Below are 136,334 nucleotides of genomic sequence, written 5' to 3'. Positions count from 1 at the left end.
CGTTTTGTCAGCAACAAGAGCCACATGAATTGACGGTGGAGCATCAATTCCACATAAAGTTTATTGCTTCTTCATATTGTTGAAAATTCACAAGTTTGACAAATATTAACATTAGCACAAAATGTCAATATCCATTAACTTCAAGTACTATACCCAAAAAGATCATAAATAATGTGAAACTTTTAAGGACTTGAAGGAAATTGGAAACAATGATTATAAAGCGACTAAAATACTCAAAATACGTCGCTAAATTATATTGTAAAATAACATAAAAAAAAGAGAGGTTTCGGTCTCGGAATAATTATGAATAGAATATTTAGCAATGTATTTTTAGTATTTTAGTCGCTTGATAATCATAGTTCACTGTGGGCTAGAATTGAATCAAGACAAAAGTAAGCGCCGAGCCCTGGGACCCATGTATGGTGAAAATAGACATAAAACCATGATTATTCCAGGTAAAACCAAAATATTTCAGCGGGGGCTTTTTGAGAAAATTAGATTTGAAAATTTCAAGTTCAATTTTCACCCCCTAGGAGTTGCCGCATAATCATGACAAGAAAAGCAAATATTATTTATTTTAAATTTTGAACAACTTTGCTTTCATAAAGTTCTTCATAAAACCACTCCTGAAGGGAGTTAATTAATGGCCATTTTTATCAATTGCTTTGCAAAGGTCACGGAAATTCAGCCTAAAATAAATCATATATAGAGAGGTTTTATGAAAGACTTCATTTTAGCAAAGTTGTTCAAAATTAAAAATAAATAATGATTATACGGCAATTCCTAGAGGGTGAAAATTGAACTTGAAATTTTCAAATCTAATTTTCTCAAAAAGCCCCCGCTGAAATATTTTGGTTTTACCTGGAATCATCATGGTTTTATTTCAATTTTCACCACACATAGGTCCCTGGGCTCGGCACTTACTTTTGTCTTGATTCAATTCTAGCCCACAGTGAGTTTCTTTTTCCTACGAGTGCATAAAAGTTTCACTTTATTTATAATCATTTTGGCATTTCCTTTTCAATCTTTATCACATTCGGTTTCTTGGTTCATAGAATTTTTTTTTGAAGTTTTTGCTCTTTTGTGGTTGATATTACACCTGAATTAATCTAAGGAATTACTAATAACTTAAATTCCCTAGTTTCTATGCTTTGATTGGGTACTGCACTTAAAATTTTATTTTACATTAATAAAATTCTGTATTTTTGTGCAGATATATGTTTGTCTTAAAATGTGAAAATTAAACTTATAAGAAATGGAAGCTTTTTTCATAATACTTTCAAATCTTAGTATGAACTTATAGAAAAAACTTTAGATCCATGTTTTACAATGAATGATACTTTTCTATAGAAAAGGTCCCCATTAAAAAAGAGGATTTAAGAATATCAAAATGAGTTTTTTAACAACATAACATATTAATAATACCTACTATCTATAATACTAATCCTATCCTATTATATAAAGTAGAAACCTTTTTTTTGTCTGTAGCGAAGGATCTCGCTAACCGCTGAACCGATATGATTCTACTTTACAGTGAAGCTTTTTATAGGTCTAGGGAAGGTTTTAAACTATTTTGGGGGAGGGTGGAGATCCCTCCCAATAAAATAATCCCCCCCCCCCAAAAAAAAAAATGTTTTTACCTTTTTCTTTTTAAAACTCAAATTTTCCCTAAAGGTTTTGAGGGGCGTAGCCGCTAGTACTTAAAAAAGTACGTTAAAAATTAAAGTTTATTTAGACTCTCTGAAAAATTAAAGATATGAATATTTAAAAGTAGAATTAACTGATTTCTAAATGAATTCATGCGAAAAAGTAATATTTCACCTCGCTATATATAGTTATAATTACATCTAGATTAGTATCACATTCTTAAAGCATGAAACTAGAATTTTTTTGGGAAAGGTAGTTTTTCTTTTTAAAATACTAGTGGCTGCACACCAGGCCTCTGAGGCAATCAATTATTTGTATATAAATAAATGTGAAAAACTGTGTGAGACCTATATGAATCATCATTGTAAAGGAAACCGTTCTCGGTTTCAAGATTATAAGAGAATAGAAAAACCTTAATACCCTATTATAGTTTCCAAAGCTTAGCTAGAAATTCTCGTCCCTATTTCATACAATAACGCATATGCCCCTATAGGCCACTAGGGGTACTTGAGGTGGGGGGGAGCTTCCAATTTTCCATTTTATTCATAAAAACAAACTGTAAATTTTTATGGTGGGGGGGGGGGTGAGGGGAGGGCATATCGAGAACCATATCCTTTGGTACACACAGACAGGTAGATGGGAGATGAAGCTATTTCACGCAATATACTTTAACGTCGTGAATTACATACAAAATTTCCTAGCTATAGAGTAGTTGAGTTACATAACATTCTCAAAATTTATATTTATAAATATTTCAAGTGGGGGATATAATAAATATTGGTGGGATAGAAAGAATAATGGCACTGAAGTGATACCAACTTTTATATATTAAAGACTACAAAAGACTGACATAAAAACAACAAATTGTATACAACATCAAGCTCTGAATATATTATAAAACAAACGTCCCAAATCTGTTGCTGGAATAAAAGAATAAATGGAGTTTTACAATTTTTGTTTGGAGTGCAAACATTCTAATATCATCTTGTTCTGCCGTCTGTCCGATACATTTGAAATGTTTTGGGAACAGTAATAATAGAAACGTCTTGATTACAGTAAAGTTATTTATATGAATATACAATTTGATTGATTTTGTTTGAATACAGGGCGTCAAAAAAATCATCGGCTGTGGATTGTTCTAAAATAAGGTTCATGGCTGCAGTTGCGGCTAATAATTGGAGCAATTAGTTCTGTCCTAACTTGTACATCATATATATATTACATAGACTATGATATCCTTTGATTTAAATTCTTTTGTCTGGTGTAGAAAATGGATGAAAAATGAAGAGTTGTGTGTTTTTGTACGAGAACAACCAACAATAAAGAAAAAAAGAGAAAAAATAGATTATTTGGAATAAGAAAATTAAGCTGAGAACTTCAAAATCAAAAGATGTTTTATTGTTGATGAAAATTTAGTATCGATAATACAAAGTAGAATGCTGTCTGTCTTTTTGTCTGTCTGAAGTTTGAGATCTCGGTAACTGCTGAACCGATTTGGTTCTACTCTTCAGGGATATAACTTCTGGTCATGTGGTGGTTTTAAACTATTTTCTTGTTGGGGCGGGAGAATCTCATTGTAGTAATGTAAAAATATTGAAATAAAAATCATTCTGTTATCTTTCAAATTAACAAAATTATTAGGTTTAGATGTTTGTCGTTATAAAAAAAAGCACGAATTGCTTCGCTATAAAAATCATAAAAGTGTATTTATAAGTCTATATAAGCAACAATATTACACCTAACTTTTTCATATTTGTAAATTAAGAATCTTATATAACAATCACAGGCATATATTAATTGGAATAATTTCAGAAAGGAAGTTAGGGGATGGCTGTTTTTGACTTTGGGTACTTGAACCTATGCAGCAACTTTTCTTAAATTGTCTAATTTTAAAGACTTTGGGAACCAGTGCAAAGAATGTCGTTAAAACAATTATTTCCAAAGCAGACGATTATTAATGAACTACACAATAAGCTATAAAAATTGGAAAGAATTTTCATGAATATGATTTGAAATCTGCATAAAATTTTAAGGAATTTTTATAAAATTCGTTTTTTGTTTAATTCTTTATCTATAAGCGCAAATACAAATTAAGTTAAATAATTTTGACATCTGTGATTGGTGGATTGAAAACTATCTGCGCCCTGATTGGAGAAGCTTAAGTGACGTACATCATTCAACCAATTAGAGCGCAGGTAGTTTCCAATCCACCTATCCTATTGGTCTAAATTTATTAACTTAAATTGGATTTGCGCTTTTAAATAATGAATTATATAAAAACGAATTTTATAAAAAATCCTTAAAATTTTAGGCAGATTTCAAATCTATTATATTCATTAAAATTCTTTCCAATTTTTATAGCTTACTACACAATACAAATACTAGCAGGCTATATTATCATAAATCTGGTTTTAAAGATATTGAGTTAGAACTCTAAAATTGAATTAAATGCCTATTACCACATCCCTATATCTAAACTTAAGGCCTCTTTTATAAGGACTACTAACTAGAAGCTTAAACAATTAATATAAACTTTTGGTGTTTTGTCTATCTTCATCACTATTAAACAAGAATTCTATTTTGATTTCCTAATTTTCCAGGATTATTACAAAACTAACTAAACATAACTTTTTACACATCCAATGCTGTTAAAATTATAAATGTGCCTCTCCTTGAAAATATATTTTTCTTTGTAAAATGAGAGTTTGCTCTTAATAATTACCCATTAGAAGATGTAGTACATTAATTTTCAAATTAACTAGACTTTAGATTCTGATATTTCTCTTTAGTTGATAATGTTATAGAGTTTTTATGAACGAGGTTCCATCCTAAATATATTTAAGTAATAATTACATAGTGTAAGAAATAAAGAAAGGTGTAATCAGAAATATTTTCACGAAAATTTTGATAGTGCCTTAGTTTATATTAAGTTTGATATAGAATAGTTATTAATCGCATCGTATTATAGACAGCTTTCCATTTCAAAAATAGTACAATGAAAAAGGGCCTGGGCCAACAATGCTGCAATTAATCTTTCATATTTATGTATTAATCATGGAAAATTGTCTATAATACGATACAATAAATGTTTATTTCAGTATGTTACTTAGAACCTATTACTTGGAATATGAAACGGTTTCAAAGCCATACTGAAAAATATGTATGGTAATGAAATGGGAATATTCACATAAAATTTTCCAAGAGATAGAAAAAGCGTCTCAATAATTTGATTACTTACATAATTTTTTAGAAAATATAAAAATGTATTTTTACCCAAAAGCCTTGAACAAGAATACCTAACCTTACTAATTTAATGGCTATTTAGCAAAAGGTACAATATCTTGTTGGAAGATTATTCTGTTCCCTCATATTATACATTGGTGGAACAACACAATCGGAAATGTTTTGTAGTAGATTCACGTTGCCGCAAAATGTTAGAACATTTCCGCTCACACAAAAATGATAAAATCTTAATCAAAATATATAGTTCCTTACCAGGCATGCAGGGATAATATAACGAAAGATAATCTAATCAAAGACGACAAAATAAGAGGCGGGATGAGTGATTTGAGAGTAAAAGGAGCCATTCTAACCATTTTTAGGAACATAAAACTGTTAAATTTCTGAGATGATATTAATTTAAATTTTATACCCATATCTCCCTTTTGCCTTGATAGTCTGACACTTAGGAACTGTTTACCTCTCTAGAAAATATAATAAGGAACAAATTCTCTATTAATTAAACAATTAAAGGAGAAATATTTATATTTACTTAAAAGTTTTTAGCTAACAAAACAAGTATGAGAATTGGTTATAAATAGTGAAGCTTTATCTTACATAGAAGATGAAAATTATTTTTCTTCCTATCATGACAATTCTGATATGATAGGAAAGCGAAATTCGGACTTAAATTTTTTATGAATATCCACTATGTGTGTTTTCATTAAACGGTCCTGAATGACATATTATTCTCCTTCGATTTTTAAGTGATCATTTAGAGAATCCAGAGCATCATCCGCATGTAATGGGATGCGATACTCTAACATCCAAGGATATTTGGTAAAGTAACATTCACCAGTCAACCAACCCTTTGATTGCAGGACCTTTGTCTGAGAAGTCCAAACAGTGCATGGTAATGAGTTACGCTTGTTTATTGGCCAAGGGATTCCCCCTACTCTTACTATTTATATCGCGCAACTGACATAGCAGCAGTAGGATCCATTTTCACTGCCTCCCCGGCGACAAACCATGTAGGCAATTTATCCATTGATTAAAGGGGGTGTTGAATCGTCCATTAATTCCACCTCCCGCATGCCATCTATATTATATCTCGATTCTAATTATAACATAAGCTATCATAAGCTATAAGCTATAAAGTTGACCACAACCAATGAAATTACATTAAAATCGCCTCAACAATTTTAACATGGTGAAAATGGAAAAAACGTAATTTACTGAATCTTCTTAAATACTTAGTGAATTACATATAATGAAAGACCTCTACTCTAGAGACGAAGCCATTAGTATTCAAAATATTAAATGAATGTCTGTCTGAGTGCTAAAATGGGGTTAAAACTTTTATTCTCGCAAACTTGATTCAACTTTAAAGGGAGAAATGAAAGGAGTAGACATAGAGGTACAGTTTACAATTCTCACTTTGTTTTACATGGATGAATAAGTTGAGGAGAGGGGGGGGGGCGGGGTACAATGATAATAAACCCTTGTTCAAGGTTGACGAATAAGAGAGAGAGAGGGGGGGATGGGTTGATATTGTCCCACCAAATCAAGTACTTGAATAATCATCTGACAGATATTTGTAAAGAATTGATTTGCTCATATGATTTTATTACTTTCCTATTTAAATAGAAAAAGAAGACCAGCGACAAAAATATTTTTTGCTTAAAACAGACAAAGGACATTTTAAAGAATTAGTAAAGTGAAAATATAAAAGATTTACAGACCAAACATTGGAATATGTAAGAATGTTTTTTTTCTTTTAGACATGGGCAGGATTTCTGCTATTTTAATGTTATTTTCCTTCCTAATACCCACCTTCCTTTGGTGTACAGAAAAGCCAAATTTACCCCCAATTTTATCCCAAAAAAATATTTTTTTTTTTACAATTCTAAATATGATTAATTAGCTAGAACCCAGTCCTGCCAAATCCGAAATTTCTCAAGAAGCCTAGGCGTACAACAACTATTCTCCACTTTACTTCAAATTGAATTGGCCCTTTTAGCATAAAAGCCAAGCATCCATCCCTACCACTACACACAATACCATCAGACTAGAAAATAATCAATATTCATTTTATTAGAAGCGCATCTCACCTATCCTACTAAATGTCCGCCTGTCTGAAAGCCACGTAATTATATTGCCTGATATTAAGACATAAAATTGCACAGAAAACGCAGGCTTGATTTAAGTTGACCAAATTATGGCAATCCCTCTTTTTAAAAGCATCGAAACGGGTTTAAATTTTATGTTAGGTTAAGTAAATGTTAATTATTGACCCGCAGGGTTAGAGCCACCCAAAAGGGGCTAGAATTCGGAGAAAAGCTACTCTAAAATACGAAAAAACCCACTACTTCGTTTTCCTAGTTATTTAATAACATTCATATAAATTTTCTTTACAGTTATTTTTTTTGTGAGCAATAGTGATAAAGAAGAATGATTATGACCTAAAGATGTAGAATTAAATAAGGTTGATAAAATTAAAGCTTAAGCGGTCAACAAACAATGAAGTTAAAGTCATTTTATGTAAATTGCTACCACTTACGTTGTAACGGTCAGACGTAAAAACACATCTTTTACAAGGAGTAAAATAAAATGCCCCTTTAAGATTTTAAAAAATAATTATTTTTTATATATGTTTTTTTCTTCATTAGAAAGTTAAACCGTGGAGCATAGAATGTGTGTGTTGGGGTATAAATTGTAAGTTATGTTGTGTATTGATGAATAATGGCTTTCATATGCCCCCGGGTATTATATGTACCAAACTACATTACAATTTCTCATTTTACATTCACAACAACAACTATAGATATATAAAAATCCTATTACAGAAACTGCGTAGGGTGGTATGGAAGATGATTGGTAAGTGAGAGTTATTAACCTAACTTCGGTAGTTACAGTGATTTTTATATGTATTAAATTAGTACAAAAAGAATAAGGTGAAAATTAGTTAAGTAAACTCTAAGACGATTTTAAATAGATTATTTTATTTGCCATAGGGCAGATTTAAATTTGTTTTGACATAAATTCAACTCCGTCAATGGAGTATTGAGTGCCAGAGAAATTATTTAGGTGACGGAGGTGCTTCTGAAGGGGAAAGAGGAGGGGGGGGGGGTTCAAGGGGACCCCTCCGTCAGCTTTGGAAATAAATATAATTGTGCAGAAAAAAGGGAAGGTTTCTAAGTAATGGTTTCTAATGGTAAAACATGAAAAGGGGGAAAGGGGTATATTTGCAAACGCATGTACTTTGTGATGGAGCCCCTTTATGTTAAATCCTTCTCTCTCCAACTTTGGTTTTAACCTCTTTTCTTCCGTCAACATACGCACGAGATGCTTAGGGAAGGTAGGAAATTACAGGGGGATGCATCAATAAATATATTTATATACATTGTATATACCTATCAAATACAAATATTTTCAACTACAATAAAAGGGAGATGAGAAGGGGGGGGGGATAAAGTTAGTAGTAAGATGTGCACCAATATTTATACACCATTTTAGATCCATAGGGGGGTTTGGTCATCGAATCTCCTTACTACTCCCCATGATATTTTTAACTTATGAAATTTTTGAAGGGTAGGGTTTATTATTTCTAAAGAAATTTGAGTAGAATTTGGGGGGGGGGGAGGATAATCAAAATGGCATCAATGCATCCCAATAATTAAAGGAAAATATTTAAAAGTGGAAGGCAAGGATTTATTTTGTAATAAAGGGAGAATGGAAGTGGTGTAGTGGATATGGGGGTAGGGGTGGATGTAGGTAATAAAATGATAAAGGGGAAAGTGATTTCTCTCGTTGCATTTCTACACATTGGAAAACTTTGTAAGCTGCGCGATACTACAATCCTCAACATGGAGATATTTAATAGAAAATTATAACATATTTTAAAATTTAGATTGTAGAGATCATTTAAGTTTTATGTCCAAAAAAATTAAGCATTTTTTAATTATCTTTTATCTCTTTGGATTGCTACACATGATAATTCGACATTAATCAAATAATTATCAAATCATTTTCTTAAATCTTGATTTTCATAACACAAGAAATGCTTGGTATTAGATATTTACAGCTCATAAAACATGATAAATTGAGAACTGTATATCTTAAGCTTTTACATTTAAAATATAGTACAATAGAAGTATTTTAAACAGTTTAAATCTCTATAAGATTTTTATAAATATTCTAAAAATCTTGTTATGCTAAAATCTTTGATTGGTTACAATGATATTTCTGAAAGGAAATTGGGGCACATTATTTTAAATTTGGCCATCTCATAAAAATGAGGGATTATCCATCTCTTTTTTGAGGGGTTTTCTTTCCCGCTTCTCCTTTCATCTCCCTCATTTTTATGACGTCACATGCTGTTTTTTGAGCGACTTTCTTCACGTACGGACGGTCTTTGGGGATATGCAGGTTTTCTCTTTAATGAGTTATGCCTTCCCTACACCTGCAAACTAATTTTATGGATTAAACTATTAAAAGATGTAAATTAACCTTAAAAGAAATCATTATGGATGAAATCATGAATTTTTCGCCAATTTTTGTTATTGAAGTATTCATCCTTATTTTGAATATCCGTGTTCTCTACATATATGCACCACCACTGTACTTTCCTCTCCCTTACATAAATGCATAGATAGATATATTCCTATATATTTGGAGATACACACAAAATTGCAAGATTTTGGGGAAGACAAGGGCCAATTGTTACAAAAGGGAAAAGCAAACATTACATTCTTTAAAGGGAAGGAGATGAACGCAAAAAGCAAAATTTATTTTCATAGGAACCTTAAGGAAGAATAATATCTTGTTGGAAATGCAAAAACAATTATCTAAAAAATAGAATATTTAAAAAATTGCAGTATTTTGGAAAGAAAAAATATTTTATATCCTGAGTTGATGACGTTAAGTAAATTCAATTTATGACAGTTTGACTTTAGAAAAGTGTTTGATAGCACATTATTTTAAAACTAATTTTATAAATTATTGTTTTGCAAGAAGAGATTTAAAAAAAAAATTATATTTTGTTACTAGCGACTACGCCCGAGCATCTAGGTTGTGAGGGTTAGTTAGGTTAGCAAATAGTCCAAAACTATCCCAAAATGTTTTAAAGCTTCACTGAAAAGTACATCGAATTCGAAACATTATCTTCCGAGATCTTGAACTTAAGACAAAAAAAACTTACTAATTCATATTTTACTTGTTCGTTTGCCCCTAGCCTCAAGTGGAGAGTGGGGAAGGTCTCTGAAAAGTACTGTCAATTCATGTGACTTTTTTTTCGAGATTTTTAGCTTCAGGCCAAAAGATCCGTAACATTGTTTATTAGCGGATAATTGAAAAAAAAAATTATGAAAGGTTTCCTAAAAACCAGAATTAGAGCAACATAAGCAGAACTAGGATTTTTAACTTTGGTAGATGTATAAGCATCCAATTATTTTGTATTATAGATGTTAAACTTGGAACGGAGTTGTATTCTATTCTTAAAAATCATGTTAAAAGCATGAACTACCGATAAATATAAATTTAAGGTAAGCTGTGCTTATAAAAAAATCTTTCTTTTAACATTTCAATTCAGTGTTCTTTTTTTTCGCAAAATGATATAACTAAATAATTTCTATATTTTATTTTACAAGAGTAATTTAGAATGGGATAATCACCTTAACTCATTTATATTTCCCTCCATAAAAACTTTTCTTGTCCTAAATCTACAAAGTAGAAGAAACATGTTAAATTTTAAAACAGTTTCACTTTTTTCCCCTTATAGGAATTTGTAGTAGCTCCACACTTTCCTAAAAAAAAGTTAGGACTTCCAGTCAAGGGTTGGATGCCAATTAGTCAGGACATACTAACACTTTTTAAGACCTAGTTAATGATTTAATTTCTTTTTGTCTAACTTGTTTCAGGATCATCATTAAAAATCAAGATGATATAAAAATAATAAAAGTGAAAACAATTAAACAAGGATGACAACATCCATAAGTAGCGAAGCAGAAAAAATATGTATAAGAATTTAAAGATTAGTTGTCAAAAGCATGTATATTAGGGAAAAAATCACGAAACCTTTTTAACATTTGTTTTTAATTTCTTGATATTTATATTTCAGTACTATGACTAACAGACTGTCAGTCAAAGTAAATGGATGCTCAATACAACGGGAAATTTAATTTTGATATTTTTAACTACAAAAATTCTAAAAATCGGACCATAAACACCAAAGATGTGAGGAAAAATGTGAAAAATATGAAAATAGCCAAAAACCTGCAAAAAGGCAGTCTGACCGTCATGATTGTTTTATTGAAAAGACAGGAAACTTAATTTTGATACTATAACTGAAAAAAAAATTTGGAAATCGGACCATAAACACCAAAGATATGGACAAAATTGTGAAAAATACAAAAATAGCCTAAAACCTGCTAAAAAGCATGAAACGACAGGAAATTAAATTTTGATATCTATAACTGAAAAACTTTGGAAATCGGACAATAGACACCAAAGGTATGGAGAAAAATGTGAAAAATACAAAAATAGCCTAAAACCTGCTTAAAGGCAGTCTGACCGTCATAATTGTTTTATTGAAGAGACAGGAAACTTAATTTTGATACTATAACTGAAAAAAATTTTGGAAATCGGACCATAAACACCAAAGATATGGACAAAATTGTGAAAAATACAAAAATAGCCTAAAACCTGCTAAAAAGCGGTCCAACCGCCATTGATGTTTTATAGTTAATTGTGCTCCTTAAGAATGGGAATGTTGTCAAAAAATTTCAGCCTTTTATCTTTTATAGGAGCCGAGAAAATCACGTTTCCCCCAAACTGAGACATACGGACATACAGACAGACGGACATTGCAAGTTATAGAGTAGCTTCGCTACTAAAAAATAACAGGCTTGAAATGGACTAAAGGACGTCTGGGTAAAGATTAGAGAGTTGCTACCCTTCTTGAATAATACTCAAAAGTTACAAAAATGATCATGCAAAGGATGAACAAGATAAGACGATTCTAATATATCCCAATTAAAGATCATAGCCATTCGAAATGAACGATAGAACATACGGATCTTAATTATTTTATAAATGCTTTGCCCACAAAATTTATTTATCTTTAGAACATAACATGAAACCCAAAGAAACATTCTGACTCGCAAGACCCACATAATCATACATGTGACAAAACCTAGTACGCCTCCAATTCATACACACTTAAATAGGATTGAGTATGGTTAATTTGCAATATATATTCCAAGCTTCAAATGCGGGTACCAATTCATTTTATCCCCCCCCCCCCCACCCCACCCTCCTCCTCCTTTCTCTTTATACTTACACACAACTTATTTCTCTTTAATAAATGAAAAGTGTTAATTTAACAACAAAAAATAAAACATTTACAAATGATGATTTCATATTTCATGTGTGATCTTTAGCTAATTAAACAGGAAACAAGGACAATTTTAACATTAATTAGAAGCTTCCAATATATATTTTATCGTTTCTTTAAACTTGTTCAATTTATCGACATTGTAAAAGATTACAAAATACAAGGAAATTAGCCAGTTGCGTTAGTATAAATCAGTAACGGATACAGGTACGGGCGAACTTCTATAATAGAGTAGATGCAATAAAATAATCATCTACTTTTAATCTACAAAAGATATTTATATAGTTTAACAATAAGAGAAAGAAGACAAAACTGGGAATACTATAATTAGATTTAATTAAGGAAATTTTCTTTCTCATGTATAAAGGAATATATTTTTAAGTGAAATTTTTATACAGTTAGAGTAGATCCGTCCGTTACGAATGTATTAACTCATATCGTGTTAGAATTGTCCTATCGATTTAATCAAACTTGGCGGATGATTCTTGAATCAGTACTACTATTTATAAAGCTTGGCAACTCTATAATTATTAACAAAAAAAAACATTTGTCCAATGTAAATTGTATATATTTATATGCTAAATGTGTATGAAATTTTCGATCAGACTTTAGAATAATGTGGAATATTAAATGTGTTTTTACTTTACAATTCCTAATATTCATTTGCCTGGCCGTCTAATTTATTGAACGTCGGTTTTATTGATATTTTCATCCTTGTTTATTTACATCTTTTGGCATAATCGAAAATATAATGACAAAAAGTAGTTTAATAGTACACAATAAAAAGTAAAAAAAAACATATTTATGTTTTTATTCTTTTTTATCACTGAGAACCTTTGAATACCTGTCTATCTGACTGTCTGGAAAATAAAACTTATAATACCAGGCCTGATATTGTTTTGGCATTTATAGTTAACCATAACCGTAAAATTAGGAATTGAGTCAAGAGAAGGTTTGGCCAATATATATTTGTAGTACAGGATTCAAAGAATTAGCCATGTTGGAGTACAAATACCTGATCACATAACAAGGCCTATACTACAAAATAATAATAAATATAAGATAAAAAATGTTTTTAAGGGGAAAATATGGTTAAAAAGAGCAGCTTTAAAGGCTTTTGGGAATACATTCGTATTTGAGTTAAAACAAAATGTTTTAAACCAGAGGGTAACCACTTCAGAACACATAATTTCAGGTTCTTGAGGATACAGTATCTTTAAAATTGTATGGCAAAACTAGTGGATCTATGTATGTGTAGTGTATAAAATTTATTGAGGTTCTCTTTACACGAAAATAGGTAAATAAATTTATCTATTTTGACCTTTTAATACACATTTATTTTATATTTTTTTATATAAGTATTGATAACCGTATCCTTGTATAAAAATAACAGATTCTTGTCTGTCTTTCTGTAACAATTGATCTCGCTAACCGCTTGACCGATATGGTTCTCCTTTACAATGTAATGTCTCATAGGTCCTGGGAAGGTTTATAACTATTTGAGGGGAGGGAACCACCACCCTCCTAAAAGATATCGCCAGTAAATAAAAATAACCTCACCAGAAAAATTTCTTTTTACTTATTTTTTTTAAAACTAAAAAAGTTTAAGTGCCCCTAGAGACCTCTGGGGGTAAAGCCGCTAAGAAGTGATATATCAATAATGTAAAAAAAATTATGAAATTTAATGATTTTCTGTGTCACTAAAAATTTAAACAACTTTTAGTTCAATATAATTAGGATGCTAACATACATCCATAAACGTTCAAATAAGGTCAATAAACAAGACATACATTGGGACATATCTACAATTGAAGACTTTATTAAAGAGATGCATACTTCTTTGCATTTGAAACATTGAACCTGATTGTCCTTATAATCCGTATTCAAAAATGAGGGATTAGGATAATTATATAAAACCATGTATTTAAAAAATCCTACAATAGCAACATGTTAAAAATAGATTTACGGACTCTCTGATAAGAATGAAAGAGTTGCTAAACTTTCAAATTTTTTCCAGTAATCATTATGCGAGGTTGAAATCAATAAGAGCTATCCGTTACGGAAATACCGACCCTAAATGTAGAAAAGCTTCGCTTTTAAAAAGAATATAGCATCTGCATCATAAATGGAATGGGAACTTTAGAAAAGTTAAGCTACCAAGAAAAATAAAATTAGAAATGAGAAAATATGATATTGGTACAATTTTCTATTTTGTCTATTATTAGGGAAACATTTGCTATAATAAAGTTTTAGTAACAAAGTTGATGGAAAAGGGAGCAGGATAGAAAGAGAGAGAGAACTGGAGAGAAAGATATAGAGAGTGGAAGGAGTGGGAGAGAGAGAGAGAGAGAGAGAGAGAGAGAGAACTGGAGAGAAAGATATAGAGAGTGGAAGGAGTGGGAGAGAGAGGAATGAAAGTTGATAGGATTTATCCGATACAAGAAGAAAGAAGCAAAAATCCAATTTTCCCGGCGGGATATCCAACAAAGTTCCCGTAAACTTTACAAATTTTACATAAATCTGATGGACTAGTATAGTAACAAATTTAAACAGCAGGGAGGGGAAGGAGAATAGGCAGAGGGGAGAGAGCGGGTGGTTAATGAATATATCGAAAGGTAAAACTTACTGGGTAAAACAAGATATATTCTAACCTTATAATAGTATTTTTAAAAGCGAAGCTGTTCTATAATTAGGGTCGGTCCGTCCGTCCGTCCGAGATAGTTAGCTTTTATTCGTTAATTTAGGCATGTTAAAATTGTCCTATCGATTTAAAACTTTGTATGGTGATTCCTTTAGTAGTTAGGTACGATTTAGAAAGCGCAGCAACTCTATAATCGTTAACAGAATGTCCGTACGTCCATTTTAAACATGTTGATTTTTTACTTTTTTAATAATAATTTTTTATGTGTTAAAATTATCCGATTGATCTTATTTTTTGATTACTGATTCCTATTACAATAAGGTTCAATATTATGAGCGAAGCATCTCTTTAATCAAGTATTAAAAATGTCAGTATGTCCTTAAACAGAATTTTGTATTTAAGAAGTTTTGCAACAAATTTGGGTATAATTTTGTCAAACCTTATATTTTCATGTTTTGTATATTCAGTTCTGACACTTAACAAAAGTTAATGTTCGTCTGTCATATCGTTTCAGAGCTTCGCTTTTATGGATGTTGTCATCCTTGTTTTTAAATACAAGGACAGTTATGCACAATGCACATAAATAAAAGAAGAACTGAAAATATTTAAAAATTAACAATAAGGAAAGGCAAAGGCGGAATTGTGTAATTTTGCAACAAATTTATGTACAGTTTTGTTTAGATTTACAAATTAATGATCTGCTTATTAAGTTTTGACACTCTACAAGAATTATTTTTTTTTATATTATCAGAGATTATATTAGTTATCATTATCCTTCTTAATATATAAGTTTTTTTGTCTAAATCTAAAGCTCTCTGAAATTTTTGGTTCGGATTGGTTTTACCTGGAAGTCTTATATCCTGACCTCCAACGCGCTCTCTAAAGGCTTGTGGCGCAGTCACTAGTATTGATATTTCTCAATATTATCCGTATATAAAAGTTACAAGATGTTCAATGTCGTGTGTTTGGAAGGATTTCACTAACCGCTTACCTTTACAATGAATCATTTTATAGGTCCAGGGAAGGTTTAATACAATTTTAGAGGATGGTAGCTACAACCTCCCTGGAGAAATCGCCCCTGGAAAAAAAAATTACCCCCCCCCCCACCCAAAAAAAGATAAGATTGTTTTACTTTTACTTTCTAAGCTATCTAAAGTGTAGGGTCCGTCCCCCCCCCCCTTCTTTCTCAGTGTCTAGGTGCCTCGAGGAGTGTAGCCACTAGTTAAACATAAATACTTTTAGTTTACGACTTTTTTCAGGTTTGTTACTTTAGCTTTTTTAAAAAGACAACAATAAGATCAAGTTGGAGGAAGTGAAAGATAGGATTAACCAGAATCTTAAAATAAAAGAAAGGAAAGTTTAAATTATTTACACAAAAAGTTTTGTTTACCCGGTTTCCCAAGCTAAAGAAATATATTTTTAGAAGCCGCGACACTTTTTAGTAGCGAAGCTTCTCATTAACTCACTTTGTCTGTTCATTACCTGCAACACTATGGAGAAAACTGGTTTTACTTTGTTGCTAAAAGAGGTAGATGCTTAATATTACTAAAAATTTCCTTTGTCAATGATATTCAAGAATACATTTCAATCGGTCTGTCAGTTCTTAGGTGGTGCATATTGGTGACATTAAATTAGTACCAAAAAATGGTGTTAACTCAGCTGCAATCAGAGATAGAAATCAGATTTTTTTTCAAATGATTATCCTGACAATATATTATTTCTGTGAATAATGTATAGTCTATTGAGTTGTTATAATACTTTTCTAGATATTTCAACAGTTTAAGTTTTCATTCATGACCTTTGCAACTCATTGTTGTTGTCATCCCTGCTTTACTTTTGTTTTCATCGAAGAAACATTTAACTTTTTTTCTAGAATTCTACTCTGAAAAAATATATAAAATATAAAGATATAAGGACGGAAAAGGATAAAAAGGATATTATAAATACAAAGATCTACAAGCAGTATTACCTTAAAATAATTACCTTATCTTCCAAGACATCTCCATTTAAACATAAATTTATTTTGACAATTGCATTACGTAAAAATGAATGCCCTAATATCTAAAGCAAATAGGCGGCCGGACTTTCTGATAATTGTTAAAGAGTTTCTAAAATGGACCTAACTGTTTTAGAAATCATAGTGTAAAGTTTTAATCCATAAGACAATCAGAGCTATCCGTGAACGTACCAATTAGTTTCAGAAAATCAAGCCACTATTTTTATCCACAGTCCGATTAGACGAGAATCTGTTTGCATTTATTAATTTCAGCGTGGATTAAATATAAAACGAATTTAAAAAAGATTTTATGGTATTTTTTAATCTTCGCTCCAGTTTCACATAGTTGATGCAAAAACATATTCTGTACTTTTTATTTCAAATACGTAGCTGCTCAAAAATTTACCTTTTTGCTGTAAAAAATGTAGTGGTTTGATTGATTGGGCAAAAATCCTCTGAAAATAAAAGAAAGATATAATTTTTAGGATAAATTTGTTTCCAAAATGTCTTCGAAACGGAATTATATCCGCTGAATTAGAGCCGTTTCTGAACCATACTGAAAAATCATGTAATGTATCATATAATAGAACTTTCTTTTTAGATAAATGATAAGATATCAATCAGAAATAATATTGTTACTGATTTTGTTGGCCTGGGACTTTAACCTCTCAGGGCTAACAAAACTAAAATTAATCTTTTTATTTTACTATTTACGGAATACTGTTTATAAAACGAAACGATACATAACATATTAACATTTAAATCACATATTTATCATTATTAAATTTTGAATAAATTTTATTGAAACTTATGTACTAAAGAGTGTAAGCGATCTTGTTCAAATATTTATCTAATCACGAAATATTGAAATTTTTTTTCTGTATCTAATATCTAAAAATGAAACATTGCAATTAAAAACAAGAATAATTGATGCCCAATAAAAGCAAATCTGTTTGAAATTATAGATAAAAAGAAAATGGTGAGATAAAAAAAAAGATAGAAAAGAGAAAAATAAATTTTGTATAGCGTTCTTAGTTTTACTATCTTGCTGAAACGATATGGTTTTCCTTTACAATGTAGTTTCTCTTAGGTCCTAGGAAGATTTATAACTATTATGGTGTTGGGCACTACCATTTGCATTGGTCCTGCAATAAAAAAATGAGACATCTCCCTAAAATTAAAAAAAAAAAGTTTCAACAATTTAAAAAAAAAACATTAGAGGATTTTTCACGACATAATTTAGATTAAAATATTTTTTAATTTTAACATTTTTTTTTATATATTTTAAATTATGTATAATTTAAAAGGAAGGAAAGCAAAATCAAAGGGAGAGGGGAGAGGGAATGGAAGAGGATTTTCTGAACTTCTGTATTACAAACAGACAGAAGGACAGGTAGACAGACACAAAAACTTACAGAGTAGCTTTGCTAATACTAAGAAAAAAATAAAACATTACTTTCGTGACATCATTAATTTGGGATTGTTTTAAAATTGCTTAGTAATAGAAAAAACCGGGTCAAACTGTTGACTGTTGCGACTGACAGACAGTCAAAGTCAAGTTAAAGAATTCCCCTGCTTTCTAATGGAGCGCAAGGTCCCGCCCCATCCTAAAGTAGCCACCCGCACAAGTGTATACAAACCACAGACGCAGCAAAACTATATTCCTTCCTAAAATGATAGCTTTTGTCATTAAGGCGTGATTTATATTCTCATTTCTAAAAATTACTATGCTATACTCTCACGATTAAAAATTTTGTTGTGTTTGATTTGTGAAGGGTTCCATTAGTATTGTGTAAAGAGTATAAATAGAAATTGGGAATCTATGGTCAGAAAAAATTATAATTCTGATCACACTCACCTGTCACAAACTTTTTAGACTAGAAATTCTTGTTCAAATTATAGAATAACTTTAATCTGTAGCTAGTGGATTTTATTAAAACAGTAAAATGAGAAAAACTATCTATAAAAGTTATTTAGCATAAGCATAAGGTAGCTCCGCATGATTAATTTCCCTAGTGGTAAGGATCCCCTGCTAAAATACAGTGTGTTTTTTTTATGAGAACTTTTTTGAAAGCAATTTTACTCCACTTATAGTTATCAGAATTTAATGATTAATGGCTTATTTTCTTCGTTTTTTATACCCATTTGTATAACATCAAAAAAATATTTCAGTTTTCATTAAAAAAAGTACAGTAAAATCAAAAATTCAAAACCTAGGTGTCAACATCTAAAAATGGTTTTAGCGCATTTTTCTCATGCTTAAATCTTCTACCCTTTGCAAGAATGGCTGCAAAACGCTTCAAAGTAGAGATACAGAGTTAAAAATTGATACAGTTACTTTTGGGGAAATGTACTAGAACATATCAAAGTTTGAAGTCCATATCTCAACCCGGGAGGGAGTACTGGCCCCCCAAAAGTCGACTACTGAAAATCCAATTTTTTCTTGAAAAGGGTAAAAGATTTGAGCTTAAGAAAAATGCGCTAAAACCATTTTGAGATGTTGACACCTAAGTTTTGAATTTTTGATTTTGCTGCACTTTTTAAATAAAATCTTAAATATTTTTTTAATGTTCCATAAATGGTTATAAAAAACGAAGAAAATAAGCTGTTAATCATTAAATTCTGATAACTATAAGTGGGGTAAAATTGCTTTCAAAAAATTTCTCATAAAAAAAACACACTGTATATAATGCTGGATTAATTGGAAAACACTTCCATTATATATAGACCACCTTATTTTTAATTTTCTTTGAAATTAGGTTTATGAGGGGAAGGAACAGAAAGGGGATGGCAAAGCACATAAATTAGAAAACAATCTAATTTTAAAAATCAAAAGTTTTTAACATTTGGTGGAATGTTTTATGGGAATCAGATGAAATGTTTTGTGGTATTCTCTCTTTATGGAACAATTTTATATAAAAATTAAAAAGTTTGTAAAAATGAGACAACATTAAAGTTTTTTTCAATGAATACCTAATTATTCAAAGTTTTTAAAAATTAATTCCTTTTAGTTGCCTTCTTTCTTTTTTTGGCCATTTATTTGAATTTGAATACTGGCGAAGCTTCTCTTCTGCGATCATACTTTTGAGCCAGCATTGACAAAATTACTATAATAGGATGCTGTGAGTATTGGTGCAAAAAATATGACATAACAAAAAAAATTAGCCAATGAGAGGCCGTTATTGACCAATGGTAAAATCTATAGTGGCCTCTCATTGGCTAATTTTTTTTATTACGTCATATTTTTTGCACCAATTCTCACAGCATCCTATAATAGTCAATATATATATATCATATCCTTATACTAAAGTAACAGGATGTTTGTTTGTCTGTGTGTCTGTACCGAAGGATCTCGCTAACCGCTGAACCGATCGGGTTCTCCTTAACAGGGTAGAATCTCATGGGTCCCGGGAAGGTTTATAACTATAATGGGGGAGGGTACCACCACACTCCCAAGAGAAATGACGAAAAAAATGAAAAATTTTTAATATCTGGGAGACTTCAACGTAACATAAAGAGGTATCCGTAGCATAAAGAATTATCGTAGAGACTTTAACAAACAAAAACATTTAAAGTGCCACTAGCCGCTAGTTTTATATAAAAAACCATGATAACTGTAGGTCTGTGTGGTTTTCTGTCTGTCTGTCCTTATGTATATATATATGTTCGTCTGTATGTTTGTCTGCATTTTTGTCTCCCTATCAGTATGTCGAGTGAGATCTTATAAACTGCTGAACAATAATTTACAGTACTGGTACATTGAACGTTATAGAGGGATAACTAACCCCTCCAATTTAATATGAGATTAGACCCGAGAAAAATTCCCGCCCCCCCATAAATAATAAAAAAAATTAATCAAGAATCACCCTCCCTTTTTTAGCTAAGCCACTTGAAAAAAAGTCTTATCATTCTTTATTCTTGAAGCTTTTCTTATATAAGAATTAAAAGAAATAAATTAAAGTGTATTCTGATATAAAAAGTAAAAAGAAGGAAAATGTGAGTGAGAAAGAATAAAAAGGGTTTTACTACAGGCTTCATACAGGTATAGGTACTGGGTAGGTAGAAGAGAGGGAATTCTGAAAATGGAATGGAGAAAGAATTTTTGAATCAAATATCAGAGACATTCATGAACATTTATTCCACTGGAGAGTGTGTGATGAGAATTATAAATATTCATACAAAATATTGTGCAATGTACGTGTATTGTGTATAGTATACCAGTACTCTATTTATAAAAACTCTCAGCAGTCACTGAGATTACTATGCTTCGCCGCACGTAAACAAAAAAGTACACTAAAAGTCGTTGGTTGCAGATTTAAAAAACATCTGTCTTTGGCTGCGGTTTGCTTGCTGAATAGAGATAATCTAGAGACATACTCTCTAAATCAGCCAATAGGATAACACTTACATGGCAAAATATTTTCATTTCGATCACATGAGTCAGCTATATATATTCCAATTTCTTAAAATAAAGCTTTTCTTGTGTTAATTATACCATTAAAAAATTATTTCCTAGTATAGTGTGAAGAACATATAATTATAATATATATTATAATAAGTTGGCTATGAATAGTTGAATTCCTTAGGATAAAGTTATAGAAATTATATCTTCGAAAAATTTCATAACTTGCATGAGTTGAATGCAAAAAAATCAACAAGGGTGTATTTCTACCAAGAAATCATTTTTTAAGTTTAACTTATTTTAGGGTCAGATGGACCATCTGGATATACTATGTATATTGCTTGCAAAAAGAAAGTTATTGCTGCCGTAGAGCTTTGCTCTAAAATTCAAGTTCATGATGGCTATTTCATGTGTATAACTAACCCAGCATAATATGTTTTGAATAACCCATAAAGAGTGTACCTACTCTTATTTTGGAATATCTTCGACATTAAAAAAATGAGTATATCATCTTTTAATGTAAGGAAACTAAAATTTTGTACATCTATGCAACCTTGTGTGGGCTAGAACAAAATTTCTGTCCCTGCTTCCATAATTGTAACTGTATATTGCCACAGTTGTAAACATATAGAATTATGTTAGACCCTTTATTAAAACGCATCAATTTTCACTTATAAGTACAAGATTTTATCTTTATCATGGGGCACAAAATAGATTTCAAGTTGTTAGACCAGTATTGTAGTACAACTTTGACCCGATAATCTCACAATCAATTGGATTAATTGTTTGAAATCTAATGGTTTAGCCTGAACGTTCTTCAACATATACTAGGCTAGGAAAATTAATCACGTTCCAAATTAGTTATAACAATTATTATTAAGATTTTATTTACCATCCTGTTCCACCATTACTACTGGTATGTAATATACTATTGTGTGTTTAAGTTTCTATCTCAGATTAACATTGGTCCATTAACATTTTATTTCCCCTCCTGCCACCCGGGTACCCATCTTCTGATCAACTTAATTGCCAATATCAAATTAGTTCTCTTTCTATCAGCCAACTTTTGCTACAGTTGGATTTTACATTTTAGTAGCAATGCTTCTCAATAAATTTTAACTCTGTATATGTTAGTCAGTCGGTAAAAGCTTATGGCTAATTATTACTTTTTTGGTAGAAATAATAATCTAAAAGTTGTATTAATGGTTTGTTTGTTTGTTTTTGTTTATGCGGCATTTTTTGGGAGGGGTAATTCGTAATCTCCCTGAAGTAGCTTTAAACCACTAACCACTACAGAAATAGTATGTACATATATTCTTTGAAAAAAAACATCGTTGGTTCAGCGGTTCCAGGACGTCCAAGCTTTTTTTTTTTTTTGGGGGGGGGGGGAGGGAATTAAAAATGCCTACGGCACCCTCAATTTCCCCCCTTGACGGTCCTGCATCGGTTACCGAGTTTTTAAGCTTCATGCATACAGGAATCCAACTATTTTGTATTTTAAACTAGCGGATGCGTCCCTAGAGATCTTTTTGTTTACACGTTTGAAGTGGAGTTATCTTTTTTTAGATTTTGGCATCTTTAAAAAATGTTGGTGGGAGGGGAGGGGTAATTTCACTTAGGGAGGGGAAAGTTTAAGCCTTCCCTGGGCCTATGAGAAGCTGTACTATAAAGAGAACCTTATGGTCGAGCGGTTAGCGAGATATCAAGCTACAGACAGATTGATTTATAAATTGTTATTTAATTCATATTCTTATTTTCTCCAAATCTTATAAGGAAAACCTTTTTTGGTTTGGCGAGAAATCAGCTGTTTTCGGACAAATCTAGTTAGTTAGGATTTTATAGTTACGAAGTGAGCATATCTATAGATATAACAAATCTGAATTAACTTTTAATAATTTAAGCCAAAGAATGCTTTTTTTTAGTTAAACAGTTTCGTCGAATTAATAAAATAATAATATTATTAGTGAACCTATTTCATATTAAATATTTTTTAATTTGGTTTTACTTTTATAAGCTTTAAATTCAAATTTTTGGATATTAAGAGGAAATTCCATGAACTAGTTATGAAAAATTGGCGTTCTCCTCTTAAATTTGTATCAATTTTGAAAATTTTTATCTCCTCCCCCCTCACCCAACAGAACAACTATTTTAGGTTCGGTTAGGTTTTAGGCTAGGGAGCCGAGCGCTGCGACTAAGCAGGCAAGGGGGCCGAGTATAAAATTTTCAAAATTGAAAAAAAATATTTCTAGAGGATCATTTAAGTTCTAAATTATCAAATGATAAAGATTATTAACGTTGACCTCTTAGATTTGAGAAACTGAGAAATATATGTATTTCTTTTTCATTAAAACTTGGAGATATAATGTTTAAAATAAGTAAATTGCATATCGAATATTTCGGATTTAATTTAGTTTTATAATGTGAAAAATTATATAGTTATTATTCTTTAAAATATTGGTATTTTTCTGCTTTTTTTTTTTTTAAAAAAGCTGCCTTAGATTTTTTAAAGCAAGCTTATCATATTATTATGATCGGCAGGTCCGTCCGAATGCCTATTACAGTAAGAAGTGATTAGAAAGCGTAGCAAACTTGTTAAAATTGTTACCAAAAAGTCCTTTTCATAAAAAGAAAAGCATCTCTTAATCCTTAATCTAATCCTAAAAATGTAAGTATGTCCATAAACATTATCCTGCATTTACGCAATTTTGCAACAAACTTATACTCTTTGTTTAAACTTTAAATTAATATTCTTCTTATTTTGTATTCGTTTGTCCCACCGTATGATTTTATAGTATTGCTTTAACTGATGTTGCTTTCCTTGTTTCTTAATAAAAATATGCATTTCAGAGATAGTATGCGCCTTGGTGTACGCCCGTGATTTATTTACCTACAAACAAAATGTTCAAGTATATCAACAACCAACTCTATGGAAAGCACAATCATAAAAACACAAGTGTATCGCTCGGAGGCTTTGGGCGAGAAGAATCATCAGTAGAAGTGACAGATGACTGTCTTGCTATCAATACTGATGACATTGCTGCTCATGTTGATAAGCATGATGAAGGAAATGCTAGACGCAGCTACAAGCATTGCTCCAATGGAATGTTGTTGTTCTTCATAATCAATCTTCTTCCAACTGTTGCTGCTTCAGGTGGGTACCAACTACAGTGGCGTGGTATGGTCATTTATCAGGGTTACAAGGATGGGACAACGGACAGTCAATTTAATTTTATAGTTCTAACTCAATATCTTCAAAACCAGTTTTATCTAAAAAAAATTGCATCTATTTAGCTAAATCAATCCTTATTAGATTTAGATAATCAGAAATATATAAACGTTAAAAGAAAAATACTTAACTTTCGTCTGCTTTTTAAAAGCGAAGCTTTTCTATAATTAGGGTCGGTCCGTCCGTCCGTACGTCCGTCCGTACGTCCGTCCGAGATAGTTAGCTTTTATTCGTTGATTTAGGCATGTTAGAATTGTCCTATCGATTTCAAACTTTGCATGGTGATTCCTGTAGTAGTTGGGTTCAATTTAGAAAGCGTAGCAACTCTATAATCTTTACCAGAATGTCCGTACGTCCATTTTAAACATGTTAATTTTTTACTTTTTTAATATCAATTTTTTATGTGATAAAAACATCCGATTGATCTGATTTTTTGATTACTGATTCCTATTACAATAAGGTACAATATTATGCGCGAAGCATCTCTATAATCAAGTATTCAAAATGTCAGTATGTCCTTAAACAGAATTGTGTATTTAAGAAGTTTTGCAACAAATTTACGTATAATTTTGTCAAACCTTATATTTTCATATTTTGTATATTCAGTTCTGACACTCAACAAAAGTTAATGTTCGTCTGTCATATCGTTTCAGTGCTTCGCTTTTATGGATGTTGTCATCCTTGTTGGTTAATGTTTTAGCAGCATTTTATTTTAACGTCTTTTAAATTAACCAAAAAAAGGATAGTTGCTTAGTCCAGGACAGTCAGAAATAAGAATTTTAGATCCATTGTCCCATCCCCCTATCCGTGTGATATACAAAATATTTGGTTAGAGAAGGGGGGAGGGGGGGGGGGAGTTCACTCCCTCTAAGTAATGTGACAGGAACTATCCAACACTCCTCTCACCCTCCACCAAAAAACTATTTTTTTTTTTGTAAAATTACAGCGAAAAGAGCTAACCGTTACGTACTTTTGGACGTACCGACATTAATTGTAGAAAATGTTCGTTTTTAAAAATCCAATTATTCAAATCTATAGGTAACTTATCATTGATGTACACTATATTATAGAAAATGAGATAAAGCGTCGGTATGGAAGCTATGATCATTACTGCACGGAACAAGGGAAAAGAATTAAGATTGGTAAGTTTACATTTACAGGAATATTCCAAGTAGTAAGGTTTTTATTTATACAGTGAGATCTAGCTAAATTTTAAAATGATAAAGTTTTTCTATATTAGGGAATCTTCATATAGCTCTCAGGGTGGTTTTTAGCTATTTTATTTATGAATAAAATCTTGCTTACATCTCAAATAGGGAAAAAGTCAATCAATCCTGAAACTTAAATATCAATATTATAGACATTGTCAGATGTACAAAGCACGCTAAAGTTTCACTGAAAAAAGAATTAAACTTGTATTATAATTGTTTGGCCTAAAATATACATACCTGTAAAATATCTAGCTTGATATACGCATACATTTCTGCTCTACGTTGTACTTCAATACAATTAAGACATTTTCTTAAGTCACAACAATACTAATCCCTTTAAGTTATGCCTTTAGTTCTTTTTTAACATAAATGTACCTTTTCAAAGTTGGATGATTTTTCAGATTTTAAAATTATTTTTGCACACTAAGAGTTATTGAAGTATCTCTGAAATTTCACTAAAAAACCGAATGTTCTAAACTCTCTTAGCACAGAAAATAATTGAATTCGGCGGTGCGATTTATCATATGATTAGACAAATAATATGTATTTTTTATCATATCAATATATCTTGGCTAGACTTAAGGTAAAGGGTATCTTGCATATTGAATGAGGAAGAAGTGAAATTTGTAAGGGCTGAGCTGAGCTGAGCGGCCACATTCCACAATTCTTTTATTTCTTTTCATCTTCAGTTACCTAAAGTTTCTCTTTGGCGTGGAAACTATTCAACTTTTAGCTGATTTTTCCCTGATTTGTTCAAATATAATTAATCTTGATAATTACTGCAAAAAATATTAATTTTAGCTTGATTTTGGTTTATGAAATGTTAGTGTTTTCGTCTCTTTGTAAACTTACTTTGTTTCAAAATAAGAGGAACCAGAAAAACAGCATTTAGCACCTCAAGGCACTTAAACGCTTCTCTGTAAAGCATAACAATTTCAGAGATATTTATCTTCATACAAACCTGACCACCTTATCCTATTAATATTTTTCATTATTGATACGAAATGTATTAATTTTCTGATTGCCTGTCTACTTTGCTGTAATAAATATTAAAAAAATACTAAGGAAAATTTCGAGGATTAAATATCTCATACTAGGTAAAATATTAAACATTTTAAATGTTTTGAAATAAAGTTGTTGCCACACTCTATCCCAATGGGAAGAGTTTAAACCTTGGCAAAGAGTAAGAATAAAGCGCTTGGGGAATATTTTATAAAGAGGGTGAGACTAAGGGTTAAAAACACAGAGAAAATAATAAAAGAGGTGAATGTAATTGTATATTTAAGGGCATGCAAAGATCTTAGTGCTATCGCGTCAATAACTGGCTGTTTTATTCATATCGCAAATAGACTACAAACTTTAAAAAAAAAATATATTTCATGCTTGTTTTAGTTTAGGATAGGTTAAGTAAAGGTAAAGGCTAGTACGCCCTTTAAAAAAAAAATATATTTCATGCTTGTTTTAGTTTAGGATAGGTTAAGTAAAGGTAAAGGCTAGTACGCCCAAGGGTAAGGACCCCTCAGGTGGTAGTAATTTCATTTTCTTAAAGATAAGACATAAATGGTAGTTATGTTGTCTAAAATTCGCTCGTAAAATTTACCATGGAGATGAATCAGCCTTGCAATATTAAATGGAGGAGTGTTCAACCTCTAATACTTCTTCATTATGCTTATGCTGAGTTAGACTAGGCCCGGGCTGGATCATAGACCTCAGCCAATACATTCAACATTAATTATTCATACACATGGAATAATTTCACACTTTATTGCCCTTGCATTAATGCTCAACATTACGCATGTATGTGAATGTTGTTTACGGTCATTTTTGGTTTGCAGAAAATAAAGTGGAGGTTTGACGCAAACCTATATACGATTTCAAAATTAGCATTGTAAAACAAGCAAACTAATACTGCCCTTTAGTTTGCAAAATATACAACGTAACACAATGCCATCGAAGGTGATTTGACTTTTGTGTCAGAACCTGAATTGGGACATAGTGCATTTTATTACCCTAGGTTAGGTAACTTCATTTCACTTTTCAATAAAATCTAAAATGCAGCCGTTTTTGCAGGAGGTACCATTTTCTGTGAAAATTTTAGAGGAAAATTAAACAGTTTTTAGTTAATTTCTACTTCTATTTTCAACTGAAGAAAAAATCCTTTTGTGTATATACAGAATCATTGTTGTTACTTAATCTTATCAAAAAAAAAATTTAAAAACTAACCCAAAATAGCCGATTTTTCATTTTGTTCAATATGGGTAAAATAAAAATATTACCATCTCCAAAGGGTTAAAATAAAAATTTCAAAGCTCTAAAATGTTGTTCATCAAAAATAAATAGCAGTTTATAAGGACTTTTTGCATCCATCTTCTCATTTAACAGGGAAAAAACTAAAAATAGAATCTGTTTTTTCAGTGTTGACATAAAAAAAGCATTTGATAAAAAACTATAAAAAAAAATATTTTTTAAAAGTGCTAAAAAGTAATACAGACTATTCAGTCTTTACCTCTGACATTAAAATAGATGTAAAAAAAGTCAATTTAGTATAGCAGCCAATTAAAATAAATTCTCATTAGAGCATTACTGATAAACCAAGGTCTTATTGGATAACATACTAAATGCTCCTTTAAAAATTTTTATTCTATGAGAAAATCATGTTTTCAAGCGGACATTTCAAATTAAAGAGTAGCTTCAAGTGACTAGCTGTTTCCAGAGTGAGAGATACCAATGTTTATTACACTAGTCCTTAAATTTTTACAATTATGTTTCTTATTCGTTGGTTTAACAACTTTGAGGACTTTTTTAATTGGTTAGTTTATTAAGTTGACTGTTCAAACATTTCAACCACTAATCTTAAGCTCCAAAGAAGGTAGTTTTGTGTTTCAATATTAGGGATGTACATCAATAAAAGTGCAACCAAGTTGGACCAGCGATTTCCGAGAATTTTAAATACAGGCAAAAAACCTTAGTACTGTACAGGGTGCGCCACATAAATCCGGACTTTTTCTTATTTAAAAAAAAATGAACATAAAATTGTCAATTTTGAAGATTTTATTGAATTTTAAAAACTGGTCACCATGTCCCTGTCGAAGCTGGCGAAGTTCTCCTTCATAGTGGCAATGAGGGAGGTCTTTGTGGTATGGGCGCGTCTATTGGTTCATGCTTTAATGGCGCTCCAGGCCCAAAAGTCAATTGAATGAAGATCGGGGCTGCTGGGAGGCCATATCTCCTTAGAGACGTGAGTAACTGCAGGATCCAAATTCACCCATCTTTCAAGCTACCCTTCGACACGGCGGCTCTCATTTGGGCCACAATTAAGCTAGAACAACGTTCAATACCTTTTTGGAAATGGCATGAAGATTAAGCTAGGGTTATCATCGCAACACATAGTCTAAAATGAGTTTTATAGTTACAAGTGGGCCCATGTAGTCGAGAACCGAGAAATTTTCACGAATTTTCACAATTTTTGACGTTTTTGACATCTCAAAATCTGCCATGTTTCACTTTGATGGAGTACTATGGCCAAGCCATTTCAGATAGAGAGCTCTAGTCTTTTCTAGTGTCTTACTTATGTATCTAACAGTATCCCCAGCAAGTTGCTTAAATTACCTCACCTACAGATGGGCTGAGGTCACATTTAGTGGGCCCTATTCAAGAATCCAGGGTAAACTATCAGCGCGTTTCGATTCTGCCATGTTGAACATAAGCGCTGCCAGCTCGGAGAACACGTCCTTCATCGTCTAAAAATTTTTATGGGCAAAAAGGTAATTACCCAAGCTTTTAATAGTGTGGTCAAACGTCATGATTGGTCAAGTAGTTTTGGTGCTATGGCCGTTTGAAAAAAGTCCGGATTTATGTGGCGCACCCTGTATGTATTTTAGAATGACAAGATTGAATGTTTAATGTCTATTTTATAGGTAAAATTATCTTTCTAACTCACGCTCTCTTATGCTCCCTCTCTCTCTATCTCTCTCAATCAATCTCCCTCTCTCTCTTTGTTTCTCTGTCTCTTTCTCTCTCTATTCAAGGGTGATGCAGGAAATGCAGTTCTTCATAAAATGTTGTTTCATGGGGTTGTATACATCCCCTTCTGCACGCTTATGATCCAAAATATTGCAGACTATATTGTAAAATACCCTTTTTCCAAAATGATCATGTTTATGGGTTGCACTTGTTTTTAAGAGAAGGCATTTCCCCTACTTTTACTATAAATACCGCTCATCTGACACAGCAGCAGTAGGTCTTTATTTTGTCTTTAGTTATGAAATTTGTTTAGGCTAAGATTCGTACCTTTCTCTACCATGTGCAGATTTGCTGAATGCTATAGAAATATTACTATTACTTGGATGTTGCACCAGATTTTCGTGTACTCTAATAAAGTAATTCTCACAGCCAGCTAAAGTTACAATACCCCAATCCACCCCCTGGATGAACAAACTATAATAAACGAGGTACATATTAGCTAGCTAAATTGGCGACAAATTTTCCCTTGTTAATATACACATGCATTCTATATACATTGCTAAAGTAAACCAGTTTTAAAAAATATAAAAAAGATAAACGGACATTGGAATTATAGAGTAGCTTCGCTACTAATAATGGATATATTATTATTTGGATTTTCATGTTCTCAAATAAGGCTAAATTAACATTTCCCCCTCTACCACATTTATATCCTCCCTTCTTTCTGGATGAACAAACTGACCAATACATGGGTTTCATGTTAGCAAGCTTAATTGACGACAATTTCCCCCTGTCATTATATCCATGTATATTCTACATCCATTATTAAAATTGTGACTATTTCTAAATTATGTTTATTTGGGATTAAGTCGGACAGAAAAACATTGTTTTTAATCATATTATGTAAAACTAGGGGATGCGCCACTAGCACCTAGAAGCTTTTAATTCAAAGGGATGGGGAAATTCCTAAAATCATTCCGGGACCAGGTAAAAGCAGTTAGTGAAAGGTTAGTAGAATAAAACCTTCCATCACATTTTCTACCGAATCCAACTTTTGAATAACATAGTTTAAATTAAGCAACACTTTTCAAGTTCGAGAGTTATTTATGAAAAAATCTACATTTCTAATTATATACTGCCATGCTAGTCATATATATGTCAAGATAAAATTCAAAAACTTTTTGATTCTTTATTTTAATTCTTTAAAGATTAAATAGATTCTACTTTTTAAAAGCTACTCTATAATTTGAAATGTCCATTTGAAAACATGATTTTCTTAAAGAATACATTTTTTATAGAATCTTTTTACAAAGGAGCATTTAGTATGTTATCTAAGTCCTTGGTTTATCAGTAATGCTTTGGTGAAAATTTTGTAAACAAATTATCATAATTGTCTGCTAGAATAAATAGATTTTTTTTACATCTAATTAAATGTCAGAGGTAAAGTTGAATAGTCTGTATTACTTTTTAGCACTTCTTTAAAAAATTATTATTTATATTTTTAATCAAATGCTATTTTTATGTCAACACTGAAAAAACAGATTCTATTTTTGGGTTTTTTTCCTGTTAAATGAGAAGATGGATGCAAAAAGTCCTTATAAACTGCTATTTATTTTCGATGAACAACATTTTAGAGCTTTGAAATTTTTATTTTAACCCTTTGGAAGTGGTAATATTTTTATTTTTCCCATATTGAACAAAATGAAAAATCGGCTTTTATGGGTTAGTTTTTAATTTTTTTTTTTGATAAGATTAAGTAACAACAATGATTCTGTATATACACAAAAGGATTTTTTCTTCAGTTGAAAATAGAAGTAGAAATTAACTAAAAACTGTTTAATTTTCCTCTAAAATTTTCACAGAAAATGGTACCTCCTGCAAAAACGGCTGCATTTTAGATTTTATTGAAAAGTGAAATGAAGTTACCTAACCTAGGGTAATAAAATGCACTATGTCCCAATTCAGGTTCTGACACAAAAGTCAAATCACCTTCGATGGCATTGTGGTAAATGAATTGTTAAAGGGTGTGCAAAAAAAATGTCCGCATTTTTTTTGCACACCCTTTATGTTGGATATTATTTTTCTGGTTTCAACCCTTCTTGTCAGTTGGTTTCAACCCTTCTTGTCGTCAAGACGTCATTAATAAGCTCCTGCTTTCAAAGTGTGAGATAGAGTTTGACCGCCAGAAAACCTGTTGTGACCAGCGTGAGTTGAGTGTTTCAACAAACCAACAATATCATCAAGTTTTCTAGATAAGTTTTTTTTTTATTATTATAATATATTAAACTATCTAGTTACCCTTTATATTCATTTTTAGCATTTGTCCTTGTCTCTTTTTTCAATAAGTCATGGCACAGAACACCTTTGCTGAAATTGTTAATAATGGAACATTTAGGCCTAGGGCTAATTCAAAAAGGATTAGAGAGGGAAGTGATAGTGATTTTCAACCTCCTAGTGACATTGTTGAGAGGGCTATGATAAATTGGCAAAACGTCACGTCTACCATGGAAAGTTTAGAAAAAAAAGCAGATAATATGGGGTCTGACCAAGAAACAGCTAAAAGTTTAGTCAGCAAACTGTCGCCTATTTTGAATGATACAGCAGAACTGCTTATGCTTCTAGCCAGAAAGGTTGGGGGGCTAGAAAAAGCAGCTGACTCTACTAAGGCAACCTTGACCAAAAACGTAGTATGTGGGAATTTAGTAAACTCTGTTGAAACTTCGGTTGCCTATAAAAAGTGCTGTGAAGACTTAAAGGCAACAGCCACTCAATGTAAGATTATTGATTTGGACTTTGGGGCAAGCCTAAAAGAGCACGGGGAAATAGTTAAAAAGGCTAAGGAATCTTTGGAAGAAATTGCTGAATTGAAAGATATCATCGCTAGAGCACAGATCATACCACTTGCTAAACAAACAACTTTGCGCAATGGTAAAAACACCATTCCGTTTATTATTAAGACTAAAAGTAAGGAAGATAGGGCAATGGTAGTTAAAGAAGTAAGCAAAAGTGGTCTAAAAACCCCTTTTCATTGGCCTAAATCAATTGTTGACGATATTACAAAAATACGTGTTCAACTATCTAACTTTAAGAATGAGAAAATTGACCTGACAGACAAACATATTCTTATTAGACCTAATACTGAAACTGGTAGATCTTTATTTATTTTCTATCGTGAAAAAGATTCTAATAAACCATGGATACATCTCCAAAATGTTAAAGTACCTGCAGATTCTAAACTTGTTTCACAATTTAAGCAACAGCCATGCTATTCTGAATACTTCAAGCTTTAAAAATACCGTTATTTCAATTGAATGTTTTTGTTTTTGCTATGGTTTGCATAGTTCTAGTTAGATTGAACAGAAGTTCTAATAAAATAAAGATTCCTGTTTTTCAAACAATTTATCCCCTCTTTTTCTCTACCCCACTACTAATTAATATGTATTCAAACCTCTACTTTGAAACATCTTCTAACAATTATACAAGGTTTAGTCTTATCTACAACAGATTAAATTCAGTTAATTTTTATTTAGTTACTTGCTCATCTTTTATTAAGATTTATAAATTTATGTTTAATGAATAGTTTAAGTTTCGTTGAAAAGATTTATATTCAAAATGTTAATTCAACACAAGATGTTTCTTTACTTAAGGATATTAATTTTAGTTCTCTTAATTGCAATTCAATCAACATAAGCACTTACAATGTAGGTAAAGCATCATTAAACAAGTTTAAACTTAAAATTAACGCAATGTTAAAAACTAAACCTGATATACTGTTCATTCAGGATATTAGATTAAATAATAAAGAAAGTATTTTTAGTAAAGAAGCACGTTTTAATATGGCTGGCAGTTATATATCTTATTGCAATAGTTCAAAGGCAGATAGGGGTGTAGCGATTTTAATCAAACAAACACTAAAATATGAAATAATTAAAAGCTTTTGTTCCACTGATGAAAATATTTTGATTCTAGATTTAAAAATTAATGAATGTAGAATTTCATTGATATCGTGCTATGGGCCAATTCAAAATAACAACAAAAATTTCTTTAAACAATTAAGGGAGAAAATAATGAGCATTGGAAATACATTTTACATAATTGCAGGGGATTTAAATGCAATACCTACAACTATACAACCAGAACAAGGTCTCGAACACTTAGACTTGATAAATACAAATTCATTACCAAATTTTGAACATTGTAAAGAACTTTCTTTGTGGATAGAAGAAAATTTTTGTGTGGACTTATTTAGATTGCTTCATCCGACTAAATTAGAATTTAGTTATGTTCCTTTTTCAAATACTAAAACAAACAGAAGTAGAATTGATCAGGTTCTTATTAGTCCACAGCTTTCAACAATTTTTAACTCATGCAAGTATGAGCCATTTAAAGCATCTATATTTGACCACAAGCAAGTTTTTTTCAACACATATCAAAATACTTCTAAACGTGAATGTACTATAAATTCTTCATTATTAGATATTGATGGTCTTACTGAGTGTGTCCGAATCGATGTTTACGAGCTGGTTCTACAACACTGTGATGTTCCTAACAAGCTACATCTACAAGACATCATTTCTCAGATAAGTTTAGCATTCAGATTAAAGAATGACCTAAGTTTGACAGAATTTAAAAATGATAGGCTAATATTGTTCTGGATTGAACAAAAAGATAAGGCTATTAATTATCTCTTTGATTTACTTCCTCCTTTAAATGACTTGTATGAAATGCCTTTAAATATTAGTCATGATGCTTTCCTTGAAGTTTTGTTAAATTGTGTTAAAAATTCTATAATAAGCTTTCAATCAAACTTTCTTAAGAGCAGTAGAAAAATACAAAAAGATTTGTCAAAGTCATTAAACGCATTGAAGTGTGGAAATGTCACAGATAAAAATGTACTTAATAAAATCATTGATATTGAAAACAGTCTGAGTAAAATGGAAGATGAAGAAAATTATCGTAGGTTAGAGACTTCTGGGTATTTCCACATTTTAAATGCAGAAAAGGCCTCAAAAACATTTAGTAGTTTGCTAAAAAATTCAAAAAAAGCTGACTCTATCTCACAAATTAAGAATGACTTAGGTGAATCTTTTACATGTGAGAATGAAAGGAATGAGTTTTTAACAAACCACTTTAAAAATAAATTTGGCACAGCCTTTATTTCCAATTCTTCTCTCTTTGATTTTTTGGGCAATAATGTAAATCACCCAAAAATATTAGAACATAAATTAAATAACACAGATAGAGAAAAATTAGAGGCAGACATTTCTATTAATGAATTAAAAGAGTCACTTTGTTCAGCTAATTTAAATTCTAGTGTAGGACCAGATGGTATTCCTTATAGAATGTTGGTTAAGTTTTGGGACATTTTAAGCTTACCTTTACTGAGAGGCTTTAAAGAAATGATTAATAAAAAACAGTTAAGAGGCATGCTAAGATGTGGCAAAATTAGACTTATAGCCAAAAAAAATTCTGACCTTTCAAAAATTAAATCTTGGAGAACAATTTTTTGTTTGTCTACTGTGTACAAAATTTTCTCTGGGGTTATTGACAATAGGTTAAAAAAAGTAATTGATAAAATAAATATCAGATCTCAAAAAGCCTATTCTTCTAAATACACTATTCAGGAAAATTTGATTCAAATTTATGAACTAATTTCTAAAACTTTAGCTTCCAACTCGTCTCTAGCAATTGCTTTAATTGACTTTCACTCAGCCTTTGACTGTATTGGACATGGATATTTAAGAGATGTATTGGAATTTATGAATTTTGGCCCAAATATGATAAATATGATTTTAACATGCATGAATGATAGATTTGCCCACATTCTGACCGATACTGGAATAACACCTAACTTTCCCATGAAAGTTGGTTATATGCAAGGTGATAGGCCAAGTCCTAACATTTTTAAAATTGCCCTAACCCCTTTATTACTTATTATATCAATTAACAATGAAATTGTAATACCAAGAGCTATACCTTTTAAATTGACAGACACAGATACACAGCCAGACCCTGAATCAGCATTTGCCGATGATTGTAATGTTGCATTTACTCCAACTGCCATTGCTTTACAAACTATTTTTCAAATTCTTACCTACTTTGCACAAGTTTCTAATTTAAGAACTAATGTAAACAAAACCAAAATTTGTATTATAGGAAGGAAGCCATCAAATGATTTTTTTCTGGAATTGGATTTAATTGGTATTGAATTGGTTGATGATTTTGATATTTTAGGTTTACATTTTGATTCAAAACTGTCTAATATGCAAAATAATTGGAACAAAATTGTCGCTAAAATGTCAAAAGTTAGAAATTTTTGGGCACTTTTCTACCTTACTACACCTGGAAAAATTGCAATTATAAAGGGATTCATGTTACCCTTACTGAATTATGTAGGGGCAGTTGTCTTTCCATCTGAAGATATAATTTTGCAAATTGAAAATCTCATTATTTCCTTCTTATGTCAAAGTAGACCAATTGCAAAATCTAAAATCTTTTCAAGTGTTGAAAATGGAGGTTTAGGAATACCAAAAGTAATAGATTTTTTACGCTCTTTAGATATTTTAATGTATAAAAAATCCTTATCTATAGTAGATACTTGGGCTTTAGAAATAAAAAATACTAGATGTCAAGCAAATGATCCATTTTATTTCAATGAAAAACTAGATAAGAATATTAATCCTATTTTATCTAGAATTATTGAATCATATATAATATTTTCAAATTCATTTTGGCTAAACCATGATAACATAAAAGATATGAGAATTTTTAAAAATAATTTCTTTTGTAATAGTGAAAAACAAATTGTAAGCAGGGCAATTTTTACAGAAACAACATGGGTACGCTATGAAAATGATATTAAGTCAATTTGTTTTGGAGACCTGTTAAATATTGATAATATATGTCTAGATTATAGAAACTTTAACATCAAATCAAAGGTCAACTTCAATTACATGGAATTTTTGAGACTTCGAGGTTTTGTTCAGCACAATATTGCTTTATATAGGTGTAAACTTTCAAAACCCCAAACTAAAATCAGTTCACTTTTTTTAAAGCCAAAAGTAAAGTCAAAACATTTTCGTTACTTCTTATCAAATGATGATCAGAGGATAGAAAAGTGTAAGTCTTACTTAAATAGGTATAACTGGGCAAAAATAAGAGAATTTGACATAGAGAGAGAGCGTAAATGGCAAAAAGTATGGACTTTTTCCTTCTTACCAATAAATATCCGAGAATTCGCATTTAGGTCCATAAACAATTATAACTATTTTAACGCTAATATCTCAAATTTTAGGCTAGAATCTCCAGAATGTACACTTTGTAAGCTGGACCGGAATCTACCCGCACCGAGAGAAACAACACAACACTTTTTTCTGGATTGTCCCGTCACCACAAACTTTACAACAAACTACTTCACAGAATTTCTACAGAATATGGAATTTAATTTCGACTCAAGCTGGCTGTTAGCAGGAGTCCCAAAAACGCTCACCAGTAATATTATTAATGTAGTTAATATTGAAATTACACTTGTGTTATTTTTTATCTTTCAGTCAAGACTGAAAAAAAAGCTTCCATTAAATTCAAATCTACTTGAATTTATTTCCTTTCAAAGAAAATTTTTGTTTAAAAACAAAAATTATAAATTAGGATATGAAAAATTAACAACATTTCAATTTGACCCGGGATAAATGTCATGTTTCGAGTATAGAAAGAAAACTACCTGCAAATGAGGGCATTTTTAAAAAGTGTTTGTTTATTTAAATTCGTATGTAATATATATATACTATACTCTACACTTACAACAAACACACCAAATCTTTAGACACACTTAAGTATTTCACCTCAACTTCATCTCACCTGTAAAATCTACAGGTGGGTATTGATAAATAAAGTGTAGTAAAAAAAAGAATGATCCCGAGGATAATTATTTCTTGTGATTCTTAACTTTAACCATATGAATTTAAGCCTGTTTTTCATATGGTGACGTTTAGACCTTCAAGAAAAATTACCTCATCCAATAGAGGGTCAGTATACAACCTTAACAATAATCTTGAGGTGGAGCTTTTGGTGATCTGCCCATTAAAGCATTCTGCAGTTTTCATTTAACAGGCCACACTTATTTATCCCTCCTTAACAATTTTAAGTTCAGCTGTGTATCCATTATACACATTTTTATATTAAGGATTAGTACCTATTGACCTAATATTTTTATCATGAATATTATATTTTACTTCTCGATGACTATTATTTTTCTTTCTGGAACTTACTGAAGTTTTATTTTTTTTTTGTATAAATTGGACATATTTTGAGAAGATATTATGTTGAATTAGTATTGACCTAATTTAAATGTACACTTTTTATGTTAAACGGCAAAATTTTCTTTCTTTGTATTGCTTACTTCTGCTTTACAATGAACTTACACTTTTTATAAGAGAATATCTTGGATTAGTCCTTATTTAATATTGTTATAATAACTCTTATAATTCATATGTTAACTTTTTATGTATATAGTTAAGACAAATAAAGAATCAAATAATAATTTTTCTGGAACATAGCCTTAAGTCACCCTAAAACGGAAGCTAAATTTGTTTTTTAAAAGGCTTAGTAAGCTAAGAATCTCAATTTAGCCGTTGAAACAACATTCAGATTATCAACGGAAAAATAACATAATGTTACATATAGAGCAAAATTATCAAAGTAGGAGTTTCCCCAAATAGAATATATGAATCCTAATATGTACCTCTGTACCACAAGTTGTTACAGAGATCTTTAGCTACACAAATAAAGGACATACTTTGCAGTTCTTTGATATATATATCCCATAGACCAGCCGTTATAAAGTCTTGTTGTTGTATAAACTCAAATAAACATTTTTAGGTTACAATGAGCAGAGCTGGGGACATCTTGTAACTCCAGGCTTTCCAACTTCTATCAGGTAATTAAAAATTTTTATTTTGTCTAAGCTATCCGAAATATCAAAGGGGAGGTAGGTTGTGCTAGAATTCCGTAAAGGTGTGAGTTTTAAGGCTTAAAAAAACAGTAGTAGAACGATAGTATTCACTATATAAGTGTATTTCTTATGAAAAGAACTATCGACAAAAATATTAGTGAACAATATTTAGTGAATATTATCGTTCTACTACTGTTTTTAAGCCTTAAAACTCACACCTTTACGGAATTTTAGCACAACCTACCACCTTCTTTATATTCAGAATTGCACTAATAGTATTAATATGTAGAATCATCTTTATGTATAAGTAACAGGGTGTCTATCTATGAGCTGCGAAGTGTCTCTCTAACCGCTGGACTGATTTTATTCTCCTTAACAGTGAAGCTTCTGAAAGGTTCAGGGAAAGTTTATAACTATTTTGTTGGGAGGGTCTCGAACTAAAAATGTCATTGTCTTATAATTGTTATTTAAAGTGGTAAATGTTCAAATTAAAACTTAAGTGCTTTGCTTATATGACGCAAAATGAGAAAGTCTATCTATACAGTATCTTGTAAACTTTGAGGCCTCTGTGTTTTGAAGTTTTTCTTCTTATCTGACTTTAAATCTTTTATTGGTTTGTTATTTTTACAAAATACTACAGGCCTATGAACTGTTCTTGGCTGCTGGATTATTCGAACTTCTCCAATGACCAACAGAAACAGATGATCCTATATGCTACTCAGGTTAAATTATAAATAAGGATTGCTATACCAATATGTAGCGAAGCAAAATGTCATAAATAATTTAGCCGTCTATTTTACATTACTTCAGAGCAAATACCTTTCTTATAAAAATGAGTTGTTCCTCAAAGCATTACAGACGGAGGGCAGACAAAAAAAGTCATAGGATGATTGCTAATTGTTTACAGGTGTCAGGATTATGCAAAAAAAACCTATCGCTTACCTATCTGAAATAGCAGCCGAGTAAATCATATTTCCCAATTGCAATTCTAATTATAGAGAATCTTAACCACTAGTAAAAAGGTTTATGTCCAATATAGGAGTATGTTTGCGGAGGGAACGACAAAGTACAAAAAGAACATAGTTTTGCAATCGCCGAAAACCGCCGTATCCCGCCGAAATTTTTTTTGCCTTTTCTCGGCGGTTTTCGCCGGTTGCGCCGCCGTTTCTTCAAAGTTCCATATTGTACCCCTATAAAGCAACTGCCATGCAAAATGTCAGACCTGTAACTCTTTTTTTAGTTGAGTTCCTTTGACTTTTAGTTTTGGTTTCAAAAAGTGTCACTATCGCCCCCCCCCCCCCCCCCCTATATTCATGTGGTGTAATTAAATTACTGATCATTTTGCATTTGTTTAAGAAGAGAAATTACCTGAAAAAAAAAAATTTGTTGAATTATTTGAAAAGTTTTGAGAAATGTGTCCAATTATTACAATTCCCACGAAAAACATAACTTTGTTTTTCAAGAAATTTAAATCAAAAATTTATTGCATTTTGTAGAAAGTATTTTTTTTATGTCAATGCTTCTCTAAAACTGGGATAGGTGAACGATAGTTTATCGCGTGCTTTTTAATCACTGATCATAGGCCAAATTCCACTGTCTATAACAATTATGGGGTAATGCAAAAGATATGCTTGCGGTTTTGTTTATTTCCCTGATAATTGAAAATATACTCCATAACTCATTTTTTAATTCGGATACTCTTAGTGAAGATATCCCTTTTTTTAAATTTTATAGTTTGCCACTTAGGAATGTTGGTGACATACGATCCTTGTTTTAGCATTTCATTCCAGCAAATTATTTTTTACAATTTGATAGTAAAAAATTGTCATATAGATAACAGTTTTTTAATCATTCGTTTTCTAAAGTTTCTTATAAAACAAGTAGAATTACACCCGTTGTACAAAATAGCCATTTTATATAGGTTAGGTTTAACGGTTAAGTTTAATAATGTATTTTTGGTAGGGTTAGTTTAGGTTAGTTTTACGCAGTAATTAGGTAAATACAATGTTTTGTAGTTTAGCCACCTAAAAGTACTAGGGGACTTGGGTGTAGTTAGTTGTTGCAACCGTCATTAACTAAGATAAAACCATAACAAGTCATTGTATCTAACACACTAAATACATTGTTGATTATGTATTGTGTTAAGAAGAAAAAAATATGGGTCAGTAACTTTTAACAAAAATTCGTTTTTTCCAAACTGTGTAACTTTAATAAATCTCCATAGTTTTGTTTTTGTTTAAAAAAAAAAGACCTAATTAAGTTAAATGGAATTGGTTTGATTTGCATGTAAAGTTGTTTGTGTAATATCTCATGATATTTTGTATAAAACTTGCTTCGTCCTGTCTGGCTTTTTCCTTTTAAAAAGTTTGTTGATCCATAGCAAAAAAATGGGCATATTTCAGCTAGTATTTTTCTATTTTGACTTTTGCTATGTACAATTGCTAACACTGTATAGCTGAATTGTTATAAATTTTGAAAATATTTTTAGCTGTATTGTTATCACACCTAGAAATACTAATTTAACTATTAATACCTATTTTTTACTACATTGTTTTAGACATAATCAAATATGAGATTTTGCTTAGATAATCACATACCCTGACGTAATTATTAACTTATAAGCAACCATAACTAGAAATAAATAATATTTAGCTGTGATGATGCCACACCGAGACACAAACTTCTTGAGTTGTTTCTGTCTGTCCAACATGAAATTTGAAAGCTTTAAGTAATTATAAAAGTCCCGTCTGGTTTGCTTTGAAATATTTATTTTTGTCAAAAATTACATTAAAATTTATATGAAACATTTTAATAAAATATCTCACTTTTGCCAAAAGATAAATATCTCCAAAACCCCAAACTATGTATTATTATTTTGAAAAATATAGTTTTATTCGTCCACTAATATCTATGAAATTTTTTAGAAAAGATTAAGTCAAAAGTTAGCTTGCTATAGCCTCACTGACCCCTTTCCTTTATATAAAAGTAACAGGATGCTCGTCTGTCTCCTTCACAGTAAATCTTTACATGGGTCTAGGGAAGTTTTGCAACTATTTTTTGGGAGGGCATCTTCATCCTCCTACGAGAAATCACTTTTGGAAAGTAACAGAATGTTTGTCTGTATTTTTTACAGTGATAATAATTTTTACATTTTCTTTTCAAACTAATATGTCAAGTAATTACAAATCACAATAGAAAGGCACAGTTTACACAAATATAAGATTTAATTACCAAAAAAAAAGAGACTTTTTGTGAGAAATAATTGATCTCCAATTTATCTCTCCCTTTATCCCTAGATTAACCCAGACATACAAGTATATTTGGATGCGTATACATACTATATGTAAATTATATATAAAAACATGGAAATTTGTATGTTGATATTATGAATGTAAGTATGGTGTATAAATGACCTTTAATTATGAGCTAAATGTATAATATATTCTGAAGTGATATGTGAGAATTATCTTAAATATACATAAATGAATGAAAAAAGTTCACTGTCTCTCTATGTTTGTCTATACTTGTCTTGTCTTGATCCAGGAATATGTCATTGGAATATAAGTCATTTTGCATAAATTTTATTTGTCAAGTTTAAAGGGCATTACGTGTTGCTTAGGTGCATCTGCAGATTTTAGAAAATAATATTTTGACTTCAATTTTTTTGCAAATGGAATTTGCTGAATCACATCAACTGTGATTTCAATTTTTTTTGCAGGTTTTGTGGAGAAAAAATTTGGAATGGTTATTTTTTGTTTACATTTATATAAAAAAAAATATCATTTGTTGTTTTTTATACATGAAAAAAGGATTTCCTTTAAAGATGAAAATAAATTTAATTTTAAAAATATCCATAATCAATTTTATTAAACTTTGCAATTATTATTAGAGAGGACAAAACTATTTTTTTCTCTTTCTATTTATAAGTAGCTAAGCTCAGAAATGTTTAAAAGAATTGAATATTGAACAAAAACTTTTGAGTTTTGTCTTTTTGTATGAGAAAAGTTTAGAATAATAGATATTCCCTTCTCTAGTTTCGATATACATATATTATTAAATGTATGGGATACAAGAACTGAAGAAAATTATTTAATGAATTATAAATTAAAATTCATCATCATATTAAGTATTTTCATGCTTTTGAGCCCATCTTTTTGAGTATGTCCATTTTTCAATTTTTAATACTTTGACAAAATGGAGCATACAAAAAAGTTGTTATCCTTTAATGTCTTTGATATCTATTGATGTTGTCATCCTTGTTATTTTCCTGAAGCTAAAATTGTCGTCTAAGAGAGTGTGTGTGATTGTGAGTGAGGGAGGTCTAAGCGGATTTTCCAAGAGTTTTCTTGAAACAATTTCTTATTTTCACAATCATTTCTACATTTTATTTAACATTAAACTGCAAAGTGCATATTTAAAATTTAGTTTTTTTTTTTATATCTAACTAGTGAAATTATCACTTGTAAAGTACAAAAATCATTTTAAAAATTGTTTTGCTAGAAATTCGACAATTTTTTGATTGAGGAATTATAAGAGCTATTAGAATTTTTTTTCCTTATTTTTTATTGAAAATCCTTGAAAAGATGATTAAAGCATCTTATACGGCATTAAAGAAAAGCTGTTAGTAGCTATAGGTTCCTGTGATAGTTAATATATTTTATTCTAGTAGCCAAGATACTCCACAAACAATCTGTTTCTTACTATTTCCATTAAAGCCTGACTGTCCTTGTCAAGGAATGAAAATTTGTGTTTCTTAATGGTTAACGAATTTAAATTCTTGATTAATTTTTTTTAATTAGTCAATTTTTTTCCAGCTTATGGATTGATTTATCTCAATTTTCTTAAATGTAATGCTTTTATTTCTAATATGCATGTAAGGAAACTTCATTAGCTTCAAATGAACATCACTCAAAAGTAAAATATAATACATATTGATGTTAAGAAAATCATAGGAAATATAGAAGAAGAAAAAAATGCGCGAAGTATGTTGAAGTATGTAAATGAGGTGAACATTCCAGGTTATTTAGAAGCTTGTTTCTGCCTTTTATTTCTTTTATATTTACACCAATTTACATTTTATCTTATGCCTATAAAATATTCTAGTATTAAAATTATAGAAAATTTGTAAAACAATATTACTTCAATTGTAGTTTTTATTATATTAACTGCTAAACATTCATAACTGTCGTACTATTGATTAGTGTTATTCATTAAAAGGGGGGAGGTGGATGTGCCACTGTTTGAAACCAAAAGTAAAACGTGCATGATCTCAGCCCATAAAAGAGTTCTGCGCAGCAATTGCTTTTGTAGTGAACAATATGAAACTGTGAAGAAACAGCGGCGGATCCGCCGCTCCCGCCGTTTCCCGCCGAATGTTTTTTGCATTTTTTCGCCAAATTAGACAGCTCTCAATCATCTGAGATAAACTTTTTTTTCATTAAAATTTCGCCTATATTTTCACTTGACACTTGTAAGATTTTGCACTTGCATTTTTTTTAACCCTTACAGATCGAGGGGGGGGGGGGGGCTCAAAGAGCCCCCCCCCCCTCTAGTTTTTTCAATCTCATTTTTTTTGTAGGTAAGATGGAGAGCTGTAACTTCATGACTTTTTAAGTTTAGTAATTATACGTCGGCAAGAGTTGATTTTATTAGGATATCTGGTCTGTGTCGGTCGTGGTGTCCGGTCAAAGTCGGTTGGGTAGCAAAAAAAATTAGAAAAAATTCTAAATAAATCTTAATTTCTACATTATGACTTTTGTGTATAAGGTAGAAACCTAATTTTTTTTTGGTGAATACTTAGATATCAATGACCATCTGAGAAAAGTGGTGTTATGACCGTTTGACCGCTTCCTGACCGACTTTATGACCGATTTTTGTACGGCTTTTACTACAGACATATATCATGAATATCGTGGCTTCTATTACAGCTAGAGACCTAAAATTTTTTTTGGTAAATCCTTGAGCAATAATAAACAGTTAAAAATATTTATTTGCGCCGCCAACCGCCGTTTTACCGCCGTAACCGCCGAAAATGGCGGTTTCCGTTATTTGCCGTTTTTCGGCGATGATCAGAAAAGTAATTTTTTGTTATGAAAAATAAAAGTTCGTCCTAAAATTTGGTCATCCTAGCTGCAAAATTGGCCGCTCTACAGCTGTTTTAAAATTTAGCGGCTGGCCGCTAAAAAGCGGCTAAGGAGCGGTCTAACTGCTATGACTAGAAAAAGTAATTTTCTCTAAAAATACACATGAACCACCAGAAAAAAATTTTACGTCTTTATCTGTACCAGGAGCCGAGATAGAGGGGGGGGGGGGGGCTCTCCCCCCCCCCCCCCCCCCGATCTATTAAGGTGGGAATTGGGGCCCGATCTGTAAGGGTTAATATTGACATATTTGATAGTGTCACGTGAAAATATAAGGGAAATTTTTATGAGAAAAAAGGTTTATATCAGATGATTGAGAATTGTCTAATTTGGCGAAAAAAGGCAAAAAAATTTGCGGGAAACGGCGGGAGCGGCGGTTCCGCCGCCGTTTCTTCACAGTTCCATATTGTTTTCCACAAAAGCAACTGCTGTGCCTAATTTTAGAGTTATAACTCTTGTATGGGCTGAGATCATGCACGTTTTACTTTTGGTTTCAAAAAGTGGCACATCTGCCTCCCCCCTTTGTAATTTGGAAAATGCTCCCATTGTTGCTTCCATGTTTTGTTTAGTTCTTCGCAAAACTTGGATATTAGTCGTAATAGTTGTTCTTGTTTTAGCTTTTTTATATTTATATTGTATAAGTGTTTCTATGTTATAGTGAGGTTAAAGCAAGCTGATAAAACTGTCAAAAGCAAAATACTTCTATTTTTCAAAGCAACTTTATAAATGTATATAAATATACAATATAACACACACACACAATGTAGTTGAAACCACCTTCTCTTTTTCTAGTAACAAATAATTCAACAGTTGTAATTTTACTTTTCGTTCCTTCTTACTCACGTTAAACCTTAAAAATAAAAGATAAAAATTAAAAGTCTCGAGATTCTATATACAGCATCTACTTAAGTTATAACTCAAAAGAATAAATAAGCAATAGAGGGGTGTGGGGGGGGGGCATAATAGCCAATTAACCTGTACTAAGCTTTCATAAATTATATTTTTAAATTATGAAAAAATCAGTTCCTTTTGATTTTCCCATTATTGGCTTTTTCACTTTTGTGTACGAGGAATATTGTATTCATCAAAAAATCTTTGGGGATGCTTTTAAGTATTAGGCTGCCACATTTACTTATGGCCCCTGAGAATTTAACTTTATCCTGTCCTCATGTAATAAGAATTGTTCAGAGGTCATTAATTTTGTCAAACTTTTACAAGAAAAATAATGTAATCATTTGGTTTATGATAACACATACATTTTTAAAGTTTGTTATCAGGAATGTAAGGATGAGCATTACAAGATAAATTAACCTTCCTCCCATTTTCATACATTATTCCTGTTCTTGTTATTTGTAAAAATCTTTGTTGGTTAGTCATTTAGGAGTAAGAACTAGTTATAATTTTTAGTTTGATTTGCTTGAAATGTCAGAAAGTTTTTAAATTTAAGTGTGTGTGATAGGGGGCTTGCTTTTTGCTCTTTAGAGTTAAGAAGGTTTAAGTCTACAATAGCAGAAAGATCATGATTTGAGTTTCCCCGACAACTTTCTATTCTGATAATTTCTGTTCAATTTGGATGATTAAGTAGAACATTAAGGTAAAGGTGATACAGAGTAAGCTCTGGTAGAGAATTTGAATCCAGTATTGTAGAAGTAGAGCTAATACCCAAAAACTTCCCCTTTCTTCCTATGGTTGTGATGTATTTCAAATATTACTAAGAATCCTTTTATTCTTATTTTAAACTTTTGCATAAAAGATAGTCAATCCAACTCCAAATGCATAACTTTATAATTAAAATCGAAATATTATTTTTTACTAGACCTTAACTAACTGGGTTTGTCTGTGAGTCTATTTATTGGTCATTTACAATTTATGGGTAGGATTTGTGCTGACTTGTCTTTTAGAACAATTATTTATTACCCTGTAAACAGTTGAAATAAAATTATATGATATATTTTACAGCACAAGGGGAATATGAACAGGTACAAAATGGCTGAGCAATGCTATTATTGAAAAAGTCATAACTTATGCTATGAGAAATAATAATTTAAAATATTATGGTTAAAGTTAATTTAAAAAAAAGTTTTCTTATGAATTAAATCCTATCATGTTCTACATAAACAAATGAAGTTTCACTACTCTAAGTACCTTAATTCATTACATGCACATCGTGGAACTATCCCTTAGAACACAAATCTTTTCTATTTTACATAACATTGGTAAAGTTGGCATGAAAAATGAAACAAGTTTTATTATTAATTCAATACAAAGATAGCAAAAACAGACAGAAATTGCTGATCTGTTGTCTGATCTTACAAATTTCATGCCCTGGTAAGTAAGTGTTTGTGCTTGGAACAGGGGTGTATTTGTTGTTGTACCAGGCTCTGCTTGTGTGTGTGTGTGTGTGTTTGTAGACCTGTATTAAATGCATGAATTTCAATATACGGGTAAAAGGCTAGGGTATGTTAAAGTTTCATTCTATCTCAAGAAATTCTAAGAAAAATTAAAATTGAAATTTTGCCAATAATTGTTATGTAAACTTTTTTATTTACAATAGTAGAAAAATCAAATACTTTTGCACTTAAAACTATTTATTTCCATTATTGGTAATAAACAGTTGTCTACGGACACGAAAATAAAAATAATAGCTTTTATATTGTTGAAACTGTCTTTTGTAAATTAGACCTAATTTTCCTCTGAGTTTCATTCCTGTTGTTAATTGTGAACCGTTCAAGCAAAATAAATTACAGTTTAATGTAAAATAATCCCACCATTCTCTATATTAACCTACATTGATACATCAAAGAATTTACTATTATTATGCCAAGAATAAGAGTTTTTATAGTGTTCTTGTAAAAGTGTGTCTACTTTTTATCTCAGTTTGGCCCGTGTGCTACGAGTATGTGTTTATGTTGAGTATGTGTTTGTGTGTGTTTTTAGTATGTGTTTGTGTGTATGTGTGTTGCATGTGTTGGTTGTGAATACCTGGAAAAAAATGCAAGGGCAGTTTGTACCAGCACGACCTCTCTTTTTCCTCAAACTGATGCCAGCCCCCAAGTTTTCCTTCCCCGTTGTAAAGGTCTGCAGGGCATCAAGTTGTGATATACTACTCAGCCAATCAAAACTTGGAAATAGAGAAACTTGAGCGGACGCTTCTAGAACTCAGGTTTTGTTACAAGACCAGCAGGCAGCTACTTTAATTATTTATCTCATCTTTTGTTTATCATGAAACTTTCCAAAATTTCCTTAGCATAGGTATTTTTTATGCAAGAATCTCCACAATAAATATATCACAAAATAAAGAAAGTTGACGCAATTATCAATTTTGTTAGGATTATTGTCTGTAATTCTTAGAATCTTTAGGCGATGCCCAAAGTTATGTAAAACAAAATTTATCTTACTTAGCTACTATAGAATAGCTCGTCTGTATCTCAAATTATCAAAATGAATAAATATTCTCTAAAGTCTTTGAAGAATTGATTAGAAACATTGGGATGAATGAGGTTATTAGTACTGAAGATTACAATTAATGTCTATCTGTCTATCCGTCCACCCGTCTGTAACGCTTTAAGAAGAATAATATCTTTTTTTTTATTGAAATTTCTTTACTGTTAATCACTGTTGCACAGTTTTTGGTTTTGTTTTTAAAAAGATAAAATGTTTTTTTGTTTGTTATTTCTGCACTTCTAATGGAAAATTTGTTGTATAAAGTTATATTAAAAGTTGGATAGGATAAACTTATTAAATGACGCCTTTATTTGTCCCTGGGAAAGATCTCAGACAGTTCAAGTGGATATATTATAAACTTGGACCAAACTATCTCCAATTCCGAATTTACAAACACTCCTTAATTCTTTATATTCTTAGGTTATGAACTATGAAGTTACTTAATGTACATAATAGTACTTTAATAGTTGCTTTACCCCAGTCGGATGTCGGGGGCCTGGTTTCCCTTCAAATATGATTTTAGTTTGGAAATATCAAAGTATTTTTAAAAAATTTACTTTGGAACTTTTTCAGAAGCTGAGGGATGTCCCCTCTCTTAAGTAAATAGCATACAACTATGACATGATTTATAGGTCATGATTCCCTAAAAAGCATTGCCTAATCAGTATGATAGTTAACTTTATATTAAACTTTACAGACAGGCAGACGGACAGTCATAGTTATACTTTGTATTTTGGGTAGGATAGAATAGAGTGTCTTAAATACCTAAAATTCATGTTTTGTTGTGAGTTAACTTTAAGTATTATAGGTTTACGTGCAGATGGAGTATATAACAATATCAAGTTGCCAAAACAGAGACTTCACTAACTGCTCAACCCCAAGATCTATCAACGAGTAAGTCATTTTTTCTCTCTTGAAAGTAGTTATTTCTTGTTAAGCGCGACAGATAAAAATGTATCTTTTGAAAGTTTTTACTATTTTTAGGCTATTTAATGTTATTGTTATTTTACTTTACATACATATCAAATTCTATCTATTTATTATTTTGAAACTAATACTAGAAATGTCGTATTTCTAAACTCTTGCATCAGGCAAAGACTTTTATATTTGTACACCTTGACCTTAATCTGCCGACAAAAATATTAATATTTTTTTTATATTATGTTTAAACGTGACACAACCATAGCGAGAATGTTTCTTTCTTATAAACTTTTTACATTAGTTGGAATATTTGTGATGGTCCGTATGTGAAGGTCACTCTCACACTTCCTGACTCTCCATATGCTCATCTGAGGTAATATTTTTGTTATTAAACGTTCTTTAGAGTAGCAGGGCATCTCTTAAATTAACCGTTAGCTACGCATTCCGCCTGTGACGATATTAGGCCTAGATTGATCTTATTGTAGCTTCACGGCTAATAAACATTTTCAAAACTTCCCATTATTATAGTCTATACGCCCGTAACGCTAATGCGGTAATTGGAATTGATAAAATCAAATGTTTGTCTTATGCGCTACTTATTGCAGAGCCATTCCTGTTTAAATTTTTTTAAAAATTATACATATGGTGCATTATTTGCCAAATGTACCACTTTTCTGCACTACCTCTCCGATTTTGTTAATACTCTATATTTTGGTCCGTTGGGTCATTCAAGGATGCTAGATGGCCAAAAAAAAGTTTCAGAGTCCCTGGATGTCTAGATATCTAGCTATCTATGAAGGTAGGTAACAAAATTGTAAAAAACACCCATTTTTTCACAATTTTAAAAATTATTTTTTTCATCAATCTTACATCCAATCTATACATTTTATACACCAAAATGATCGTTTATTCATGTAAAAAGCGCACATAATGCTATTTTGGCCAAAACTCTAATTTTACAGGGTGTCCAACAAAAAGTGTATTTTGGATATCTAGCGTAATACCCAAAATACCTGTCCGAAAAAAATCATTTTTTTTGGCTTAAATCCTGTGTTTTATCTGTGTGCATATGTGGTATATAACGGTTCGGACCACCCGGGACTATAAGGTTGTCAAATTTCACTTTGGGACACCCTGTAAATGTGATTTTTGCGTCTGTAGAGCTAAAACTTGGTCCAAATTGGCTATTTTTTTCAAATTACTCTAATATGTGTCTTAGTATGTTTGGCCATAGTGTTTTCTGACCAGATCAATAATTTCATATTTTTTGGACACCCTGTATTTTCAAAAAAAGAGAAAAAAAATTTTTGTTTTTTTTTTAATTTTTTTTCTATTTTTAAGTTACTTAAAACTGTCATATAGATACAGATTTTAACTAATAACAATAATATTTGCCTATTTTACATTTTTTTACACTTTTGGGACACCCTGTGCATGTTTTTGAAAAATGATGGTTTTTGCCCATTTTTGGGGGGAAGGAGTCGTTTTAGGGCCATAGACTATTTCTTCATTTTTGTAAAACTTTTCAAGACACATCATTTGTTATTTATGCAAAAACCGCAAAAACCGACCCGTTTTGCCGTTATTCACCGCCAAAGGCAGAATTTTTTACGTTTTTTGCCGTTCCCGAGGTTCTAATGGGCATTTGTGGTAAGAAGACGTTGATTTATCAAGATAACCGTGAAATACTTTTATTTAAGCATTTTAATTTACTAAATTTCATGTGAAGTAAATTTTTTTGTATATCCAACCGATTTTTGTCAAAAGGAATTTCAAATGCACATGATTTATGTTTCTTTTATCACTTATGTTATAGCAATTATTTATGTTATATTCACTTAATTTTCTTGTTTTAACAATTGAAATCCATCTTGACGAAAAACGGTTAGCTGCACAAAAAATTTTACTTAATATGAAATTTAGTAAATTAAATTACCTAAATAAAAGTATTTAAGAGGGATCTTGATAAATCAACGTTTTCTTACCACAAATGCCCATTACAACCTCCGGAATGGCAAAAACGTAAAAAATTTCGCATTTGGCGGTGAATAACGGCAAAACGGTTCGGTTTTTGCGGTTTTTGCATAAATAACAAATGATGTGTCTTGAAAAGTTCTACAAAAATGAAGAAATAGTCTATGGCCCTAAAACGACTCCTTCCCCCCAAAAATGGGCAAAAACCATCATTTTTCAAAAACATGCACAGGGTGTCCCAAAAGTGTAAAAAAATGTAAAATAGGCAAATATTATTGTTATTAGTCAAAATCTGTATCTATATGACAGTTTTAAATAACTTAAAAATAGAAAAAAAAATTTAAAAAAAACAAAAATTTTTTTTCTCTTTTTTTAAAAATACAGGGTGTCCAAAAAATATGAAATTATTGATCTGGTCAGAAAACACCATGGCCAAACATACTAAGACACATATTAGAGTAATTTGAAAAAAATAGCCAATTTGGACCAAGTTTTAGCTCTACAGACGCAAAAATCACATTTACAGGGTGTCCCAAAGTGAAATTTGACAACCTTATAGTCCCGGGTGGTCCGAACCGTTATATACCACATATGCACACAGATAACACACAGGATTTAAGCCAAAAAAAATGATTTTTTTCGGACAGGTATTTTGGGTATTACACTAGATATCCAAAATACACTTTTTGTTGGACACCCTGTAAAATTAGAGTTTTGGCCAAAATAGCATTATGTGCGCTTTTTACATGAATAAACGATCATTCTGGTGTATAAAATGTATAGATTGGATGTAAGATTGATGAAAAAATTAATTTTTAAAATTGTGAAAAAATGGGTGTTTTTTACATTTTTGTTACCTACCTTCATAGATAGCTAGATATCTAGACATCCAGGGACTCTGAAACTTTTTTTTGACCATCCAGCATCCTTGAATGACCCAACGGACCAAAATATAGAGTATTAACAAAATCGGAGAGGTAGTGCAGAAAAGTGGTACATTTGGCAAATAATGCACCATATACAACCTTCGAAGGGCAACACTTTTGTCTAAGAAACTTTAAACTGTAACTTCAGCTAAAATTCGGGGGAAGTTTGTACAGTTATAGGAAATGAAATTCAGTACCAAATTTTGCCCTGGCCGTTTGGGCTTGTTTTTATAGTTATCAACCTAATTCTTTTTGTAAGCGCTCCTTTATGATTGGATCTACCTGTAAAACTTTAAAAATTGAATTTTGGGACTTTCCCTTAAAGGGGCTAGTGGAGCAAAAGATCCCCTAACACTAAAATTTTAAGTTCTGAGCCTATTTTCAGAAATATTGTGACGATTTTTTTTAATGAAAACACTTTTTAACAAAACCGAACTAAGTAGCCAATACAAATTTTATTTTGGGACTTTCCTTCTAGGGGCTAGTGGAGCAAAAGGCCCCCCAAACACTAAAATTTTAAGTTCTGAGCCTATTTTCAGAGATATTGAGATGATTTTTTTTTATGAAAACTTTTTTCACAAAACCGAACTAAGTAGCCATTACAAATTTCATTTTGGGACTTTCCCTTAAAGGGGCTAGTGGAGCAAAAGACCCCCAAACACTAAAATTTTAAGTTCTGAGCCTATTTTCAGAGATATTGAGATGATTTTTTTTATGTAAACTTTTTTCACAAAACCGAACTAAGTAGCCATTACAAATTTCATTTTGGGACTTTCCCTTAAAGGGGCTAGTGGAGCAAAAGACCCCCAAACACTAAAATTTTAAATTCTGAGCCTATTTGCAGAGATATTGAGACGATTTTTTTTAATGAAAACACTTTTTGACAAAACCGAACTAAGTAGCCAATACAAATTTTATTTTGGGACTTTCCTTCTAGGGGCTAGTGGAGCAAAAGGCCCCCCAAACACTAAAATTTTAAGTTCTGAGCCTATTTTTAGAGATATTGAGATGATTTTTTAAAATGAAAATATTTTTAACAAAACCGAACTAAGTAGCCATTACAAATTTCATTTTGGGACTTTCCTTCTAGGGGCTAGTTGAGCAAAAGACCCCCCAAACACTAAAATTTTAAGTTCTGAGCCTATTTTTGAGATATGAGATGATTTTTTTAATGAAAACATTTTTAACAAAACCGAATTAAGGAACCATTACAGATTTCATTTTGGGACTTTCCTTCTAGGGACTAGTGGAGCAAAAGGCCCCCCAAACACTGAAATTTTAAGTTCTGAGCCTATTTTTTGAGATATTGAGACGATTTTTTTTAATAAAAATATTTTTAAAGAAATTAAACTAAGTAGCCATTACAAATTTCATTTTGGGACTTTCCTTCTAGGGACTAGTGGAGCAAAAGACCCCCAAACACTAAAATTTTAAGTTCTGAGCCTATTTTCAGAGATATTGAGATGATTTTTTAAAATGAAAATATTTTTAACAAAACCGAACTAAGTAGCCATTGCATATTTCATTTTGGGACTTTCCTTCTAGGGACTAGTGGAGCAAAAGACCCCCAAACACTAAAATTTTAAGTTCTGAGCTTATTTTTAAAGATATTATGGCTGATTTTTTTAATGAAATTTTTTTTCAAATAACTGAAATAAATAATCAGAAGATAAAATTTTAGTGTTTGGGGGTCTTTTGCTCCACTAGCCCCTGGAAGGAAAGTTCCAAAATGAAATTTGTATTGGCTACTTAGTTCGGTTAAAAATGTTTTCATTAAAAAAATCATCTCAATATCTCTGAAAGTAGGCTCAGAACTTAAAATTTTAGTGTTTTGGGGTCTTTTGCTCCACTATTCCCTAGAAGGAAAGTCCCAAAATGAAATTTGTAATAACTACTTAGTTCGGTTTTGTTAAAAATGCTTTTATTAAAAAAAATCGTCTCAATATCTCTAAAAATAGGCTCAGAACTTAAAATTTCAGTGTTTGGGGGGTCTTTTGCTCAACTAGCCCATAGAAGGAAAGTCCCAAAATGAAATTTGTAATGGCTACTTAGTTCGGTTTTGTTAAAAATGTTTTTATTAAAAAAATCGTCTCAATATCTCTGAAAGTAGGCTCAGAACTTACAATTTTAGTGTTTTGGGGTCTTTTGCTCCACTATTCCCTAGAAGGAAAGTCCCAAAATGAAATTTGTAAGGGCTACTTAGTTCGGTTTTGTTAAAAATGCTTTTAAAAAAAATCGTCTCAATATCTCTAAAAATAGGCTCAGAACTTAAAATTTTAGTGTTTGGGGGTCTTTTGCTCCACTAGTCCCTGGAAGGAAAGTCCCAAAATGAAATTTGTATTGGCTACTTAGTTCGATTTTGTGAAAAATGTTTTCATAAAAAAAATCATCTCAATATCTCTAAAAATAAGCTCAGAACTTAAAATTTTAGTGTTTGGGGGGCCTTTTGCTCCACTAGCCCCTAGAAGGAAAGTCCCAAAATAAAATTTGTATTGGCTACTTAGTTCGGTTTTGTTAAAAAGTGTTTTCATTAAAAAAATCGTCTCAATATCTCTGAAAATAGGCTCAGAACTTAAAATTTTAGTGTTTGGGGAGTCTTTTACTCCACTAGCCCCTTTAAGGGAAAGTCCCAAAATGAAATTTGTAATGGCTATTTAGTTTGGTTTTATGAAAAAAGTTTTCATAAAAAAAATCATCTCAATATTTCTGAAAATAGGCTCAGAACTTAAAATTTTAGTGTTTGGGGGTCTTTTGCTCCACTAGCCCCTTTAAGGGAAAGTCCCAAAATTCAATTTTTAAAGTTTTACAGGTAGATCCAATCATATAAGAGCGCTTACAAAAAGAATTAGGTTGATAACTATAAAAACAAGCCCAAACGGCCAGGGCAAAATTTGGTACTGAATTTCATTTCCTATAACTGTACAAACTTCCCCCCCCCTTATTAGAAGGCTGTGTTTATTTTTCTATAACTAAAAAAAATACCAAATCAAACCATTTTATTTTTCAATTTACAAGACTTGAAGTTGTAACTGAATGTAGTTGTAATTTCTTCTAAGCCAAGGCATTGCCTACACTGCTTTATCATCAATCGTGAACGTTACCTTTCACAGTAAAGCTAAAGGTTGAGGGACAAAGAGGACTATCCACGAACGAGAGCACGTGATTCTAAGTACCTTCCAGCATTGACCCTAAGTATTTTCTTTCAGAATATAATAGGTCACCAGTAATTATTGATATATTGAAGAAAAATTTCACAAAGAAATATATCTATCCTAAAAAAAATAAATCTTATAGGTAGCTACTTTTTATTTATAGATTTGTTCTTGTTTTGGTTTATGATTGTGGTTTCTTCTGCCACAAACTTTTCAAATTTCTGAGTTTACCTTCCTTTTTCCCCTTCGGTATTCCTTTTCTGGCTCTATTCTTTTCTGTTGATTACACCCCTTTTCTTTCCTCTTTATAAACTATCATCAGGGAGAAACACTTGATCTGAACAAATATTTTGGCTCAAAACAAGTAATTTAGAAATAGCGGGTTTTTTTTTCTAAAAAGATTAAACTTTATATTGTAAAAAATTAATAAAACATTTAGTTTCAATAATGATTGTGATTTCTGGAGGTATTTTTTTTCTCAAGTTGAAATATCCCTCCCTTATAGGTACTTGTGGTGCAACCGGAAATTTAAAAGAAGCAGAAAAGCATTCTATTTCATATTTTTAACTTGGGTAGTTTATTCACAAATAAAATTAAAAGGTTCAGACTTATAAAAGGGAAAGACAGACGTTTCACTTTTTAAATTCAGCGTCGCGTCGCTGCCGGAGAAAACTGCCATATTTTGTCTTATTAAGAAACGCCACTGCCTTGAGGATAAGATATTTTTTTGCTGGGTTCTTTTGGTTTGGCAGAAGTGACACTTCTGCTTTTCCCTTTCGATAAATATGTTAATGATTTGATCAAAATATTAATACGTGTTAGCCACTAAAGTAATATATGCGGAATATGGTGGTCTAAAATAACCCTCCCTATATAGGTATTTTAGTCATTGGGCAACTACAATTTGATTTCTTAGACACATTTTTAATGAGTAACTTGAAATAGATACGACAAATTGTTTCTTTACTCTATATTATCTCTCTGCAAGCTCTAGGTATGATAGTCGTCTAAGATATCTTTTTTATTTATTTACTTAATCTTTATATTTTTATGAATATTTGTTTTTATGTTGAGCAAAAGAAAGTCAGAATATTGGTTTAGTTTTTGCAAACTATTTTGCAACTTTTTATTCCTCAAAATGATGAAAAATTATGTTTTAATTTTTGCAAAAAATAACTTGATTTTACATTTAATGTCATTTTTCGTTAAATCTCAAAGAAACTTTTTATATCAGTTTTTTTTATAATACAAGAGCATTACTTAAAACAAAGGTCATGATTTTGAAATCACTGTCTTTGTAATTAATTCAATTAACATGCCAAAAAATGCTTTGCATTCTTTCTTTTATAAACTGATAGAAATTTGGTGAAAACAATCTGGATAGTTTTTCTATGTGATAAAACTAAATTTATCTTGCCTCTCAAGTTGTAAACTTGATGAACTTGATCTCAATTTGTTGGTTAATCACCCCTTTTCATCGAGACCTCCACTTCTCTTCTCTGCTTTGAAGTGTATCACGTCCCTCTCCGGGAGTCAAATAAATGGCTAAACTTGATTCAAGACAAATTGTTGACATAATTCAGAAATGACGCTACCACCAACACCACCCAACTCCTTTCTCTTCCCCCTTTCCTCGACAACATTTTCATTGATTTAGGAATTTTCTAAATTCTTAATATTGAAAAGACTGGCCTTTGTTCAAGAATTAACAAAATAAGTTTAGATTTCTCTTCTTACATAACCTTAAAGTGTATTTTAGAACATATAACCTATTATCAAATTTTAGCAAGGATGAAAACATCCCCAGTAGCAAATTTGATTTGACAAACAAAATATAGAATTAAAATATTGTAGGGTAATAGAAGTACACGATGTTTATGGAGTCAACATGACGTACGAAGTGGCCAACCTTCAGAATCGTACAAATTGGTTCAATTGTTCAGCTAAAAGATGCCACTATAATGGTCGCTGTATAGTTAAGGTAAGATGAGATGAATAGAAATTCCTGGTTAAAAGGTCAATAGAAACAGTCTGACCACATTATTGGTTAGAAAGGGAATGCATTTCAGTACATAAGCTTTATTTTTATTTTTATATAACATGTTAGCTACAATAGTTGAATTTATTATGATCAAGCTTTGCTTATAGGGAAATTATATTGTTTAAAGTTTGTTGCGCATTTTATGGAAATGAATCCTATTTGATTGAGTATAATTAATAAATCTATTATTAAATAGATACAGCTACACAAGATCATGATAATGATCCAAAATTTAAGGTTATTTTTTTTCTCATTTAGTTGCACAGTGAACATCCAAAATGATTGCGTATTAAGTTTTATAATATTCAAAAATAAACTTCAGGCAATAAACCGAAAACATTTTATTATGAGAAAACTGTAGACGCCTTAATTCACATAAAATGTGTTTATGCTAAAAAGAAAATGGTATTTATAGAAACTTTAAAACTATCCAAGTATATGCTATGTAAATATTTATGTCCTTTTGGTTCATTTTATAAGATGCATATTTAGATAAATCTAACTATTAAATCGCATAATATTGCAATAAAATATAATAGTTATGTATATATTTATTTACCACTTATATATTTGATAATACTATGTATGTATGAATGTTAGCAAACTGGGAGATTATATCTAATTTATTAGTTCTTTCTATAATACTTAAGTCACATTTATATGAGAGGAGTAAATATAAATTCTGTATAGCTTGTAACTTAAATATTGAATAAGGTTAGCTTTGTTTAACCAACAAATAAAAATCAAATATGGACGTAATGAAATTTTAAAAATGTCTTTATAGTATACTTACATGATTGGACGTGTCCTATACAAGAATCTTCATACAATGTTTTTACATACTTGAAAGATATCCGTTGCCTGGAATGAAAGGGGACTATGCACGAACGAGAGCAAGTGATTTTTATAATAATGAAGAAAGGAATAGTTCCACGAAGTGCATTTAAAGAGTTAAATTAATTACTGGATAGATATGATTTTATGTAAAAGAATTTTTACCTTTGACCAGACCGAACTTTTTTTATTTGACAATATCTAAAAAAGTTAAAGTGATTTGCCACATAAATTAAATGAGAATGGTCTATTTTTTTCCTAATATGTATACTCAAACCACCAGAATTAAAGAATGAATTGCCACATCATTCACAAGAGTTCCCCTTGAAGCAAGGTACTTAAAAACCTGTCCAATGAAGAACCAGACGTTATTTTTTATGTTTTTTAAGTAAGTAAACCAGACTGTTTTTTTAAATCTAAAGAAAACCTGTCACGTGAAGAACCGGACATTTTTTTTATGTTTTTTAAGTATCTTTAGAAAACTTGCCCCAAGGGGAACCCCTGTTTAATTTTTTTATAACTCTTGTGAATTGTGTGGCAATTCATTCTTTAATACTGGTGTTTTGGGTATACATATTAGGAAAAAATAGACCATTCTCATGTAATTTATGTGGCAAATCACTTTAACTTTTTTAGATATTATTAAATAAAAAAAAGTTAGGTCAGGTCAAAGTTAAAAATTCTTTTACATATAATCATATCTATCCAATGCCTAATATATTCTACTAAGACATATAAAAGTTCACTACTCCAAGTACCTTAACTCTTTAAATGCACTTCGTGTAACTATCCCTTTATGTTTACTTCCTTAAAAAAGGTAAATTCTATCAAATATTTTGTTGAGTTCAATGTATATTTAATTGGCAATGGTCAAATGCTAAAAAATTGAAAATACATTAATTATTTCTCATATATGCATGTTCAAAGATTGGTTCACAACATATATAAGAGGAGTAATCTCACGTGAATCATAAAATATCTAAAAGTCAAATTTCTGAGTAAAAGATTTACCACATATATCACAAAACATAAGTTTTTTGAATCAATTATTTCTCATAATATTTTTTCTTGATTGATGTTAAAATGTTTAGCCATTGTTTGAAATAAATGCAAAAAAATGTTTAGATTCACCAGAGGAAGGTGCTAAACATAACTTGCTCTTGTTCATGCATAGTCCCCAATAGAAAAGTTTCGCTTTTAAAACCTCAGGTATTGCTTGTATTTTGAAATTTGTTCCAACATAAAAAGTTTATTATAATTGTATACTATAATACTAGTGTGTGTGTGTGTGTGTTTGAGAGTATATAAAGTGTAACTAGTTAATGGTCCATAAGATAAGATATTGTACAGCTGTATAACTTACTAAATCATTGGATTTAATTCTGTTAAACTCTTGTGTTCATATTATATCAACATTATACAACGGTCGTCATTAATAGTAACCAGGGGATGCTATTCAGCCAAATAATTTCATTTGAAATTGCCGAAAATTATATATTTTGTTAGCGTAGAGTTGGCGTAAATCTTGTTTTTTGATGTAGCTGAAGGGAAGTGGATAAGAAGGGGGGGGGGGGGAGAGAAATAAGGGAAGATGGCTGTGGGGAAATTTTCATTTAGAATTGTTTGTCTGAGTCACATTCTCTAGTCCCTGATAGTAAAATACAGTAGAAGTAGTGCTTTGATCATAATTTATGGGCTTTTCCTGGTGCTTGCTTACATGTGAAGACCGGAGCACCGAAAACCCCCCCCCCCCCCGCTTAGTTTTGACAAAAATCAAAAATAAGGGGGGGGTAGTTTTTTAACCCCCCGCTTAGTTTTGACAAAAATAAAAAATAAGGGGGGGTTAGCAAGTACCTTCCTGGTGCTTGCTTACATGTGAAGACCGGAGCACCGAAAACCCCCCCCCCCGCTTAGTTTTGACAAAAATCAAAAATAAGGGGGGGGTAGTTTTTTAACCCCCCGCTTAGTTTTGACAAAAATCAAAAATAAGGGGGGGGTAGTTTTTAACCCCCCCCTTAATTTTGAAGAAAATCAAAAATAAGGGGGGGGTAGTTTTTTCACTGTACAACACGCCAGAAAGTTGAGTGAGGTAAATCAAGTAAATCCAGTATACCAGAGGGGAAACCTTATTACAGGGACATTCATGTTTTGGGGCATAATTTCCTTATTTATTGACTGATTTTAGTAATTGATGTATCCCTGAACAGAAAATGAAAATAAGGAGGAGGGGGGCCAGTAAAAGGTTTTAATTTTGCGCAAAATTTGCGTGTTGTACAGTGAAAAAACTACCCCCCCCTTATTTTTGATTTTCTTCAAAATTAAGGGGGGGGGGTTAAGTCTTTGCCTTGCTGAGCTTTTTTCCTCCTTGCCGTTTTCCAGACATTAAAAAACTACCCCCCCCTTATTTTTGATTTTTGTCAAAACTAAGCGGGGGGGGGGGGGGGGGGGGTTTTCGGTGCTCCAGTCTACTACATGTAAGCAAGTACCCTTTTCCTCAAAATAAAAAGAGGATTGGGTGGTATATCGTAATAGTGTTTTACCATAAATAAGGTTAGGTTATTTTGGGTAAGGGGACCGCAGGTGTAACCCCCCAAAGGTATTAATCATGAAAGAAAAAATAAATATAAAAATAAGTGGGGTCTGGAGTTTCTGTGCCCGCTAAGCACTTCAAGGAAAAGCACTGTAATATAGATATCAAGCGTAATTTTTAAAAGCGAAGCTTTTCTATAATTAGGGTCGGTCCGTCCGTACGTGCGTACGTCCGTCTGTCCGTACGTCCGTCTGTCCGTACGTCCGTAACGGATAGCTTTTTTTGTTAATTTAGGCATGTTAGAATTGTCCTATCGATTTCAGGTAGTTAGGTAGTTAGGTATGATTTAGAAAGCGTAGCAACTCTATAATTATCACCAAAATGTCCGTACGTCCATTTTAAACATGTTGATTTTTTTACTTTTTTAACAACAAATATTTATGTGATCTAATCATCCTATTGATCTGATTTTTGGTATACTGATTCCTGGGACAACAAAGTATAATGTAATAAGCGAAGCAACTCTATAATCAAGTCCTAAAAATGTAAGTATGTCCATAAACATTATCCTGAATCAAGCAGTTTTTCAACAAATTTACTTACAATTTTGCTTGGACTCTTATACATTTATATTATGATTATTCAGTTCTGACACTATACAAGTGTTAATGTCCGTTTGTCCTACCGTTTCAGTGCTTCGCTTTTATGGATGTTGTTATCCTTGTTTTATTTCGTTTTCCCCTTCCCTTATATTTACAAAGCAGTAGCTATAGTTTAGAGTATTTACAATCTTTACAGCACTTTGCTTAAACAGAAACTTCAATATCATCTTCTAGCAATATCAAATTTTGGTTTTATTGTCATTCCAATATAATCATATTTTTTAAACCCTTTGGCCCAGTTTTTGAGACCTTAATACTTAATAATATACTTACTGTAAAAAATCTAATCTGATTAAAAAAGGTCGTATTACGCAAAGATAAACAAACTTTAACAAGGATGACAACATCCATAAAAGCGAAGCACTGAAACGGTAGGACAAACGGACATTAACACTTATATATTGTCAGAACTAAATAATCAGAATATAAATATATAAGATTCGAAGCAAAATTCTAAGTAAATTTGTTGATAAACTGCTTTATACATAATAATGTTTATGGACATACCTACATTTTTAGGACTTGATTATAGAGTTGCTTCGCTCATAACTTTATACTTTGTTCTCCCAGGAATCAATATACCAAAAATCAGATCAATCGGATGATTTGATCACATAAAAATTTGTTGTTAAAAAAGTTACAAAAATCAACATGTTTAAAACGGACGTAGGGACATTTTGTTAATGATTATAGAGTTGCTACGCTTTCAAAATCGTACCTAACTATTAAAGGAATCACCATGCAAAATTTGAAATCGATAGGACAATTCTAACATGCCTAAATTAACGAAAAAAGCTATCCGTTACGGACGGACGGACGGACGTACGGACGGACCAACCCTAATTATAGAAAAGCTTCGCTTTTAAAAAGGAGCAGGGAACTTCAAAGACATTGTTACACAAACAGGCAATTTTTGGAAACCATTGCATTGTTTTGAAGGCCCTTAAGCCATTCCTATGTCGCGAAAGCATTAAAACAAGGCTATTAGTGAAAAACTTAAAAATTTATAATTAGATGACTTTCAATGATAAAAACGCGACCGTTAAAAGACTCTTTTTGGAAGGTACATATATTTAACAGTTTTTTGTTTGTTTTAAAAGCAATACATTTTCTAGCGTATTTCTCTTAAGATTTTAAAATCAAATAGTAATTTGTAAAATCTAATGTATGAAATCTGAAATAAAGTTTCTTTATGATTATATTATGATTAAAAGAATCTCTTCCCCCCCCCCTACCCTCCTCTCTGCGAATAAACCTTCTTCTTTCCACTTTGCAGGAAAGTTTGAAGCCTCACTCTGTCTCACTCTCAACAAATTAGAATAATTAAGTTTCAAGTTTTTCCAATTTGGTATAATTAATGAGATTATTCGCGCGCCACCCTCTATTCAGTTTTCATTCAGAGTTGGGACAATTTTCACTAAATTGCTAATTAATCTAAATTACTTTTGGCCAACTTTTTGGCAAAAAGAGATGGGGCGAGTCAATTACTCTTCTATTCTATCTCATCACACTAAAATTTGTGCATCTAATTTAGCCTCAGTTTTTATCTTCAATTTAAAACTAGGTATTTTGAAAAAAATCATTATGTTATTAAAATTATTATATATTTATCAAATCATCATAGAACCTTTGATTATTACAACAGCACAAACTCTCATCATTTAAACTATCTCTAGAGGGATTTAGCTCAAATCAAGAAATTTTGACCAGAGCTTGATCTTTAAATCGTTTTTATGATGATTTAAACCGGGGCGATTCAGAGTTGAACTGTAGGTGCGTTGGTGTTAAGCCACAGCGCGCCTATAAAACATGGATTTTTAAAAGATTTTCGGCGCGGTGTTGTTAAATCGCCTGCGCACTCACTAAAATATCGATCCGCGCCAGTACAACTTTATTACTTAAGCAGTGTCAGTAAGGTATTTTATATAAAATGCCGTGTCCGTATGGTATTTTATATAAAACATTAATATATAATTTATTTTGAAAATAACTATAAAAATGTTTTCACGATAGTTTTGCAATAAAATATTAAAGTAATTAAAAAAAAATATTTATTTATTAAATAAATCACCCCGATTTGGTTCGGCAATGCCACTCGGTGAGTGCCATTGCCGCGCCGGGCCCGCGCCACTGCCCGATTCAAATCGCCCATGCAAATTCGATTTAAAGATTGATATTAATAATTTGATGGTGCGCCAAATGAATCGCCCCGGTTTAAATCACCTATAAACGATTTAAAGATCGAGCTCAGGATTGGTTTGTGGCGTAGGTTACTACACTTGTTCATGAGAAATTATTCTTCTATAGATTAAAAATTATTACACTGCTGTCGAGGAGTAACCAACCAAGTTTAATAAAAGTATCTTAAGTCTATCCTATATCGACTTCCCCACCTTTGTACTGTACGTACGGATATTAGACATTGTTTTCCTTCTTGGGTTAAAACTTGCTTGATTCTGATGGAAAAAGCAAATACATAGACGTAGACATAAAATCCTTAGGTCATAATGAAAAGAAATATTCAACATTTTGAAGACTAAATTCTGTATATACATACATAAGTTTTAATTTAATTTTGCCTCAAGAATAACATATTTTTATATTATTTTAAAGATTCATTAATTGATTAGAAATGAATTATTATAAATTTGGAAGATGCAGACTTGAGGTGGTGTAAATTGGTGAGTGGGAATACAGATAAATCAAGCAAAATATAGGATTTTTGTACTTAAGAGAAATTTATATAAGGTATATTACTTTGAAAGTATCCTTTATGGTTTCTGTTAAATCGTATGATTCTTAGTTTAATAGTATGTCTATCTTACATATTTTTCTTTGTACATTTTATTGGATAAACGTAATATAGATTTTTTTCTGATCTTTTACTAAAAGAACCAATATCACCCAATATTGAATTCATTTTTATTACCTTATACTATTACCATTATTACCTAATAATCATTTTTTCTCCCTAAAAACCATACTTTTTGTCCAAGTCAACTGTGGGAAGCGGAGGAGAATAAGAAAGGAGCCTTTAATCTTTCACATCAACTCTCATTTGGTTAGATTAGAAGATAATCTTGATAGATAGAGAGCTCTGTGGTCCCTCACACAGATTAATATTATCCAGAACAAATAGGATATTTGGTTATTGTCGGTTTCGTGACATCACCTCTTAAGGGGCGTTTCATCGTATTTTGACAGACGGGTTTGATAGGTTTTTTAGGTTAGCTTTTGTTAATGTTAATGATTACCCATAGTAGTGGGTTAGGCAATTGGCCCGCAGGAGAAAAGCTACTGTGAAAATACGACGAAACGCCCTGTAAGAAGCGATGTCACGAAACAATTTAAAAAAAAAACTAAAATTTCTTAGATTGCGCAGGACCTAGAGTTTTTCAATTTTTAATTTTCCTCAAGACTTTTTATTCGTACTCATATTAATATCATAAAGAAACGCAGCCACTAGTCTTTTAATGAAAAAATAGGAAAAATAGTAAATAATGACGCAACGGATCGGAGCTCACATTTTTATTGTCCCTATACCTTCGGATTACTATCTCTTTTGGGGCTTTTCTAACGTATACTTCACTTTACCTAACTTAAAATAAGTATAAAAATACATCTTTTATAAAAAAAAGGTTTTTCTGTGGTCCAGATGCGATATGATGGGCTCCGCTCTATTTACTTAAATCATGATTATATTGTATAAAATTGTTAATTCTTAAATGTAATCTTACAAAATTAAATACTTTTTTTTTAACAGAAATATGATATTGTAATTATTAAGATCCTGAGTTTAAATCCGAGTTGAGTGTGCAAATTTAGTTTGCAGGATCAAGTCTTCAAACTTGAGACTGTAAGAATTCAATTACATTGTTAATACCTTTCACCAACCTTAACATCATCCTATAACAAATCTTTTTTCTCAACAATGTTATTAAAACTTTAATTTTGCAGAAAAAAATAGAATTTTAATTTTGTATTTTTCTTTCATAAAATAAACTTCTAGTTCTAGAATTTGATGAAAAAATATGACCTTAAATAATAATTTTTAAAAAAGCCAATAACCCTTTTTTTCAACGGTTTCAATGAAAGTATTATAATTTTTAGTAGCGTAGCTAATCTATAATTCACTTTATCTGTCCGTCCGTCCGTCAGTCAGTAACGCATGGGGGAAACGTTATTTTCTCCTCTCCTATTAGCGATAGACAGCTGAAATTTTCATTGAAGATTAATATTACATATGCGCATCTAATCTATACATTGTTTTGTCCGTCTGTATATTAATTGGGGTGCTAGATCGATTCCTAGATTTTTACGTTTTTGTAATTTTCTCAAATCCTGTTCAAGATGAACGGCTGGAATTTTCAGGGATTAAATAAATTCAAATTCTACATATTTCCATCAAGTTTTATTAAGATGCCGTTATTGGTTGGGGTGCTAGATAGATTCCTAGATTTTTAGGTTTTCATGATTTTTTCGATCCCTATACAAGATAGACAGCTGAAACTTTTAGGGATTGAATAAGTTTAAACTACACATTTCCATCAAGTTTTACCCTTATTGGTTGGGGCGCTAAATCGATTCCTAGTTTTTAAAGTTTTTGTGATTTTCTTAACTCCTGTTCAAGATAAACGGGTGGAATTTTTAGTATTTAAAATAGTCATTAATATTATTCTACATATTTTGACCAAGTTTTTTTAAAGACTTACTATTGATTAGGATGCTAAAACGAATTTTGATTTTAACGTTTTTTTTATTAGCTTAATGCTTTAAAAGACCATCATACATTTTTAAAAGGTTTGATGTTTTTTATTATTGAAGTTTTTTTTATAACATACTCTATAGATCATTTTCCCAGATGTCTATTCATAACTTTTGAGCTTCGCTACTTATGGATGTTGTCATCCTTGTTTTAGAATGACAATGTTTATAATTTTTAACTGTATTTGATGTAAAAAATATTAAAGGGAGGGGGCTTGTGTGACACTTTTCAAATCAGATCTAAAAGTTTAAGGAAATTAATTTAAAAAAAGAGTAAAAAAGAGTTACAGTACTGAAATTGGCATAACAGTCGCTTTAATTGGGTACAGTGTGGAACTGCGAAGAAACGGCCAGAAACAGCGGTTTTTGGTGAAAACGGTGAAATAGCGCCCCTAGCTTAAGATTTTGTGATTCATAGGACTTATCAAGGCCATAACTGTATGTTGGTGCAAATGGTCACGTAGACCTGCAAGCTACCGTGCAAGAGGCGCGCAGTTGCACAGGATTAAACATTCTTCACAGCTACACATTGTACCTCTTTAAATCAACTGCAATGCCAAATTTCAGTGCTGTAACTTACTTTTTTAGTTGAGTTCCTTTGCATTTTAGTTTTGTTTTTGAAATGTGTCACATATATTTTTGATGTATACATCATTGTTTATGTTATAGGCAAAAGAAGATTATTCTGAATTGGATTCAATGAAGTGTGTGTGCAACCAACCTCTTGTTTATTCAACTTTCAATTACTTGTAAGAGTTTCATTATTACTCAATTGTGTTCTATATAGCTTAAGACAGAAAGTGACATCCTTTATGCTTTTTTGCTCCTACTCTAAAGGGATAGTTGCTTGAAATACATTTTAAAAGTTTGATTGCAAGATTGATAGATATAGTTTAAACTATTAAATAGAAAAAAATATGCATTTCCACTAAATTCAACTTTAAATACACTTCGTGCACCTACCTCTTTTATAGAAATTTTCTAATCCTTTTTGACCTCCAAAACAATGGTCTACATTCTTTTCTATGAGAGACACATTTTGTAACATAGCCAATTATTATCATTACAAAATTGGACTTGCACGTACGAGATAAAGTGATTTAAGCACCTTCCAGCAGTGAACCAAAGTATCTTTTAGTGGATAAACTTGATTTATCCTTATACTAAAGTAACAGGATGTTTGTCTGTCTGTGTGTCTGTACCGAAGGATCTCGCTAACCGCTGAACCGATCGGGTTCTCCTTAACAGGGTAGCTTCTCATAAGTCCCGGGAAGGTTTATAACTATTTTGGGGGAGTGTACCACCACCCTCCCAAGAGAAATGACAAAAAAATCGAAATTTTTTAAAATTTAGGGGAGACTTCAACGTCAAATAAGGTGGTATCGTACATAAAAATTAACTTTAACAAACAAAAACATTTAAAGTGCCACTAGAGGCCTCTAGGGGCGTAGCCGCTAGTATTCAATATAGTAATATCCAATATTGTTTTGTATGAAAAAAGCTTTGAAATGTCAACCTTTTTTGGGCACAAAATTGTCAAATATTTTGTTGAGTTCAAATACATTTTTCATCGAAATATATTTTGTCGAAATTTTTGAAACAACAGTTTGAACTTAACTAAACATTTGATGATATTTCATTAAAAAAATGCTAATCATTTCTATGTTAATTTCATATAAAACCATGGTTCATGGGGAAACTTAATTTTCATACTCGATATCACTATATTAAGCATAAAACTAGTATATTAGATAAAAAAAATAATCAGGTTCACTGCTGGAAGGTGCTTGAATTCACTCGCTCTTGTTCATGTATAGTTCTCTATGCATTCATCAAATGTACTTAATAAACTTGGTGTGTCTTGGCAAATTTTCATTGTATATTTATTTTCTTGACAAAGCATAAGAAAATAGTTTTCAATCTCTGCAGTAATAGGATGTTTAGTGGGATGTAGTGAATCTGTCTATGAACGGACATGTTATACCTAAAAGTCCAATTACTTATTGATTGTTTAGTTTTGGTGTTTTCTATGGTGACAGATGTCAATACAACAACAAACTGGGCCACTGCTCAGGTAAACAGCTTCTTTTTCATAACATATTCTGTTTAATCATTTGCCCTTGTCCTATAAGTTATCTATAAGTTTAAGAATAATTACGTCTGTATTAATGTCTCTGATAAAATACTCACCCCTCCCCAAAAATTATAAATAAAATCAAGTGTTGATTTTTATTTTAGATCCTGCAGAGGAGCACTATGATTCTCTGAAGAGATGTAATGGTCATCCTTGCTATTATTACACCTCCAGGTATGCATCCATGGTGTCCAGGGTGTGGTCCTGCGGTGGTTTTAAGCTATTTTCTTGGGGGGTGGGACACCCCCAACCCCCCCAAAAACAAAAAAATCCCTCCATTTTTTTTTTTTTTTTTTTTTTTTTTTTTTTTACGAATTTTACGAATTTTATGAATTTTACGAATTTTACGAAATTTACGAATTTTACGAATTTTGCGAATTTAATCGCAAAATGTTTTCCTGCTGGGTAGGTGAGAAAATTTGTGATCCGTTCTGCTGGGTAAGTAATAGAAGATGTAATTATACCTCTTGGGGCAAAGCCCCTAGAGGCTAGGGGCGAAGCCACTAGTTACTTTATATAATAGGACATCTCACATCGTTCCCTATTGTTAACTATAACATTGTTCGTTCATATTGTTTGTTACACAGCTCTAATTATTATTTTTGAAATCTTTATTCTGACCAATTAATCCTTACTTTTTACCTTAAATTAATATTGATGGAAACTTCATTATTTTCATAGATATACAGATATTGAAAAAAAGATTCCATTTTTTATATTTAATGTAAGTAATAATTGGGATAGAAGCCAAACATTTTGTTTGCACTCCAGCAAATATTTTACTATTCTTTTTACAATCTTTACAGAAAAGAAATTACCAACATAATTTGATCTTTATTCTCCAGGCATAAGTAACATCATTTTATTTCTACTGTCTCTCTTTTATATTCAAGACGAAAATTTACTTTTAAACTTTTATCTTAAATTGGTAACTTTTTACTTTAAATTGTTCTTTGCAAGAAAGGCAGTTAGTTGAACAGAAGGGTTTCAGATAGAGTTCACTATTAATGGGGTAAGGGGGGCGGGGAGGTCAAATAGTGTAAGGGGAAAGGTACATGAATTAAGTAAAGGTATAGTTCCATGAAGGGTATTTAAATTTACAATTAAGAAACACATTTCATTCTATCCCATGTTAACTGAGCTTATATATTAAATAACTTTAATTTTTTACCATCTAGTTTTAAAGTATCAAGATTTGAAAACTACATTTCCTTTTATTGTGTTTTTTTCCAAAATCTTTTTGAAAAATTTAACTCTTTACAAAATCACTGCGCTGTTGATCTCCATAACCAATTAGATAAACTTAATCTACAGAAACATTGAAAGAATAGCTTATAAATTAGCCAAAAGCGTCTAAACTTGTAAAATACCCTTGATGAAACTCCCTGTGTAGCTAGGGAACAGGTAAGATGGATGGAACTTTTTGCTGGACTAAAGAGGGGATTTGTCCTACCCCTGCACTCCATAAGTTGAGAATGGGAAGGAACACTGATGAGGTGACCTGATGCAAATTGAAAGATCAAACACACGACACATCTCTAATTTAATTAACTTTTTGGACTTTTATTTGATTTTATGTCAGGGGAAACAATTTCCCCTTCCCGACATAGAAATGTAGAAATTAAAATTGAGTAATTGGAGACATTTTAGATGAATAAAAATTCAGCATTTCGAATAGAGATACGTTCATTAAAGTTTATTTTATGTTAATTGCTTTTTAAAAGTATCGTATTTTTAAATGAATTTCTGTTTAAAGCTTTTATGTCTTTTGCAGGCAGCTTGTTTTTATAAGTATGTAATAATTCAAGTATAAAACGGCGTTTTAAAATGTTTGTTTAGTTGGTAATACATAGGCGTAAGTTTAAAATTGTTTATTTTAGAATGATAAAGTGTAACTGTAGCGAAGGATTTCAAGGGGACAGATGTCAATTCAAAGAAGACAAAATATCGCAATCTTTTCTTAAAGAAAACTTTACACTGAAAGCTTCATTTTCTAGATGGTAAGCTAGCAACTTTTTGGGTTTTATTCTTTTATTGATTTTGAAAATTTTCTATGAGTATGAAGATACTATCAGAATCTATAAATTAATTCAAGTCTTTAGTTTTGGATTTTTACCTTGATGGCGGCTACAGCTTAATAAAAATCTATGCGGCTGTGGCACAACAAAATTTATTGCTGGTATTTAATATCTACAGATTATCTAAAAATATTGCGGAATAAGTGAAGTTGCTCAGCTTTTACCAATAACGAAATTAATTCGGGGAAAAATCACGAAACCTATACGTAGTTTTCAGCTGTCGTTGGGGGGCAACACATCGTAAAATTGACGACCTCTACATTTGCCCCCCAAATATTATTTTAGATTTATTTCACTTGTTGGTTATACCTTATACCTGGAAGTTGCTAATTGCTGTAGGCAGCTGCAGGCTGTCTTTAAAAATTATATATTTTTACAATGGCTTTTAATAAGTTGTGCTGAATACAACTCTGGCTGCGATGCCTTGAAATAATCCTTACATATGAAATAGGCGGTATGTCTATATAGCTGTCTGTCTATACAAAAAGAACTTATAAATATTAATTCCATGTCTAATCAAAGTTTCTTAATTACATTTCTTTCTAAAATAAGTATTGCCAATTACATAAAAACTGGGTTTTTATTGTAAAACTTTATTTGAAATAAAATTACTTTTTTAGGATAAGTGATTCAGAGAAGACGAAGCTGAAGTATGAGATAGAAAGCGAGTTGAACCGGACTGTTTGTTTGCCTGGTTTTTGTACAATTAAAAGCTTCTACTGGAAAAATTCTTTGTTGGCTCAGGTTCAAAATTTAATCTGTACCTCAAAAAAGTATGTTAAAAAAATATTTGCCCCTAAAATGCAATGGAAGCATTTTGGTCATATAACTGCTCAAAGCTTTATCATAAGAGCATGTGATGTAAAGTATCTTGAAAATGAAGTTTTATCTTAAAATAACAAAAGTTCTTTCTAGGAATGACAACTCTTCTTCCTTTTTAGGTACATCGTATAAAACTCTATTTATTTTATTTACTACAAATTGTCAAAATTGCATTTAACCCTTCCTTTGGTGAAGTATATAACATTCATCACAAAAGTAAACTTATAAAAAAAGTAAAAGTATATCTAAGCGGCTCAGAAATAATTCGCAACTTCTTTAACATTTAAAGGAGTGTGCAGGGGGGATGTTACACTATTTTTGTAACCAAACAACAACACAAAGAAATTCAACAACAACATAAAAGTGTAACGGAGGCATCGGTGTTTCCACAGTTTCGTTACAGTTCAACATTTGTACCACATTAAATCAACTGTCATGCCAAATCTTAATCCTGTAACTCTTTATTTTGGATGAGTTTAGACCTGGGTTACAAAAGATCCGCTCAAACCCCCAACCCCGTTTTTTGACTTTGGTAAACTGTACATTATCGTTTATTTATCTTTATTTAACAGAAGCCTAGTTTATATTCATAGAAAAAAATGCTTCGATATGATGATATGACTGCTGGAATGGGGCGCAAATCACTTGCTTTCGTTCGTCCACACTTCCCTTTGTATTTAAAATTAGACCAAACAAATTGAATAGCTTTGTGATAAGTTTATTATATATATTTAAGGTGACAATACCTTGTACAACAATATAAACATAATGAAAGGACATTATAAAACTATTTCTATCCATCAACTTAATCCTTTTCAAACCCCCCCCCCCCCCCACAATCTACCTAGAACTCTGCAGCTTCCTATTATATTGAGTAAATTACACCAATTCAAAAGTTAAATTGGTAAATGCGGTGAATGTTTGACCATGTCTTTCAACCATTCAATACAACACAATCAATACAGAAGGGAGTAAGGGAATCATTTTAATTAAAACAATGATGATAACATCCATGAGTTATACAGGGTGTTTCAAGAGAAATGATTTTTAAAAAACTATGCACATAAAAAAATTATAACAAATGCTTTGTATATTTGGAAAACCTGTTATCGGACATTTCTGATTCAAATATTTAAAAATGATAATTTCAGCAAATCCTGCCTTAAAAACCGGTTTTTCCAAAGGCCTTATTTTTTAAGATAAGGTTGTGCAAAAGATGCTCATATTTTTTAAATATAAAAAGCTATTTCATTTAGCAGTTTACCTTTACTTACAGACAGATGAACAGCCAGACTGGCATTTCGTTACTTTAAAAGCTGTTTATTTTTAGGAGTTACTAATAAGTTTTCAAACAGCAGATGCCACAATTAACCAGAAGCTGGCAGAAAAAGATCCAATACGCCTAGAGGACGGCCTCATTATTCACCTGAAGGCAGGGGTAAGTTATTAAGAACATAGTAAGTTTAATATGGTAAATTTTTTTGATTGTACTGTCGGACTGCTCTTCACTATTTGTGGAGTAGTTTGCGATAATATGAATAATATCTTGTAAACTAATTTCTTCATTTATGGAATGTGTCCAATTTAAAAAAAGTACATTTCATAGAAAAATAAATGTTATTGACAAGTTGTAGCAATGCTAATATATATTTCACTTTGTCTGTCAGTCAGTAAGTAACGCTATTGGACAGATGATATTTTCTCAGCTGCTACTAAAGTTATAACTCTGATTTTTTTCTTTTCAATATTCCCATTATTATTGGGCATTATTTTAGTATGTAACATCCACAGTAGTCCGATTGCTTTAAAGCAGCACTTTAGCCCAGGGAGTAAGGGAGGGGACAATGGGCAGTTAATTCAATTTTATAGTTGTGACCCTTTAAGGTTGAAAACCCAGATATTTCCAGATAAAACAAGTATTTGCAATATAGCAACCTTTAGTGGAAATTTTTGACTTTTTGAATTGTTTTTAATTCGAAATGCACCATCCTTAAACTGATGCTTTACTACAAGCCTTTGATTCTAGAGATCAAAACCCTTGTTCACAATTCATTTCCATAATTGTTATTATTTAAACTTCGGAAAATTAAGGAAACATACCATTTTACTTTTACAACATCTTTTACCCAAATTTTTTTATTGTATTTATTAAAAAGCTTAGACATGAAAAAGCCTTTAAATAATTATATTACAAAACTTACTAAAACAATTACCTTCCTACAGAACTTTTAACTCAAGTTATTTCATTTAACGAAATAAAAATGAGATACCTTGCGTTAAAATTTCATACTACATAAATAAAATAGTTGAGAACATAAGTACATCTTAATTTTAAAGATCTTAAGGTTTAAGTAACATATCTTAGGATAACTGGTAGCTGCGCTCCTAGCATCCAGGACAGAAAAATAAAATAACACCATCTTGAGATTTTAATGATAAACAAACCTTGAACAACTCAGGACTTCGTGAATTTTCCCTAAAATTTGGAATTAATTGGATCATTAATTACAGAAATATTAAGCTAAAGACAAAAAACTTTTGCCTTTACATTAAATCAATAAGAAACATCTAACATGTCTAAAGTAACGAAAAGAGCTAACCGTTACGGACGTACAAATGTGCGGGACCTAATTATAGGAAGGCTTTGCTCATAATAACTAATAATCTTAATATAATTTCTTTCTACAACGCACTAATCGGAATGAATTAACATTAAACAAGAATTAGATATAAAAAATGTAATTATTCAATCAAAATATTCTGTCTGCTTGTTATTGTTTATCTTTTTGTTGACGCGCTAGTTTGCCGCGAGATTATGCATGATTTTGCGTGACGTCATTCATAATTGGTCCCCAAGATTGGTTAGAAACTGCTAAATTCTTGCATGTTCCCTTTAAGCCAGTCCCCAAAGTCTGAGACTCCTAAAAATTGAATATTCGATCCATTGTCCCCTCCCTTACTCCCTGACTTTAGCCGCTTTTATTTTTTATCCATTTTAATTTTTTGGGGGTTATAGAATCAAATTTATTTTATTTTCCGTTCTGTGTGTTTTTGTGTACATAGATGAAAGGACAAGTTGCTTTATTTTTGACCGAGCATTTGCTTGGTACATTTTTTTTGTGCTTCTCTACTTATTGGATGTTGCATCCTTGTTTCATTCTGAGCAAGATTTGAAATTTTGTATAAAAGATAAATTCTTGTATGTTAGAAATGCGTATGTTGGACAGAATAGTTTTCTTTTCATGAATTCTAAATACATCTCATGTTGTATTCCAATATAAAAATGTGAATGTTTTGTATATGATTTCATAACAAAATGACCAGATCAGTTAAATACTAAAACGGGGAGGTAGATTGTGCTAAAATTCCGTAAAGGTGTGACTTTTAAGGCTTAAAAATAGTAGTAGAACAATAATATTCACTATATATGTGTATTCCTTATTGAATAGAACCATAGACAAAAAATTATATATATTTATATTTAATGAATAATATCATTCTACTACTGTTTATAGCCTTAAAACTCATACCTTTACGGAATTTTAGCACAACCTAACTCCCCCTTTGTCTCTTGTTGTTAAAATAGATTTAATTCTACAAAAATGGGTAAACCAGTGAATTTTTTTAGACAGATTTAAATATGGTATTGTTCGGATTTAGACCACTTATATAATATATAAGGTTACAGCCACAAGAACAACACAGAGAATTATACAGACAGACAACATTCTTTTCTATAAGAAGATGTATACTTTTCAATTTACAAGGGAGTACAAGTGTTGGTCCTTTATTTTTTTGTATAGCGGATGGTGGTGGTCACATTTTATATTATATTTTCATAATTGTGTCACATTTGGTGGCAACAGTTGCACAAAATATAACAAATATATCACATTCAAATTATTTTATTTTAAAAATCTGTTTTTTTTCGTTGAAATTCTTCATTTTTCATTTTTTAATAGGGTGAATTTTATAACTATATTTTGAATTTACCAAGGACAATTATGCCCCATGGTTAGCAGCTGCAAAGCATTATAAATTAACTAACAGGGTGAGTAATGCATTAAATGAAAGGAAAAAAACAGAAAGAGGGACGTATGGACAAACCTTAATAAATCATAAAGAGATCTCGAGTGGCATGGTCTCGTTTTGCTGAGCTGTCCCCCAAGGATGCATAAGTGTTTAGCAATATCTCGAAAATGTTTTGATATGTGGAACTACCTTTTTTTATATTGGTATTGATCCTGGACCGCTTAAAGCTATTTAAAAGGATATTTTAACCCCCAAGATATTTGACTACATCATCTATCTCCAACTTTTCTATAGAAAAAAATATTTTTCATTGAAAAATTGATAAATGTTTTTGTTAAGACCAGATATTATCTATCTTGGAAAAGGGCGTCTAGTGGTATTGAGAGCTGAGCAGCTAGCTAGTGGTTTTACTAGTAATATCTTTAAACATGAATGTACTGTACATCTTATTTATGGTACAACACATATCTATATACATAGATACACCATTCATATACAAATATATATTTATATTTAGAGTATTGATTTGATCCATAACAAAGAAATTTGAAAATCAAGAAAGGAAGGGATGCAAATATTGATTCAGAATTACATTCAAACTAACATTTTCATTTCAAGAAAATTTTAACGTTAAAATATTTATTATCTTTAATTTCATTCTAGCGGCTTCGCTCTTAGATACCTCTACACACCTCACTTTAATGTTTTGTTTTTAAAAGGTAAACTTTAAACATCCAAAGTTATATAACAACAAGGATCGCAACATCTATAAAGGCAAAGCTCTAAAATCAGATAAACGGACAAACGAACAGTAACTGTTGTCGAGTGTCAAAACTTAAAAAAGCAGAATATTTATTTAACGGTAATTTTTTTTATAAACTTGTTGCAAAATCAGCGTTAAATGTTGTCAAAATCAGCATATTTTGAATGGATATACAGACTTTCTGGTAATGGTTATAGAGTTGCTGCGTTTCTAAATAGTACCTTACAGTTATAGGAATCATCCTGCCAAAATCAGAAATCGATAGGGCAATTCTAACATGTCTAAATTAACGAAAAAAGCTAACCTTTACGGATGGATAGACCGACCCTAACTATAGAAAAGCTTGAGTTTGAAACAAAATCTTTAAATACATAGATTACATTTAGAAAGAATCCGACACACAACATGTTTTACAATAAAGTGTTTCAAAGTTCAAACATTATCGTATTTATAGAAAACCTTTTAGTGATACAAATATATTAGAAACCTAATAATAAAAGCATAAAATGAATATTATCATTTGATTTAATCGTGATTATTAAAATTAAACTTATTCATAGTTTGAATTTTTCAATAACATTACCTAAGTAGATTAGATTAAATTAAAATTTTATGTCAGAAATAAATCAGCATTATGCATTTGAAGTTTGTATCTAGGTACAGCGAGCTGTAATCTACATTTTCCATGAATATGAAACCCTCTAATATACACACATTAAAGATAAACCAAGATGTACACATATTGAGAGTCCTGGCTTCTTCCAAACATTATTTACAGACCCAACCCCTGGGACTAACAAACAACTTGGGACTATAACAGACAACATATTCAAACAAACTCAACCCCTTTTCTTTAGTTCACATAACTTTAACATTTACTTGGAGAAATTAATTCTAGATTAAGTTCTGTCTAGGTACAAAATTAAAACTATTAAAATAACATAAGTAATTTTTAAATCAAGAAAATAAATAATCAATATTCAAAAGACAAAGGAACGTACTGGCTTTCCTTAATGTTTGAGGGTTTTATATCTTTCTTTATGGAAGGGTTTCTCCCCTCTCACAAGAGAAGTTGCCCAAGAAATGTTTGTTCCAATTAAATAATTTTAAATTTATAAAAAAAATTAAGTAGAAAAAAAATACCTAAATTTAGATAAAATGCCAATCAGGAACAAACTCCTGTGAAATTCCTATTTGTACAATCACATGTTTGTATTTAATATTAAGGTAAAGGTGATAAAGATGAATGCAAACAAGAGCAATCCTGTGGCACGGGGCGAAGCTTTGGTGATGACCTGTCAATACTCTGGAGGCCCCAACCTCTCCACCTCCTGGTATAAGGATAAACTTCAGGTATAACAATTATTTTCTTTTAATATTCGTAGTTTAGTGCTTATTTAATGCTAAGCGTTTCTATTCCTTAACAGGCTAATTAAAAGTATTGGAGCTATATTTTGATATTATTTTTTGTTTCATTTAAGATTGAAACAACCAACCCTGAAAAGCTGAAAGCTGATGAAAGATACATAAACGAAAATCCTGTTTCAAATGTAAGTTTAGTTTTATTTGATTTAACACAACCAGGGCTGCCATTCAGCCAATTAATTCCATTTGAAAATGCCGAAAATTTATTATTTTTGGCGTAGTGTTGGCGTAAAACTTGTTTTTTGATGTAGCTGAAGGTATGTGGGTAAGAAGGTGAGAAAAAAGGGAGGAGGGTTCTGAGGAAATTTTACCTTAGAATCAATTGTCTAAATGACATTCCTTAGTCCCTGAACACAACACAACCATTCGCACAGTTGAAAACATATACATACTTATACACACGCAAATCTATTTCATATAATTGTCAATTACTGAGTTTATTTACTTGTTTTTGTAATTTTTTAGTGTTAAATCTTTTTCGGTATCGAATTTTATTATTAGATATGATCGTCCTTTTTATTGTTATGCTGCTGATTTTAGGCATAGTTTTAATTTACTTGTAGCTGGTGATTATTGGGAAATCTGTCTAATATTATTTAATCTGTCACAGACAAAATGATCAATACAAAATAGGAGAATATTTATTTTATTCATTGTAAGAAATATAATCCACGCGTTCTATATAAAGGTGTGTGCTAGACGTAAACCTTAAGGATAAAAAAACAGAAAGGTAGCTCTTTCAACATGTTGACACTCCGACCCTTACATAACTATTCCGCACGCCTCTAATTTCATAGTTATTTGGTTGCAAAGCAACCCATTATGTGGCTTTAAATAGATATTTTTTTTTATTGAAAAGTAGATATATTTGAATTTTCTAAAAAATAATTTTGTTAAAAAACAAAAAGTTATTTGAGTAAGGTTGTTCAAAACTGAATATAATGAGTTTTCAATATTGGCAGAACATGCATGCGTATGGGTGTATGTGTGTGTGTGTATCATCCTTACAAGTTTTAAGCATTAAGAAGTCAAAAATATTGATATTTTTCAAACAAGATAGTTTAAAACTAGAAATAAGAGGGGGGGGGGGGGGGGCTTCAATGCAACCATCTCGTAATCATTGATTATATGGCACTTAATTTCGAATTTCGATCTGAAATTTTGCATGAATAATCCTTGGTAGGTATATTTCCCCTAAATCGAACAAAAAGTTGGAAAAGTAATGGCTAACATCTGGCGTTTTGCCATTTTTGAGCTATCTTAAGAGAAAATTAGTCACGAAACCTATCTCCACATAATACTTTTTGTCGCTCAAAAACCTTATCAAACGGTTCTAGCCGGTAGCTGTTGGCACTAGAAATTTCAAAAATGATTATTGCTATCATTTAACATGAATTAAACCAAAACGCACTCTCTGGAGAACTTGAAATTAATTCTATATCATCATCAAAGCCCTATAATAACAGATAAGTTTAAATTTTACTGTTAAAAAGTGCCAATTTGGAAAATTAATTTTATAAGTTATACTATTTAACCCCAAAATAGTAAACTTGTTTAGCATATAGTAAAAGATTATTGACATACAATATAGATAAAGTGTAGAGTGGTGACGTTAGTTTAAACGTATATTAGATTTGATATCAGAGAATGATCTTTAAATTTAGATTCTATTTAATTCTTTTTCACATATTTTGGCCTAGTATCAAATTTAACACCAACATGTTTAGGCAGTTAGCTGTCCATATCACTTATAGTGTAAGTAAACGAATTTTCACTTTTAGGATAATAATGTATCTGTATGTAATAGATGTATTAAATATTATGGATAAATAAGTAGGTATAAATTTAATAGATGTATATTTGTCAATATGTAGGTGTATAATTGACAAATTATAAATTTAATAGATGTATTTTTGTCAATATGTAGGTGTATAATTGACAGCAAAACTGTGTATATGCCAGTGCAATAACTGTATTTTTGTCATACCCCCTAAAAACGCAGGTGTGAATTTGACAGTAAAACTGTGTTTATGACAGCAAATCACTGTGTTTATGACAGTTATATCACTGTATTTTTGCTAGTGGTAAATCTGCCATGTACCCAAAATAGGTTTTAAAAAGTTGACTCCTACGTAATTAATGATGAATTTGCCCTGAAATAGGCAAAAAACAGCTTAATGGCTAATCCGCCAGCCGTTACTTTTTCAACTTTTTGTTCAATTAAGGGAAAAAAAGATCTACCAAGGATTACTCATGAAAAATTTCAGATCAAAATTCGAATTCTAAGTGCCATTTAATCATTGATTACGAGATGGTTGCATTACCCCCCCCCCCCTTAATATAATACCAATATAATAAAGTTTATCATTTTATTATAATACTAGCGGCTAGCTAGAGGCCTCTAGGGTAACTTGAGAGGGAAGTTGAATCACAAAACCCATTTTTAAATTTAGATTTTAAAAAAAGTTTAAAAAATAGACAGACAGACATCCTGTTACTTTATTATAAGGATTATCAATTAGATCTCATCCAATAATTATTTTAGTGAGTTTAGTACTTATAATAGTAATAACTTATTGTTTTCTCGTGTCTAAAGTATTATCTTTATTGACACATAAAACCTATCGACGACAGTTTGATTTCATCTGATTTGAAATGAAATTTGGTTCGACAAAAAATGTTAGAGAATAATAAGAATATAAGTAGCTATAATGAATATATATAGTCTGAATTGAGAACTTCGTTTTTGATTTTGTCATCCTTGATTTTATTATTTAGGATGGTAAAGTTCTTCATATTGAGAATGCAAACCAATATGACTCGGGCAGATTTAGGTAAGTATAAAAGAGTTGCGGTTTAGGTGTGGTCAGGGGGATGGTCGATTAATCGAGAACCCCTAGAGCTAGAATGGGCTAACTTCGGGTTTAAAAGGCCAAATTTATTTTTAAAAACACCACTGACAACCCTACCCCCCCCCCCCCCCCCCCTCCCCGGCCCCCTCGCCCAAACACCTAAACCGCACATCCTACTTTTTAATTTGTAGCATATTTTAATATAGATTATTTTCATTTTGATTTGATTTGATTTGAAAGTAGTGCTAGCATTTAAATACATGGTTTTGTTGGACACCGAATAAACCTTCCTAGACGTATTTTTAAGAAAGAAAAAGCCATTATTACAATAAAAGATTGCTAAAACAAAAATGGTCATTTAGTCTTTATGTTTTGTTTTCTAAACCAATTTTATTAAATATTTCCTGTCATTGTTTCCTCTAAATTAGCAAGAAAGAGCCTGGAGAAAAGTGACTATGGACGAACAAACAGACCAACATGCAAAACTTTTTGAATAGCTGCTCTAATTTTTAATTCATATTCAATTTTTTTGTTTGTATATGAATATTTAATACCTGTATTATAATACTGTTATTATTTTTACTTGTTATGTGTGTCATAAAATAAATATCTAATCTACTTGAAAGTAACATTATTTGTCATTAGATGTGAAGTAACTGACATGGGAGAAACAGTGGCTAAGGACCTGGATGAGCCAGTGCTGGTGTCCAGGCCTCCAGATCTGGCCGTCCTGCCAGCGGCCATAGTCCTACCACAAGTTGGAAACAGGATTGATGCAAATATTCAAGAATCAACTATTTTTTGCTTCATCAAGGAATAATTTTCAGTTTTATTTATCAAAAAAAAACAATGGAATATTTATAAGATATTACTTTTTTATTGCATTTTAATAATGAATCATTTGTATGTGATTAATTAATGCAGTTTTACTGTAGTTTCATGATTAGGAAAACCGCGCTGTATTGTATCGTTTTAATGACAATATTCAACGAATAATAAAATGAAAATAAAAAATGTTATATTTCATTTAAATATTAAATATGCGACCCTTTTTTAAAAAAAAACTCTTCAATTGTCATGCTCCTAAGCTGTTCTAGAGATCTTATATATAAAATTACGGATATTTGTCTTAAAAATCTAATAAAATAATGAAAAAGTTGTTAAAGCAAATGTACACGCTAACTGGATGGAAGTACTCATCTAAACCATCAAACTGTTGTTTTAATGTTTCTTTATTTTTGTTATTATGTCTCTCATTCACTTCAATTACAAGTTTTTATAATCCCTTGAACGAGGTTTTTAACTAGGCAAGACTCCATTTTTCAGTCAGTAAAAGATTTTAACAAGAAAAGAAATAAACATTAAACAGTTATTATTCAACAAACATATATCATTATTTTATTTATTGTAGTTTTAAAAGCGAAGCTTTTCTATAATTAGGGTCCGTCCGTCCGAGATAGATAGCTTTTATTCGTTATTTTAGGCATGTCAGAATTGTCCTATCGATTTCAAACTTTGCATGATGATTCCTGTAGTAGTTAGGTACGATTTAGAAAGCGTAGCAACTCTATAATCATTACCATAATGTCCGTACGTCCATTTTAAACATGTTGATTTTTTTAACTTTTTTTACAACAAATTTTTATGTGATCTAATTATCCGTTTGATCTGATTTTTGGTATATTGATTCCTGGGACAACAAAGAACAATATTATAAGCGACGCAACTCTATAATCAAGTCCTTAAAAAGTAAGTATGTCCATAAACATTATCCTGTATCAAGTAGTTTTTCAACAAATTTACTTACATTTTTGCTTCGACTCTTTCGATACTTTTATATTCTGATTATTCAGTTCAGACACTATACAAGTGTTAATGTCCGTTTGTCCTTCCGTTTCAGTGCTTCGCTTTTATGGATGTTGTCATCCTTGTTTTTTTTACATAGTCAACGTCCTTTTTTCTGCTCTATTTTAACCTTTTTGACAACTCTTGAACTAACAAACAAACTACAACGTATTTTAGGCTATAGTAGTGCCACAAAGAGATTGGCTGGGACACTTCGGGTTAGAGACACCCACAGGGGCTAGGAACATGTATTAAAAAAATATGAGGGGAGGTATGGTGACCCATCTATCGGTTCGTAGGGTTTAGTTATATTTGTTTTTGGTTTTATTTCCAGTAATTTTACTAACTTTACGCCTTTTTTTTTGAATTATTTTAACAAAAGCATTGTTATAATCGGACGTAATCATTCCCTCGAATAATTAAGGAAAAAACTGTTTGTAATATTTGTTTGTATTAATTTATATTCCTCGCTGCAATATAAAAGTTGTAAAAGCAATTATTCCACCAATTACAGATTCAGATCTCATATTAAATAGAGTTGCAGACCAAATCTGTGGATTCATTATTACTTGGCCAGCCATATCGCTCTCTGTTAAAACATTTGCTGTTCATTTGATAATTATTTCTTAAAAACTAGTGGTTTCGCCCCTAGCCTCTAAGCTTCAGACGGAATGACGGACGGAAAGACATAGTTCTGCTAAGAATTGAAGCTCACTTTACAAACCTTCAACCCAATCAACAGCTGTTCTTATTTACCTATTGTATTTTATTTTGTCTTAAGATATGATTATTATTAGAATTGTAGAAATTTCAAATTGCTTAATTATAGTAAAGCCAAGTGTAAAATACTTTTATAAACATTCTAGAAAGCTAAAAGTTTATGTATAACTTTCTACCACATTGAAAATATAAATTTTTGATCGCCATTTATCGATATTTTTTTTATCCATTTATTAACATCACATGCTTTCTTAAGCTAATAAAATTGCCAATTTTAAGACAAAAAGTCAACATGTGTGTGGTAATTTCAACTGATTATGCTAATACTTAATACGTGTTCATATTTGCCTCGCTGGAAATGTCCCGCAAAAAGAATACCTTAATTACGAAATCTCTTTTATATCAGGAACTTTGGATAACCTTGCTTTCTTAAAATTATTATTTATATGTTAAATACAAGTTAATAATCTGAAAATTAAATGATTTTAGGGTCCACTGCAAGAAAAAAATTTGTATACTTTCCAATGGTTTAAAAGAGGTGTACATCAGAGTCCGTCAAAAAACAAAGAAATTCGATTTGGTCAGGTACATATTTTTTTTATTCAAAAGGATTTTTTCTCACTTTTAAATGAATCATTAAAAATGTCATTCAGAGAGAAAATAATTCTTTTTCATATGAGCTAGTTTCAATTATTACTTAGATAGGTATACTTATATATTTAAAAAAAATCATTTCTGTCCCTAAATAACCAAAAAAGTAGCGATTTAAAATGTATACTGCTTTTCGGGAAATTCATTTGGTCCTTTCTTATGATTTTTTATTTCTCATTTTTATACATATACTGCTGCAAATATTCCAAGGTATCGAGTTTAATGATTTTCTAATTTTCTCTCTTTGTACAGTAATTGATTTTTTCGCCCCATGTCTTTCCATCCTGTATACATATGTTGTTGCAATATTGGCAAAACTTATCAAAACTTTCAACGAAACATCCCTTGATATAATATGTATAAAATATATACACCCAGTCCCCCCCTCCATCTCTCTCTCTTTCTTCTCCCTGATTCAATATCTTTATGTATTCATAACTGAGAAGTTCTGTTCAATATGTGTGAATATTGAAAATATTAGAATTGATTCTGCATATGCAGAGTGCCCAACGATTCTGCTTTAATATATTCTTAACTTTTTAATATTCAACTTTAGCAAAGCATTTTATATAATTTTGATTCGGTTACTTTTTCAGACGTTGGATACTGTCAATTTTTATTCAAAACTAGGAAAATATTTTTTTAGCTTTATTTTCTAATTGAAGTTCTAAGTGCACGGAAATCATATATTTTGATGATTTATCCTTCCTAGATTTTAATTAAATAAGAACAAGTTTGCTTGCCACACTGCACTGTGTAAAATAATATCTAAGATACATGATTTGTCTATCTGAAGATACACATAAACTTTCCATTTATTTGTATCTCAATATTTTTTAAAAATACATATTAAATGTTCTTCCCTTTACTAACATTTTAAATAATGCATTACAATTATGAGACTTCTTGACCACTCCAATGCAATTGGGAAGGGTTTCCCCCCCCCCCCCTCAAGACTTCACAGCCCCCTGAATCGCTGTGTACGCCACTGGACTAAACTATCATTCAAACTATTATTACAAAATATAATATTTTATATTTATTATTTATAACCCGAATTATATTCTTTTATGTTAGTAAGGGTTAAATATAAAGATTCTACTTGTTTTTTTTCAACTCTGGTGTTGTGTGAAGCATAAATGACAGGCGGCGCAAAGATGAAATTTTATTGGATTACCTTGATACAATTTTCAGACTAACACGGAATAAAAACTTTGCAAAAAGCTCAATACAAATATCTTTTCCTTCTTCTCTTCTCATCCAACCTTTTTTTACATGCATTTTTATACAATTGCTTCTTCTTTTGCTGGGTTTTATAAAAATAAGTTAAATAGTTACAGTCACACTTAAAATTCGTTTACAGTTTTTACAAATAAAAATGTAATACGAAAGGTGTTCTATGATCTTAGGTAGTTTAAAAAGATAATCTTATAGGTCCAAAGCAGATTTATATTATAAATGTGGTGTGGATATGGAACCAATGAAATTATCCTAGAGATAGAGTAACTCCCCTTAAAATAATTATTTTTGAAAATTATAAACAGAATTATTAGAATTATGTAAGAAGAATTTAATCTGATAGAAAAATAAAAGTTTATATATTAATATTTTTAATATTTGTAGGGACCCGAGGAAATAGAAATGTTGGAGCTGCCTGTTGGAAGCCTGCTAAGGTTGACAGGTATCTTCAGCAGTGCCAAGTACACGTGCAGAGCTAACATGAACAATACTTCTTCACAACTAGAGGTCAGAATAATCTTTTACTTCAAAATTGTGGTCATCATACGATCATAAGTCCTTTGACAACTAACTGTTTAAATGTAACTTTTCCCTAAAAGTAGGAACTAAGCATTGTAATTAGTTAGGCCATTCATAGCTAATGGCATTTTTTCTACTCTTACTAATGACATCCTGCGTTTAATATAGCACCCGTAGAAATCAATGTCATAAGGCGGTTTGAATTAAACTTGTCGAATCTTCAGCAACTAAGGGGTGTGTTGATTCTTTAGAGTAATAACTCAGGTTTTTGTTGTTGTTGCGTAAATGTAATATGCCGACATAATAAGACATACAGTTAAAGGCTTTGTTTAGTTCAAACTGTATTTAATTATCATATTTAGCTAAAGTCTCAAAACAACTCATCCTTTAAAAAAAGTATCAACAATATTAGTGGCATTAAGGGGGGGGGGGGGTTAATGCAACCATCTCGTAATCAATGTATAAATGGCACTTAGAATTAGATTTTCGATCTGAAATTTTGCATGAGTAATCCTTGGTAGGTCTATTTTCCCTAAATCGAACAAAAAGTTGAAAGAGTAACGATTAACGGCTCAGCCGTTTAGCCGGTTTTTTTGGCTATTTTTAGGGCAAATCTGTCAAATTACGTAGGAATCAACTTTTGAAACATATTTTTGCTTTAAATCATGTGAAGAAATGATACAAAAAATCATTTTTTAGATTTCTAGTACCAGCAACTACCGGTTAGAACCGTTTGAAAACGTTTTAGAGCGGAAAAGAGTATTATGTGGAGATAGGTTTCGTGATGGATTTACCTTCAAAATAGCTTAAAAATGGCTAAACGGCTGAGCCACCAGCCGTTAGCCGTTACTTTTCCAACTTTTTGTTCAATTTAGGGAAAATAGACCTACCAAGGATTACTCGTGTAAAATTTCAGATCGTGATTCGAATTCTAAGTGCCATTTATACATTGATTATGAGATGGTTGCATTAACCCCCCCCCCCCCCCTCCCTTTAACATGATTAGAAATTATAAATAGCGGAGAAAATAACATTTTGTCAAACAATAAAGTAATTAACAGTTTTGTACCTTTTTTGTGCCCAATTCATAAAATTACACATAATTACATTGATTTATTGAAAATTTACTAGATTTTTAACTAATATTTCATATTGTGTTATTTCTGTGCAGCTTCTGTAAAATCTATTTCATATACTAATTTGCAAATAAATAAAATTGGATCAAATTTTACTATTTGAGTAAACTGTACTTTTATTCCCATCTAAAATGTTTATTATTGCTGCGCTTCTGTGATTGTCATTTTTTTTAAATGTACCAATTGCTGTATTATAAACAGACAATTAATCATCTTAGTTGCTTCAGCTTAAAATGAAATAATAGAATATTCAAGTTAAATAGACTTTACAATTGATAATGTCATTCATTTTAAAATTTTCAACAATTTCAAGGAGAAAATCAAATTTTCATCCGATTTATCCCCCCCCCCCCCGCCCCTCTTTTCACTGCCTCAATCAAATCTTATATTCTCCTTTTTATTCACCAGCCCCCCAAATTCCTTACTTACCCTCTCTCTAAATTTAATTTATTCCTTCGGCTCCAGTTTTGTCATTTTTATAAGTGAGTGAAATTTTCTTTGTTCTTTTTCAAGTAAAAGTTTTGTAAGCCTCTTCTGAATTGAAATTTTGCTAAAACTGTCCAAATCTTAGTTCTTTCCCATAATGCTTATTCTTTATCATAGAGATGGTGCTGTAACACTTCATATAATTACAATTAACTTTCAATTAATTTCATTAATATATCTTTCATAACACTAACTACTAAAATTCCTACTCTAAGAATTAAAGCTACTATACAAGTTTTTGTGCCTTTCCTTTTTTAAAAATGTAAAATACGCGAGTTACACCAACGAGGAAATGCTGGATGGTTGTCCCATAGAGTAGAGGTTAGCGCACTACGCTTTGGTTGGGAAAAACCGAGTTCATGTCCCCCCATAGTTTTTGCACTTGGCTGACAAATGCCATTTTAATTTGTTAGTTTCAAATCACTCAACCTTCCCTGATATGCCCAAAGGTTGTAAGGGAGGCTTAGTATGCAACAAACCCGCGACCGTGGCTCAACACGTAGCGCATCCGCTCGTCGTCGGGAAGGTGATAGGTTCAAATCTCGGGCCGACACCGCGTCATAACTAAAGACGTTAAAAATAATTCCTACTGCTGCTATGTTAGATGCGTGACATAAATAGTTAGAGTAGGGGGAATGCATTGGCCCAAAACAGGCGCAACTCGTTACCATGCACAGTTGGGACTTCTCAGACAAAGGTCGTGCATCACAGAGAGTTGGTTGTCTGTTGGATGTTACTTAACCTAATATCCTTGGGTGTTTGGACAGAGAAGGGTGCGTAACAGTCATCCTTAGTTCTCCTGGATTGCTGGACCAGGACCTAGACAGTACACCAAGTCGAAATGGTCCTGGACTGTAATCACGCCCGTACTATTTAATCTACTAGTATGCAACATCTGCCATAATTGTAATAATTGAGTAGCTTCAACGAGAATGGGGGGTCACCTTGTGATGTAACAATGAATACAATCTGTTGTGCGCAAAAAGCTTACTAATTTAAGATTGGCCAAAGGATTCTCACTTCTAATATTTGTGTGCATCTGAATCAAAACTTCAGAGAACCAGGGATACAAACATACAAACACAAGGACGTCCTAATAGCTTTAGTAACCTGGGGAATATATGTTAAACGGTATATGATTCAGATTCGGTGCCGTTAGTCAACTTATATTCTTCGTTATTGATTAAATTATGTTTATTTTTTAAAAGTATTGATTAATTTTTTAAAGAGAGTAACTTGATCGCAATATTCAGTAAAATCGGTTGCAAGCTTCCATCAAATGCGCTTATTAGGTCAAACTGTACAGTTAAGAACAGTTAAACCTAATAGGCACATTTGACTTGAAGCTTGCACCCAATTTTACGGAATACTACGAAAAAAATGAGGCTGTTGTTTATTTAAAAAAAAAAACTGTTCATAAAAGCTTACTGAATATATTATTTAATATTTGTATGGTGAATAAATACGCACATACTAACTTTCAACATTACAAATCTTTATAAATGGTTCAACAATTTCTTTGTTTAAGAATTGAATGGGCTTCTCTCTCTCTCTTTATTTTGAATATTCGTCACTTTCCCGCTATTTGTTACGGACCATATAAGTCCACCACCCTTCCTTTAGCAGCGTAGCAACTCTATACTAGGAAATTAAAAATATTAACTTTATGTTAAATGAAACCTTACTTCTCACTGTATCTACATTTATATTTGGTTACCGTAATTCTTTGGAAAAAATTTATATATTTTACAAATATTTCTATGATTTTTTGTTTCAGCTTTTTTTCTGTGCATTCGATTTTTCTCATACCTGGCCCATGCTGAGCTTTAGCCCGTAGGGGATACTCTTAAACAAGGGGGGAGGGAGGTCCAGTGGTTATTTAAAAGAAGATTCCTGAATATTCAAATATATTCATGGCTAGGGTTTACATGGGATAATTATATTTTAAAAATAAATAAAACAAAATAACTCTCTGCAACTGTACTTAAATAATCTAAATCATATCATTCTAGAAAAAAAGAAGTTAGGTTATACCGGCGCATCAATATTTATTGGGCCAAATTTTTAAAACTTACTAATAAACAGATTTATAAAGAACATTAAATTGGAATACAAATATTATAGAAATAAATAATGATTTAAATGAAATTTGGGTGAACTATTGAACAGACACTGCTAGCGTATTTTACACTGGTCTAAAAAATATATTCAGGAAATGCGGTTTACATAACAAATAACGTAGATTTTTTTATGGAAGGAATATTTACTTATTTTCATGTAATGATGAAAAGAGCTGGCCCTAGTTGATAATAGCTGCGCTTCAGAAAATAGTTAGATTTAATATAATTGTTTTTGTTAGATTCCTGTTGACGTGATATCGTCTAGCCAGATCAGCCACAAGACTTGTCCTCATGCCGACTACGATCACGGCTACTGGCCCATGGCAGGACTGGGAACACGCGTGAGTATCGAGTGTCCGGATGGTTATGTTGGCAGGATGGACCGTCGGTGTGGAAAGAATGGTACAGCTCCTCTGGGCAGCTCTGGAAAATGGGAACCAGTAAATAAGGTAAGTTTGGCATTAACCCTTCAATTGGAAGTTGGCTACAAATAATTATTGTGAAAAAAAAGATATCATGATGCCTCTGATTTGTTATGTTTAGCATGGTCCAAATTTCGGTTTTGGGGATTATACCGTGAATTTTTACTAATATTCTGTAAGATTCAAATTCAATAATTTACGCTGTGGCTTAAACAAAAAATTATTTAAATCATCAAATGTCTATGAAGAAGACATTCAAAAGTATCTAAAAGGGTAAAACATCACAATTGCTGTAATGTATTATAAATTCGCTGCAATATATCCTAACCTCTCTTCCAATACAAACATTTATCAGGTCTGATTCCAACTGCCTTGAATCATAATCTACAAAAATATTAATAAACTTTATGTTTTGAACCCATAGTGAATATCTGAATAGGTTTAGCATTTAAAATGATTCGCTGTGTCTCACAACTAAGAGCTCACAAATTAATTTAAGTCCCAGGGCTTTTATCCCCACCCCCTCCCTCTCTCCGTCTGTAATCTCTCTGACTGTCTACTTCTTTCCCTCCCTATTCCCCTTTTTTCTATCTTGCCTGGCCACCCTCTTCCAGTTGAAGATTAGATCTAAGAATCTAAGAGTTTGCTTTTCAATTTAGTCGGAAATATGAAAGTGGGGAAATTTTCGGAATTACAGGGATGGAACAATGGTAGGCAAAAATTTGCATCACCCTATTCTACTTATTTTCATCTGTGACGTCTTTGAAATATTTAGGAGATTTCTGATTGTATGGGGTAGGAATAATTTATTGTCTATTACCCTTTCCCTCCCTGGGAAAATTTATGCAAACTACATTTCTCCTTGGTGAATTGTATTTTTTTTGCAAATTCGTTTTACTCATGAATAGCTAAATACCCTAATTATTCGTAAAAGTAAAATAGTTGATTTTTATTTTGACGAGCTGAACAGATTGCTGAGCTCGACCTTTAAATCGTTTATAGGTGATTTAAACCGGGGCGATTCATTTGGCGCACCATCAAATTATTAATATCAATCTTTAAATCGAATTTGCATGGGCGATTTGAATCGGGCAGTGGCGCGGGCCCGGCGCGGCAACGCCACTCACCGAGTGGCATTGCCGGTTTAAATCGGGGTGATTTATTTAATAAATAATATTTTTTTTTAATTACTTTAATATTTTATTGCAAAACTATTGTGAAAACATTTTTATAGTTATTTTTAAAATAAATTATATAATAATGTTTTATATAAAATACCATGCTGACACGGAATTTTACATAAAATGCCTTACTGACACGGCTTATGTAATAAAGTTATACTGGCGCGGATCGATATTTTATTGAGTGTCGCAAGCGATTTAACAACACCGCGCCGAAAATCTTTTAAATATCAATGTTTTATAGGCGCGCTGTGGCTAACCACCAGCGCACCTACAAATCACCTCTGAATCGCCCCGATTCAGCGCACTATAAAAACGATTTAAAGATCCAGCTCTGGACAGCTTATAACTGATCACGATCATAAACATAGTCAATGTAATGCACGGCTAAAGCCAGCGTGTTTAAAATTAAGATTGTCAACGTGGCCGGGTTGTGCAAACTTTGTGAATTATTGTAACATTGATTATACGTAGAGGCCTTGTAGTTAATAATGTGATTTATGCTATAAAATTACACGATGGTTAAATAATAAGGGGAATGAACAGCAAAATTTTCTAAAGTCAAACAAATGATTGATAAAAGAATATGGTACAGTTATGCATTTGTCTCGTTATTTCACACAAATAATAAGTTATATACACGTTAAAGTGTTTACAGACACACACAAAATAATTTTTGAAGCTTTTATCCAGTATAATACAATATTTTATGGAAGAGATTCGCAAAATAGTGAAAACTTTTTGTTTTCTTTTGTAGAGTAACAAATAGACAAATAGTATTAACTTTCCAATTAGTTATAGATTAGTCTTCACACATACACACAAGGGTTAGCACAAATTCATTATTTTACATAAAAATTTTCTTTAAAAGTATACTTAAAAAAAACTTTATCAAAATATGAAATTGTTGTAAGTGATGAGAATTGCCATTTTAACACTCTCTTTCTATTTGATTTTTTACAGTACTTTCGCAAATAACAAAAAGGGTTAATATTAATTATTCGTTCTTTGTCCAATTCTGTATCTCATCATTGCTTTTAAAAATCAATTTCGTCTGAAACTAAATAAGTCTTTTCAAAAATATGAAGATTGTCTGATAAGCTAGATGACATAATTATGAAGCACCTGATCTATTATCAATAAAAAACAATTTACCCAGATTCTTATGAATTACTTTATTGTAAAAGTGTTAATCATTTAATCGTGAGTCTAAACATATAGAAATATAATTAGTAAACATTCTAATACAGAATATATGTTAAAGAAAATTGTTATGGAATTTCAACTTATAAGGACGCTACGCTCCGTGTGTAAATTGAAAAATGCGCCACATCTCTACAAGTATTTGTGTTTGCAACAATATATATAAGAAATAATCAAAATCAAACTATGAATTTTTTCAATACACAAGCAAGAATGAAAATTTAGATCAATCTCAGCCCAAGGTCCAAAGTTAAGTAAATCCTGATTTCTTTCAATATACATTCAACAAAAGAAAAATAGGCCATCTTTTCAAAAACCGCGAATTCAAAAAGATGCTATGTTTTTTAGTGCTAGACTTTTGCTTTATAGGGAAGCTCCGCTGGGAGTCAAGAAAAGGGAAGGGAATATAATGCGTCCATGTAAAAACTGCCATGTGTTGCTCATGATGCCTATCTCCTATTGGACGAAGTTGACCGGGAACCTGGGAATCAATGACCCTAGCACATATGTGGGAATTTCAGACCCAAGCCTTGCACATACAAAATATATACTAGATTTGCAATAGTATTTACATGCTAAACATTTTATATAATTCTATGATAAGATTTATTCAAAAGGCTTTTCTACCGCCAATACAAAGATTTTATTTTTGTATAAATATTTTAAAATTATTAGTTTCATTGAATGCAATGAAAATGTACAATTTTTAAAAAATATTTTCATAATTGTTCAATTAGTATAAAAGTTAAAGATTTCGCTGTAAGCCTAAATGTAACTTTTTTCCATTTACTCTCAGGATAACTGTGTGAGGACAAAATTAATGGAGGCTAAAGAGTTACTGGAAACATTCAAGTCAGGTATGTATGTAGATATGTACAGGGGGGGGGGGGGTGTTTTTAAATGATATCGTAATTGCTTGAAAGGGGTTTCATTTTGGGTTCTAAAATTAATATTTTGAAATTTGTTTTTAAATGTCGTCCAATATCAAATTAAATGTATGTGCACAGAGCGGGAGGAAAAGTTCATCCTCATGTCTTACTTTAGTTGGATGTTACTACCGTATTTATGCATTTAAAAGTTGAAAAGACATAAAAAAAGTTCTTTTGACTCTAGCAACGTATTTGATTGCTTGCCTATTAAATTTCAATAACATCTATACTATAACCATAATTTCATGAATGTAAATCTCGAGATTTTATCGACAATAACCCTTACGACGTAAATGCAACTTAGGGGTTATTAAATTTATGCTTGAACTTTATAATTATTTGGTCATCAAGAAACTTATTTATATGATTTCCTATAAATGATGTACCAAAGCTACTTAATAATTTCAGGTTTCGTTGTTTTTTATCTAGGTATCTGGAGCAATGCTATTCTACAGATGAATTTGTTAAATAAATTGAATAATTCGTCTTTTAAAATTTATGATTTAATTTTTTACCATAAAAGTGCGGCGATTTTGCGTGGTTAAATAGCCATTTAATATAATAATGTAGAATTTACCCCATTCAAATTATTTAGTGAAAATTGAAGAAAACTATTTTACTTGATTTATTTTCTTAATTCTCCCCTGTATTTTCTATTTTCCCCTCACCCTTCAGACATCTCAGCTTAGGCTTGGCAAAATTTATTGGCTCTCTCGTCTATATTCAATATCTGTCTATCCTTGGAATATAGATGCAAATTAATTCTTTCTATCGATCTATTGATATATTAATTTTAAAATTTTCCAATCGTAAGGAGTTATTCGATAATATATAGGGAGTCCCTTTTTTATTGAGGGGGGGGGGAGGAATGACGTAAAATTTTGATGTATTTCAAAAATTTTTGTGGAGTTTATTATCCTTTTAACCAACGCCTCCCCATCATACTTGCCCTTATTTTACGTATTTTTCTACTCACATCCCCTTTACTCCCCCGATTTTATTCATGTAAAACAATTCTATGCCTGCAATATAATTTGCATTTTTGCCTTCGCTCCTTGTAGTAAGGCAAATTTTCTAATTACATTTACTAAGCTTTCCTGAAAAACAAAAGAGTTTTGGATATCTTTTTCTTCTAACAACAAACCATTATTACATTTTTAATTAAAGGCTAAAAAACTAATGAAGGTATTAATGACAATTTTAATTTATTTTGGTCAAATCTTTGTTGGTAATCCTTAGTTAGTGGTGACTAATATGTAATTATTGTTATCAGCTGTAAGGGTGTTTAATTAAGGAAAGAAGAGTAATCTTTGTAATTAATGAAGATTACATCTAAATGGCCAATTTGCCGAGGATTGGTTTGTAAATGGTTGAAATTCCATTCTGCTCAACTTACACTCACATTTTATATACATTCATGTCATTTAAACAGCTTTTATACTTTTTCTTTTAATTTCTTTTTTAATTTAGTCCTATTTTATTTTTCTAATAGCTAAGCATTATATTTGTATTTGTTAAGTTGATTTATATGAAATGTGACGGACACTAAACAGGCTAATTTATTCCTCGTTCACACTGTGCTCAATACAAAATAAGTAGAAGGAAAAATGGACATTTAACTAGTAATTATATAAGCAAAGTGCCTGTAAAGTAGCTTTCAATGCCTCTGGCCTTTCTTACTTTAAACGCCCAGTACCGCGTGGATAAAAAGATGTAATAAGATATAACGTTTTCCTATAAAATGTTTAAATCGAATTAGGAAATAATATTTGGCTGTTTAGTAATATTTTTATCTTTCACAGTACAAAATTAAGAGTAGAAACTTTTCTCTTTAAGATATAAATATTCTGTTTTACTTTAGGTTATGTAGATCCTATGAACAAGGATGGATTATGGCATATTATCACCTTCACCCTGTATAATGAAAGTCAGATGGCAGTAGAAACTAATTTGAAAGAATGGAACTTGTTTTTACAGGTAAAAATTAGTAGTATTTTTTTGTAAGGGGTGGATTTTTAAGGAAAATATCGCGAAACTATTTCTTGACCAATTATAAAACTATTATATTTGAAATCATAATATGTTTTCAGCTTTCTGTTTTCGCAATCTTTATATAAAATAGTAGAATGTCTGCCTGTTTGGTTATTCCTTATAGTGAAAAAATGTTTAGCTTCTGAAAAAGATTTTCTCTTTTTTTAGAATTGGATTTAAATGATATCTAAGAATTGAGCTTCTGCGAGAATTACTTTAATTCAGAAGGATTTACATTATTAATTCTTAATGATACGAGCTCTCTTAACCAAGAGGAGAAAATCTGAAAAAATCCGCGACTGTAGTCATCCTTCTAGACGTTAATAGTTGTACGTTACTGATACATAAATAAAATTTGAAGGTTAGCTGTATGCATGAGTTTGCATAAATAGTGTCTAATATCTTGCTTCAATAAGTTATTTTCACCTATCACTTTTCTATACAACACAGAATCCACTTCGTTTATACAAACCGGTTTTGTAATGTGAAAAATTTCACATTTAGTAGTTATTTATCCCAACGTATTATAGACAAAATGAAAAATTAAGATTTAAATCAGGTTTCTCAGCCCCGATGGGGCCAAAGGCACGGGCTTACAAAGCTGGTATTGCTCACAAGATTTTTATTTTAATATTCGTAGATACATGATTTTTCAGTATGGCTGAGAACGGATTCTAATCCAGCAGATATTAATCAGTTTCAAAGCCATACTGGAAAAAACATTTGCCATGAAAACGTCAGTAAATCCCTTGTTTTGTCAGTAAGGGTATTAAACTAATCCTCTCTTATATACTAGTTATGGATCATAGTGTTTACTAAGACAGCTAAGTAAATAGTATAATTCCGTGCACAAAGTGTCACGGTGTTGCTTTAAGATAAGATATAAACAAATGAATTGAAAGTAGCCAGACTTCAGGATTATATAAAGGACAATAGAGTTATAAAATACTAGCTATATCTTATTCTCTTATATTCTAGACCTATTTTATATTCGTTTATGCAGAGTTGGCAAAATTCGGGATTTTTGTAGGTTTAATCCGCGGACAAGCAAAAGCTAGGATTTTATTGGTTTAATCCGGGAAAAGTCCGGACTTTTGAAAAAAGTAAATTTTTCAAAAAATAATCTCCGTAAATGTCAACGTATTGACCTAATCTTTTATATTTAGGTATGAGAGAGGCAATAGTGAGCTGAGAGGACTTCTTGGTAGTACAGATACTCTACAATTTTCTTGAATGAATGAACGTTAGTATAAAATTTAGGATTGCCTCTTAAATTACAAAATTAACTTATCGACATTAATGTTAAATTATTAAGGGAGTCAAAAGATCACTGTTCTTAATTTAAGCTAAAAGTATTTGTTAGTTTCTGAATTCTTATTCTATGTTTCATAGATATATTTTGTAGCATATTTAATAAAAAAAAAGTTGCATCTGTTAGTTTTATAATTAAAGAGGCAAGCCTAACTTTTTTAGGTACTATCATTCATTCATTCAAGAAAATTGTAGAGTATCTGTACTACCAAGAAATCCTCTCAGCTCACTATTGCCTCTCTCATACCTAAATACATTTTTCAAATAAAAATGTAGCTTTCTAAAAATAAGTCTTTTTTGTTGTAAATTCTAATGTTTTAATGTTGTGTGTACAGGCATTTTAAGAAAAAAAAGAAGTTTCTTGAGAAAAAGTAGTAATTTAGGGCCTTTTTGGAGACGAAAACAGCATTTTTTTTTTCAAGGTGGACTTTTGCTATGGATTTTTGTTGATTTTTGATGGTGGTTAAGACCTGAAAAAAGCATGTGGTTTAATCTGCCCTGGACTTTTCCTGCCAACCCTGCTTTTATGTAACATCTTGTTTTATATTCTGATCTAATTGCCTTGAAACTTGTTGGACTAGCCCGGTTCTGTATCCTGAACTCTTATACACTTTTAATAGTCTGGTTCTATATCCTAAGCCCTTATGCACGTTAAACAGCCTGGTTATGTATCATAATCCTATATCCTTCTTTTCTAGCCTGGTTCTGTATCCTAAACGTATGCCCAACTTGACTAGCCTGCTCCAATATCTTGGTATTTTTACTTGTTCTTTGTGTATTACAATGTTTCCATTTCTTGGTGTGCCAGCCTATTTCCATATTCAAGTGCGCTAGCTTTATCAAGAATTTAGCTATACACACCTGTTTTCGCATGCTGAGTTTAGGCCTCGATACTTTTGTAGTCAAATCCTATCCGAAAATATTTTTTTTGATAAAAAAAAACCTTGTTATGTTGTTTCTTGATTGACCAGACGATATAACAGAAGGACAGCAACATTACAGGAAGGAAATGGCCAGAGTTTTACACAATGCAATGGATTAAATACATGCTTTGATTTAGAATTTAAAAAAAAATCATTCCATGGCAAGTTGTTAATGAAATATTCTTTTTTTGAATAATGATCCGTGAAATGTTTAATCAGATAAAGTTATTCTAGATTAAAATATCTATTATATAAATTTGAGTTACACAAAATGGGTTATTTGTAATGCAATTGCAACTTACTATTACTTTTACTTAATATTAGTTTTGCTGCCTCGTCTATGGACACAATTGTTCTCTTTATCTTTACATTTATTTTGTCCATAGTAAGTCCATAGTTTGTTTCATGCTGGACCCACTTTACATCCCATGGGACTTTATTCTCTGTGGCAAGTAATGCAATTTTAAACTTTTATATTGCACTATTTCAGGGCAAAATAGTTTTACCAAAGTACTTTTGTAGTAATGGCTGCGCCGCTAGCATTTAGGGGAATAATAGCAGTAAAATATTCTAAAACCATACCAAGTTTTAATCTAACAATAAAATATAAAGCCATTTCGGAACCTAAGTTTCTGTAAAATGGAGAACTGAAAGGACAGACAAAATAACCATACTACTTTATATAATAGGACTTTGTTACATATGGTATATGTGAAATTAAAATAATTCAGATTGTCTATGCAATCCTTCTAATATATAAAGTAAGGTTTTTTGTCTGAAGCTTAAGAGCTTAATAACAGCTAAACCGACAATTGAGTTTTTTTTTATAGGTAGGCTTTACACAGCTCCTATGTTGGTTTTAGGCTATTCTATTTCAGATTAAAGTCTTGGGATGGTTTTAAGCTATTTTTCCAGCATTCTGTTCCTCGTATATAGAGCTGCTAGAGGGCGAAGCCGCTAGTATTCTAAAACGAATGGCTTCGTCGTGACTTGACTAGATATTCTTTCAATACCCCACCTAAAAACTTAAACAAAGCTTTAATAAAATATTTTGTTCAGTATGACATTTGTATAGGGTAAATGTGATTTACTCTTCTACTTTTTATTAGATATTATAAGATCAATTTGAGCATCTTTCTGTCAAATAAAAAAAAATACGCCAAGTGTTAATATATACTGGGGACTGCCATTTCCACATCCAGCTAATTTATACTAAAAGATAGAAACAAAGTACGACAAAAGAGAATATATCTAGACCTATTTTATCATTTATATTTGAACATGAAGGAGGGAACGCAGGATTAAGTATTTTTTTATGATTCAAGCAATAATTAATAACACATTTTCAAATGTATTCTTTATACTACTTTCATCTTACTCATACTACTGCTATTTGAAAAATTCTACATTTGTAAATTTTAGATTAATATTTAACAAGGATGACAACATCCATAAAAGCGAAGCACTGAAACGGTAGGACAAACGGACATTAACACATGTATAGTGTCATAACTGAATAATCATAATATTAATGTATAAGAGTCAAAGCAAAATTGTAAGTAAATTTGTTGAAAAACTGCTTGATTCAGGATAATGTTTATGGACATACTTACATTTTTAGGACTTGATTATAGAGTTGCTTCGCTTATTAAATTATACTTTGTTGTCCCAGGAATAAATATACTAAAAATCAGATCAATCGGATGATTAGATCACTTACAAATTTGTTGTTAAAAAAGTAAAAAAATCAACATGTTTAAAATGGACGTACGGACATTTTGGTGATGATTATAGAGTTGCTACGCTTTCTAAATCGTACCTAACTACTAAAGGAATCACCATGCAAAATTTGAAATCGATAGGACAATTCTAACATGCCAAAATTAACGAAAAAAGCTATCCGTTACGGACGTACGTACGGACGGACGGACCGACCCTAATTAGAGAAAAGCTTCGCTTTTAAAAATAACGAGTTCCAAATTTATTCTTATTAAATTCAGCCTCATATTAGTTGTTTATAGTAAGCCATATATGATTTTGTAGCTTTCAAGCATATTCTGAATATAGATTTAAGATCATGAATAATCGAACAACTTTGCATGAAAATAAAATACTTAAAACTTAAATATGAGAAAGGGGGAGGTCATTTTCTAGTAAATTCCGTAAAGGTGTGTGTGTTATAAGGCCTAAAAATAGTAGTAGAGGTGCTCTATATATTTGTATTCCCTATTAAATAGAACAATAGGGAGCACCTTATCGTTCTACTACTATTTTTAGGCCTTATAACACACACACCTTTACACACTTTTACGGAATTTACTAGAAAATGACCTCCCCCTTACTTCTTGATGTGCGATCCCCCGACTCCTTGTGTGTTATGAATTAATTTTAAAAAAAAAATTAAAAATCCTTGTATACATATCTATAGGTTAAGATTTTGATATGTATATGAGTTTTCTATTTTGTGGGCATTACATCGGTTCAGGGATGGTTTTAGGCTTTCTAAATTTTAGATTAAAGTCTATGGATGGTTTTAAGATATTTAATTTTTAGATATAGTTTAGGCCTTTGGGGGGTTTTAGACTATTTTCTGCTTTCTTTACCTTTTCAAATGCAGAGCTTCTAGCTGCTAGGGACGAAGTCGCAAGTTTTACACAAGTTGTGACACAATTTGTACAAGTTAACAATTGTTTTGATTTAGATCCTCCACCAGACCTTGAGCTACCTGAAATATTTGGACAAATTGAACAGGACGCAGTCAGGCACTGTGTGGACCAGACAGGTCTATAATAATTACCTGGATATCATCTCATTCTTCAAAATTATCAAACATTTACTCCTTCATATTTCCAGGTTGGTTAGTTTTCAACAATTTTCTTCAGCTTATTTGATAAAAAAAAATCAAGTATGTTAGTACTTTCGCCCGACGTTCTCTAAAAGAATATAAGGAAATTTTTTTATTGGTGTATTTCAAACATATGATACAAAAATTATTATTTCTTGACATTGATTGTTCATCAACTATTTCCATCCTACTCAAATTATTTCTACTCCACCACTAATGACAAGATTTGTCCTTATAAATTCAATGTTTAAAATTTAGGCTTAAATTTTTTTACTTCCTCTCTAGCCATTGACCATTTCCACTGCAGTACAAATAACATACACACACACCACGCACTCACACACACGCACCACACACTCACACACACACACATCACGCACTCACACACACTTACACACATGATGAAATATTATTCAATATAAAGAAAATAAAAAGAGTCAAATGAAAGTTTTATCTCTCTCGTAAAATAAATGGCAAATTGAATTGAAGTTATGAAAATCCCCCCAACCAACCAGTGTTAAGCTGTGCAATGTTTTGATCCTGCCCTCTGGTTTATTTAAATCAATAATATTAAAATTCTCAATATGAGGGTATCTTTAGTCCTATTCATTCATTATTGTAGGTAATCTTTAAAAAGTTAAAATATATATTGTTTTTTTTGTATTTTTTTTTTAAGAAAAAGGTCATGATTTTGTTGATACGTTTATTTTTACATTTCAGCTTCACTGAAAACCAGTATGGGAACTACAGGTATTAATCTTTTTTTTTCTTTATGTACAAAATCAAAAATATGGTTATTAATGATTGTCTTCAAAGCTTCTTTTAGGAATATTAAAAGTACTTTGATAAAACTTTTTTGGTCATAACCGCCCTTAGGCGGCTTTTAGTCCCTGCATACTTAATTATAATGTGTTATTTTACTTAAAATTAGTTTATTAATTACTTTTTCTAAAATAAATTGGCTAACGGCAATGGATTTATGAAAATGTTAAAAAAATAACTGCTGTAGCATTTTTTCTTAGACTTTTGGCGGTCGTCGACAGAGCTACTGCTGCGTAGTCATGAAAATAAAAAGATTATTTTTTTTCTTTATAGATATTCCAGAATTGACCGCTCGAGCTACAGAGATTTGTTAGAAACCATTAGGAAACAAACTATTTTGTCTAACCAAAGAATAATTACACTCATATTTTTTACCGTAATATTTTTTAACTTTAAGATAATTTCAAATTCAAAAGCATTCAATAAAAAAGGTTCCCAAATTAATTTTATGTTTTAAATATAACTATTAACCTCTAAAACTCTAGTAGAATATTTTCGTAAAATTGTCTAAAAATGCGAAACTTGAAAAAAAATTGTGAATAGTCAATTAAAGCAATTTATTTCATGCCTAAACCTACATAAGATCTAGCTGTCCTTCTGGTTCAGACGGACGTGTCCTAATTATAGAAAATGTTCACCTTCTGAAATTGCGTGTGTCTGTATAAAAGTCAATACAGAAATAGAGAAAATAAGCTCATCTGATTGGGAAAAGAAGTAAATTAGATAAATGGAAATGGAGTATATATAAGAAACTAAAAAAACACAAATAAACAATCTTATGGGTTTACAGATTTTCTGCAAAACAAAAATGTAATAAAATGTAAACAAGTTAGGATGAGAATTAAATTTATTGATATGTAAGATTTTATGGGCGTCATTTTGTATCAGAAAAATCCTATGTCTCTTATGTTTTCCCGCTACTACAGGGTGCGCCACATAAAACCGGACTTTTTTTAAACGGCCATAGCGTCAAAACTACTTGACCAATCTGGACGTTTGACCCCACTATAAAAAGCTTAGGTAATGACCTTTTAGCACAAAAAAATCTTTGGACGAAGATGGGCTCGTACTCCGAGCTGGCCGCGCTTATGTTCAACAAGGCAGATTCGAAATCTGCTGGCAATATAATCTGGATTCTCGACTAGGGCCCACTAAATCGGACCTCAGCCCATTTGTAGGTGAGCTAGAGTTATGCAACTTGCTGGGGATACTGTTAGATACATAAGTAAGACACTAGAAAAGACTAGAGCTCTTTATCTAAAATAACTTGGCTGTAGTACTCAGGCAAAGTGAAACGTGGCAGATTTAGAGTTGTCAAAAACGTCAAAAATCGTGTAAAATCGTGAAAATTTCTTGGTTCTCGACGTTAAAGACCCATATGGAACTTAAAAACTCATTTTCGACTATAGATTGCGCTGACAACCCTAGCTGAATCTTCATGCCATTTCCAAAAAGGTATAAAACGTCGTTCTAGCTCAACTGTGGTCCAAATGAAGGCCTCCGTGTCAAAGGGTAGCTTGAAAGTTGGGTTAATTTGGATCCTGCGGTTACTCACAATCCTAAGGAAATGTGGCCTTCCAGCAGCCCGATCTTAATTCAATGGACTTTTGGGGCTGGAGCTACTTTGAAGCATGCACCAATAGACGTGCTCATACCACAAAGACCTCCCTCATTGCCACTATCAAGGAGAACTACGCCAGCTTGAACAGGAACATTTTGACCTGGGACTGCCGGCGGTTAAGGAGGTGGGTAGAGGCGGTGATTGATGCTGGCGGCGATTTTATTCAATGATCTAATAGTCATATACCTAGTTTGCTTTCCAGTTTTTACAATTTAATAAAATCTTTAAAATTGACGATTTTATGTTAATTTGTTTACAATTTAGAAAAAGTCCGGTTTTATGTGGCGCACCCTGTATGTAACTAACTAATTCAAATAAACCATAAAATAAATACAACAAAATGAGGCGTCGCATCTAATATTGCAATATCACCTCAGGCGATTTATGAACTCAACCTACCGATTTTTGTGCCTTTTTAATTTTTAAAGGTTGAATTATATCTCATGTAAAATTGCTGAAGCTGGAAAAAATGTCATCAATCGTTTGAGATACTTACAAATCACAAAGGGATGGTTTCACGAAATGCATTTGAACTTAATTTAGTGAACCGCACATTTTTTGCTAGTTAATGGGTTAAACTATATTTATATGGCATATATTTGAAAGAATTTCAATTTTCTACCTCGTAGTTTTGAAAATATCAAGACTTGAAAATCGTCTTTTTGTGATATATGCAATTTAAAAAGACGATTTTCAAGTCTTGATATTTTAAAAACTACGTGGTAGAAAATTGAAATTCTTTCAAATATATGCCACATAAATGTAGTTTAACCAATTAACCAGGAAAAAATATGCGGTTCAATAAATTAAGTTCAAATGCATTTCGTGAAACTACCCCTTTAGATTAGATTGTTATTGTTGTGCTACTTAATGTCCTTGTTTAAAATTTAAAATTCCATATCAAGCTCATATCATAGTAATGTCTAAAGTAAAGATAGTCTGTATAGTATTTTGTAAAAGGATTAATCTAAGTATTTTGTAATATAAAAAGTTTCCAACTTTGGAATTGAATCTACTGGTTTTAATGGAGCCTATTGTCTGTATGGGGATCCAAACTTTTCTTGCCTACAGACAACTCTGGCACATGACAGGACAAAATTATTATATCTTTGAAAATACAAGAAATATTTATTTGTCATTTTTAAAAACAAATAATAAACACATAGTAATTCTATATTGAGATATGAAAATTATTGAATAAAACATAAAAAACATTAAACATAAAAAACATTTATTCAGTGACAGATTACGCCCCGTCTTACGAAGCAGTACATACAATAGTACACCAAGCTACTGCTTAGTACCAGGTGTACTTTACAATTTTTCATAATATTTATAAATTTAAATTGCATGACTAACACTAGATGTTATGTGTGGCACTGATTAGGCTTCCCTAAAAGTAGGAATATGCGTATCCGAGATGTTTGCATTGCCTTTTTTAGGTTGGCATTAAAATAATAAGAAAAATAAGAAATAATAATGTCAAAATAAATGTAGGTAAAATTAAATGGACAGGGGAAAAAGAGAAGGAAAGAAGGGTTACAACAAATTTTAAGGCTAGTTTTTCTTAAATTTTAAAACCATTTCTGTAATTAATAATGTAAGGTTTTTAATAAATCCAGGCAAATCAATATATTTTAAGTACATTCATTACATTCTTCAATATTACATATAGATTTAAAAAGTTCATCTTTAAGATTTAATGCAAATGTTTTTTTAGGAATATTCTCATTTAAAAGATCTTTTTCATGACAAAAATTATTCCATAGTCTTTGAAATGAAAATAATGGAAACCTTTCAATTTTTTTAAATTTGGCTATTGGAATATAAAACTCACTAGAATTTCTTAGTTGTCTCTGATTTCTTAGATTATTTCTAATCCATACACCATCAAAAGAATTTGGTAGCCTCCAGCGAATAAAATCATAAAAAAATAGTAGTTTTGTATAAATAGATAGCTCCTTAATAGGCAAAACATTAATTTTCCTAAACAAAGGTGGCGTATGGCTGTTATAAGCGGATTTGTGTATAATTCTAATAGCTTTTTTTTGTAGAACTACTAAAGGCTTAATAGATGATTCTAAGCCACAGCTCCATGCTGGCAAGCAATACAATAAATGGCTATTTATAAAAGAGTGGAATAGTGTTACTAAGGATTTTTCACATAATATATGCTTAACTCTATTGATTAAAAACAAACTTCTAGATATTTTTTTCCTTAAATATTCAATATGGTATTTAAAGTTAAGTTGAGAATCAATAAACACACCCAAAAATTTAATTGCAGGAATTTCACTCTGTTGGTTGATATAACCCAAATATCTAATTTTATCTGTATCATTCTCATTTTCATTATTAAAATCTAATTTAATTTTAATTTGGTCCCAAGTTATGGAATCCTCCCTTTTATTAAAGATCATAAATTTAGTTTTAGTTGGATTAAGAGACATTTCATTGCAACGAAACCAATCACAGATATTTTTAAGTTCAATGTTGAGTATTTCAATTATCTCATTCAAATCTTTTCCTGATATCAAAAAATTACTGTCATCTGCAAAGAGTAGTGTCATTAAGCTAGTACAATTTTTAATATCATTGATATAAACTAGAAACAAAATTGGGCCCAAAATACTTCCCTGTGGGACACCCTTGCTGATTCCTAATAAATCACTTTTTTCGCCATTTGTATAAACAAACTGATTTCTATTACTTAAATAGTTTTTAAACCATTCTAATTCTAATCCATGTATACCAATTTTTTTAAGTTTTTTTAATAAAATTGTATGCGAAATTGTATCAAAACATTTAGCAAGATCACAGAATACCCCTATAGTAATTAAATTTTCATTTTTTGCTTGTCCCAGATAATTCAAAAGGTGAATCATAGGATGTAGTGTAGATTTTTTTGCTTGAAATCCATATTGATGTTCATAGATAATTTGATTAAATTCAAGATATCTTGTGAGTTGTTCAGATACAATTTTTTCTAACAATTTTGAAAAAATAGGTAGCAAACTTATTGGACGATAATTGCCAGGGTTACATTTATCCATTTTAGAGCTGTTACTATATTTAAAAATTGGCAAAACTTTAGCAATTTTTAATTGTGAAGGAATTTGACCTGTTTTAATAGATTGGTTAATAATGTGAACAAGAGGTACGGCAATACTATTTATAATTTGTTTTAATAAACAATTTGATAATCCAAACATGTCAGAGCTCTTTTTATTTTCCATTTTTTTCACTAAATTAAAAAGAACATGAATATTTATTTCTCTTAGCTTAAATACACTGTCTGTATCAGGAATAAAGTCGCACGGATTAAGTGGGGAAGGGTTAATTTGGCTGGCAATTTCATCAGCAATTGAAGTAAAATAAGTATTAAATTTGTTAGAAATATCATGATTATTACTGTAAGATGTATCATTGACAATTATTTCATCTATACACGATGTCTTGTCATTTGATTTTGAGATTACTTGTCTTAAAGTTTGCCAGGTTTTTCTTAGATTTTCTTTATTTTGATTAAGTTGTTCCCTGTAAAAAATTTTCTTTGCATCTTTTATTGCCTTATTGTAAATGTCCCTATATGTTGTATATGCAATGTTATTTTCTGATGTTTTATTTTTTGAATAAATTGTCCCTAGCTCAAGTTTTTTTCGTCTAGAAATCATAAGCCCTCCCGTCATAAATCCCTCTATTTTATGAATATTTTTATTAAATTTAACTTCTTTGATGGGAAAATGTAAATTAAAAGCACAATCAAATACTTCATGAAAGTTTTCAAAACTAATTTGTGGGTTTAATTCATTAAGAACATTACCCCAGTTGTTCGTGTTTAACATTGCATTAAATTGAATAATTTTTTCACTTGTTATATCCCTGCTGATAAATGTTTTAGGCTTTTCTGTTTTTTGTGTTTGAGAACTAACATGAAAAATAGGGAAATGATCAGAAATTGAGTTCAGAATAACGCCAGATTCCAATGTATTATTGCAAGAATTAGATAAAATATTATCAATCAATGTACATGAAGCATGTGTAACTCTAGTTGGTTTAGTAATTAAAGGCAAAAACCCGTTAGATAAAGTGTTCTCTATAAAATCATTTGTTTTTAAATGAGATTCAAATTTAAGGAGATCTAAATTCAAGTCAGACATGATGTAAGAGTCACCTTTATAAGATGACATTGCTGCTTGTAAATTTGATATTTTATCAATAAAATATTCCATCTGATCATTAGAACTCATGCCTTGTATTGGAGAATTAGGACGATAGACACAACTAATTATATTGCTTTTTTTCTGTTCAGTAATAACTTTCAATGTTAAAGATTCAAAAAGATTTTCTTCAAAATATGATAAATCATCAATTACAGTAAATCTATGTTTTTTATGAATATAGATTCCAACTCCCCCTCCCTTCCCCTTTTTTCTAGATGAAAATACAAAATTATAATTTTCAAGTTTATATAGATCTTGATCAATAATTGAAAATATTTCTTGAATACAAATTATGTCAAAATAAATGTTGTTTTGTAGAAGAAAATTGATATATTCTTTAAATTCATCAAATTTCGAGGGTAAGGAACCAAGATTCCAGCTTAAGAATTTTATCTTCCTGCAATTCTTAAATTTATTAATGAGTTGTGTGTTGTCAAAATAAGAACATTTTAAATCAATACTGAGATACGGGCTTTCAATTTCGTTTTGATTTGCACTATTTAATTTATCAGCAAAACATTCATTTAGATAATTAATAAATGTCAAAATTTAAAGAAAAAAAATAGCACATAAAAAATGTTGTAAAATTTTGCGTGGGAAAACTTAGGAACTTTTATTAAGGAAGGGAAGGAGAGAGGGGGTGAGAATATTTTAACTTCCTGTTGAAATAAGATATTTAGGGTGTATGAAAGGACATTTTTAAAAATTGAGGGGAAAAAAAATAGCGAGAAATACTATTTTGAATAAAATTCAATTACTAGTTTAATTTAGAAGGTTAAGATTAGGTCATAATTACTATTATATATACTAACTTTGAGCACTATTTAATTGTTCATTAGTTCATTGCATGATTTATCAAAAAACTTCACAGATTGTATCCTGTCTCCTTCGTTCTTAATATATTTGATCACTCTACCATCCAGGTGCCAGCATTTAGAGAATTGTTTACTTCTGATCAGTTTCTGCATAACATCATACCTCATTTTGGTGAGGTCGGCGCTTATCGAGTATCTCTCTACACCATTTTTGACGTCAATTTCTCTTATAGGCAGATTTTTTTTGTTTGAGAGGATAAAATCTTTCAATGGGCGACTATGGAACCTTACAATTATAGGTGGAACTTTGTATGATCCATTCTTGTCTTTCGGTATAGGCAGAATATGGGCATTTTTGATGAATTGACCTGGTTCAGTGGGCATTTTGAGACGGTTTTTGTTCGCCTCTAGCAGAGGTTTGAGGACCTCTTCAACTGCTTTCATGGCTGCTTGAATACGCTCATAGAAACCTCTGGGGGCACTTGAGTGACAGGGAGGGGGGAAGTCGATTTTTAATTTTGTTTCAAAAAGAGAAAAATGTTTAATTAGGGGGAATTAATTTTTCTAGGGGCGATTTCTCTTGGTACCCTATTAAAAATATTCATAAAATCAATAACAAATCTTTATTTTAATAGAGAACCATGTCGGTTTAGCGGTTAGCGAGATCTTAAACTACACACAAACAGACATCAACCTGTTACTTATATATAAGGATTTAGAATTCGATTTATCGCAGTAACATATGATTAAGAAAATACACATTTAAAATTACTGTATAACTTTACTAATTCGATCCCTTCGATTCGATTCACAGCTAAACCTAAAGGTGTCTTTGGTGACTCTTTAAAACAAAAATGATTTGTTTAGTATGAGTTTAAAAGTCGCATTATTTATATTTATTTATAGGATTTTAGAAAAACTTATTGAAAGTTAAGCAGTAATGATCTGAACTCTAAAGCATTTTTATGAAGAAAAAGACAAATGTATTGTTAAATTGTAGATGGCATAGTTTACTGATTGGTCGAAATTTTTCAAGTGAAAATAAAACCAAAACCTTTTCTATTCCCCACTGTGATGTCTCTGTAAAGCAAGTGAATCTGGCTAAGGTAAACTATCTATTTGAAATGTTAAAAAAAATTAAGTTCTTTGTTATAAAACTACTAAAATATACGGCTGCGCGTATTATCAAATGCTTTGTTGATATCAGAAAGGTTAACATTTGCAGAAAAATCTATTATTTTTGACTTGAAGCAGAATTTGTGTTTTGAATGTTTTAAAAAATAAACACATATTTATCAGTACAATTAAATTCTATTGAAAATCCATTAATTTTTCTAGTATTAACATAAAAAAATTATTAATTTTATTAGTACTATGTTAAAATAGACATTACAAGCCTACTTGAAATGAAATACCCCCCGAAGGTTTATTGCAAATAATATGAAAAGTAACAGGCTATGAGCATTGTATCTTTATTTTACTCCCTGCCGGCAAGCCACCCCTCCACCCTTACCCCCCTCTTCCCAGGCACATTAAATCCCTTATAGTGCTATTTACTGCTCAGAATTCAGTTCTTTATGTTCATCCCTTGTATCTTAGTAAGATAAGGAAAGGAAGAGAGAGAGAGAGATATGTTTATTTTTCTTTATCATTTCTCTAATGGTATATATATATGTATAGGTTCTATCTAGTGAGGTATCCGGCTCTAATTAAGTTTTAATGCTCTTGGTGTTAAGATATAATTAGATTTTCTGGTCAGAGCTATGGGCACTACTAGAATTATAATTTTCATATATGTAAAAATTATTAAATTATTAGAAATCTTTCAATAATAACATATTCTACGTAACCAAGCTAATTTGCTTCTCACCTTTCAAACATTGTAACACAAAACTCTTTTTGTGTCAATTTCTTTTGATTTTTCTAATAGGTTTGATTTTAATAAATGTATAAACAAATTGCGATATTCCAAAAGTAGACCTAAAAAGTATTTTTTTCCTTTCAGACTCCTATTTGTTGCAATTTTCTAAATGCACTGCTACTAAACACTGTTTTACTTTATATTTTTTCCTAGCGTGAAAACTGGACCGAACTTACAATGCTTGAAAGCGAAAAGAATGAAAGTATAAACGAGTTCTTCCATGGTACTCATGTTCTTCTGCAGTGGCCTGACCAGGATACAGTCACTGGAAACAACAATATTTTTATCATTTCTGTTATCATCATTGATCAACTCAAGGAAAAAAGAGAAACATGTTTTAAAGTTTATATTTTTAAAATGTAGATACGGTTTTTAAGCCTTAATTTTCAGTTGATCTTCATACCAACCCATCGCAATATAGCTCTAAAATCCTATGTTCCCGTTTATTTTTATCTTTTTTGTTACTCTTTGTTGTGTTAACAGGATATAGTTGAGACTCAAAGCCATCATTTACATCAATATGCTCTTAGGTCACATTTGGTCACAATTGCCATAGAAACAAAGGTAAATTTTAGTGAAGTAACTGTTTAATTCAGATTCAGATGTGCCTTACCGTTTTTTTTATCCATAACGAAAATTTTTAACTCTTTTTAGATAATCACCTAGATAAGACTCTGATTAGTCAAGGTTTCTTAAATATGATATCTTTTACTTTTATTTGACTCTAGATGCTGGGCCATGCGTCACTTGTAATATAATATAAAAAAATGCTTTTCATTATCTGGTTCAGTAAAAAAATATATTTAAGGTTCCTAGTAAGCTGAATGAATCTGAGGTGGCCTACGAGCCACGGGACCAGCTGGCCCTGGAGAATGACTACATGTTTGTCATCAGATTCGACGGGTATGCTAAGAACAACTCGGCCAACCAGTCCTCGTACACGAACCAGAGTCAGTTGCAGTGTGGAAGTGTGAACCTTCATACATTAGAGATGCGTAATGCTACCACCTGCTCATTACAGTTTTTACAAGCTGATCAAGTAGAAAACTTAAAGGTTAGCTTGTGCTTTTAGATACTTGCCTATGATAAAGATAAAAGCAATTTATACATTAAAGCTGCATGCATAGTAAATATGACAATTATATTTAAGTTTAATAGTTTATAATTTGAAAAATTCACGAACTGAAGTCAATGATAAAAGGTGAATAAGATTTTATGCTAGTCACTTAAAAATATGAATTTATTTGGGCGTGTGTGAACCAAAAGACAGAAATGGACTTGGACCTAATGTTACTATTATTTGCATTGGCTCTGGGAGGGTAAAACATTTTTTTAACACAGAATGTAAAAGTTTTCATTTTAATTGGGCTTTATAATATATACATACATCATATATGTGTATCGGAAATGATTTATTTATGAAGATCTCTAATACAGTTCTAGGTTTTCTTCATCCCTAAATTACAAGATCTTTACAAAAGTCATCCCTTCCTTTGTTAAGATTCCTGCATGTGTGTGTCCAAGTTCTGGTACATATGGTCTTATGGAGCTGTTGCCAAGTGTTCCTCATTCACCTGTACCAGAATCCTTGCCCTCTCTGCCAGTTATCTATGGATGTCTAACCAGTATGATACTCTCTCTTCTCTCATGGGTAGTCCTTGTCAAGTCATGTAAACGATCCCCAAAGAAATTTTATACATTTTGTAAGGTAAGGAATAATCAAGTTAATATTTTTAATAGCCAAGCTATTGTCAAACATATCTGCCAGTTCATTTTGATCTTTTTCGCATATCTTTGTTTAGTTTCAAACATTAAGACACTTTCACACTTTAAAACAATAACATAATATCTTTTAAGCTAGTTAGAAATTGAAGCACTGAAAAAAGCATAAACAACTGTTTATAATAAACAAGTTAAAATATTTTTTATTTATTTTAGATTGCTACCTCTTTTGCTGTTTTTCTATCAAGTTTGATATTTATCCTGCAAGTGAACGAGGTGTTACCAACTGATTGGGCACATTTTGTGTCCTGTCTGCTGCAGGTTACTATGCTGACCGGTCTGTCCTCTCAGCTGGGCATGGCTATACTTCTACTATCTGAATATAGAGCTGTTTTAAGTTCTAGGTAAGATTATGTAGTGCCCGAGTAAATCTAAAAAAAAAACCTTAATTCTATTTAGTCTTGAACTAAAAGTATACGTTTGTTTGTTCATCTATAAGTTGCGAAAGATTTTTGGTTCTTAGCTTAATATTGAAAGTCTTATAGTTATTTTGTGGGCTAGTTTTACTAAGGAAAAGGATTACCTACAACATTGAAAAAGTTGAAAATAAAGTCACTTCTCATCTTTTGTCAAGCCAATTAAAAATTAACTTTTGTATTATTGACTATACCAATTTAAGATTGTCCCATGTGTTACTGTGTATATTATCCTGTCTTGGGCCAACTCTAGTGGTCAGTATACTATCAGCAGGATGTACTAACTCTTATCAATATCACAGGTCAATTTTATTTATCTTTTAGAAAAAGTTTCTTATGTCACAATATAACAATTTCAGCTTACTTGAAATTTTAATGGAGTTTCTCCTTAAATTTTTGCTTTTTCTTGATAGTCATACTTTTTTTTGTATATTGTCATCCTTGTTTGTTTCCAGAGACTGGTGGGTGGCCATTGGAGGATATCATTTCAGCAGCTTTATTTCTGTTCTGGTGATCCTGCTCATGTTCCTAGCAGCTGTGTTGGCCTTCCTCGTGTACATACTCTTCTATCTGGAGGTGGATTTTGATGGACGTAACAGCTGTCTTGGTGGCGCGACTGCAGGACATGGGAGAGACTCAACGGTAGCCCAACACAGGGCTGTCCTTAAACGTATTATTTTAGGTAAATATAGTCTTTACCTGCATAAACGTTAGGTTTCAATAGTTATCTACTCGATATTTTGCAGCTTTCAGGCATATAACAACGAACCAAATAATTTACCATTTAGTATTCGTTGTATTTTTTATTACTAGTAAAAATGATTGATTTATATATCTTTTTCTAAATTTCCCCACTTCTTGTTCATATCATACTTTTATAATTATTCGCACATATTTACATTTTATTGCAAAAACTTGGATAAAGTTAGAGATGTGTTGTGTGATATTGGCGTGAAGACTGTAAAACTTTTATGCATAATGATGATATAAATAAGAGAAGCACAATAAATGGTAATTATTCAGTTCTGTTTTAAACACTAGCGGCTGCACCTCTGGCATCCATGAGCTCTGGATTCGAAGTGATTGGGTGGGTGTGGAAGTGTACCCTTTCCAAGAAAATTATAAAAGAACATTATAAGACCTAAAATGGAGAACTCAATCGGATCAGTAGTTAGCGAGATCTTAACAGACACACAAAAGAAATCGCTAACCGGATACCGGATTCAGTCACTTTTAATTGGGTGTTTTGCAATTGTTTATTTTATTGAATATGTCATTAGTTTTTGAAAAGTATATAAATTATTGTCTTATGAAAAGTGACCCATTCTTCCTCCCCCCCCCCCCGAAAAAAAAATTCATTTAAAAAAGATTTTATTTTGTTTATCTTAAAACAACCATGAAATAAGGAGGAAAGAGGGATCACTATCCAATTCATGGCTGCGTATCCAATAAAGATTAGATATATAAAAAACTAACCAAACTAAATTAAGAATCATTTGAAAGTTATTCAATATTTTTTTTTATGAAAGTTTATCTTATCTCCTATTGATATATTCATGTATTCCCATAAACTGTATACCGATATTATTTAACTTTTAGTAAGTGGAATTTTGGTTCTATACAATGTGTCAAGTGTTCTGTTTGTAAACTGGAGAGATGAGTTTCATTTCACTGATTATCTGTTTGCAATTGTAACGGTGGCCCTAGGTAAGTTTTTGCTTATATTACTCTTAAAAGCAGTGTTGTGGAGTCGGAGCCGGATCGTCCGGATCCCCCATATTTGGTCGGAGACGTATCTACTTTTGGAAGCGAAGATCCGGAGATCCGGGGTTAGCTAAAAAATATATGGAAAAAAAAATATTTTATATACCTTGATTAAACTAGAGGTTTAAATTTTATTATTTGGAAACCCTGTTAAGTGTTTCAAGTCCATTTTTTCTTAAAAATTGGACTTTAAAACCTTTAAAAGTCAAAAATAAAAAAAGGATCCGAAGTCGGAATGGGATCCGAATCCGCAGTCGAATCCCATTTTCTCAAATGTGGATCCGTGGATCCTGAGCCACTAAAAATTGAAGTGGATCCACAACACTGCTTACAAGGATGGACATATTCATTGTTGCTCATTATAATAATATTTTGAATTGAAATTAAACTAGGTTTTAAATAATTCATATTATGTTAAATAACCATCACTAGAGGATACCTAATACATAATTAGTTTAGTTAATCTACTTTTGAATTTTTAATTCATTTGATGATATTTACGTGATTTTGTTATTTGAAACAAAAGATTTGACGATTGGAGACAATTATAATTTATTAAATAAATTTGATTTTCTTTCCTTTTATTTAATTATCTTGTATAACAGAAAATTGGCACAGTTTTCAGTTTATACAAAAATTCTTACAACAAAGATAAACATATTTTTAAATTTAGGGTTCACGATAATTCTGTGCTATATTTTGACAAGTGAGACATATATTCTTGTGTCTTGTGGAGAGAAAAGCCAGGTACTTCACAGGTTTTTAAAAGCGAAGCTTTTCTATAATTAGGGTCGGTCCGTCCGTACGTCCGCCACAGAGAGTTAGCTTTTTTTTGTTAATTTAAACAGGTTAGAATTGTCCTATCGATTCCAAACTTTGCATGATGATTCCTGTAGTAGTTAGGTACAATTTAGAAAGCGTAGCAACTCTATAATCAATACCAGAATGTCCGTACGTCTATTTGAAACATGTCGTTTGTACTGATGCATTAATATTCTGCTAATTCAGTTCTGACAATCTACAAGTGTTAATGTTCGTTTGTCCTTCCATTTCAGAGCTTCGCTTTTATGGATGTTGTCATCCTTGTTTTTTTTTAAGTTTGCGTTGATAGGTATTTGATTTTACAATGTATAATGTTATATTTCTAGATTACTATAAATAACTCTTTTTACACATTAGGATTTTATATTTTTTGTGTGTTTTTAATCACCAACAATTCGACTAAATTTTTTTTTTTAATTCGTGATTTCACCTGTTTTGGAAGTTTGTCTTAATTAAATCACCAAAAACGGTTGAAATCATGAATATTATTTTCTTCAAAATAACAAGTCGTTAGTTATATCTATATAGGTATTAGATTTTACAATATATAATGTTATATTACTAGATTACTATAAATAACTCTTTTTACACATTAGGATTTTATATTTTTTGTGTGTTTTTAATCACCAACAATTCAACTAAATTTTTCTTTTTAATTCGTGATTTCACCTGTTTTGGAAGTTTGTCTTAATTAAATCACCAAAAACGGTTGAAATCAGGAATATTATTTTCTTCAAAATAACAAGTCGTTAGTTATATCTGGTTTTTTAGTAAAAATTGTTTTATTGTAGGATGATTGGAAGGACTTTAAATCAAATGATGTTCAAATGAGGTATTTATTACTATGTATTGTACTATCGGCTTCGCCCTTAGCCTCTAGGGGCTTTGCCCCAAGAGGTGATCAAAAAAAAAATTTAGGCGAAATTCGTAAAAGGACGAAGGAAATCTTCTGCAAAAAAAAGGACCAAGGAAATCTTCTGCAAAAACAAAAAAAAACAAAAAGGACCAAGGAAATCTTCTGCAAAAAAAAATGAGGGGGGATTTTTTGATTTTTGGGGGGGTTGGAGGTGTCCCACCCCCCAAGAAAATAGCCTAAAACCACCACAGGACCAGTAGGTATATTCTCTGAAGAGTAGAATCCGATCGGTTCAGTGGTTACCGAGATCTTAAGGGACAGACGGACGGACGGACGGACGGACGGACAGACATAATTCTACTTTGTATTATAGATAATTACGTAAAAAGAGATTATTTTAATTTTGTAGTAAGAAACTAAAACACTGTTTTTAGAGAATAAAATTGAGAAATATCTATAACAATGGCTAATTCTATATGTAATTGCAAATATATATATTTTTTTATTACTAGCGCCAGCACCCATAACCTCCATGGGCTGGGAAATCAGCTTAAACCATATTATGGCATATATATAATATATATTTATATAACTTCAGACATAAAACCTCCCTACTTTATTTTATAGGATTTGTTTAATTTAGGGGCAGTCGTAGTGACAGCGGTTCCAGCAGGCTTACTACCTCTTCCAGGTAAAACATTAAACAGTGGTCACTCATAAATAAATCAGTCATACGGACTTCTAAAATTCCTCAAATTAGTAAATTTTATTGATTTGGTAAACTCTCATTTTTTCCACCAGCGAAATATTACTACTGTATTCTGCATCTTTGTATTATAATACGTTACTGGATCAGCAGCCGCAGCTGCCTATATCTTTAGAAAACTACAAAACCAGTGTCCTAGTTGGGTAAATTTGAGAAAACGAGTCGCTTTACTATAATGATTATATGCCAGGGATTTTAAGAAATAAAACAATAGACGATAAATTGATTAATATCCCCTATGATATCAAACAAAATTACCATTCTGTAAATTATAATTATTGGTTTAAAAGTTCTGACACTACAAGTTTGTAACCAACCAGTGAAATTTCAATGACCCAAGTTTTAAGCTGACGATTAAGATTGTGATTATAAAAAAATTGGGCACCAGTTTAATTTACAGCCCATTGGCCTCTACCACCCTGCATCTGCAGATGTAAAACAAGTGGCCTTTTTCCTAAAATCAAGAGACAACGATTGTGTTAAGTTTCACTGCCAAAGAGTTGTAAAATAATTAAGGTACTGAAAGTAATATTTTTTCTCCTTTTTAGTCTGTTTACCAAGTACCCAAAAGTAAACAAGAAAGAGCCTTTGCAAAGAGTTTCAGGTGGGTCAAATTCTTTATTGAATTATATTAGGTTTTTATGAAGAAAAAAACCTAAAATTTGGCAATGACATATATTTGACATAGAAGTTACTCATCTAGCTTTTGTTAAATCCTTTTTACAGCATAATTTAATACGAACGTCTGAATCAATTAAATTTTTTCTTCCTAAATTATATTTTTAAATAAGTTACTTTCGAACTGAAAAGTTCTACATGAAAAATATCTTTGGTCGAAGGATATTTTTCCTAACATTTTAGATATCCAAGAAGTGTACGAAGTCCAGTATGAAGATCCTGACAGCCATTTTAACTCGCGGATGTATCACGTCTCTTCAATCATTCATAAAACTAATCACCAGGTAATTGCACGACCTTTGTCGTTGTATGTATTTATAACTGTGCATTACATACATTATTTTTAGTGCCTTCTACGCTGAGGGTGAAGTCAACAGCACAATAAATGGGATTAGTAATGTACTTTGGTACATTTATATGTACTAAAATTGTACAAAGACAGCTATTTATGTACAATTCTATTGTATCATATATATATACCTAACAGCCCAGAATTTATGTGAATATGTATATAGGACTATAACTTAGCCAGGAAAAGGTAGTTTAGATACGTTTGTAGTAATATCATAATAGGAAAAGCTCATTTTGTTTTGTCAATTGATATTACTCTTTCTATTCATGAATTTCCAGTAGCGTAATATATATCTTTAAGCATAGAAGTATTCTTTTAAATTTGAGATTACATTTTTTGCTTAATCAAGTTATTCAGAGGTCTTAATTGTGTTTTGTAATTCTTTTATGATCGGTTGACATCAATGGCATGCACAGGGATTTACCAGGAGTGGGAGGGGGTGAGGGTTAAAACCATTAAGGGGAGAAAAAAGGGAAAGGCAGGCCTTCCCACCCAATTTTATTTTACCCCAATACCGCACGTCATTGGTTGACATTTTTTGGAAATGCGGATTTTAAACTAAAAGCTTTTCTTTGATAGCCAATTACCACCATTTAACAGTTTTTAATATCTGTTTTTACAATTAAATGCTTAAATTTTACTTAGTTCATTTTACTAAAAATGTTTTGAGTTATTTTCTGGATTTATTTGATATTTTTCAAATAGATATCTACAAATGTCTCATAGCCCTCAGTAGCAAATAAGAAAAAATGTTATTGTGTTTCTACCTCTAGATATTTATATACTTCGAGATTTTTCTGTACTAAACTTTATATAAAGCCTTGGATAAAATGATTTTGTTTATCATCTGTATTTCAGCAAGTAACAATACAAACAATCTTTTTATGAGCTTTATTTATGAACAAGAACGTTTAGTTGTGCAAATTCAGAATAACTGTGGCAAATTTACATAAATTAAGGAATAAACAAACGTCCTTTTAAGGGTATTAGATTTTTATTTTGTTATACTATCCTATGATATAAAGTAGTAAGGTTTTTTTATCAGAAGCTAAAGATCTCGGAAAATTTTGGTCTAGATAGATTTTTTTTCAGTGAAGCTTTGTAAAAATCTTGTGGTGGTTTTAGGCTTTTTTTTCTGACCTTTCCTCTGCCATCCCCTAATGGCTGGAGGCGAAGTAGATACTTTAAACAAAAAGAGTTTAAACGATACCTTTACCTAGAATTATATATATTGTACTTTATACTTTATGAGTATTGCTTTTTTAAAATATTAAGATAAAATGTTAGGATGTTAAGCTTTGGAAAGGATTTGTCTTGTTAAGCTAAGAAATAAAAAGTTGAAATGTTTAGTCGAATGTTTTTAATAAAGATTTTGTATTGTTGTTGACTAGAATTCTGGAAGGAAAATAAAAAGGCAACAGAATGTGGTTTTTGTTTAAAAATATGGGAGGATAGTTTATGTGATATCTCGTAGTCAACTTTCAATCAGATTTTCACATAAACAATAAACATTGACGTGAAAATTTCTTATGACAGTTTCTTAATTGCAAAAGTTAAATTAGCCATCCGATCATAGAGTTCTTTCTAAAATGCTTTTCATAAATAATTTTTTTTATAAAGTATCTAAAAGTAACATTCTGATATTCATTATTATTAAATGACAAACAAATAATGCTTTTTTATAATTTAGATGTCTGCCTTTGGACCTGTTTCTAGTAGCCCCTCCCGTAATCCTCCTCCACTACCAAAACGCGCAAAATGTTTTCTCCTTGACAACAGCCTACCACTTCCACCACCTCCTCCAAGCCATCCGCCGCCTTCCTTTTCTCCACCCCGCATGTCTTCAGCCGCAACTTCTCCAAACCAACCGCCTCAACTGCCGTTTCCTGTGCCCTCGTTTATGCCGCCAACGTTGGTTAGCAAGGAACCAGAACCTTTGGATATTGTTATAGGTAATAATTTTTCAGTGATATTAGGACCAATGGCGTGACTTAGTGGGAGTGTCGACACCTACATTTTAATAGAAAAGGCCTGCCTTCCCCTTATTTTATTCCCTAAGGGAATTAAAACCCATTATGAATCGCTGTGCGCGCGCGCTGTGTGATTAGGACTCCTACGATGTTTGATCGATTTTTTTTCAATTTTAAATTTCCATCCATAGAGAGCACATTTAATTTATGACATCGTTTCTGTTTAAATAATGAATTATTTATTAAATAGACATATGTAACTTTTGGCTTAAATTTGTCTATTTAACAATACATTTTACAATCGCAACAAATTAAAAAAAACAGAGGCGATTTTTCTTTACATATATGCGTTACCATTGTTGACGCATAGCATTAATACAAATTTTCCATACAAGGACGAGCATCTAAAGAGCAGTCTGGTATTGGAAAGATGCCTCTACCAAGTCAGATTGGAGGATCTGGATCTATGTCAACTGATTTAACTACATCTAGCAGGTTTCTAAAGTTTGATAACCTTAAAATAATGTCGAATATTTTTTGTCTTAGCATATTAGGCTTACTTTAAGTCATTGCATTGTTTATTTTTCAAATCTTTAGAGATGAGATAGCTATAATTGTTTTAATATAGGCGATGATAATGATCACTTTTATTACTTTTATCAGAGGGAAAATCTTGTCAAACTCTGAGGGGTTGTCAAACAATCTAAAGCCTTGTCTTTATATCTGGCAAGGGATATGGGTATTTCGGTTTCTTTTAGAATATATGTTTCTCATATTTAGAACACATATATTCATAAATGTAACACTAACAAAAGAAATAAATATATTATATATAATTGCTTAAATTAATTTCAACATATTGTATGTCAAGACGAACCACCCTGAGTATTGCCACGTCTCTGGAATCTGAATATGTACCACCCCACGGTCATAACAGCCCCTCTCCGGTGATTGGTAGGTTTGCCAGAGCATATGGACTCACCAGCAGTTGCGACGAGGATACGGATAATGGACAGGTTTCTTTTAATTTTCGGATCATGAAAAAAAATGGAGTAGCGGGTTTCGTCGTATTTTTATAATAGCTTTTAATATTTTAGGTTAAGTAAATGTTAATGATTGCCCTGCAGGAGGTAGAAATAGGAGAGAAGGTACTTTGAAAATACGACGAAACCCGCTACTTCGTTTTCTTTCCATGATCCTAGTTTTCCTTTGTCAATAAATACGATTGCTAATTTTGTTATTTGTTTAATCACCCTTTTAAGTTTACTTTCGTCTAATCACCTAAGATTAATGCCAGTAAAGGTTTCCGCACCATACTACAAAAATGGTCCCTTATTATGAACGTAACCTTAACTACCCTCTGTTTTTCTGTGTATTCATTCATTCTCTGGTGGTGTAATTTACTGTACAAACCTTGTTTTCCTCCAGGAAGATGAAGTTGAGCATAACTTTCCCACCATGGTTCTAGCCAGGAGCAGATCTGGAGATAATTATACAGAAATGACCTCTCCACTTTCTCCAATGTCACAGGTTTGCATTTTTTATATTTCACAATAACGTGGATTTAAATAAAACGACAACTTATCAGAAAAAAAGAAATACGTTTTCAAAATTTCATTTAGAAACCTCAAATATTTAGACCGATTCAATCGCGGATATGATGGCGCGTGAAAGCAGCGGACTCTCTGGTGGATCTACAACTGTGACAGCTCCCAGTGAGAGCAACAGTGTTCCACAATTCCAGCTGTCACCACCCGATAAGCAGCTGCAAGATGGTGCCGACATTTTGGGCTGCAAAGAAGCAAACGTCGGCAGTTCAAGTTCGTATAGTGGTGGTGGCGGCTTGATTCATAACAGATATTCATTTGATGCTCTTCATAATATGAAAACGACAGGTAAGTTTCAGTGTAGTAAGTCAGTGCCCATTTTAATATAAAAGATGAAGAAATGATTATATTGGAAATATTGAGCTGCCTTCTTCAAAATGGATAAAATTATGCCTAGGAACCACATGAAGTATTTAAAAAAAAATTTCAATCAGTCCAGTTGTGTCTAAGATCTTAATGGAGGGTATTGTCAATCAACACCAATAATTAATGTTTTTTTTTATTAATTTAGATTGGTATGGAAGAGAGCCTAGCACACATACACAAGGAAATCGAGCTTGTACTCCAAGTGACATGTGCAGCCCAAAGCCACGCTCCTCAGACCAGGAACAGATCTACCCTGACAAATCTGACTCTATGGACCACTACCTGACTTCTGACCTGTTGTCCTCCCACCAACTACCTGATTACCTGAACGCTGATCGAGGAGCCATGCTCAGGTAATTTAATCTCCAGAAATAATTATCATGCTATGTATAATTTCGCTGGTATGAAACAACAGTTCCTCTGAAAATGCATTAGTATATTCGTTAATTTTAACCGCTACACATTGTATATACGAAAAATATCAAGTGAACTATCACATAACTAATAATGTTTTTTTTTGTTGTAAATTTTTATGCATTTTTGTAGCACTGCTGGATAATATTGCTGTTTTCATTATCCTTCTTTTTCAGTGCTCTTTTTGCATCCATGAAGCTGAAGGGTAGAGCCAGCTCTTGCTGCAACAAGCTCGATTCCTCAACACCCAGTCTATCTGCCACTCACCTCCAGGAGGGCCCAGGTGAAGTCGGCAGCCAAGTACATGACAATTTATCTCCTGTCGCGTCCTTGCGGACAACACGCGCACTTTCAACCCCATCCTGTACCGTCGCCCAGAGTTACCTTGCTGCTCGTCAAAGTCGAAAAAACCAAATAACATGTTCACCTTTATCAACGTCATCCTCCTCGAATTGTTCCCCATGCAACGCAGCAGTGTCGTCAGCAATGTCAACAAGAATATTCGAGAACATGCTGAACGACACCTCCTCCTCGTATTCCAGCTCCGCACAAAACCTAAGCTCAGGAGGTGGGTGTGGTGAAATTGGGACTCCTCTGCGCTTCCGTATGCGCCACTCCCAGCAAACTGCCGAAAAGAAAGGACTCCTGAAGAAGATCCAGTCAGCATCGGAGATGTCGTCCTCTGGTGGTCTCTCTGATGATTCTGGTCCTCAGCATCTGGGGCGCACTAGAATCAGAATGTTTCCGTCAGAGGTAATATGATTATAAATATCAAGTTTTTCTACGTAATTCCTATTTAACAAGGATGACAACATCCATAAAAGCGAAGCACTGAAACGGTAGGACAAACGAACAGTAACACTTGTATAGTGTCTGAACTGAATAATCAGAATATAAAGTATATATAAAGAGTCGAAGCAAAATTGTAAGTAAATTTGTTAGAAAACTGCTTGATACAGGATAATTTTTATGAACATACTTACATTTTTAGGACTTGATTATAGAGTTGCTTCGCTTATAATATTGTTCTTTGACAGGGAGTAAGGGATGGGACAATGGAATATTCAATTTTTAAGAGTCTCAGACTTTGGGTACAGGCTTAAAGGGAATGTGCACGAATTCAGCAGGTTCTGACTGGCTTTGGGTAATGGCGCATCAATGCCCCGCTGACTAGCTGAGTTAGTTTTGAATATAGCAGACAGAAATTTTTTTATTGGTGGCTGGTTTTAACAAATAATTTTTCCAAAGAAAATGTCATTTCATGTATAGAAACTCTACTGTGATATTTATGTATTAAACAATCTAAGAACCCCTTGAGTTTAAGTGACAGTTTAAAATATATGAGAAGGGTTGACGAAGTTCTAAACAAGATTTTTCTAGTGATTTATTACAGAATGTTTACTACATTGTGATGTATTGGTAATTTAATTTTCAAGTAAATAATTTTTTTCTTAGAACTAATTTTGTTCTAAATTATATTACCATGATCCCTTTACAATTTTGGTCAAATTTTCTTGATAAATCTGGTTTTCATTGCTTTTTAGCGAAAACTCTTAAATTGAATTAATTGCCCATTGTCCCCTCCCTTACTCCCTGGTTCTTTGTTGTCCCAGGAATCAATATACCAAAAACCAAATCAAACGGATAATTAGATCACATAAAATTTTGTTGTTAAAAAAGTAGAAAATCAACATGTTTAAAATGGTCGTACGGACATTCTGGTAATGATTATAGAGCTGCTTCGCTTTCTAATTCGTACCTAACTACTACAGGAATCATCATGCAAAGTTTGAAATCGATAGGACAATTCTAACATGCCTAAATTAACGAATAAAAGCTATTTATCTCGGACTAAAAACCAACATGTTTGAAATGGACGTACGGACATTCTGGTAATGATTATAGAGTTGCTACGCTTTCTAAATCGTACCTAACTATTACATGAATCATCATGCAAAGTTTGAAATCGATAGGACAATTCTAACATGCCTAAATTAACGAATATAAGCTATCTATCTCGGACGTACGGACCGACCCAAATTATAGAAAAGCTTCGCTTTAAAAAAATAAAAATAATAATTCCTATACTATCTATATATTTCAGATATAACTAATGAAATATTGATAACCTACAAAATTATTTCTAACCAAGAAATAAATAAATAACTACACAAGAAACAGTCAAATAAAAAAGTTGAAAGAAATTATTTATACAATTAGTTAAGTAACCTGTAACATGTTTACCTTATAAAAAACTTCCAAACACTTATATTTTTATCTTTAGTATATAAATGAATATGAATATTGTATTTTTAAACCTTGCTTTTATAAACAACCTAGTAATAGAAGCGTTCAACATAGTTCGTAGTTGCCTATAAAATATTTATAATATACCTATTTATAAATTCTATATTTAAGGTAAGCACAATTTTATAACTAACTGAATTCATATTGTTGAAATAGTCCCTGTTGTAGCTTTAGTACAGATCAGAGCTACAAAGATAGCAAAATAAATTAAATATAAGTGAGCGTAGTTGTAGTCTCTCAAACCAGTTGAAGATACTTATTTTTAATTCTTTTTTCTGATATCAGAAAAAGCTTATTATTGTTTTGCATTATATTATCATCCTGAATTACACCAGGTTTTTAGAAAAATATTTTTAAAGAAAAACAAAGAAACTTTGTTAAAATTCAAATAAATTGAGGACTATTGGTGTATCCCTGTTTCCTTGAATAAAAGTAATATATTTTGTAACCTTCCCCCACCCTCTTGCTCCATAATCCAACTTCACAATGTGATAAGGAAAAAAAAGTTTTTTTTTTAAAGAATCACGCTTTTTATAATTTTTTATTAATAGCTATACATACATTCCAAAATGATCCTTTTATTAAGATTCTTTTTATCTTGTTTTGTATCAAATCATTTATTTTGTTAGGCAATTACAAGAACAGCATTAAAAAAAATCGGGTGTAAATCGTATGGAAGAAAATCAAGATGCAAAGGAAAATTTTAAGTTTAATAATTATCAAGAAAGGATACTTGTCAGACTTACATTAGTATTCTGTGGTGTTAATCCTGCATTTAACTTTTTAAATTTTATGTTACAGAGTGCCTTATTGTCTAGCATCTGAACTGAACAGCTTTTTGATAAGGAAGACAATTTCACACATGAATAGATATTCTCCTCCACGCAGTGAAGAATATCAAAATATCATTGTTTATTTAAGCGGCTCTATTTTCTCATTGACTAATTGAACAATTTAAATGGATTTTCCCCTTTCCACTTTACACCATAAGAGGGTAGGGTAGGGCAAAAGCATAAAATCAACCAAAACAGCATTAAGCTTTATTAAAAAAAGAACAACATAAATCTATTCGTAGACCATATACCTAAATCTTTATTTGACATGTTGTGCTTTTTTATAAAAAAAAGAAAGAATAAGTAATATATATATAGATTAAAAGACTAGAAATTTTCTTCTCTATAACGGAAACTATTTTATCCTTTGAAAGCTCTAGAATAAATTTGGATGAGATGTTATATTGTTGTAATTCCTGCTTAAGTAAATACTGATTCACTGGTGTCTCCCACTGTTTAGACAGTTTTACTTTTTACAAATTCTCTTTCTTTTTATCTTAGCCAAGTTTGGAAGCCTAACTTTATTTTTGTCCTCTGCGTATTCATAATGATTATTAATCTTTTGTTTTGCAATGTTTATCCATTTAAATCGTCTAAATTTTATATCTTTCTTTTATGCATTTTATTTATTTTTTATTTATTAAAATGGTTTCCTTTCCAATAAAAGAATTTGCATTTGTATTTCTGATTGGTTCAAAAATTAATAAGGGTATCTAGGGGTAATTTTTAATAGCATAAAAATTTGTAATTTTTTTTGCTTATTGTTTATATCTTTCTAATACTTAAAATGAATATGTAAAAGTAGTAGAAACGTGGAGGTGATTACCCGCAACCTCTTGAAGTTTTAAACCGTGATCCAGAGGCCAGGTAGCGGGTTAAAATAAACGTAACTACCACACTAACTTCAAGGCAGGGCAAGGTAGGTTTTTGCAAAACTAATATCCTTTCCATTTTATTCTCTAGCTTTTGCGAGGTCTAATTACTCACTCTTTTCTTTCCCTATTTTCTTTCTTTCTCTCCTTGCTTTTTCGTTCCTTCAATTTTCCCCTCATTTTTTCATTCTTCCTATGTAGAATTATCCTAGGACGCATTGGAGTTGTGCACCTTTCTATAAATTTTCATCCCATATAGCTACGAATATGTCATATATGCATAATTTTGCATACAAAAAATAATCATAAGTAAACTAAAACATAATAATTTTTTTTTGTGATTTTAATCTGAATTAAAACAAGGGAGTTGGTGGACTTTAAACTTGTAAATTACATTGGTACCCAAAGTGTTAATACTCTTTTATCATATTCGTTGGCTCAAATACTTTGGACACTTTTTAAATCTTGATTGGCTGGCTTCAAACTAAAAGTGTGCGAACTATTTATCCAATTTAATCTACATATTGGGTAATTTTGTTCATCAAAATTAGGGATGTATTTAATTTTTTGTCCATTATCTAATACCTTAAGTTCCATTTGGTAAAAGTAAAAATTACCATTTTTTATTGCTAATATTCCACCTGACCCTACAGATTTAGCAGAAACCTTTGCCATCTTTGAAATAATAAATTTTAAAGATATTTACTCTTAATTTTACAAAGAAGATTATTTGTTGCTTTGAATGCACTTGCACACTTTCTGACCATGTACATCAGATTACCTCAAAATTTGGTCATGTTTGAGTACAGAAACAAGACCATACAATACAAGGTTACTTGGGTTGAAACTAAAATCTACATAAATGCAATAAACTCAAAGTATCATGTCAAAAATCAAGTTTTATTATTGTAACTGTAGGAAAGGTGCTTTGCGAGTGGTATAATGTTCGTATTTATTACTGAAACTTTGAGGTCGGGTTTCTCTAATCGAAAATGAACAAATCCTGAGGTCCCCCTATGTGAGATGCATGATAAATTTATATTCATTCTGTACTTCAACATAGTTCTACAAGAACATGCAAATTTATACTAAGTAAATTTACCAAAGCCCCCTTAATTGTTCCTTCCTTTGAGCCTCAGTCCTCACTTAACTAAAAACTTTTAAGGTCCCTTTGCTGGCTCTTTGCATCAATTTTAAATAATGTAATTTGAATTTAGTAAAATTGTATGTATATAAGTTATTCATATAAGATAATTATGCCTTTTTAAGATAATTAAAATTAATGGAGTTCTTTCTTAATAATTTACAAAGAGATGTTTATTGTTGTAGAAATTTTATATGAAAGGTAGGATGTAAACTTTAAAACATCCAATTGAGTAAAATTATGTATTACTTCAAGAAAAAAGATAATTGAATAAACATTTAACAATAAACTGACTATTTTTGTCAATTATCGTGTTTGAATTTGTTTTATATTAAATGCTTTAAGAAACATTTACACTTTGAAAAAATATCATTAGAATAGAAAGATTAAAGTTTTTTTTATTATCGATATCTATTTTATCTGCCACGCAATACATACTTCGAACAAGCTAAAGTATTTTTTATGTTTTTATGGTGGTACATTTTTACATAAACTTAGCAGTCTACATACAATAATCATCCCTTTGTAGAAATTTATAAGATTTTAATTGTTACATATAGTAAGTACATAGATACATAAACATAGAGATATTAATTTCATTTTGTTATTACGAATCAAAATCGTGTATAAAACTTTAAACAACAAATTAATAAATATTTTAAGTTTATAAAATTAAGCAATAGTAATGAATAAACTTGACAAACAAAAATAATATTTATGCCTTTGTAATTTATAAATAAGGTTACCTTGACACAAAACATAAAAAAAGAAGCATTAATGTTAATATTCAACAGGCCCCCCTCTACCTCTTGCTAAAAAATCTTCTAAAATTTTATATTTCAATACAACTTAAAATACTGCTATAGAAAATTATATAATTATTTTAAGATAAAAGTTTAATATTAAGTATGCTAAAAACCCATCTTAAATAGTAAATAGAATAAGGATTTATGAAAATGCCTTAAACATGAAACATGTAAAATATTCCTAAAATATCAAAAACTGTATTGTTACCTTGACAACTGTAAAGCCGTTTTGCTCAACTGTGAAAGGCATATCTTTATATCTTCTATCAACATATATTTTTAATAATTTTCTGTTGGTTGGCTGTGATTTATTTCCATATTTTTAACCTTTGCAAGAGCTTAAGAAAAGCAAAAAAGATACCTTGTATTTAAATTTTTAAAAAAATATAAACAAAACATGTTCTAAGTAAGTTTATATTCTACCACTTTCTATATCATTTTAAACATGTATATTATCAATCCTTGTTATATTTTGAATTTATAAAATATGCTTTAATAATAATGTACAATTTGCAACAGTAAACGAGTGCTTTTTAAATGTTGTAGAACATAATTCTATAGTTTCCTAGTTACATTTATTCTCTGTAGAAAATTATCTTGCGATATAAATTAAAACAAAGTAATGATTAATAATTATCATTATCCAATTTTATATTTCATCTTTTAAAATCATTTATCTAGTCTAGTTTTTGGTTTGATGATTATGATTTGAACAGTTGGGAATTTTAAGCAAACTTTATAGTATATGGAAGAAATAAAATGCCAGATTCCTGTTTTAATGAAATCAAACAGGATTTGTGGGTTTTTTAAAAAATAACAATACAAGAAAACAGTCTTTATTTTGATACAATGTTGTCTAAAAATAAAATAAATCCATTTTAGTAGCATAAAAGCGCTTACTAACTTCAAGACCAACTAAATTGTTCTAAAATAAAAAAAAAGTTTGTATTAAAGAGATTTCTTTTGTATTTTATTTTTAAAATTTTTTATCTGAGAAAAAGGAAGATGATTTCTGTCCTTTTTGGAATGAAATTTCTGTCCTTTTAAGGAATGACTTCATTTCCTTCATATGATCCAAATTTTTACATACATTATTTCTAAGAATGTTATTGATAAAATGTATAAATGAATGATTTAAAATTCATTATTAGTATAATCTGATATTGGTTGTTGGTGTAAAATACACTACATGCAAGTATAAGGTCATTTTCAGTGCCCTAGCCTGTTGTTTAAGAGACATAAAACAAAATATTTGTCTATTTCCCCACTACTATAAAGCTAGTTTAAAATCCCCAACTGTTGAGGCTAGAAATTATTTAATTATATTTATTGTGATATTTATTTATGATTAATTTAAATGATTTTTTATCTTATTTATTTGTTATATTCGCTCTATTTATTTTATGTTAAATATATTTTAATTAACCTAGTATTATTTTATTTATTCTGAGCAAAACAAGTAAATCTCAAAGTAGCGCAGCAATGTAATAAATAATATTTTTCAAAACTTAAGTAGAATATAATTTTCAAAAACAAGATGAACAATGATTTCGGACAGTTTTGCTAATTATTAAAATAATTAATTTGCTTTAAAAATATAAAAATAATAATTACACCAGATTTTCGCTTACCTTTAATAGAATTAGAAACCCAGCTTGTTAATATAACATTTATTTTTCAAAAGCTAAAGATCTCGGAAACTACAGGCCTGAAGTGGTTGTAATTTTCAAGAAAGCTTCATAATTATCTTTAATTGGTTTTAGGCTAATTTACTGACATCCCCTGTCCCCCTCCCCTGGAGCTAAGACTAAGAACAAATCACCTAGTTTTAAACTGATGACCATTCCTCCATTAGACTAATAAAACACATGAAAGGAACAGTCGAACCACATTATTTGTTAGAAAATTTAGACAATTTGGTACGAAAGGACTGTTATTTATCCCATTTGATATTTAGTTATGAATATTCAATTTTTTTAGAATAAAACTTTCCTTAATGATATATCAATGATCATTCCGTTATTCATAAGTAATTTTACATACAAAGTTCCTTTTTTTGGCTACTTTTAAGATAATTAGGGTCCGTCCGTCCCTCCGTACGTCAGTCCGGAACGGATAGCATTTTTCGTTAATTTAGGCATGTTAGAAATGTTCTATCAATTCCAAACTTTGCATGGTGATTCCTGTAGTAGTTAGGCACCATTTAGAAAGCGTAGCAAGTCTATCATCGTTACCAGAATGTCCGTACGTCCATTTTAAACATGTTGATTTTTAACTTTTTTATTAACAAATTTTAATGTGATATAATAATCCGATTGATCTGATTTTTGGAATACTTATTCCTATGATAACAAAGTACAATGTTATAAGCGAAGCATATCTATAATCAAGTCCTAAAAATATGTCCATGAACATTATATTCCTTTTTTAAAGCATTTTTTCCAACAAATATTCTTTCGACTTTATACATTTATTCTGCTTATTTAGTTCTGACACTCTACAAGTGTTAATGTTCGTTTGTTCTACCGTTTCAGAGAATCGCTTTATTTGATGTTGTCATCCTTGTTTTTCTAACTGTGGTACCTCAACCATAGATAAGGGAAACACTTTACATTTGTGCATATATATTTTAAATACAAGAATACATCAGAAACATTATCTTAACATCATAATGTTCAAATTTAAATTCACAATGAACCAAAACAGAATATAAATAATTTTAAATTCACTGATAATTAAATATAATCTAGCATCTTATGGTAAATATAATTATAATATAAATTTTTAATTGGTGGTTATTATGTCGGCACACCAGGTAAATTATAAGTTGTATTAAATGCCACGAAGTTAATCTTTAATCTGAATGCTTCAAGGTTAGTAAAATTACTAGATTATTAAAATTTTAAATAATTTTTTTGATTCAGTGTGTTTGGTAAAATGTAATGGTTATAATGTTCATCTTGATAATAAATTGGTCAATTTTCAAACAGTAATGGCCATTAAATCCTGGGGCCACGAGACTAGGCTGTCAACAATTTCAAATTTCTCCATTTATATATGATGAAACATGACTGGTAATTAGGGGAATCTACCAAAAAAGTTTAAGTGGCTATCCTTGATAGAAACTTAGAAATAGTATAACAAGGATGTAAACGTCCATTAAATCGAAGCTCTAAAATCAGATGGTAAAACAACGAATATTAACAATTGTAGAGTGTCAAACCTCAGTAAGCAGGATATTAATTCTTAAGTCTAAACAAAATTGAATGTAAGATTGCTAAATACAGGATACTGTTCAAGGACATACTTAATTATTGAGGTCTTGCAATCTGCTTCTTTACTGTTGCAGAAATCAGCATACAAATCAGGAGTGGTCTAGCTACTAATGTTATTAAATGGTTAAATAGGCCCTAGCACCCATAGCACATAAGAAAATCAAATGTTTGTCGATTTTCTCAGACAACGGACCGACGAGTATTTATTAAAGAGTTTACTAAACACTTTTCTAAAGTCAAGCTGACATTAAGTTGTATTAATCAAAAATTCTAATACAATAAAATTATATTTGTATATGAAGTTGGTCAATAATGCATGTCCTTATTAGAAATTAGAAATTGCAAGAAGGTGAGAATAAACTATATTAAGAATATCAGACGGGCAGGTAGGGGAAGGGGCGGGGGTGGATAATAGGTAATGGAATCACAAATTAGATCAGAAAAGAGAGGAGATGTAACATAAATAGATTTATTCTATCTCCATACCAAATATTGGAGAATTCAGAATTTATGGTTGTTTTCTCTGGTTTCCAATGTCCCCGGGCCATACACAGCTCAAACATACATTAAAATCTTGTCCTAGATCACACATTGGACCAATAATAATATTTATACAAACAAATCAGCCGACAAAAGTGAAAATGTCGACGAATTTCTGACTTAACTGTCCAGTAGACTTATAACATTTTGTTGGCGCACAAATTTCATGCTTTTACATATATTATTATTTTAATCGCAGTTATTGATAATGACATATTATTGACATTCAGTTATGACTACTATTATGCATTTTTAATGACGTCGAAAATTATTTAAGTCTATTAATGCTAACCAGTATATTTATACAACATATAGTTGCGTTGGTAAATTGATTGTTTATTTCATTTGATCTACAATTTTTAGGAGCATCATTTTTCTATAATTTTATTAATAGTTAAGGCATTAGATAATATTTCTTAGGACCATTTAAAGAAATCTTTTATAGTTATTTATCACATCGTATTGTAAACACCTTCGGCATCTCGGGGCTAAAAAAACTGGTTTTTATCTTATAATCAAACATTTTAAAACTGGATATAATACGATGCCATACATAATTTTTTCAGTATGACTGAGAACAGGTTCTAATCCACTGGATATTAATCGGTTTCAAAGCGATGCTGGAAAAAGCTTTACTTTAACATCCATATTAAAGGAAACAATAAAAAAATCCGCCTTAAGTTTTCCAACCGTCAAAAAAAAGAGTAACAACTTTTAAATCTTAATGATAAAATCTTTAATCATGAAGCAAATAAAAGACCGATTTTATAAGAATATCGATATAAATTTTATAAGCCAACCTTTTATATTTTTACTATCAAAATTGTTTTTCAAATAATGGTTTGGTCCATAGTGAAAGTAATGCCACTAGCTACGAACCTCACTGATTCATTTTATATTCAATTTCAGATCATATCTTATTTTATATTTTTCCATATGGGGTTTTCTTTATGGTTTCAAACCTTTGATATATTAGGTAGAGAAAATAGGGTAATTGTGTACTTTAAGTAGATCTTCCTTTCCATCAACAATTGATAAAAAACCTAACCTAACTTTTAAAAAAAAAAACCTGAAGTATTTATACAATTTGAGTATTTATACTAAAATCAGATTATCTCTGTTATATATTTAAACTCCTTTCAATAAAATCAGTAAATGTGAAAAAAAAATCTGCTTTTACCATATACACCATACTATTATTGTCATGTTTGTCAAACCCTTCTATTATCCCAGTTTATATTTAGGAAAATGTGGTAAAAGTTTTTTTTACAATTGTATTGGAAGTTCAAAGTATAGAAAAAAATAAATATTTTATAAACACTTATTTTTCACAAAGGAAAATTTTTGGTTTTATTCTTCTTGTTGGCTATACCCTTCCTGATATATATACAAATATATTCTATACAAACATGTTTTCATTAACATTATGTGTAATTGATTTCACAGATAATGTTTTATAGAATATTTTCAGGGTTCAAAGCTTCTCTATAAGCATACCAGTCTGATGGCTGTGTTTTACTAGAATACATTATAAATCTGTAGTATGTTAAAAGTAGAAAGATAAATATAATAATATGAGCTGGCCAATGTAAATACCAGACAAATAAAACAGCACTTCTATAATGAGACAGATATTACCAATTAAAAAAAGTGGTATATTTATGGCAGTTATTTAGACCAAGCCCTGGGCACGAACCCTTATCGAGAATACCGCGTAATTTTTATATACTGACGGTTAGCAATAAAAATTGACAACCTTCGCATTTCCGACAGAAACTCACAAACACGTAAACAGTAGCTGAAGTGTAATATGGCCTAATTGTTAGATTGGTTAAAAAAATGTTGGTAATCTATGTTTGATTTGTTTTAAATTTGTCCTTAGGATAGATATAGTTTATTTCTTTAAATTACTCGAATAGAGTAGCGTAATCGAATTATAGAGTAGCTTCAAGCAATTATAATATCATTACATTTACAGCATATGGAATAATTTCTAATGGTTTATTCTATGTCTTGAAATATACACATAACTCTGAGAATCCATTTGATTGTAATTGTCATGGGAAGCCTAATTTGAGTTGATTTATGGACAAACTTTATCGTGTTTACATTAGTTCCTTAACTTCAGGGATAGGGGCTGATAAATCAGGGACGAATTTTATCAAAACAGGACTATAAGTAGCAAGACAATGATAGTAAAAACAGTCATCGTCAATATATTACGGAATTTATATAATACAAATAACATTTTTTTTTAAATTATCCAATTTATTTTTAAGCAATTTATTCCCTTTATATCAACACACAATGAAGTTTATACTTATACAATCAAAAGGATGTCTATCTGTATGTGAAGCGGAGGATCTCACTAACCACTGAACCGAAATTGTTCATCTAATGAGTGAAGCTTTCTATATGTCCAGGTAAGATTTAGATTCGTGTCGGGGAAAGATGCTTTTTTACTTTTTGTTTTTAACTAAAATTGAAAGTGGAGGTTGACTTTCAACACCAGCACTTTCCCCTCTAGGGGCGTAGCCGATAGAAAGAAAGTATAGACGGTCAAATGTACATATTCGATGATGTTACTTAAAAACACTGTCTAGTTCTACTAAGGTGTGGCCTACTAAAGTGTATTGTCCCATTATCAAGAAACCCATGGATAACAATAATTTAGTCAAAGGGGTTTAGGAGATAACTTTACAAAAGTCTCTCAAAAATTAGCCACGTGACGTCATAAAAATGAGGGAGATGACAGAAGAAGTGGGAAAGAAAACCCATAAAAAATAGATGGATAATTCCTCATTTTTTTTTGACGTCACATGGCTGTTTTTTTAGACACTTTGTAAATTGATGTTTGGGAGCTCAACTGTACATCACTGATTTTCGATGATGTGTGTTCGAGTTTAGATGAAGTCTGAGCTGAACATTGAAGATTTATAAAAGTGTCTTCAAATTCTCCATGACTAATTTGGACTAAACATTAAGAAACTATGGTTAATCAATCAATCCAACAAATGTGTTTGTGGTCAGAGTCCAAATAAAAATTACATTGATATATATTTCAGTTTGAATAAAAGAGTATCTATCTTATTATTAAATGGCAATTAACCAAAGTCTCCAAAATTTTGTCTTTCGCAAAGCATTTATTATTTTATGAACTTTGTTTAACGATTTAATAAAAAAGCTTTATAGAAGGCATAATGTATAAATTTAAGGATTCTAATTCTTACTTTACCTTTGGTTAGGTTTCTTTATATCCGTTGGTTTCCTAATATACTCAATAACTTCCGAAGCCTTTTTTATTTTATAGCGAATACGCCACTAGAGACATTTAGACACTTGAAAGAAGAGGGAGAGAGGTCGAGTCAAAACTATACTTTCAATTTTAGTTTTAAAGAGAAAAAGTTATAAAGTATATATACATATGTATTTTTCCTATGGTTGGATTCCCTTGAAAGGGTGGCAGTACCCCCCCCCCCTAAAAAATAGTTAAAGACCTTCCCTGAAATGAAGAAAAGCTTCGTTGTAATGCAGACCTTGGCGATTCAGCTATTAGCGAGATTCATCGGTACACACAGCCAGACAAACATTGTGCTACTTTTCTAAAGAATTGATCACACCACCTAGAGATTAGTAATCAGACTTACAAACCCTCAGAATTAGCTTTCCCAATTCTAAATATTGATTGCAACTCTGCTAGAAATATCGTCTTACTTTGATACCATCTTTTAGTTTTCCTTAATCTAATTGTCTAAGTTAAGATTCTTCAGGATTCTAAAGTGATAGGACAATTAATTGTGTACAATCTCAATTATTATAAACAAAATGACGCCTTCTATAGATTAGAATAATTTTTTCAACGTATTTTGCATCAACCAATTAATATTTGATATAAGGTCCCAAAGTTTTTAAGCCAAGATAAAACTGTGGGCACCAGTGCAGTGTAATGAACAGCTTATTGGATTCTTTTGCAAAGGAGATAAGTGGTTGGTTAATTTCATTCTTTTTTTTTTATAGATTCGATAATTTAAAGTTGTGCTATTATATAATACTATCGGATACGCCCCTGGAGGCGGTTCAGCGGTTAGCGATTTACTTCGCGTCGGTACAGTCAGACACATATCTTAATATCCTGCTACTTTTATATGAGGTCTAGCGGCTACGCAGTTAGAGAGAGGCCTATAGGGGCACCTTAGGTGGGGGAGAAGCAATTTTAGTTTATAAAGGAGATCCATATCAGATAAGCGTTACAAAACAGACAGACAGACTCACAGACATCATCTTACTTTTATATTATGATTACAAATAATAGGGTATCCGATCTATTATTAGAAATTTCTTAACTTTAAATAGAAAGTAATTTAGTTCAATTTCAATACTGAATAAAATCTATTTTAAATTCATTCTTCTCTCAGCTGAAATATTTGATTCTTGTCACGTTCTACATGTATAAATATTACATTATATTTGTTATGTGTCGGTCAGTTGGACAGTAGGGCTTTCAAAAAGCACAGAGACTTTGGACAAAAATTTATGAATGTTCCATTTGTAAGTTATAAAAGGGGCCAGATAAGGTGTTAAGAATGATTTAAAGAAAAAAGCCGTGCGATTTAATGTATTATATTACAGACAGACCAACTAAATTGTTTCACCCAGATTTTAAAGTTAATTTTCCGGTTTATAAAACTTCCTTCAAGATTTTCACAGACTAATTCATAACTAATTACAATTATGTGATTATTGTTTCAACAATTTCCATTTGTGATGAACTTGGTAAATATGAATAACCCATTTTAGATTTTAGCAAAATGTAAAGGGATGTTTTTTTAAATACCTTACCTCGTTGGGGTGGTTATCATCTAGAGATCATTCGTTGTAATCGAAAACAATACTCTAACGCACATTATAGGATATCAGGTTAAGTAACATCCAACAGACAACCAACCTACGACCTTTGTAATTAGTTGGGCCTGTTTATGGGCAAAGGTATTCCCACTATAAGTTTCACCTGCTAGACATAGAAGCAGTAGGTACAATTCTTCTGTGATTGCAAAAATAATATCTTAGATTTTATTGGTTGATTTGTTTAGATTCAACATTTTGAAGTTGTCTTCCTTGTTTAATGGAGATTCCTGTAGACAAGTCAAACAAAACAACAAATATGGAGTAATAGCTAATTTGATATTTAACATAGCTTGAACAACATTTTAAAACTTACCATAGTGAAGTCACACCTAGTTGTCCTAGAATTCATTTTTATAAAACTATATAATATAAAAATTTTTGCCAATTTAAAAAAAAATCAATGTGGTTTAAATAGACGTATCGACTTTCTTGTAACGAATACTGATTTGCTGCACATTCTAAATGACACCTATCAGGCATCATTTAACATCGATAGGACTATTCTATAAGCCTAAAATAAAGATATGAGCTCCGGAGGGACAAACGAGCAGACCCTAATTATAAAATGTTTCGCTTTCAAGGATAAGATTTTAAATGTGACGTATGTACGATCTGTGATTACCCATGCGGTATCCTGTTCTATGATTACTCATGCGGTATCATGTATTTGACAGGGAATTCATTTATCACTTTATGAGAAGTGCGAATTCAAAGCTTCCCTATAATTTGGGTCTTCAATTTTTGTTTTAAACGG

The 136,334-nt window shown here is 31.1% G+C and overlaps 1 protein-coding gene across 9 annotated transcripts; it reads left to right on the top strand.

The window, feature by feature from the left end:
- Positions 1–24,149: 24,149 nt before the first annotated feature.
- LOC145316567 (uncharacterized) lies at positions 24,150–128,289 on the top strand. 9 transcript variants are annotated; one of them, XM_080157160.1, is made up of 48 exons: positions 24,150–24,449; positions 25,595–25,666; positions 38,576–38,633; positions 39,289–39,370; positions 49,041–49,126; positions 49,455–49,526; positions 57,060–57,186; positions 66,706–66,785; positions 68,052–68,110; positions 68,275–68,344; positions 70,051–70,170; positions 70,869–70,992; positions 72,401–72,508; positions 77,093–77,218; positions 77,347–77,415; positions 80,069–80,124; positions 80,788–80,957; positions 83,198–83,292; positions 84,982–85,104; positions 89,098–89,307; positions 92,461–92,521; positions 94,455–94,570; positions 99,560–99,711; positions 100,424–100,453; positions 100,799–100,849; positions 108,185–108,290; positions 109,259–109,425; positions 109,591–109,669; positions 109,914–110,159; positions 110,607–110,813; positions 111,044–111,231; positions 111,507–111,605; positions 111,759–111,985; positions 112,903–113,010; positions 113,741–113,814; positions 114,681–114,721; positions 115,389–115,436; positions 116,060–116,115; positions 116,373–116,473; positions 118,232–118,493; positions 118,907–119,006; positions 119,383–119,527; positions 119,940–120,041; positions 120,151–120,406; positions 120,630–120,837; positions 121,075–121,651; positions 123,003–123,316; positions 128,165–128,289. In XM_080157160.1, the coding sequence occupies exons 1-47, from the start codon at positions 24,197–24,199 to the stop codon at positions 123,006–123,008; spliced, it is 5,973 nt and encodes a 1,990-aa protein (XP_080013286.1). In that variant the 5' UTR covers positions 24,150–24,196; the 3' UTR covers positions 123,009–123,316; positions 128,165–128,289. The 9 variants fall into 9 exon arrangements, with proteins under 9 accessions (XP_080013286.1, XP_080013285.1, XP_080013284.1 ...); XM_080157159.1 differs by having other exon boundaries at positions 118,907–119,008; positions 119,379–119,527; XM_080157158.1 differs by having other exon boundaries at positions 118,907–119,008; positions 119,379–119,527; positions 128,139–128,289.
- The last annotated feature ends 8,045 nt before the right edge of the window (positions 128,290–136,334 follow it).

This window comes from Acartia tonsa, chromosome 4 (assembly GCF_053477335.1).
Source record: "Acartia tonsa isolate MP-2025a chromosome 4, ASM5347733v1, whole genome shotgun sequence".
Classification (NCBI taxonomy): Eukaryota; Metazoa; Arthropoda; class Copepoda; order Calanoida; family Acartiidae; genus Acartia; species Acartia tonsa.
The sequence above is the reverse complement of the archived record's forward strand: the minus strand, read 5'-3'. Positions and strand labels throughout refer to the sequence as shown.

What these genes read in the sequence shown, in the direction of transcription:
- LOC145316567 (XM_080157152.1), top strand. Translation starts at nt 24,197, where the DNA reads ATGTTCAAGTATATCAACAACCAACTCTATGGAAAGCACAATCATAAA. An exon ending in AAGAAATTCGATTTGGTCAG is followed by an intron (nt 83,293 to 84,981) that starts GTACATATTTTT and finishes TAATATTTGTAG; the next exon opens with GGACCCGAGGAAATAGAAAT. An exon ending in AATGGGAACCAGTAAATAAG is followed by an intron (nt 89,308 to 92,460) that starts GTAAGTTTGGCA and finishes ATTTACTCTCAG; the next exon opens with GATAACTGTGTGAGGACAAA.